Source organism: Camelus bactrianus, unplaced genomic scaffold (assembly GCF_048773025.1).
Source record: "Camelus bactrianus isolate YW-2024 breed Bactrian camel unplaced genomic scaffold, ASM4877302v1 HiC_scaffold_43, whole genome shotgun sequence".
Lineage (NCBI taxonomy): Eukaryota > Metazoa > Chordata > Mammalia > Artiodactyla > Camelidae > Camelus > Camelus bactrianus.
Window position 1 is genome coordinate 4,890,979 of NW_027413959.1, and position 144,179 is coordinate 5,035,157.

A 144,179-nucleotide genomic window follows, 5' to 3' on the forward strand; every position below is an offset into this window, starting at 1 on the left:
GTTCCAGGCTCTGGTCTGGCCCCGGGTGGGTACCCCGTTGAGGACCCAGTGAGCAAGGCTGGCTTGTGTGCACTTGTGTGGTTGTGCCCTTGTGTGCAGTTGCACAGGCACATGCATGTGCGTGAATTTGCAGGTGGATGAGGGGTGTGCAGGCTGGTGTGCTCCATGAGAGGGCTTGTTTCCTGTGGGCCTGGGTGAGTGTCCCCTCGAGGTTACAGGTCTGGCCCCGAGCACCTCGCCTGCGGGAAGGTGGGGCCTGATCTCTGTGTGTCCTGGGAGCAGGAGGCCTGTGCCCCCATCACCGGCCAGGCGTGGCTCCCATGTTGATAGGGTGTCAGCACGTGGACCCTCGAGGCCCCGGGGATGGGAACTGCGGGGACAAGGACCTGCCACTGTCCCACAGTTGGGCTTGGACAGAGGTGGGAAGAACCGTGCACTCATTTCCGTGAGGGTCCCTGGGAGGCTCTACCAGTCCCCTCTACGCACTCCAGCCTGAGTAGGTGCTGGCCGGACCCTGGACCCTGGGGAGCGGCTGCCTCTAGCAGAGCCCCCTCTCTGGCCTTGGGCTGCTGCCTGCCTCCGTTGGCACCAAGTTTGTCCTCAGAGCCTGGCCTGCCCCCGCCTCCCGCAGGCCCGGCGGGCACCGGAGCTCTGCACGGAAAGAACCATGACAGTGTTGCAGGGCCCCAGGGAGGTACTGGGTGTTTTATTTCATGCTGGCCCGGGAGGTATGTACACAGGGGTGGGGCTCAGGCGTCCACGTGGGACCCTGAGAGCCTCGGGGAGGGGGGTTCGCTTGGGTGCCGGGGTGAGGCTCATTTACCCGGAGACTGGGAGATGGATTTCTGGGTGGAGTGATTGTGTAGAGCCTCGTGCATCACCACACAGGTGAAGACTTCTCCCCACTGCCACGTGTTCTTTCCCACCGAGAGCTTGCTGTGGAGGAAGCAGGTCCCGGCGTTGTCCGGCTGGGGCAGCGTGGTGGCGTAGGCGCCCTCTGCCTCCGGCCGCCCGTTCCTCTGCCACTCAGCGTTGATGTCAGGTGGGTAGAAGCCTTTGATCAGGCAGGTTACGCTCACAGTGTCCTTGGCCAGGTCTTCCTGGTGTGGGGCCAGGGTGTACACCTGCGGCTCCCGGGCCTGCCCTGTGGGGACAGGTGTGTCTGCGAGCATGACGGTCACTCTGAGCAGCCCCAAAGGGCCCTCCCGCGCCCTTTGTCCATCCCACCTTTGGCCTTGGAGATGGTTCTCTCGATGGGGGCCGGGAGAGCTTTGTTGTTGACCTTGCACTTGAACTCCTTCCCCGTCAGCCAGTCCTGGTGCTGGATGGGCAGGACGCTGACCACGCGGTACGTGCTGTTGAACTGTTCCTCCTTTGGCTTTGTCTCAGCCGTGTGTACCTCTGTGTCATCCACGGACAAGCTGAACTCAATCTCAGGGTCTTCCTTACCCACGTCCACCACAAGGCACGTGACCTCAGGTGTTCGGGTGCTGGAGAGGACGTCCTTGGGTTTCGGGGGGAAGATGAAGACCGTGGGCCCTCCAAGGAGCTCAGGGGCTGGTGGGGGAAACAAGATGTGGGTCAGCACCTGGACGGGCCTCCTGTAGGGCACATGTTGCCCTCATCAGGCGGGGCCTGGTGTCTGGTCACTTCCTTGCGATGGAGGGTGTAGCCTGGCTCCCTTACCTGGGCATTTGGGAGACTGGGAGCTGTGGTCTTCGCTGTGGAGCGCTGCAGAGAGAGCAGATGGGGGGTTACTGTGGGCGGGAGATGGCCCTGGGTGGAGTTTAGGTCAGGGACAGGTTGTGGAATGTGCAGATCAGCACCAGTTCTGTGGGTTAGAGTTGTCCAGCCTGTGACCACCTTGAACCTGGTGGAAATACCCAGAGGACACCTCACATAGCCTGGGAGGCCTTCAGGTGAGGAGACCGCATCTCCTCTGATACCCTGGGCAGAGGTCGCCATCCTGGCATGTGGTTCGAGCCGGGAGGAGGGCTGACCTCGGTCCTGTCTGGGAGTGGACGCCCTCCCTGAGGCCTGTCCTCTTGCCCACAAGCTTGTCCGCCTTGGTGCTGCTGGCCGGGTGGGCTACGTTGCAGATGAAGGTCTTGCCGGCCGAGCTGCTGGCGGGCATCGTCGCCAAGCTGCTGAGGGAGTAGAGCCCCGAGGACATGAGAATGGATGGGAAGTGTGGATGCCGCTGGACAGGGCGCCCGAGTTCCAGGTCACCGTCACCAGCTCAGGGATGTAGCCCCAGACCAGGCAGCCGAAGGGCACCGTGGAGCCAGGCGTGTCCCCACTTCCAGCAGTTGGAGGATAAACCGAAGTGGCCTTGCTGGAGCCTGCAAGAAAGCAGGCCATGTGACCATCGGGGCTTCACCCCTGGGAGGGTCCGGGCAGGGTGTCACGTGCCCAGGTCTGGGCACCCCTGAGCCCAGCACCCACGTGCTTCCAGAATGTCTGCAAACCAGCTGGCCAGCAGGGCCCTCACCACCTGGGGCCTCGTGCCTCTGCAGCTGTGGGTCAGAGCTGGGTGATCACCTGGGTGACAGCCCCCCAGGTCCCTAATCTCCTGCAAGTGCCTGGCCTGACTGAGCCCTGTGTCTGAGTCCTGACCAGTGCTGCCTGCTCCCGGCCAGCGTCCGCTGGTCCCCTGAGCTCACCGTCCTGCTGCCCCAGCCCGGCCCTGCCCTGGGTGAGCGGGTCTGTCCTTGGCGTGGTGGGCCTCCACCACCCAGAAGCCTGCTCGTGGCCCCTTGCCTGGCCTGCTCTTTGCCCTCCGGGCCCGTGTCTTCTGGGTCAGCTCTGCAGCCAGAGCACCTGGGCCCTGGCCCCCCCAGACTCTGTCCCTGCAGGCCTCCTCCTTGGCCCCCCCCTTTCATCCCTGTGGCCTCAGCCCGGCTGCGAGTCTGTGCCTTGGGGGGCTCCGGTCCCTCTTCTGGACCTCCAGCTGCAGCCCCTCGGCTCACTTCCCCCTCCCACCAGGGCCTCTGACCCCACCCCAGCTCGTGGCTCTCAGGTCCCTGCTTTCCTTCTGCCCTTGTCCTTCCTCAGTCCAGCTCATCCCTCAGCACAGTTTGGGGCCCCACACTGCCCCCACCTTCCTCGCCTGTTCGGTGCCAGCAGCCCGGGCACATCGCTGGCTGGGCCTGTCTCCTCTCACCCTGACCCATCTGCTCTGCTCCGGCTGGCAGCCCAGCTCAGGCCCTGAACGAGCCCCACGCTTTCCTTCCCTCTGTGGGGTCCAGGGTCTGTTTCACCCCAAAAGGCTATGGCACGTCCACCCCTCCTTTCCCAGCCCGCCACGGGCCCTTGAGCCCAAGGACTGGGGCCCATTGGGTCCCCTCAGGGGTGACCCCTCTCCTTCATTCCCACAGAAGTCCCTCTCTCCACCCCAGGATGCCATCCGGCCAGCCCCTCAGGGGCTCAAGGGTTCTGCTGTCCCAGGAGCCCTCAGCTGGGCCTGCTCAGCTACTCAGACCTTAGCTCAAACTCTCTGCCATGTCCCTGGGCTCCTGCAGCAGCCCCCTGCTCACCTCCACAAGGTCTATGTGCTTTCTCTGAGCCCCTGTGGCAGCCCCCTGCCCTCCTGGTGCAGCCCCCTGCTCACCTACACCCTCTCTGACCCTTGTCCCTGGAGCCACAGCCCCTCTGGCCAGCCCCAGAGCCCTCAGCCTAGTTCAGATCCAGTCTGGGAATTTCTTTCCCAGGACTGGCTTTGCTCTTTGGATTTCCTGGGTCAGCTGCTTGCCCTCCCAGCCCCTTGTCCACCTGCACAAGCCCTACCTGCTTCCTGGAGATGCTGGAGCGGCCGCCCTGCCCTCCCGGCCCCTGCTCACCCGCACATGCTCTACTTGCTTTCTCCATGTTCCTGAGAAGCCCCCTGCCTTCCTGGTCTTCAGTCGCCTGCTCACCTGTGGCCTCCCTGAGCCTTGTCCCTGGGGTGCTGGCCCTTAGCAGCCCGTGCCTTCTGACCTGCCGCAGGTCACCCCCCTCGTTCCGCTCTGCTCCTGGGCCCTTCTCCCTGGAGCTGCTAGGTGCCCCTCCCTTTCTGGGCAGCTGTCCCCTGGCAGAGTCTCTGTCCCACCCTGGTCCTCTCCCAGCAGAGCTCCTGGCCCTTGGGTACCTTAAGCCTCTTCTTTGCTCCCTGAGCCCCCAGAAGTCTCCCCTGTTCCTTAGTTCCCTCCAGGTGCTGGTCTGCGTCTCTGCACCCACCTGCTCCCAGCTCCTAGTCCTGACCTGCGCCCTGGCTCCCATCGCCCCTCCTGTAGCCAGTGGAGCTGGTGTGCAGCCCCTGTACTGCCAGCTCCAAGCTCTCGGGAACCCAGGCCAGCCCTGTGTCTCTGGCACAACTAGCCCAGTGCAGCCCGGGGCAGGCTTCTGCCCACTGATTGGGACACGCTCCCTGAAGGCCTGGCAGCCCAGCTCAGCTCAGTTGGCCTCTGATGAACCAGCTCTTTTGGAGAGGGCGAGCCCCTGCCAGGGCTCCCTCATCCTTGTGCTGGGTGGGCAGCACGACCCCTGGGCAGCTTGCCTTCCCCCGTGCTGGCTCAGGTGCTCCTGGACCCTCTGTGGGGTCCTGTCCCTGAGGTGGGGTCTCCCCTACATTTCCCCCCTGCACTATGTCTGTCCCTGTCCCTCCTAGACTCTCTGTGGTGTCCCTGAGGAGGGGTCTCCCCTTCATTGCCACCCTGCACTCTGTCTGTCCCTGTCCTCCTGGAACCTCTGTGGGGTCCTGTCCCTTAGGTGGGGGTCTCCCTTTCATTTCCACCCTGCAGTGTATGTCCCTGTCCATCCTGGACATTCTTTGGGGTCTCTGAGGCCTGGAACCTGGGTCAGAACACACCAGACCCCACCTCAGGAATGGGACCCGACAAAGGTTCCAGGAGGGACAGAGACAGACAGAGTTCAGGGGGGCAATGAAGGGGAGACCCCACCTCAGGGACCCCACAGATGCTCCAGGAGGACAGGGAGAGACAGAGTGCAGTGGGGCAATGAAAGGGAGACCCCAACTCAGGGACAGGACTCCACAGAGTGTACAGGAGGTGCAGGGACTTAGTGCAGGGGGTAATCAAAGGGAGACACCCACCTCAGGGATGGGACTCCAAGAGGGTCCAGGAGGGACAGGGACAGACAGAGTGCAGGGGGGTAATGAAGGGGAGACCCCAACTCAGGGACAGGGCCCCAGAGATGTTTGTACATCTTTAATCAGAGGAAAGATAATGGCCACGTATGATTTCAGGCAAGACTACTGATTTGCAGTCTCTTCAGGAAATTGTAGTGTTTCCGAGGACAATATTCCTAGTCAAAATAGATTAAGCCTGAAGCCAAAGTGATGACCACAGTCAAAGCTAATGATAGTGTATGTTTAGTTGGAAACAACTGGAGGAAAAATAAGTTATCATAGCAGACAGTTGACCCTATAATCCCTCTTTATTCTCTGGACCTTATCAGCAGTGGGATGGAAAAAAATAAAGTTTTCTGAGTCCATTGTATCTGTAGATAGGGCAGAAAAGCACTTCACTATGGTGAAATGGAGTTTAGGGTAGGAGGAGATGTGTTTTAGTGGAATACTTGCTCTTACCCACCCAGTTTCAGATTTTTAAAGACTGCAAGGCAATCCTACACCATTGTCCTAGATACAGAAAGAGGATGGTGTCTGCTCACTGGTAGCCACAGACATAGCAGCTTGACAGAGGAGCCAGGAGAGAAAGGCTTCTCTAATAAATATGAGGAACTGTTAAGATTATTAGACCACCAGCAGTTCCACTTCTGGGTATATACCCACAAGAACTGTAAGAAGAAACATAAAGAGGTATTTGAACACCCATGTTCATAGCATTTATTCTCCACAATGTCCCCATGAGTGTGAGCACTACGGGTATACACTTTTGAGATTTAGCCAAATTAACCACTGGGTTTAGCCATGGAACCTGTGAGTGCCAAAAGAGCTAGAATTTGAACTCAGGATGTCTGATGAGCCCACTGGTTCTCAAAAACTGGTGTACATGAGAATCACCTGGAGGGCTCATTAAGCCGTAGATTGCTGGGCTCCACCTTCAGAGTTTCACTGGCTCTGGGGTGGGGCCCAAAGATTTGCATTTCTAACAAGTTCACAGATAATACTCATGTTGATGATTGGGTACCCACTTTGAGAATCAGTGTAGTAGCCTCCCTGTCTTCTTATGCACTACAAGATAACAGTAGAAGGAATTGCTCTGTCCAAAAGGAATCCAGGGGAATGACACAGGGTAAGTGATGTGTTGGAAGAAGCAGGTTGGGGAGGGGGATAAGGAGCAGAGTTCACTACCCTTTTTCAGCTGTATTGCCCTCTCTGCTATAATACAGGGGCAGCTGCTAATGTCCATGAGTAAGGTGTGAGTTTTGAGGTGTGTTTCCCTGGAAGGAAGGGACAAAGACTGAGAGTCATGTGTTCTCATGAGTCTCCTCCCTCCAGTCTATCTAAATATTCTATATCCTTCAAGCTTAAGATGAAATCCCATCTAAGGTTGATCTCTTGGTTTTCACAACCCGGATTGTTCTTAGACTCAGTGTTACACAGGTTAGAAATGACTAATCTCTAATTGATTTATGTGTTTTTTATTTCTTCTCTGGTTAGTTTAAAAGTTTTTTGAGGTCAACGATAGTGGCTTATGGTTTTAGCCACGAGGACTTCCAGTGTAGCTAAAACAGTCTTGGACTAGCTGTATAATCGATGATTATTGAAAAAATTGGTTCAGTTAGTTAGAGATTACCATTACATCAAAACTAATAAAAATTAGAATAAATATATATGAATATAATGAAGATATTGCAGAATGCTAAATGTTGGTTAGATGCTGGCCATCCTGCTGTTAGTCCCAGTGATGACTTTGGAGGAAACAGAGGCACCCCTGTTCAAGACACCTAACTGGCATCCATCCAAATCTAAGAAGCATACATGGGAATGGTGAACCCTGGAGTTGTGCAGTATACACCTTTGCACAGTTCTAAGACATGGCCCTACGTATTGGGTGGATCATATAGGTTCACTGCTCCATTCCAAGGCAGGTGGTGGTCTTAATAAATGTTAGTCCTAACAGCTCTCCCATATGTGGTACATATATGTATACCTGGATACACAACTCTATAATTTTCTAATCCTTGGTCTTTATCCTCCATTGCATTTATTAATCAGTGCCCCAAGGGTAAAGACCATGTCTTATCTTTGTACCCCTCGTGTCTAGGGAAGTCTACTGCATGTCATAGGCCCTGACAATAACTGTTTGTTGAATAAAGTAATAAGTGAACAAACATAAATGGTCATTGTCAGGTGATTTGAAGTTCTAGATATGATTATATAGTAAAATGCTTTGAAATTGCTTGAAGATATAGCAAGGCGATAGGCAAGTTCGAGGGATAAAAGGTTAATGGTGCCATCTGAGTTTTGGTAGTCTTCCTTTGCAGAGTCCTACAGTTTTCTTAGCATTCTCATCAGTGATCCAGACAGCAGACGAATGGTGTTTCCTCCTCTTCCACTTGAGAAAATTGCCCTTATCCCAGTTACATAAATTTCACAATTTTGAGTATTTTCCTTGATGATTTTCCCAGATTGGGACACCTGTTCTTCAAACAATTGTGATGTTCATGTTGAAGGTCTTTATGGGATTATTCCATCTGAGAAATTACTATGAAAATGTAATAACAAATCTCCTAAGTGCCTTATTCTCTTGACCATACTCCTTCATTTGACTTCCTAAAAATTCCTACTTTCCCTTGGCCTTTGTGGTAGCCATCAGTGCTGGCACCAGGTTTTGTCAGTATCTATCCCCCCATAACAGCATATGGCCCTGGAAGTTAGGCGGGCCATGTGGCTTGCTCTGGCCAATGAAATGTGAGTAGGAGGGACATGAGTCACTTCTAGGTGGAAGCTTTAAGAGCCAGTGTGTGTTTCCCTACTGTATCCTCCCCATTGTGCCGATGATGGGTCAGACTGAAGCCTCGATCTGCTCAAGATCTCCAAGTAATTTCTGTGAGTAATATATCCACATTTATTATTAATGAGAAGTCAAAATGATCAGAGGAAATGTTTCTTCGAAGTGCCTTGGCGAAATAACTGGCTTAGAGTGTATGTTTCAACTTCCCCCCTATTCTCTGAAGACGTTACTTCATAGTGCATTATGATCTGTGGGAGCAAGGGCGGCTTCAAAGGCCTGTGCAGGGTCAGCAGTCCTTCCCTAGAGTAAACATAAGTCTACTATGTCTTTGATTCGTGCCCTTCACAGCCATCAGTCCCTGTCATTGTTAGAGACCCTAGACTCACAGTCAGAATTACAAGCTTTGCTCAGATGAAAGGCTCTTATTCCTCAATCCAAACAGTTATCTGAGAGTTGTCTCTGTTCCCTAGTCCTTCTTAGCTAGGTTATCCTTTGTCTCTCTTTTATTCTTGATTTTTCCGCATTAGCTCCCTGCACAGAGGCCCATTGTTATCTTTTATTTACCCATATCCAGAGCTGGGCTGTGGTGGATACCCCAAAAGTACGGTGACTGGCTAACCATTGGACTTTGTGGCTACTGATCTTGCCTTGTCCCCTTGGCTTTGGAGCCAGGACTAAGCTTGGACAAAGTATAAGTTGGTTAACTTTGTTCTCAGATCCACACACCCCTCTTCATGCTTGGGTGACAACGCTGCATTAGGCTACTGGGGATTGAATCTTGTGCTATATTTACTAGCTGTATGACCTTGGGTAGATGGCCTAAAATCTCTGAACTTCAGTTTCCTGAAGCGCGCTGGTCACAACAGAGCATGCACACCTCGGCATGGCTCTGTCTTCTCTACTTGCTGATGTGTGTAGAACAGCTCTTCTGAAATAATAAACACTTCATTTCTTTGTGAAAACAAAGTTTTTAAAAGGATATCAGCGGGTGCCGGTGATACGAATAAAGGAAAAGTAATGAGCTCTAAGATGGTGATGGTTCTTAAAAAATCGTCTGAAATTTGGAATAAGTGGAAAGTGGAACATTCAGCTGGGCCATGCCCAATACCAATGAAGGAACTAGTCCACTACACACACTCTGTGGAGAAAGGAAAACGTGATTTGTGAAATTGTTTTAGTAAAGATTCCACCTAGCACAAAAATTGCTTACCAAGTGAGACATCAAACTGTAGTGAAAGCTGGAAACGCAAAAGTGCTGTGAGACTGCGCAGGGAGTGTGAGTCTCGATGGAACGGGGATGTGGGAGAGAGCGAGGGGCCTGTCTGAACGTTTATATTCACAGACTGAGGGATTTGTGTAAGGTGTCAGGAATGAGCCTGTCCAAAGACAAGGGTCAGTTTTGCTCTGCTGGCTTGTGTTGGCCTCTGCATTTGTCGATGACCTGCTTGAGGGAAGGATTCTGTATTCATTACTGCTCTCTCTCCAAACGAGCCCAGTGCCTGGCACGTGGTAGGTGTTGAGTGTTGAGTGAGTATTCAGGGAGTGAGTCACTGAGTGGATCCATCTCAGAAAACAGGTTCTGAGAACCAAACAGACAGCAGATAGGAAGTTTGTGGTCAATTATAACCGCAGAGTTTCTTCCTAGGAACAGGGTGGGTGGGGGCATCTGGACTAAGGAAGCCCTCCCTGAGGCATTCCAGCTGGGAAGTTTGGAGTTCTGCAGGGACCCTGAATCCAGCATTGCAAAGGCTTACTTGTTCCATTGGTGAAGATGCGGGAGAAGGTAGATTAGAGACCCCTGGCTGAGCCAACCAGAAGGTTGGAGGACAGCCACAGCTTTGTGGGAAGCATGGAGGCAGACTGGTGCCCAACCCTCTGAGGCCTCAGAGGGGAACTCCCCCTGCCTTGGGGATTAAGTTCTCTGCATTTAGAACACATTGAAAAATCCTTGGGTCCGGTACACAAGCCTCTTACCTAGATATGACGGTGATGACTTATTGAGCACTTCCATTATGCTAAGTGTTTTATTTACCTCACCAATTTAATTCTCACAATAACCCCAAAGGTGGGTACCCTTATTCTCATATTAAAGATGAGAACTGAGGGTTAGTAAGATTAAGCAACCACTATACCATAGATCAGAGATTCAAATCCATGCTGTATGACTGCAAAGTCACATGCCATCAACCACTAAGAAAAATTCCTAACTTTATTTTTAGGTTAGGGTGTGTGAGTGTGTGTGTAAATACAAAACATCCTCCTTCATTTTATGGTTCTCCTACAAATATTTGCTTCTATAACTCCTTAGGCATACCTGTAAATTTTTAGGGCTAGGAAGTTAGTTCCCAGAGCAGAGAGGCTTTATCATGGCTCCCATGATTTCTGCCTCCTGCTGTTCATATAATCCCTCCCCCTTGAGTGTAGGTAGGACCTGAGACTTGCTTCTAACCAATGGACCATGGCAAAGAGGATGGAGTGTCACTCGTGACTGTGTTGGGTTATTAAGTCCATCTTCCCAGTAGACTCACACCAAGGTCTCTTACTCTCCCTCTTGCTGACTTTGAAGAAGCAAATTGCCATGAATCCTACAGTAGCAAGGAGATAAACTCAACAGCCTGAGGGAATTTGGAAGCAGATCTGTTTTCAGGCAAGCCTCTGATGAGAACTCAGCCTTGGCCAATATCTTGACTGCAGCCTCATGAGATCCTGAGCAGAGGACCCAGCTCAGCTGTGTCCAGACTCCTGACTCACAGGAACTATGAAATAATAAATGTGTGTTGTTTTAAGTCACTAAGTTTGTGTTAATTTGATACACAGCACAGAACACTAACACAGAGGTCCTTGCTTGGGGGGAAAAAAAAACCCTGCTATTGGATGAGTAGGCAGACATGTACATAGGGTTCAGAGGATGATGCAAGCCATTCTTGGGCTTTTTCCATTGAAGGAAATCAATCCATAAGAATCCTTTTCAGTGGGCGACAGGGACCTTTGTCTCTCTTCTGCCTCCTTTTGTTCTCTGCTGGCCCTCTCCTTCTCAGCAGGCCCTCTGGAGACCTACCTCTCAAACTCACAGTAGAGCTGGGCAGTGGAGGGAGGGTTCAAGTCTCTTCCATTCTGCCCACTGGAGGGTCATAAAAGAAAATGGCTTACCTGGTGCGGCCTCAGGTGGAGCAGCTACAGGAGGAACATCTTTCTCTCACAGATATTAATCACTTCTAACCATGCATTTCTCTGCATTTTTATACCAGGAGATTCTCTTTCCCTCTTCCCTGTTACCAAAGACCCCTTTCTATTATTTTAGTATAAACCAGAGTCCAAAAGAGTTGTGAGTTAATTCCCTCACCCCCAGGGGAAAGAAGAAATTTCCATCAGGCCTCCCCTCTTATCTGAAAGGAAAAAAAAAAAAGGTTTATATTACTGAGAACAGGCAAATTGTAGGTTAAAGGCTAAATTCTTTTAGCTATAATGTAATAATAAAGCTTCTTTTTTTTTTTAAAGATCAAACAAAGCCTGTGCTTAAACCAGTTGCAGGTGCAAACACAATCACCATCCCTCTTGCTGTGGCATGTTTGTGCTGGCTGAAGTCTGAGGGATTCTAAGACTGAACCATGCAGGGGTTTGGGTGGAGGGATGATCATGAGCAGAGAGGCCAGTTGACCTATTTGACCTATTGACTGCCTACAAATTCCCTCCCTGCAAGCGAAACAATGGTGCCACCGACATTCCTCCCTCTGCTCAGTGAAGGGGCGAGGGGAAGAGTATGTATTTTGCCTGCTTTGTTGCAAGGAGGAAAGGGAGGGTTACTCTGTCCTAGATAAGGAGGCAAAGGTGGCATTCCTATATTTTTGTTGGATCTCTTTGCATGGACAACCTCACCTGTCAAAACATGATGAAAAGTGCAATTGGAACAAAGAAGAAAGAGGCAGGAACCAGTGAGAAGATGGGTTGAACCAATCCAGGCCTTAAAACACCATCTGTAATTTTGTTTTATAGCTGCTGACCTTACCATTTTGGGCTAAATTGTGTTTGTGAGTGTGGGTGTGTGTTCATATATCTATTTTTATGGCTAACTAAGGAATCATTATATCTAGGCCAATAGATACTCTAACATACTGTCCTGTGTTCTAAATGAGTAACTTCTAGACAGTGAGGATCAGACATATTAACTTGCTTTCTGTAATATTTTTTTGCCTTCTACTATGTATCTAATATTTCTCAGCTTTTTTTTTTAAGCTGTTGTTTTGTAAACAAAGTGCTTTCACAGAGTTACCTCATTTGGTGATGTGAACATTTGCTCATCCTCGTCTTCTCTAAGGATCCCTCAGAACTACTTCTCTTAACTTCCAGGTTCAGTCCAACACCATTGGGTCCCTCAGAATTGCATGATGTCCAAGCCTGTCCATCCCTCGGGCTTTGCTCTCTGATTGGATTCCAAGTTCTCCCCACTCCCAGCACTTCTGGGATTCTGCAGCTGCCCTCCTGCCCATCACTCTGTGATCAGCTAATGCAACATTTTCTCCAAGTATTTCCTTACCCTGCTTGCCTTAACAGAGACCCAGAAGTCTCCTGAAGACATTTCTTCCCCTGCGGCCTCTTGGAGGGATAGCATAGTTTTCTGTGTCATTTATTTTCTTTTTTCTTTCTCATGTCCACTTGTACCTTAAGTTTGAGAAGTAGAAAAAGCATCCCCCTGGCTCATTATTGGTGACTGCAAAGCATTTCTCTCCCTCCTTCCTGAAACTGCTCTCTCTTGCCCCTTCCTCCCACCTTGGACCTGTCATTTCCTTGACTTATTCTTATTACTGTTCATTGAAAGGAATTTACTTGAGCCCCTGACCTATGCACTTCCTCTCCACCCACTCCCACTGTCTTCCTGTGACCTCAGCTCTCACAGGTGACTTTCTCTATACCCAGGTCGTTAACTCCCTCATCCCCCTCCACTCAGCTCAGCTACCCACCCTCTTGGCATCCCCTGAACCTTTTATTCACATCACCGGGAACTGCTTCCTTTCTGTAATCTCCAACCACTACCTCCTTTTTAGTAATCAGCTGACTTGCTTTGTAGCTACACTTATTTTACCTTAGCAGTAAAATCTACCATTTAGAAAGAATTATCCATAAGCTTCCCTTCATCTCCATTTTCTTCCTCATCCATCACAGAGTTCATATTCATCGACATTCATAACATTCATCCCTTAAAAATAGTCTTGGCTCATTGGCCATTCATGGTCAAAAGTAAACCTTCACCTAAACCTCATACCTTATACAAAAATTAACTCAAAATGGACCATGGATTTAAATGTAAAATGTAAGCCTGTGAAACCTTTAGAAGATGACATAGAAGAGAGTCTTTGGGACATAGGACTTGATGAAGAGTTCTTCAATACATTACCAAAAGCACAATCCATAAAAGAAGAAATAGAAAAACCAGACTTCATCAGAATTTAAACGTTTTGCTCTGCAAAAGGCCATGTTGAGGATGAAAAGACAAATTAAAGCCTGGGAGAAATGCTTGCAAATCACATAATCTAACAAAGGACTAATATTTAGAATATATATGTAACTCTCAAGCTCAATATTAAAAAAATTCCAACTTGAAAATTCGCAAAAAAAAAAATGATTTTTTACCAGAGAGGATATATGGATGGTAAATACGCATTTGAAAATATGTTCAACATTGTAAGCCAGTAAGGGAAATGTAAATTAAGACCATCACTTATCTAATACACGTATTAAAACAGCTAAAATAAAAAATAGTGACAACTGGGGGAGCATATAGTTCAGGGGGAGGGTGCATGTCTAGCATGCACAAGGTCCTGGGTTCAATCCCCAGTACCTTAAAAATAAATAAGTAAATAAACCTAATTACCTCCTCTCCAAAAAAAATTAAAATTAAATTAAAAAAATAGTGACAACATACTGATATAAATAGTTGAATAAATAAATAAATGGAAGAGAATAAATGAATCTCCTATCCAGAAATCCAAATAATTTCTGTAGGTACTCCACCCTGTAGAAGGTGGTACACGTAAGTGTGGGCTGCACGTGGTGACTTCCTCCCAAACAGCACATTGTGGAAAGGAGGGGCTGTGGGACAATCATCTTGCAACAGGGAAAATAACAAACACAACCTCAGCCAGATGATTAAGGTTGATGTTTACAGGGATAAAGTTATGTTGATAGTATGTACCCTTGATAGGATGTGTGGTCTTTACCTGTATGGTCTTCTTGCCCAAATACTATAACACCAGTCTAAGCATGAGAAAATATCAAGAAATCAAGTAAATGTTTAACAGAGCCTTGAGGCTAGCATTTCTATCCCTAAAACCAGTGCTTTTTCTCCATTGCTTAGCTTACAAATGGAAAGGTGCTTTATGGTGGATGTGAACTCAACCTACAACCACACTTACCCTCAGGCTGCTTTGGACCATGTGACATTCAGAGATTCAAAGACTAAATAACCCACAGCAGTGGTACCCAACACTGGTCAGGCACAGAGTTTTTACTTGCCTTTAGAACCCCAAGTGTAGAAATGTCTAGCTTCCCTCTGTAAGGTAGGGAGGGCTGTAACAGTTTTGTCTGAAGAGTAGGAGCAGCGACTGGGGAGTGCTCTTGGCTTACTTCCTATGGCCCAGGCACTCAACTAGTCTTCCTACCTGCCCATTGTGGGCAAGGTGAAAGAAAGGGCTTAGGAACGTGGGAGCTGTTGTTCCTTAGCATCTTGGTTTGCCTGGACTATTTCAAACTAATTGAAATAGTTTTAAGACTGTTGATTTCATTTTTGCTCATATCAAAGTGAAATGGAATTTTTGACAGTGGTAGTGATAAAAATGATACACCAAAACAAGTTGTACATTACAGCTCTTCCTCATGAGCAAAATCAAATACAAATGTATCAGATACATATAGTGCTACCATATTAAAAGAAAACTTATACCAAGGACACTTAACATACATTGTATTATAAAATAAATGTTAATGTTGTAAATATTTCTGTATTTATATAAAACTATAAATATATCCTTTAAAATAATCTCTGGTTAACAAACAGTGTTTCCTGGGAAGAGCTTTCTTTTGTTCTGAAATTACGAATTTCCTACATTTTTGGTGTTGAAATTTCCTTTCCTTTCTGAAATGATGGAAATGGTAGCTTTTTGTTACTGTTGTTGTTGGCAAAATGAGCAGTTTGGCAACTCTGTGTTAGCTCTCAACCGCTCTGGGAAGTTTGTCCTGAGATAGTTAAGTCTGGGAACCACTAACCTAAAAATGGTCTCATTGTAAAATACAGGAGAATTAAAAAGACAAAAATAAAAATAATTCTATGTAAATTAAGAATTTAGAAAATGTGGTTTCGTAAGTTTCTGTTTCACATGATCCATTGTGTAAAATTTCATTCTTCTACCATTTCTCTACTAGGTTGTATTATAGACACGAAGTCTTAAAAGGACTTAAATGGTAGAACTGGAATATAGTATAGCTACATAGTATATCACAATTTTTTAGGATATACATTTTTCACTGATTAATATGTTATAAAGTTTTTACTGTGGTTTTCATTTGTCGTTGGTGTGTGTGCTTGCTTTAATACCTCTGTTCTTGCTGTCATCCGAGTCCTATGCAATAGTGAAGGTTGCAAAATGTTCTCTATAACAGTTGGAGTGGTTTCTTATGTTTATATAAAAAAAAAAAAAAAAACTCAGGTGATGAAAAATACGGAAATTTGCTTCTGAGGTTAGTCATTTTCCCCTTTACATTGTATAATATAAGCAATATGGCCATTTCACAAATGTTGAAAATATTTCCTTATGAATTTTGCATCCTACTTGGGACATTTTTTAAAGTATAGTTGATTTTACAATATTGTGTTAGGTTCAGGTGTACAACAAAGTGATTTGGTTACACATATATATGTACATGACTATATTCTTTTTTTCAATTCTTTTCCATTATAGTTTATTACAAGATATTAAATATAATTTCCTGTTCTACTTGGGACATTCTGAGTATGGGTGTACTTTTGCTCTGCTCAGCTGCTTAAAGACCTTGTAAGGATGTAAAAACAGGGCACTGATTGGATTTTCCCTTCATTTCAGTCCATGCCCCAGTTCAAATGAATCTCATTTTGCCTCATTAGAAAGCAGATTCCTTTCCTCCATTCTATCCCATCTCCATTTCAATGAGCTATACAGGGAAATGCAATTTCCATGACACCTATGGTTTCAGAATGAGACCGTTTGCAGAGGCTGAGTGTTTCACCCACAGCAGGTAGTTTTACATTAACCTGTGTTAATAGCAAAATTGGAAAAGGTAACTTGTGAGCAGTTCCCTGCTGAAGCTGGAGACTGAAATGTGCAGCACTGTGCCCTCTATTTTTTTTTAAATTCATTCCCCTTTGGATTACTTTGGTGTTCCAAAATTTACCTGGACTATAGTTTTTACTGTTAGTATTTAGAAACAATTTAATAGTGACTACTTAGATATAATATGTTGCAGTTATCACAACTTAAGTATAATTGGATTTTTGTTAGAAATAAGTAGATAAAAAATGGAAGGTCTTAATTTGGGTAGATCCTTATATTTAAGTAAACAGAGAGTAAATTCTTTATTGGTGTCAACCACTTTCAAATACTGAAATATCTGAGGGAACTTTCTTTGTAGAAAAAAAGTGATCTAGGACATATGGAAATATTGGTGAGGCTGAGCACAGTAAATGAAGGAGCCAAAGATCTCAATGATGATGAATACATGAAAATATAACGTTGAGAACATTTGGAGACGATCCAGTTGGGAGATGGAAAATAAATTCATAGAAAATCACTGTAAGACACAAAAATTCACAAACATTTTAATCTAACACCTATATATGTGTATTAAGTTCTTGCTAAAGAGTAGAAGAGGTTAATATTTTTATCAAGAAAGAACCCTTAGCAGATTCACAAGTAATAATTTCATTTATTCTTCCATTGTGAAGGATACACATTTTTTGGCTTAAGGAAGATCTCCTGCCTTACACAGTTTCACTGTGGAAAAAATAATATTGACCAAGCCTCTGATCCTGCCTGACATGAAATTGATACAAATGTAAAATCATGGAATTTTTCAGCTGGAAAGTACCTTTGGATGACATTTAAAGGCATTAAATAACTTGTGACCTTCTCCACAGTTATCATTTACAAGAAGTAACAATAAATGTCCTAAAGATAGAAAGTTTAAATAATTATAACGGACAATAGCAATATGGGGTCCTAGTTAATAAACTTGTGAGTTCTCTTTTCTAATACTGGGTGAAGCCCTTAAGGAATTCTAAACTTTTTGAAGGGAGCAACACTTTGGAGACAACAGTCTGGCTGCAGTGTTATGCCTAGAGGAGGAAACCTAGAAAGGAGACTTGACAACATGAAATCCCAGAGCCACTTAGTGATACAGCCAAGTTCAACAGGAGGAAAGACCATAGACTTCCTGACAGTAGAGAGTGAGGGCCCCTATACAGGGAAGCAGCCTTGTGCCATAGCACAGGATAGTCTCTGAGGAGGGTGGGACACACTGAAGACCTCGAATAAACCAAGAGATGAGGAACCCAGCCCAGACTCAACCATCCTTTGAAAGGCTCTTTGTTTGTTGACCATCTTCTTGGTGAGAAAGACTGTTAACTTATATCGGAAACTGCTGGAGTACAATTTATAATTGCAGTATATAAAGGAACTTAAATAGCTGCTTGGAAACCTGGAGACTGTATACTAAAGTGTCCAGGACCTCCAGCCCTGGACGCTAGCTGTCTGAGTTTGTTTGTAAGGTGAGAGAGAGACAGGGCAGGGAATCACCATGCTAGTCTTTGTATGTCATGCCGAAGATACTTGGTTTTAATCATAACAGCACTGAGACATCAAACCAAGGGTTTGAAATGGAGAAGGGTGTGTTTGAATTTGTACTTGAAAAACCTGTGTGACTCCTACCACTGTCCATCACTAGTTGTGTGAACCAGGGAGAGTTATTGATCCTGTCTGTGCCTTGGACTCTCCATCTGTGAACCGGCACTCACCTTTGACTGTCGATATGAGGAGTCAACGCGATCATGCTTTAAAGTGCCCAAAGCAATGCCTGGGACACGGCAGACACTCAGTGGATGAAAATGGCATTCAGCTGTGCATTCTCCACATTAGGACCAAGCGGTCATCATAAGTGGGAAAAAGAAAAAGACTCAAGGTGAACTGAAAGGTTGATGATAGAGAAAAAGAGGAAGTGAAGAGTGTTCTCTGGACCTGTTTTGAGTTAGTGATAAGTGGGAGACACAGAGGAGGAGACACTCTGGGCTTTGAAATTAGACTCCAGAGAACGCACACCTTTCATACACAGCCCTTTGAAATACTGTGTCATCCTGTTCTTTTAGGTGCTGATAAATTTTCAGCAGCTCTACTTTGAGTTGGGCTGTTTTCTTGGAATGTCTAGTGCCCAGTTTATTCTCTGAACTACAAGAATGGTGATCATAGAAAACTCACATGGAGGAAAGACTCTCAGTTTGGCATATGAAGCTCGTTCAAAGCTGGGCCCAACCTAAATGGAATTCCTACAGCCCCTCAACCTGAAGGATGCTTGACATACTTCCTTCAGTGGTTCAACATCAAGTCCAGGCTCCCTAATGTGGCCACCTGGACCCTTCCAATTCAGCCTCCACCTGTGTCTTCGAGGTCATTCCACATGCTCTCACAGCAATAGTGAATGACCTGTAGGTTCTGTTCTTTCTCCCTACACTCCAAGTGCACCTTCTAACCTGTGCTTTTGCTCAGAAGGGTCCTGCCAATGCTGCTTGACCATTATGGCCCATGTGACCTACTTTCCTCCACCAGGAAGCCTTCTCTGATGCTGCTGACTAGGAAAAGTAGCCCCTCTTCATATCCTGCCCTCACAAATCACATTTCTGTTTCCTCCAGTTGCCTCTACACTCCTTGTATCAATTGTATTCACTGCCTGACTTACAGAGAACTATCATTACAACAAGTGAGCCCTTTGCTCCATGCCTAATGGCTCACTCTCTGTCCCTGTGCTTATCTCTGTTGCTAGGATAAGTTCCTTTCATTTTCAGAATTACTGCAACTCTTGATCCATGTATTATGTGCCTCTTCGTATTGCTACTTATTTCACTATCTCTAAATTGGGCCTTTCCATAATCCAACTATTTGAGAGAAAGACAGTAGCTTATACATCTCTTTATCCCAATAACTTTAATTTAATATCCAACCCATGTGGTGCTTGCTAAATAATGGTCAGTGATGAAGACACTGATTTGTGTCTTCACTCTGATATCTGTCCTCCAGGCACCTAATTCCACTCAACCTTAAAGTTTTCCTCTTCCATGGATTCCTGTGGTGTTTACTGCTTTTGTTTTTCTTTAGAATATGTAATCATTCACTGTTGTTTACTTTTATTTAGTTACTTTGTATCTTGTACATCTGTATCTCATGCAAGTGGGTGTTTTTTTTTTAACCAAAATTGGGTCTATGCCTCATATTCTTGTTGTAATGCTTTCCTCCCCTAATATGTAAACTCTTCCTTGTTAGCTTCATTAAATTGAGATAAGCAGGAATGAAATGAATTTTTAAATGTGGATGAATGCCTTGTGTATATGATGTGTGGGTTTGGTTGATTTGGGAGTGATAATGTACAACTAAAAGGGCTTCCTGTAAAACTGTATCTAAGGGTTATTTGCTTAACTAATTGTTGTATTCATTAATGAAAATGCTGAGAACACTTCAGAAAAGTAGGACAAAATAGGTCAAAGGTAAGAATCACAAAACCACTTATCTGACCAGAGAAAGCAGTGACACGTAGAGTGAGTAGAGTGTGGGCTGTGGCATCGAACAGTCTGGGTTCCACTCCTTGCTCCCCCCATTCACTGTGGGACTCAGGCCAGTAATGCAGTTATTCCAAACCTTGGTTCCATCCCTGTACCTACCACACAGGATTATGGTAACAATTAAATGAGCTAATGCATACAGAATACTTAATTCAAGGCCTGGGGTAAACTGGCTATTGATAATGAAAATAAGGATGCAAGAGATTGAAGGGTAGAATTACTGATGGTCAGTAATTAAGGAGGCAGGAAGCTTTCCATGGGGGCTGAGAAAGGGTATGAATGAAACTGGAGGCTATAGGGAAAAAGATGAATGAAATAGTGAAGAGCTGCCCACTGAAGGAGCAGTGACTAATGGGAGAAAAATTAAGGGAAGGAATTTCAAGATGTGGAAAAGTTCAAGGTGGGGCTTATTAGAAAGGAGTATAAAAAGAAAGGGAAGGAGCACTGAACAGGGGTGGGAGAAACTACCTAAACTCCCCAGTGCCACATTGCTGCTCATTCAGAAAATACTGAGGGTGCTCTGCCCTTTGTCAGCAGCATGAAAACCAGCTGATCCACCTGGAGGTAATCCAACACCACCAGTGAGTCACGTTGCTATGGAGATGGTGGTCAGGGAGGCACAGAGACAGAAGAGATCTCAAGGGTTATCTGATGAATCATCTGGCTCTGCTCTCTTACCTTCAAATCTATGTTCAGTGTCTATATAAATAAATGTCTAGTCCAACGATTTACTTATCAATGCCCAACAAAATACCATGTGGACAACACCTCAAATTCTTCACATTCACACCTCAAATTCTTCACATTCACAACGAAGCCCATTATCTCTCCCAAACTCTTTGGCAACACCTCCTTCTCTGTCTTGGTTAATGGTACCGATTCTCCTAAATTCTAGGTTAGAAAAGTTACCTCCATCTCTGTCTCTCCTTTTCTTGCATCTTTTGGCATCCAGTCAGTTGTCCCTGCAGTAACTCTTGTAGTCATCTTCTTTTCCTCTCCCCCTGCAACTGCTTTAGTCTAGGACTTTGTTTGCCTGGAATTTCAGAATGGAAGAGATTTCATTTACCAGAGGTTCAGAGTGGTTAAGTGACTTGCCCAAAGTCATACAGGGAGCTAGTGGGCCAGTCAAACCAGTAAGACGAGCCTATGGGTTAATCAGTTTTTCTTCCAATTTCTGATGTTTGAGGTGCCTAAAGATATCTGCACAGCAAAATTGACTTGGTAGACCTCAGAGTCTCCAGGGGCAAGCTCATGACTTTAACTTGTACCTCTCAGCAAATGACTGCCAAATCTATCCTCCAGCCTAATTTTTTCCCTAAACCTAGTTTCACATTTCCTGTAGCCTATTGAACATCTTCAATCAAATGCCCACTTATGCTTAAAAAATACTATGTCTAAATGGAAATGCCTCACTTTCCTTCTATCCACCCGGGAAGGCAGAGTGTAGTGATAAATTGAGAACTGGGATCTATTAGCAATCCCACTCCTGGTCATATATCCAGAGGGAACTCTAATTTGAAATGATACATGTACCCCAATGATCATAGCAGCACTATTTACAATAGCCAAGACATGGAAACAACCTAAATGTCCATTGATAGATGACTGGATAAAAAAGTTATGGTACACACACACACACACACACACACACACACACACACACACATTGGAATGCTACTCAGCCATTAAACAGAATAAAATAATGCCATTTGTAGCAACATGGCTGGACCTGGAGATTGTCATTCTAAGTGAAGTAAGCCAGAGAGAAAAATACTGTATGATACCACTTATATGTGGAATCTAAAATAAAATGAACTTATTTACAAAACAGAAACAAACTCACAGACATAGAAAACAAACTTATGGTTACCCAGGGGGGAAGGTGGTGGGAAGGGATAAATTAGGAGTTTGAGATTTCCAGATACTAATTACTATATATAAAATAGATAAATAACAAATTTCTACTGGATAGCACAGAGAACTTTATTCAATATCTTGTAGTAATCTATAATGAAAAAAGAATATGAAAGGGAATACATTTATGTATATGTATGACAGAAACATTACAGTGTATACCAGGAATTGATATAACATTGTAAACCAACTATACTTCAATTAAAAAATAGGACTAAGTTTAAAAAAAAAAAAACAAACTCCCTCTATGTAGGAAAAAAAAAAGAATTGGGATCTAGATTTTAATCTCATATCTATCATTTACTAAGAGAATCCCTTGCAGCCTCAGTTCCTTTGGTTATAAAATGGAAATAGCAATAGTACTGACTTAACAGAGCTATGGGGAGAAGTGAGACACGTAAAAATTATGTTACCCACTTTAGCATAGTGTCCATCATGCAGTAATTTTTTCAACAACATTACTAAACCTCTCATTTGGAAAGCTCAACATTATCGTCAAGTCTTTCTTGCTCCCCAGATCCAATCATTGGCTGGGTCCAATGATGCTACTACCCCTGCAGTATCACTTACATTTAGCTACTTCTCTCTAGTCTTACTGCCAGAGAAGCAAGAACCTTGGCTGATAATTTATGGATCTGCAACTAATCATACCTTGACTGCCACAAAAATAGCCTTCTTCTTCATCCAGTTTTCCCCTTCATTCCTCTAGTTTTCTCTAGAAGGACTTGGGTTGCTGAGGTGGAAGTCACATGGAATGTATGTCATTTGAATAGCTCACCATGTAGCATGGTCATGTCTCTGCACATGATTAAATGAGTCAGGTCAACTTGCTGCAAGTTTTCTCTCGTAGCACTCACATCCACATTTAATTTGTTGCCTTATAAAACACAATTTCCTGCTTTCAGCCCAAACTAAATAAAATGGAACATTGCCAGTGAAAAGCTACTTAGCCCAACTTGCTTTGCTTTGCCCAAACGCATATTCTATGTCAATTGTTTCATTACAGTTTGTCTGTTTACAGGGAAGCTGCCAGTGTCTAAGATATAAGGCATTCAGAAAATTGATCAGACAATGGATTCACAGTACCTAGAATCCCTGTGACTCAGTTTTCCACAAATGTGCTATTAGGGGAAATGTTCACAGATCAGCAACTGTGCACTTTTGCTGGCAGCACAGACATTGCTGATGTGCACAATTCCAAATTGCAAGCAGTTTCCCCAGTGGAAACAATGAGAACAGAATCACTGCATTAAACAGTTGGCAGGGAATTTTAGAGATAACTTAATCTACCCCTTTGTTTTGGACACAATCCTGCTTTCAACTATTTTGAACAGATAAAAATCCATGCTATTTTAATGGGTCTTCTTCAGTAACTGTCTTCAAATATCCTTGCCCTCCAAGTTAGGGAGTAATTCCTTTGTCTGGAATAGACAGTGTGGTTGCCTAGCCAAGAGCCTTTGCCTGCTTTCTCCTGTCTGATAAAAAGCCAAGTTGAAGGGGTGCCCATCCTTTCCCTGTGTGTCTCAGTATTAAACTCTGATCAGTCTGAGCCTGTCTGTGATTGGTTTGGAAGGGGCGGGTGACCCAGTTCTGCGCAATAAAACGTAATGAGGGAGAGCAAGCCTTTGGGAGAGGTTTCCTTGCTCCTAAAAGAGCACTTCACAAGGAAAACAGTCCTTATTTTTGGCTGGGCATGATACTCAGAGCTGTGGGAGCTCCCTTGCATCCATGGAGGGAGCCAGGCAAGGGCAAGGCCAAATAGTGATAATGACAGAGCAGAGATATGGAAAGACTCTGGGCTGCTGAGAATATCATTAAGCTGCTAAATCAACCAACCTGGCACCGACCTACTCTAGGATTTTTTGTTATATGAGATAGTAAATTTTTCTTATTGTCTATACATTGGTGATTATAAATTGATGGCTTTGTTGTCCAGAACTTTGTGGGAGATGGACATTCAAATCTCCTACCCAGATAAAAGTCATCCCAGAGAATGGAACACTATTTCATATGCAAGCATTTAGAGAAATGAATGGTAAACAGTAGAATCTACTCTGACCAAGTGTGCTAAGCTAAAATTATTTCTTTTTTGATAAAACTAGTGGATAGTAAATTACATATCAGAGAAAGTCACGGAAATATTTGATTTCAGCAAATGTCAGATAAAACTGCTTATAGTGTCTTGGTCCACAAAATGGGAAAATATTGGGGAAAGATGCAGATGTTGAATAAAGACAGGATGCTAGAGGAAAACAAGGCTGGTCGATTGGCAGGTCATGTCATTTTAACAGTACTGTGACAAATAGCAAATAGATGATGGTATAGGCAAGCAATCAGCATGGGGAGGGCTGACAAGTGTTTAATACAAACAGTGGGACATACTAAAAGATGGAAAGTGTGCTGGGAATAGGGTGCAAATGATCATTAGAAACCTAGGGAGGCAAGAGTTGGCACCACAGGAAAATTGACAGGTTGCAGGTTTCCAGTTCTTGTGCTGGATTTCAGGTGGAAAAAATTCTTGTGTGGAGACGTAGGGGAAGTAAATGAAAAGAACTCAAGTTTAACTATTTTTAAAAAATGGAACTGTGCTAATCATAGGATAATAGGGATTAAAAAGCAACTCATCAAAACAGTAACTTAAGAATAGGCCACATGGTAGAAGCCTAGTTGTTACACTTTGGATGAAAGCCAATACTATACTAAGAGGAAACATGATCCAACTTTGAGCTCTAGAGTTTTAGTTTAGAGACCTTCAAATTCTGAGGATTGTTCCTAGACACTAAAGGAGGCCAAGCCCATAGCTGGAATTCTCTATGGCTGAGGCTATAGAAAGAGTAGATATACAAAGGGAGGGAATCAGGAAGGGCCTTACCCAAACACTGTTGATTAGTTAATGGATCCATATCAGCTTTGTGGAAACTCTTAATTATTTGTCTGAGAACTTTGTCCATGGCCCTGGCCTATTCAAATATTTTTATTATGAACCTGAATGAAAACAAAGAAGATATGAAAATCATATTTGTGTACAATACAAAGTTGGAAAAAACTGCTAATATGTTGAACTCAATAATCAAAAAGTCGAGTGTAGTTGAACCTGCATCTGGCTAGTAGCTGTTAATGTGGCTCTTATCAATTTTACAATAAAATATGAAGATAAAAAATTCTTGAAAACTCACAATGCAATATATTGGGACCATGTCCAAGGACTGGCTCATTGTGAGAAACTTGGAGGAATTTCCATGAAGTACAAGACTCAGAGAAAATAACTGAAGGGGATAAGTGGTAGATCCCACGTGCTCATGTGGGGAAACATCCTGCTGGAAAGTAAGGTTAGTCTCTCCTCTGCTTCTGTCTTGGAATCAGAAGCCTAAGTCAGTTCCATCCAGAAACATAGTCCATTGCAGGTTTTTGCTCCGTGTGTGTGTGTGTACGTGTGTGCGTGTTAGAGTATAACTTTTAACCTGTCCCTATGGTGAGTCAGTTTTCTCCACACCATCTACCAAACAGTTTATCTTTTCTCTACTAATTTCTGATGCCACCTCTTTCATGAATGAAGATCTTGGGGTCTGTTTCTGGACTCTATGTTCTATTGTCCTATTGTTCTACTGTCTGTTCCTATTGCCACTACCAAATTGTGTTTTTTAATTACCTTAGTTTTGTAATATGTTTTAATATATGGTAGGGGAATATCCTTTCCCCCCACTTGGCTCTTTTTTTCTGGAAAAAAAGGAACTTTAATTTTTTTCATATAAATTAAGCAAACACCCCCAAACCCCCAAATTTTACTGAAATTTTGCTGTGAATGATATTAAAATTGTAGAATAGTTTGGAGAGAATTAGAATCATTATCATGGTTAGATTTCTCCACGTGAGCATGTCTTATATTTCCACTTATTCTTAACTGCTTCAGTGCTATGATATCAAAGTGTGGTCCATGGACCAGCTGCATGAGCCTCACCTGGGAGGTTTTGAAATGCCAACTCTTAGACACCCCCCCAAAAAAAAAACTACTGGATCAGAATCTGCTAGTTAAACAAGATCCCCAGGTGATTTGTATATAATTAAAGTTAGAAAAATACTAGGTTAGTAAAATTTTAAAGATTTCTCTGAGAGATTTTGTGCATACCTGTTAGGTTGATTCCTAGGTTAATACATCGACAGTTCTAGTTTTTCTGTTGAATCTCTTCTGAGTTTTCTGCAAATATTTATATCATCTGAAAATAACCATAGCTGAGCCTCTTGGCTCTCTTTTCCTTCCCATCTTTATACTTATTTCCTTCTCTTGATTTATTTTAGTGGCCAAAGCTTCCAATATCACGTGGAAATTAAGGGTGAGAAAAGGCACCTGAGTTTTATTCTCAACCTTAAAAGAAATACTTCTAATATTTCTTCAGTAAATATTAAATTTGCTGCTGAGTTTTAGAAAATGCCCTTATCAAGTTATGGGACTTCTTCTCTACTCTTTGTTTTCTAAACATCTTTTTCAAAAGTTCAGAATAGATTTAAACTTTATTTTTGGCAGATATAGGAGAAAATCATGTGATTTTTGTCCTTTGGTCCATTAATATGAATTACACTGCCATAATTTCTGTCTTTGAACAATCCTTACATTCCTGGGATAAATCATATACTGTTATAATTTACCCTCAACACTCTCTTGTATTAGATAATATAGAATAAAGCATGTAGCTCTTCATATTAATTAAATTAAAGGGGTTAAAGTGCAACTGTAGCTAATTTTGCTGAAAAAATAATTTGTTCTTATTCTCTGCCTCTTTAATCAAAAGAACTTGGGCCAAGGCAGACACATAAAACTTCCCAGGGAGATAAATTACGCTTGTTGTGACCTCAATAAAATTTGGAAGAAAAGAATGAATATAATTGTTCTCTTTTCCCCATGGTTTTTAGTTCAATAACCTAGATAAACTTGGAAATTGATTCATAGAGATGAATGTCCCCACATGTAGCTATTTTCACGGTATGACAGGGCAGTTGCCTTGTGGTCAAGCTCCTCCTTTGCTCTTGTATCAAAAGATGGTGCTCTTAACTTTAATTGCCATCTCTGTGTAGGTGTGCCACAGAAGACTCAAGACACAACCATTTCATGTACCATTCCTACCAGATCTCTCTATGGCTAAAGCTTCTCATTAATAAAGCCCAGTGTGGCTTACAGTTAAGCATAGAGTGAATTGAGGCCTCCACACCAAAAGCCACCCCATTGCTGATGTGTAAATACTAAGACAGGATTGTCCATTCTCTTGATGCAAAACAGCTGAGCGAGGCCCTTGACAGTCCAGCATCGGTAGGGTCTTCGCTGTTGGCTGATTATAACAATGCTGCTCCTCTCTTCCCAGTTGATAAGTGTCTGCTTTGAGCAGGGGTTCCTAATCTTTCAAGAATCTACTGAAAGCTCTTTCCAGAAAAATGAAAAAATAAATGAAGCACATTATTTCCAAAAGTTCATAACCATGGTTTCAAAGCCATAATCTGAGTAGGGGTCTGTGGGCTATAATTTAAAACCCTTCAGGTAGACTGAGGATAGAAAAAAAGCTGGAAGCACCAGAGTGGGGTTGACTTTTGGTTTCAGAAGAGCCACTCAAATGATATGCTCATTTTCTTAACAGTTTCAGTTTTATAGGTGAATAGTTCAGCTAAACTGAACAGCAGCTTGCCACAGCTTGTGTATTTGTGACTTGGTAGGGTGTAAGGACTGCAGAGTTGTACAGAATCTGACCAGGCATCAAAACAGCAAAATTTAAATAAAACATTCTTACTGATGGAAAAAAGAGTCTTACCAGTTCTTCAGGCACTTTGAAGAACAGTGCTAACAACCAAAAAAACCCATCACTTTTTGCAGATTTACTTTTGTACAAGCTTCTAGATAAGAGTCATCATGGATTACTTCTGGAAGATGGAACAAAGACTGTGGATGACACTCAGAGCCTTCCCAGAACTGATTCTAGCACCAGTTTTCTAGTCATTTGTCATATCCTGGGTTATGGCCATCTTCACTCATCTAGTGACTCACAGAGTCATTCATTTATTACATATTTAATTAGTATCACCAGAGAGCCAACCAAGCCATAGATCCAAGCTATTGATGGTGAATTTTTAACTTCTTCTTTGCCAGAGAGTATACAATGAAAAAAATACCCTTTGGGGTAAAAATAGGCTAAAGAGAAAGGAAGATTATTTTCATTGAACTGCCACAGCATGAGTCTTCATTCAGAAAAGTAGGCAAGTACTGCAGCAGAACAGGGCATGGAAGAAAATTAGGATGAAAGATCTGCAATTCATTTTTTATGTCTGGCATGTGTTGTGGTAGGAAGAACAAAATAACAGTATTGTAGTGATTTTACACCTAATCCTAATCTTAGATTTTAGATATTGAACACTTGTGTCAATCTTAAATAAAGCCAAAAAATATACCAAGGGAGAAACGCACATCCTTAAGTTCTTGGAGAAATATTAGAAGTGCTAAAACATATACCCTCAATTAGATTTTTATAAATCAGATTGCACTTTAATCAAATCCATTTGTTCCAAAGATCTGAAATAATTAAAGCCACGGAATAAGATATCCTACTATTTATAACTGAATGATTTATACTTCTAATTAACTTCAGAACATGTAGCTGTTTTATTTGGGATCTGAAGAGTTTCCCCACCCTGGATCCAGAATAAAAGCACTGCTAGAAGCCACCATTGATTACATAATAGAAAATGCATCAAGGTACAAATCTGACTTTTACTTTGATTTAGTCTTGGTTTGTATGTCTTTTTTTAAATAAAAATCACATATAATTTTTGAATTGAGTGTTTTTTTTTTTAATTTTGGAAAACTATTAGTAAAACCTTTTTCAAGACCAAAGTATGAAGGAATTTTGGAAAGGAATGACTTTTTCTCCTGCTCTGGAACCTTCAAGAATCTAAAACTGAGATACTATAGCCTCAATTAAGCTATTAATTCTACCAGTTGCTAAAATTTAATACTATTTTTGTTGAATTTCTGCAGTACCATGGAAAATACTGACAAAAATAGTTTTTATATAAGAAAGAAGGGGGGGAGATTAGAAATGAAGTTTACATTAGAACAATACCACGTGTCATTCTCTTAGACCTGCCCTGTTCAATACTGTAGCCACTAGCCATATGTGGCTATTGAGCACTTGAAAGGTAGTATCAGGAAGGAAAAACATTCTCTACCCTTTTAAATTCAGGACCTGGGGACCTGTAAAATAAACTGACAGAAGAGAGATTAACAGGAGAAAAGGCACACAAGTTTTATAGATATTGATATGCATAGGAGTTCACAGAAAGGAAGTGAAGTTCAAAGAAGTGGTTAGATTTGGGGGCTTAAATACCATTTAAACAAAGGAAAGGGAGTTAGGATTTCAAGGAATTATAAATCATGGGGAAATGCCTAGGGAATATATTGGGGAACTAATGGAAGAAAAGAGTTATCTAGTAAGGCTTGCAGATGCAAATTCATCTCCACGTCTCCAGCGATAAAATTTGCTCTTCCCTTCCTGGTGCAAGGAGTGGGGCACCTTCACAAAGGGAAGTGTATGCTCTGCTTTTAGGCAGATAATGGGAGGGCAGAGAATTCTTTCTGCATCAGTTGATACTCAGTTGCTTTCATCCTTACGCCAGAGTGGCATATTTGGGGTGGCATATCTCGACCCCCTTCAGTAAGATTAGGAAGTCAGTAGGAAGTCTGGATTGAGATGTGCCCAAAGAGTAAAATACATTCCAGATTTTGAAGACTTAGTATAAAGAAAAAAATGTAAAATAACTCATTAATAATTTTTATATTGATTACCAGCTTAAATGATAATATTTTTGATATACTGGGCTAAATTAAACATATTGTTAAATTAATTTCATCTGTTTCGTTCTCTCTTTTTTAATGTGTCTACTGCAACATTTACAGTGGCATGTGGCTTGCATTATATTACTGTGAGACAGTGAGTGCTGTCCTGAACATTAAATGAATGACTCAAGTTGAGGGTGTATTTGGTTTTTAATAGAGTGGCCTTCGTTGCCAGATGCACAGCAGATGTTAGCTAATTTACTAGAATGACAACAATTTAAACTCAAAAGTGACTTAAACAATGGGAAGACCTCCTGGGATGCTCAAAAGAGTGGAAGGCATTTGTGTTGTTCTGTTTGTTGTTTTAAACTTTCAATGATATGTGGGTAGTCTATTTGGGGTGACACATTTCATGTCCACTTCAAAAGCAGCCCTCAGTTCTTTAGACTGTAAGACAAAGGCAATAAATCTGAGTTGAATGGTGGGGATGAGATCAAGTTAAACAGAAAGGAGGATCTGATGAAATGAAACGTTAACTGAAGGGCATTCCCCGGTGGCCTGCATCCCTACAGAGAATGTGATCATCTATACAAATGTAATGTGGCAAGTATCACCTCCCAGATTACATCACCCTGAGATACAGTGAGGGTCCAAGATAATAGTAATCAAAAGAAAAAATATTATTTCACACAAGCCGCCATCAACTGATTCCTGGAACTTTTCTGAGTCTTTTTCTTATGTTTTTTTCCTACTAATGTCCTTTTTTTTTTTTTTTTTTTTTTGAGTCTTTCCTGATGGCTCATGATGGCTGTGGGGATGGCTATGAGTAAAATCCAAGGGGTCTTCTGGTCCTGCATGTTCTATTGGCTCCCCAATCCTGAAATGGCTCCCAATTTTTTTTAAGGATATTTTGGGGCCCACATCTGTGACCTACCAGGTCTGCACCTGCTCCCTTGGTGTTGGTGGAACTGATGATACTCCTTCCAGTGGCTACCTTCAGCCAACCAGGCCGGCCTCTGTGTGCCCGGAGCCAGCAGGCCTGAGCCCCTATGACAGCTCGCCCTTCTCCACTGGAAACCAGGAACTTCCTAGCTTTTCTCTGTCCCTCCTTCCTGTGAGGAGAGTCGACCTTGGACTTAAGTAGCTTGGGCCTTGGCGACAGGCCTGATCTCATTCTCATCCTTTGTCCACCTTGTACTTGTGTTTGGACAATGTTGAATTTTACCTGAAGGTTGAGAAAGACCCTTGCCATTTCGTGTTCTGGAAAATGGCTTACTGCAGGAAACCACACCTCCCCGTATGACTTAGATAAGACTCAAAAGGCCCCCTTGCCTATGACAAGGCAAGATACAGACACCAAATTCCCAGTGTCTGCCACAGAAGTGATTAGTTGAACAGCCTGTCTGTATGTTAATCTTGTATCCTGCTATCTCTACCTATAAAAGTTTAATTACATTTTGATACAGTAGCTACAGTTAGAAAATGCAAAAACTGTATATAGGAATCATTTTAATCAAAATGTGTTAAGACCATTTTGTAGTAACGTGTAAAACATTACTGAATGGTATTAAAGAAGATCTAAATACATGGAGAGACAAAACATACTCATGGATTAGAGGACTCAATAATTGAAGATATAGTTCTTCCAAAATTGATGAAATTGATTCAAGTCAATTTCAATTAAAATCTCAAGAGAATTTATTTTGAGTGGCATTTGTCAACATGTTTCTAAAAATTATGTACAAAGCAAAGGGCCAAGACTAGAAAAGTTAAGTATAAAAGAACAAGCTGATATCAAGACTTAGCTACAACAAATTAAGGTAATGAAAAACTGGCAAGAGACAGACAAACAGATCAATAGAATGGAATAGAAAACTACCTACCCAAATTACATATCTGTTTATTGAAAAACCTGATATCTGACAGAGCTGGAAATGAATAGCAGTGAGAGATAGTGGGCACAGCTGGTTATTCATATGGGGAAAAAAATTGGATTTCTAGTTTATACCATGTATAAAATCAATTTCAGATGCACTAAAGAATTAAATGTGAAAGAGTATACTTTTTTCCCCCCTATACCTGCTGTTTCTTAATTGCCTTCAGCTCAAAATAATCCTTATGCTAAAGCAACATATTTTGATTATTTCAGTAACAAGTGGCTTCTTGAGGTGGAATTTATTTTGTTGAATTTTACAATCTGGTTCTTGCTCCCTCCCCCTCCCCCACCCCAGCTCTCTTCAGAGAGCACAGGATTGTTTCCTCTCTACTTTCACCTTGAGAATGAGAGGCTAACAGATTTTCTACAGGTGCTGCTTGATTTTCCATCTCATCATATGTCATTTCCATTAATCTCTCTCTCTGCAGAAAGTTGGGCTGGAAACTTCCTCTATTCAAGCACCAGTATGAGGTCTTGGCTATCCTTCGGGCAATTTGGTTTACTTTTTAATTTACTTTGGGCTTGGTTACTTTACATTTTTTGTCCTAAAATGGCTTATGTTTTTAATCAAAGTGAACCGTGTCTTTCTTTGTTTTCACTAATTTGTTCATTCAGCACATATTTTGAGTACATACTATGGGACAGGGCACTATTTTAGGTATTGGGGATATCACAATGCACAAAGGGGGGATTCTGCCTTTATATTCTAATGGAGGGAACAGACAATAAACAAGGTAAATACATAAAATGTAGTACGATGGTGATAAATGGTAAAAAATGACTTTGTAAGAGTAGATGTTAAATTGTAGAAAACCAGACCAGTAATTGATGCAGATAATCCTTATGTTTTAGCAATGCAATTATCTTTGTCTCATAGAGATGGAAATGATTTGTGTCTGGTAGAAAAGACTGGGTTGTAACCCAAAGGTTAGTTTTATTGCCCTATGGGGCATTAACCAATTTTTATGTAATTGAGTAATCTTATTCTAGCACTTTTTTCTCAATGACTATAAATAACTTTTGTCTTTCTATGCCCCATTTGAACCAGATATATTATCCTGCTGGTTCTCTCATTAATGAGGTCAACAACTCTGAGAGTCATGTTTTTAACTTTTTGAAAATTACATATTAACATATAAAGTATGCTTTATATAATTCTGATTTGCTAAGCATCTTTAATGAGAAAACAAATAAAAACTAATACAAATATATAATACAATATTTTTTTAAAAAAACCTTCATGAGTTGATTTTTAACATTCTAATATTGATTAATACGAGGCATTAGAAGTGAAAATTATGAACACCATACAGTTAAGAGATGAAAGATTATGAAAATGTTTTTAAAATATACAGATGGTGTTAAAAGATAAACTGAGACATACTAACATTTTTAAGAGTTTATTTGAGCATAAATCTGTTCTAGTCAGGCAATACCAAACTAGAAGTGGTTAGGAGCACTCTAGCAAAGGGGGCAAAGCAAAAGACTTTTATAGGGAAGAAGTGGAAGCCAAGCAAATAAATTATTTGATTGGCTATAGCTTAAGCATTTGTCTTATTTGGAAAATGCTAGTTGGATGTTTGTGTTAGGTTGTCCTTAGATTTTGATTTCTTAACTTTGAGGCATTTCAGGCTTTGGTTTTGATTTGCTTAGATAGGCTGCTAAGGTATTAGAACCAACTCAGTCTAATGGATATCTTATATAACTAATTTTACAATAGATAAGTAAATTAAACAACTAAACTCCTAGAATGATATTGCCTATTTTACTGATGTTTTCCACCAGTCCACTAGCTATTCAAGTGTTTGAAATCATTAACAGAACAGGCTTTGGACTACCTGGCTTCATATCTTGACTCAGCCACTTCTTGGTCTGGGCAAGTTATTTAATCTAAGCCTTAGCACTCTCTCTCTTTTTTGTTTTTAATTGAAGTATAGTTCATTTACAATGTTGTGTTAGTTTCTGGGGTACAGTGCAGTGATTCAGTTTTATATATATATATGTCATGTTTTTTTCATTATAGATTATTTCAAACTATTGAATATAGTTCCTTGTGCTAAACAGCAAGGAAGTCATTAGCAAAAGAAAATAGTCATTTTGGGCTGGGTTATCCTTTTTTGAGGGGCAGAGGAATATCAAGGGTTTTATTATGCAGATTGGTTCTTCTTCCTCTGGGGGCTGGGGAGGGGCCATGTCTCCAGATTACCTCATTGGTGCTGACCAGAACATTACAAACTAGTTGATTAAGGTTACATTTGAGAGCCCAGAAATAAACCCACACGTATACAAGCAACTAATTTATGACAAAGGAGGCAAGAACATACAATGAAGAAAGGAATGTCTCTTTAATAAATAGTGTTGGTAAAACTAGGCAGCTATGTGCAAAAGATTGAAAGTTGACCCCTATCTTGTACCATATACAAAAAGTAACTCAAAATGGATTAAAGACTTTAATGTAAGACCTGAAACCATAAATTCCTAGAAGAAAACATAGGCAGTACACTTTCTGACATCAGTCTTAGCAATATTTTTTTTAGATAGGTCTCCCTAGGCAAGGGAAACAAAACCAAAAATAAACAAATAGGATTACATCAAACTAAAAAAGCCTTGCACAGCAAAGGAAAACATCAACAAAATGAAAAGAAAACTGCCGAATGGGAGAAAATATTTGCAAATCACACCTCTGATAAGGGGTTAATATCCAAAATATATGAAGAACTCATATTACACTGAAACTGAGTCCTTCTAAAAGAAAGTTCCTCTGCCAAGTTTATGATTAACCTCTCTATCCAAAACATTATTCCCTTTCTTGTCCTGTACTGGTTCCCCTCAGGATAGAGGAGTATCAAAGCAAAAGAGGGTATTGAAAATGAGCAGAACCCTGTGAGGCCCTCCTGGGTGCAAAAGCCTTTCCGGGTCCCCCATTTCTTGCTTGTAGAAAAGGGCTTTGGTCTCCTAGGCCTTCCCTGAGTTCTTCCAAAGAGCAGATTCAAGCAGTTACTAATTAACAAAGTGAGAAACTGCAGAAACACAGGAAAATCAGTTGAGAGAAACAATAGTTTGCTGATAAAACAGAGTCTGAGCTCCTCCTGGAGGGATATACATAAGAATCTGATACATATCTTTGAGTTGTTCTGCAGGAGCTAAGGCCCCTCCATCCAGATGGAGGATGGTAACTATAGGCTGAGACCCCATACTGGTTAGGACCAGAAGTTTGACGATTGAGATTCCTAGAAGACTGCTGTACCTCACCACCAACCAATCAGAAGAAAGTCATGCTCCCTGCACCCCTCACCCCAAATATTTCCTTTAAAAACTCTTCCCTAAAAGCCATCAGGGAGTTTGGGTCTTTTGAGCATCTCCCACTCTCCTGGCTTGGCCCTGCAATAAACCTTTCTCTGCTTCAGATCCTGATGTTTTGGTTTGGTTGGCCTCACTGTGCACAGAGAACAGGAACTTGGGTTCAACAACAACACAACAATAACAAAAAAACAAACAACCTAATTTAAAATGAGGCAGAGGATCTGAATAAACATTTTTCCAAAGAAGACACAAAGATGGTCAGCAAACACTTGAAAAGATGTTCAACATCACTAATTACTGAGGAAATGCAAATCACATCCACAATGAGCTATCACCTCTGTTAGAATGGCTGTTATCAAAAAGACAAGAAATAACAAATTGTTGCTGAGAAGGTGGAGAAAAGGGAGCCCTCCTGTACTATTGGTGGGAATGTAAATTGTTGAAACCACTATGGAGGTCTCCCAAAAAATTAAGAATAGAACTATCAACTAAAATGAAATGTACAACATGAAAGCTGTGGGTCAAGTTTATTCAGTATCTTACTGAGGACTGTAGCCCCAGAGACATCCTCTCACATAGCTCTAAGAAACTGTTCAGAGAGGTAAGGGGCGAGGTCAGTAAATATGTTATATACTTGTCCCTTTGTATCCATGGAGGTTTGGTTCCAGGACCCCCCACAAATACACACATGCTCGAGTCCCTTATACAAAATAGAATAGTACAGTGAATACAGCCGGTCCTCCATTATCTGTGGGTTTTGCATCTTCAGATTCAACCAACAGTGGATGGAAATTTCAACTGGTGATTGGTTGAATCTGCAGGTGTGCAACACAAGATCAGGGAGGGTCAACTGTACATTTATTGGAAAAAAATCTGCAGATAAGTGGACCCTCACAGTTCAAACCCGTGTTCAAGGCTCAACTGTATAAAGTTTACACCAATACTATGCTACTTCAAAAAAAAATTACATTCCTGAGGAAGATGGAAACTGCAGTTTGGTATTAAATCTGGGTTTGATATTTATCTTAAGCACAGCTGACATGGTTTGGGGCTGTAGTTTTTCTTGTTAACATATGATATCTCAGAATTTTTCTTCAGTATATAAAAGGATTTGAAATTGATTTTGGCATTTATTTCTCATCGTAAGACTAAATTATTTATTATTAGCTTTAAATTTCACCCCAAGATCTACTAATTAGTTTCTTGAGTGAACTGTAGGGAGGAAAAATCATTTTCCCTCTACCCTTCTGAGTTACTGACTGAGACACCCTGTAATAAAAGGCAGATTAACAAGAGAAAAACAAACGGAAGTGTATTAACATGCATACCTCATGTATATATGGGATATACCGAGGGAAAAATGAGTAACTCCCTAACTAGCCTAAGCTATCAGTTTAAAGACCATCTTCAGCTAAAGATAAAAGAAAGGAAGGCATGTGTGTATTGTGTGTGTGTGTGTGTGTGTGTGTGTGTCTGTGTCTGTGTGTTGGTGGGAGGAAGCCAGTTACAGGAGGTTACCAGGAAAAACCTACTAATGAAGGATAGCATTTCTTATGCACATTTAGGTGGGTGCCCATTGATAAGATTCTCTTGTATTTTAGTTATTCAGTTTGTTAATATGGTGTATCACATTAATTGATTTGTGGATACTGAACCATCCTTGCATCCCTGGGATAAAGCCCACTTGATCGTGGTGTATGATCCTTTCAGTGTGTTGTTAAATTTGATTTGCTAGTATTTTGTTGAGGATTTTTGCATCTATGTTCATATTGGTGATACTGGCCTGCAATTTTCTTTTTTGGTGATATCTTTGTCCGGTTTTGGTATCAGGGCAACGATACCAAACTCTCATAGGAGTTTGGTATGTTGCAAATTTAAGTTTTTTGGAACACTCTAGAATTTCTTTTTTTGAATGTTTTCAATCCATGGTTGGTTGGATCTGCAGGTGCGGAACCCATGAATACAGAGGGCCCATTGAATATTCATTCAGCCAAACCCCAAATGCCAAGCCACCTCTGGGCTTTTTCACCCAAACAAGTTTGACTATGCGGTCCTGGGCCATCAGATATTTTTTATTTGTCTCTTCCTTATTCTTTATTCTTATATTGTATAAAAACTTCTTGTCTTCCACCTCATTTTGCAGTTTTCTGAAAGGAGACCATGAATACCATGATATGTTTGTTTGTATCACCTAAATTGTCTTCTTTGATCATTTTTCGAAAATAGTAGTTTACCTTCCTTCTTTCTGCTTAAAAGCAGGGCATATATTTCTCCCTTCTCCTGTACCAGGTAAAGGAGAGCTATCTTTATTATTTGTTAAAAGATAAACTAAAGTATATTAAAATTTTTTAAGGGTATATTTGAGCAAAAATTGATTTGAATTGTGCAGTGCCTGACTGGAAGTGTTTAGGAACAGTCTACCAACAGGAGCTAGGGGAAGGACTTTGACAGAGAACAGGTGGAAGCTAAGCAAGGAAATTATTTGCTTGGCTATAGTTTAAGCAATTGCATTAACTGGGAAAGCCTAGTTGGCCGTTTGTGATTGGTTGTCCTTAGGTTTTCAATTCTCAATTCTGAGGCATTTTGGACTTAGGTTTTGGTTTGTTTCTGTAGGCTGCTAAGGTGTTGCCTTCTATTTAATTAATTTATCAATGGCCTCCTTTTTGATTAATTTATGACACTGGAGATGGAGAGCTGGCACTGAGATGAGTCTGCATAAACAAACCGTACTAAAATAACCCTTATCCTCCTTTCCTTCTACCCATATATTTTCTTGTCACTTTCCCACAATTTATCTGCTCTAGAAGCCCAAACCCCTCTGTCTAGTCACTTCTGTACAGTGTATCACCGTTTGTTAGAAATGACATATAAGTCCCTGAGTCTAAACACTTCTTTGGATTTTCACTTCTTTTTGTGTGAAATTGTCCTACACATGCAAATATTAACATCAATTAAATTCATATGCTGTCTCTCCTGTTAATCTGTCTTTCGTTAGTTTAACTTGCATTTCCCCAGGTACTTGAGCTGAGAGGGTAGAGGAAGCCTTTCTTCCCCTACAAGGTAAATGGGAGAAGAAGGACACTGTGTTTTCCAAAAGTGGTTCTTTAATTTTCTTCGCAGATTAATTTGTCTTCTTGGTTTTTTGTCAGCCAAGTATCTGTTTTATATATTAACCAAAATCTGTCAAATAAATTGTATTTTTGGATCTCATTTTTAGCCAACTAATCCATAACAAGCATTATTCTTAAAACATTTTTAAAAAGGGTACTGTGTTATTTTTATATGTAATCTTGCAAAGCTGGCATCAAGTATACTATTGCAGTATCATTTAGAAATGATACCATGAATGAGCTGATTGCCCTGAGTTATCAGGTGGATTTTTTCTCCCTTAACAAAGAAAACACATTTCTTAATACAGACAGATATAGATAGAGGGGAGAGAGACAGAGACAGAGATACAGAGACAAAGAGAGTCTCTTCCATCCAGAATATTTTTTATACAATAATAATTGAACTACTACTAATAGTTATGTTAAGTAAAGTACTGTATCATCTCTCATTCCTCACTTATGCTACCTGTAGTAACAAGACATTTTCAGATTAATATTTTACAAAAGACCATTTGTTTGAGCCCTGACCACAATGCTGTAGATTTTCAGACCATTCTAAGCAGTCTATGGGCTTAAGCAACATACTGTTTGAATTATATGGCCTCTGAAATCTTCTGTCACTGAGTTTCTATCAAATCTTAAGGGGAGATGGAAGTGCAGTAAGTCTAAATTCTATACAACTCCTCAGTCTAATTATGCTGCCTGGGGAGGCCAGCTGGCTAGCTGTCAAGAGATCTCAGGAAATTCATTTACATTGGTAAACTCACTGTAGTACAAGGTCTGAATCTTGGCTTTGCAGGCTCAAAACTTGAATTTTTGTCAGCACATTGAAAGTAAAGTCTTCTCTTGGCAAACTCTTATTATTCAAGCTTACAGAGACTGGAATGTCATTTTATTAATTTACAATGGGCAATAAAATATTCATGTGGATTGTTTTGCTTGCATCAACAGGACAAGTGCATTTGCTCTTTAAAGACAAAACTACCTGGGAAGCCAATTATAATTGAAAATTGGGGGTGGTGTCTGTATTCAGAATAAGAGGAGATAGTTGAATGATGTACCTTAGGGGCAGGCTTGTAGCCTAGAGCATTTTGAATCTACAGTGTTTCCTTCTCACCCATAATAGGGTTCAGTACAAAGTGGAGGCACACATAGGCCATATAGCTTACTTTGGGGTGGGGTGAGAGTTGGGGATGAGTAGGAATTAGAGAGACAAAGGGAGGATGAATGTAGGAAACATTCCAGGCATATGGAATAGCATATGTCAAGGCCCAAAAGTCAAGGAGAGACTGCGATGAGCCAGGAAACTGCAATAGTTCAGCATGCCTGAAGCGTACAGTGCCAAGAAAATACTGTCAAGTGATAAGGGGGAGGGGTAGCTGCAGCAAGACTATGGAAGGCTTTGCAAGCCACAGTAAGGAGTTTGGGTTTTTGTCCTGAAAATCATAGGGACTACTGAGGAATTTTAAGTAGGGGAGTAATGACAATCAGGTTTGTGCTTTAGAGAGATCACTCTGGCTGCAGGGTAGAGAATGAGCTAGTTGGATGCAAGACCAAGACCAGAGATGAGTTCTAGGTCAGAAAGGAGTGACTTGAAAACTGGGACGATGTGAGAGAGAATTTACAGGATTGGGTGATTAGTTAAGCATGGGCAGAAGTAAAAAGGGAACACACAAAGATGGCAGGTTTCTACCTTGGGCACGGCAGTCCAGCAACAATATAGGAAGCCAGGAGGTCATAGGGAAGTGAGTGCGAAGTGGGCGGAAGAGGCAGATGATGTTGCAGTTTAGAGCCCAGACGTTTTGAATTGAGCCTGAGCATTCTGGGGGACATTGAAGTGAATTTGTTCAGTAGGCTGTTAAGTACTTGGGTTTCATATGTAGGAGATAGAGCCAGACTGCAGATTTGGGAATCAACAGCAACTAAATAACATGTAATAGAAACCCTAAAAGTGTCTGGTCACCTTTTGAGAATGTATGGGAGGTGGATAGAAATGGCCCAGTAGCTGTAAACCTAGGTGTGGTCCACCTTGTTTAGCCAAATTCCTAAAATCAACATAATAATACCAGTCATTCTTCCATGTACATTTTGGCAGTGTCCTTCCAAAGTTGACTAGTTCTAGCACATGACTGGAAGCTTAAAGTTTAAGTTCATGATATGATTTTTCCAAACTAGGCAACTTCTTGGAAGGCATATTGAGCTAACTATCACATAATAAAATATTGTGTTTGTTAAACAGCTTTATGTTAGCCTCAGAAGTCACACAGCAACTATTCATTTGAAGCAAGTTACTAGGTCCAGCCTACCTTCAAGGGAAGGAGAATTAGACTCTACCTTTTGGTGGGAGGGTGTCAAAGAATTTGCAGATATGTTTTAAAATCACCAGAGTTGGGGGGGGAAAGAGGCTATACTTACATGTTTTGGAGGGTTTTCCCAGTAAGTTTATTACCAATAACTAGCCTGAAATTTAATTTTTCCTTTCTCCCTTCCCTCTCTCCCTTCCTTCCTTTTATCTTTCAGAACTCATTTACAGATATGGACCATACACTGTGTCATAATCAATACACTCTGAATTCAATGCTATATTGCTCATTGAAAAGTCTGTTTGTTTGTTTTTCAAAAACAGTACAAATTTATTTCCTTACAGCTCTGGAGGCCAGAAGGCTGCAATCAGTTTCACTGAGCAGAAGTCAAGGTGTCCTCAGTGGCTGGTTCCCTCTGGAGACTCATGGAGAGAATGTTTCTAGCCTCTGGAGGCCACCTGCATGCCTTGGCTCTTGGCCCCTTCCTTGCCTCATTCCAACATCTTGCTTCTGTTGTCACATCTTGCACTCCCTGCCTTGTGTCCAATCTCTATCGCCTTTTAAAAATAGTGGTGAAATATACATAACATAAAATTTACCATTTTAATCACTTTTAAGTGTACCCTTCAGTGGCATTAAGTACATTCAAATCATTGTGGAACTATTCTCTGCCATCCATTTCCAGAACTTTTTAATTGAAAAGAGTTTTAAAATGCTGACCATTATTTTTGTATTTCCTTTTAATGTAGTAGATGGAAAGAATCACAGATTTGTAGGCCTGGACAAATTCCAAACTTCTGATCCTCAGCAAACTTGTCTATGATATTTAACATAGAGCTGTAGACAGCAGATATGACACGTCTAGCACTGGGCAGGCTCCTTGCTCTTAATAGCTTAGACCTAATATATATGAACATACAGAAACTAGTTTATTTTCCAACATTTCACCGGAGGGAGGATAGCTTGACTCCTATTTAACATGAGGTCTTAACTGCTCTCCCTCTGGAGGCTGAACTTGATCCATTCACTGCGGCCACAGGCTCCCTTGCCCTTCGGCTCCTTGTTGAGTTGGGCCAGTGGAAAGCACCAGCAGGAAATTGAGAAGTTGAGAAGGGAATGAGGACAGAACATAGAGTCCTTGGTACCCTCCCTTTCATGTCTAAGTGTTTCCTAAACACCCCTCTCCTAAAGGTCACAGTTTCTGTCCTGCAGCTCTCTCTCCTAGTTCTCTCTGGATTCTGGTAACTGCTCCTTCTCCCTGCCCCTTTGGGCACTAGTCCAACTAGATTTATGGTAATTCCTGCTCTTGCTAACCTAGGTGTGCCTCACCATTTTTAACTGGCTTTGTGAACCTTTGACCGTACCTATTTCAATAGTTTCCTCCTTTAAAATATTTTCAATTACATATTCCTTCTGGATCCCTGGCTGATACTTTACTTTTTATTGGAAGCAAATCTTACTCAGAACCCCATTATGTATAACAGGTAAAAGTGAAACTACACCAGCTGATGCAAGGGTGGTTAATGTAGGGTCTCAATTGCTTGCTTCTTCCCATCCACTGATGTGGCCTCTGAGGGACCACTTAGGGCCTAGAGAGACAAACTCAGAAGAACACTGTACTGAGCAAATCCAAGGGAATGCTAGCCCTGACCAACACTCAGGTGACATCTCTCTACCAAACTCATTAAATAACTTCATCTGACTTCATAAACACACTTTAGAAACATGTGAGAACACAGCTTCAGATATTAATTGCATTTCCACAATTAACTCACACCACCTTTTGTAGTAGTCCATGTATTTTATTCCATTTAGTTAGCTATTCAGGTAGGAGGTCCACAGGTTGGTCTCAGAAGACTGATAAAAATGATGACTTGGATTTGATTTAACATCAATTTCACTTTGCTTTACCGCTGATATTTTTAAAATAGGCAATGTAAGGAATAGTCACCAGATCAAAAAGATGAGTTAGCCCAGCTCCCCATTGTTTTCCCGGTTCCCAAAATGTGTAGTTTTAGAAAACCCCTGCAGAATGAGATGTCTACCAGGTTCAGAAGTCCCAACCATGAACTTTCTGTGTAAGACTGAAGGAGCTACACTGGCATCAAGATTCCACCCTGTTATCATAGATGGGAATTTCTGTTGTGTCACCTCTACATGATTCCATGGTCTATTTTGTATTCCACCAACTCAATTTGTGGTTTAAATGCAATAGGCTTGGCCATAGCCATATATATAATTTATAATTTTGAATAGATCTTAAAACATAGTTATCACTTTGGACCTTCCCTAAACCTGCCTTTGAAGAAACTTAATAGGGACCTGATACTTTTCTTGGGGTTAATCATGTCAACGAGAATATGAAGAAAATCAGTAGGGACTTCTGGAGAATTCCTATGTCTCCTCACTCCTTTGAAGTTCTTGCCTTTGTCTCCCTTTTCATCCTTCCCTCAAGGGCGGAAAGAAGCACAAATTGGTACTAGGCTTCAATTAGTTGGCTCAATGATACTAACATAATTTGTTAAAAGTGAACAATTCAACTACTCAGCCACAAAAAATAATAAAATAATGCCATTTGCAGCAACATGGATGGACCTGGAGAATGTTATCCTAAGTGAATTAAGCCAGGAAGAGAGAGAAAAATACCATATGATATTAATGATATGTGGAATCTAAAAAAAAAGACAAATGAATGTATTTACGAAACAGAAACAGACTCACAGACATAGAAAACAAACTTAAGGTTACCAGTAGGGGGAAGAGGGTGGGAAGGGATAAATTGGGAGTTGGAGATTTGCAGATACTAACTACTATATATAAAATAGATAAACAACAAGTTTATATTGTATATAGCTTAGGAAACTATATTGAATATCTTGTAGTAACCTATAATGAAAAAGAATATGAAAACAAATATATATATATATGACTGAATTATTATGCTGTTCACCAGAAATTGACACAACATTGTAAACTAACCATACTTCAATTTTTTAAAAAGTGAACAATTCAGTTAAGTTGAGAAAATTAAAAATTGCTTGATGCTAAATAGCTCATTAGTAGTCCTATGTGTATTCCTTAGAATCTCTAAACTATCTTTCATGGATCTGCTTCTAGTTGCAAATGAAATTAATAAGAAGAAAAATGTTCTAATTTACAGAAGGTGGGGGATAGGCTATTTCCAATAAATATTGGGAAATTCTGAAGAGTCAGGAAGCATACATACATACATATATCTTTTGATATTATATCAAAAGTAGGATCAAAAGATGATGAATTGCTCTCAAGATTGTAGGATTTGGACCATTTCTTCACAAGCAGGAAGATATTAGTTTGAGGAACCCTGCAAGGCAACTGTTAAAGGAATAATTATGTGCCCTTCTATCTTATTTCAGGCTGCTATAGCAAAATTCCACAAACTGGGTAGCAGAAATTTATTGCTCACATTTCTGTAGGCTGGAAGTCCAAGATCAAGGTGCCGGCATGGCCGAGTGAGGGCCCTCTTCTGGATCACAGACTCCTTGTACCCTCATATGGAGGAAGAGACTAGAGAACTCTTTATGGTTTCTTTTATAAGAACACTGATCTCATTCTTGAAGTCTCCGCCCTCATGACCTAATCACCTCCCACAGATGTCACTATCACTGTCACCTTTAGGGGTTAGGATTTCAACATGTTAATTTGAGGGGGATGGGCACAAACATTTAAACCATAGTACCTTCCTTCCTTTCTTCATTCATCAACAAATATTCATTTTTGCTAACTATGGGTTGAACACTGTTTTAATTATTGGGAATGCAGCAGTGGACAAGAGACAAGGTCCTAAACTCATATTCTTGTTGTGGAGACACAAATAGAGAAACAAGAAAAGTCAGAAATGGTGTTTTCGCAGCTATGCAGAGAATTAAAATGGATGCTATGGTAGATTGAAGACTGCTCTAGTGCTTTTGATGAGGTGATCCTTGAAGATATCTCTGAGGAGATGAATTTTAAGGTACAATATGCATGCAAAGATATTAACCACAAGATTGCAGGGAAAAGCATTTCTTAAGTGCTTTTCTGGTTGGTGCAAAGGCAGGAATAAACTTTGTGCAACTGAGGAATAAAAGCTCAAGGAGGCTGGGGCATATAATTAGCTAAGTGTTATAAATAGAAGGCAGAGCAGGCAGGGCCAGCTTGACAGGGTGTGTGAGCCAGGATAAGGTATTTGGATTTTATTGTGATTATGATGAAAGGCTACAATCAAGGAGGACAGTGACACTATTTGATATGCATTTTAAAAAGTTGTCCCTAGCTGCTGTGTAGTGGTTGGATTATAGGGAGGCCAAAGTAAAAGCAGGGAGACCAACTAGCAAATAAAGTAGTCTGGACAGATGATGAAGGTGCTATGGACTGGGTGATGATGGAAAGAAGTGGCAGGTTTGGGATATGTTTTGGAGGGACACCTGTCAGTTTTTTCTGATGGATTGGTTGGAGGCAGAGATAGTGATGAGATAAAGAGAGAAATGAAAGATAACTCCAAGATTTTTGGTTTGATCCAACTAAGTAGCTGGTGGTAGTACAGACTAAGACAGATGAAGACTGGTGAAGAAGCAGTTTTGAAGATAAAAATGAAACAGTTTTGTTTGGGCCATGTTAAGTTTGAATTAGACATCCAAGACAAAATATTGGAAGTAGACTGTTTGTTATACAAGTCTGGAAACCTGAGAAGAGTCAGTCCTGGAGAAATAGACTTGGAAGTCCTGGGCAAACAGATGAAATTTAAAGCCAAGAGACATATACATATATGTGTATATTTTTTTTTCATATTCTTTTCCACTATGGTTTATTATAGGATTTTGAACATAGTTCCCTGTGCTAAACAGTAGGTCCTTGTTGTTTATCCATTTTATACATAATAGTTTGTATCTGCTAATCTCAAACTCCTAGTTTATCTGTTCCCTACCCCTTTTCCCCTTTGGTAACCATAAGTTTGTTTTCTATGTCTGTGAGTCTGTTTCTGCTTTGTAAATAAGTTCATTTGTATCATATTTCAGATTCCACATGTAAGTATTATATGGTATTTGTTTTTCTCCTTCTGACTTACTTCACCTAGGATGATAATCTCTAAGTTAATCTATATTGCTGCAAATGGCATTGTTTCATTCTTTTTTATGGCTTAGTAGTATTCCATTATCTATCTATCTATCTATCTATCTATCTATCTATCTCACATCTTCTTTATCCATTCATCTGTTGATGGACATTTAGGTTGCTTTCATGTCTTGGCTATTGTATATAGTGCTGCTATGAACATTGGGGTGCATATATCTTGAATTAGAGTGTCCTCAGTTATATGCCCACGAGTGGGGATGCTGGATCACATGGTAACTGTATTTTTAGCTTTTTAAGGAAACTCCATATTGTTCTCCAGTGGCAACACCAGTTTACATTCCCACCAACAGTGTAAATGGGTTCCCTTTTCTCCACACCCTCTCCAGCATTTGTTATTTGTAGACTTTTTAATGATGGACATTCTGACAGGTGGGAGGTGATACCTCATGGTAGTTTTGATTTACATTTCTTTTTTTTTTTAACATTTTTTATTGATTTATAATCATTTTACAATGTTGTGTCAAATTCCAGTGTAGAGCACAATTTTTCAATTATATATGAACATATATATATTCATTGTCACATTTTTTTCTCTGTGAGCTACCATAAGATCTTGTATAGGAGACTGACTTAAGAAAACATTGCTATGATTTATGTCAGAGAATGTTTTGTCTCTATTCCCTTCTAGGAGTTTTATGGTGTCATGTCTTATATTTAAGCCTTTATGCCATTTTGAATTTGTTTTTATGTAGGGTATGAGGGAGTGTTCTAACTTTATTGATTTACATGTGGCTGTCCAGCTTTACCAACACCACTTGTTATAGTGACTGTCTTTTCTTCATTGCATATTATTGCCTCCTTTGTCAAAGATTAATTGATCATAGGTGTGTGGGTTTATTTCTGGGGTCTCTGCACTGTTCCATTGTTCCATTTTTGTCTGTTTTTGTGCTAATACCATGCTATTTTGATTACTGAAGCTTTGTAATACTGTCTGAAGTCTGGGAGGGTTAAGCTTCCAGCTTTGTCTTTTTTCCTCAGGATTGCTTTGGCAATTCTGGGTCTTTCATGGTTTCATATAAATTTTAGGGTTATTTGTTCTAGTTCTATGAAAAATGTCCTGGGTAATTTGATAGGGATTGCATTAAATCTGTAGATTGCTTTGGGAAGTATGGCCATTTTAACAATATTAATTCTTCTAATCCAAGACATGGGCTATCTTTCTATTTCTTTGAATTATCTTCAACTTCATTTAACAGATTTACAGTTCTCAGCATTTAAGTCTTTCACTTCCTTGGTCAGATTTATTTCTAAGGTTTGTTGTTTTGTTTTGTTTTGTTTTGTTTTTTGAAGAAAATGCAAGGTAAGAGAGTGAAACAACTGTAGATGTAAAAGCCATTTTGGAGATCTAGAGAAAGATGACAGGAAGAAAGTATAACAGGACTGCTGGTGGAGAGTGTTGAGTGCCTGTCTGAGATCTGTAACTATTAATATAAAGTAAGCCCAATAGCCCCAGTTGCATATGTGTATCTTTAGTGATATTCAGCTACCCCTGTGCAGCACAGAGTAGGTGGGAAGTTGAGCTTGGGTTCTGCTAGATGAAAACAATGGAGGAAGAGAGAGCTGAAGAAGTTAAGCATATTTGTATAGTATGTGTGGGGGTGCTATAAAGTTGGATGATAGGTTTTAAGCTGGGTTTTGATGGAAATGAGGATGCCAGGGAAATGACTGATCGTAAGAAAGAAGGGCCAATGGACTGGAGGTCTTGATGGAGTCAAATAATTGATGGAATATTAATGTAAGAGAGGTAAATGGTTAGGAATTAGTGGCCAGACAGGGTAAGCAGGACTGTTTTGTATGGGAAGCCGGTAGATTAGTGGAGGATATACTTACATGATTATGTCTCACCCACTTGTTTTCTTTTGGGGTAATTAAGTTCTCCATTATATTATTTTAGTGATGGGATTATCATAAACTGCAGGGGAGCACACAGATTTTGAATAACCCATCTAGCTAAGCAGTAGATGAGGGTCTATTATATTAGTCAAAAGATTCCACTGGAGAATTCCAGTAGAGAAGGCCTTAGCATGTGACATTAATAAGCAGATTTAAACTAAATTAATTTTTGAAAAACAAAAAAGTAGAAGCAAATGTCAGTTTAAATGGAAAAACTGTTTCATTTCTCTACTTACAACACTCATGGCACCAAATGTGTGTAGTTTTTTTCTCCATACTAAGCAATTCTCCAATTCTCTGGACACCAAATGGGCATCCTACAATTTAATTCAATTCTGGCAATAACTTCACAGAGTTAGCACAGATCCCACCAAGAATGGCTCAGGTTAAGGACTTGGTCCCACCAAGAATGCCCTCTACTTCAGACACCAGTTGAAAGTCCCAGGTTGTTGCCTATACTTTGGACCTACTGGCTAATAAATTGGGGGTTCCAACAACATCCTCCCCGGGTTTGATAATTTGCTATAATGTCTCACAGAACTCACAGAAATACTTTACTTTCTATTACTGGTTTATTACAAAGGGTACAACTCAGGAACAGCCAAACGGAAGATGCGTAGGGCAAGGTATGGGAGAAGGGGTGCAGAGCTTCCGTCTTTTCTCTGGACATATTACTCTCCTAGCATCTTTACATTCATCAATCTGGAAGCTCTCTAAATCTCATTATGTAGGGTTTTTATGGAGGTTCCATTACAGGCATGATTGATTATATCTTCAGCCATTGATGATTAACTTTTTCAGCCTGTCTTCTCTCCTTGAGGTGGGGTGGTGGGGGGTGGGACTGAAAATTCCAACCTTCTAATCTTGCCTTAGTCTTTCTAGAGATCAGCCTAAAGCTAATGACTCTAACCACTCATCATTTCATTAGCATACAAAAAGACACGCAGCACTGTGGGATTCCAAGGGTCTTAGATGCTCTGGTGTCAGGAAACAGGGTCAAAGATTAAATACTAGAAAAAAAGATGTTCTTAACATCCTGTCTGGATATCACTCAGGGGTAGAGACTAAATATATGTTTATTGTGTCATACAGTTTTATCACCCTGTGTTCTTAAAAATATTTCTCAGTGTCTGAAAATAAAGCACCTGTGTCTGGAAAGATCAAAGAGTATGTGATTTTCTATGTTTCTCTAGAAGTATTTAAGTGCACTATTATCAATAGTGATTAATAATGTATTAGTTACAGGCATGACTTTTGCTGCACTATAGACAGACACGGATACAGACACACATAGTAAAAAAAACATGTTTGGGATAGAAACAACATATTACATCATAAAATACACTTTACAAAATACTTTTACATGGACTCATTTGAAAATATTTGTTGCATCTTTTCAAAAGATCAAAATTATATCCTAATAAGCATTCCATTAGACATTCCAGTAGGCATTCCACTCATTGTTTGATAGACTTCAAATTCCCCCACCCCAGCAAGGTTAGTTACCTTATTTCCCCTGCCTCCTTCCCCGTTTAAACAATATTAAAGGCTTTTCTCCGCTCCCCGACCCTCACCGGGGGTAAAAGTCGAACTTCTTAGCTTGTGATTACTGGCATAATGATACGATTCTGGAGCTGTGGTTTTTGAACTTAAATGATGACATCGTGCTTGGAAGTCAGTTCCAAGTCCACTTCCGAGTCCACATCCTTGTTTTGGCACACTGTTTCTCTGTGACCTCATTTTTCTTAATCTACGAAACAGACGCATTAATGTCGATTCACTTCACACATCTATTATCAGAAGAGGATTTAAAATTCCTTGGACAAGCATGGGCTTTAGATAGTGCAACACGTTAGCGGTATCAGTGCATTAAACATTGTCGCTATAGTCCAAAAAGGACGACCCCAAACTTCTTTTACCAACTCAAATTCCAATATCTTCCTACCCTTTTTTCCGATTCTTTACTTTTCTTTTGGCTGAAATTAGAAACAGGAAGGGAGTAGGAAAAGGAACGAGGGGTTGGACCAGGAGAGGGAAGCCCAACAGTCTGGTTAATAGTGTCTGCGATTCTCTCCTTTCCTTCCACCCAGGGGCTAAGCGCTTCCAGCAGAAATGACGGTGTAGTCCGAACAGTCAAGGCCAGGATCACATTGACAAATTTTACAGAGCAATGTGAGGTGCCGTCGCAGGTACCCGCCCCGAGACCCTCTTTCCGTCGCGGTCAGGGTCCCCCAAGCCCCCCTTTCGGGTACGCGGTCTGCGCGCGGTCGCGTCCTCTGACGGAGCGCAGGCGTGCGCCCGGCGGCCGCGGCGTTCCCCAGCCAGCCGGAAGTAGCGGCGGGGCCAGCGTCCCGCCGCCTGTCCGTCACGCAACCGCCCACGCCGCCGCCGCTTCCGATTGGCTACAGGCGCGGGCCAGGCCCCTTGCAGCCCCGCCCACCGCGGATGGACAGGCCTAGGGGACGGGGCGGCGGAGGCGGGCTGGTCCGCCCAGCTGTCAGTTACAGGGGCGGCCCGGCGGGCGGGCGCTCGCTGGCTAACTCGTCGCTCGCTCGCGCGCTCTCCCTCTCGCCCCCTGTGGGGAAGTCTGGGCCGCCTGAGCGACCTCCTCCCCAGGCCACTTCTGGCTCAGTCCCTCCCGCCCGCGCACCCGCAAGTAGTGGGTGGCCCCGCGGGGGGTCCGGAGAGTCACCGCGGCGGCACCGGGTGGTGTTTAAACCATGTTAAGGAGGATTTTACAGAGGGTAAGAGAGTGAAACCGTCTTTCCAGGAGCACGTGAGCGGGAGAGCCCGAGCCCAGAGGCCGAAGAAGCCGCCGCGCCGCCGCGCTGAGGAGCCGAGGTGGTGGCGCGGACGCCCCCTCCTCAGCGCATTTCCTTTCTCTAGGCCCCGCAGCCCAGGCGGCTATTAGGCCTCGGTCGTCTGCTCCGGGGCCGGGCCGCGGGGGCGGGGGCGGGGGCAGGGGCGGGCGGGCCGGTGGGGAGGCGGCGGCGGCGGCGGCTGCGGCGGCGAGGGGGGCAGGCCGGGGCCGGGGCGGCGCCCGGTTCCCCGCCGCCCTGCGCGTCCAGGCCCGGGACCCGCTCCCTCGCGGGCTGTCAGTGAGATTGGGCGGCGGGGCGGGAGGGTGGAGACAGCGCGTTCCTTCTAGATCCTGGAACGGTGGTGAAAATGGAGTTAGTGCCCTGGGGACTGGCCGACCAGCCGCCCTCCGGTCTGGAGAACGCCCCGTGGGAGATCGCGGGAGGCTAGCTGGGCTCTTTCCCCAGCCTCCCCGCCCAGCTTGCCCCCCAACTTTACACGACACACACCTGCCACACACGGCTTGGTTTTCTCGTCTAGACAACCCTGCAGGGTAATGTGGTGAAACCCGGCCTAGCGTCGGTCCAATCGTGGTACGGACACTTACTGGCAAAGTTAGCTGCAAAGGAAGGTATTACTGTTGGAAACTTTTTTCCCCCGATTGAAAGTGCGTTTCCCCCTCCCAGCCCAGTATGTTTTTTGAGCCATCCAAAATAAATCCGCTGTAAGCTTTGTCTAGCGGCATACACTTACTCCTTTACTTTCTGCCAGTGCTATCTGTTTGAAACCTGGAAAAACCTTAAGACGTAAAGATTAGAGCATTGGAAAGCTGTAGGTGTACTGTTTAGGAATCAGTTCCTAGAATAACAAAATCCTTGTAAGAGTTACTGTACGCAAGTTTTTGTTTTGGATCGCCCCCCCAACTTATTTTTGATACTGATAGGGTGCAACAAAATAGAAATGATTGAAAAGTTGGCGGCCAACCTAATAATTGGTTACTGAGGGAGTAGGATAAGTAGTTCAAAGGACAGAAGGAATTAGTAATTTTGTAGTATTCAGTCAAAGAATGTACCAAAGAGAGTTGAGTCATCCACTATATAGAAAGGGAGTGTCCTTGCGCCTGCATAGCTTCGTGAAATGTTCGTCATGTGAAACTTGGTCATCTATCAAGGGGAAAAATAGTTAACTTCTGAATCTGCTACCCTGTATTGACATTTGATGATTTATTTTTTTACAGTGTTTTGTCAGAGGTTTTTGAAACCTCGATAAATGGTGATTTTGGCAGCAGTAAAGTCATGCATACCCTTTACTGTGGCCATCAGTTCCTGTGTTCAACAGTAGACATCTGTGCATGATTTATTTGCAGTACTTAAGAGATTTTTCTTTTATCAGACCTAAAGGAGCTGATTAATTACCTCATGCCTCAGATTGTGTTTCTTTCACACAGTTCACAGCTGAAAATTAGTTTGCTTGTGGTTTGCTTTAAAGTGTATACATAAAACAAAGTGTTTTCTGACTTAGGAGTAGCTTCCAGTAGTTATAGATTAGCCTTCAGAAATATGCTTTCCAGTGCTCTTGGTTTAATGTTGTTAAGCATTACGATGATTAAAGATAACTTTTAGTGTTGGGGCATACACAGTAACAGCTACCGAAGTTTCAGTTGAAACTACAAAATTGGAATTCATGCTGGTCATTGCTGAGATGTGAAAAGGAATCATCATATATGAATAAGTGAGTTGACAACTGAGTTTTTTTTTAAGATTTTTTTATTTACCTACTTTTTGGGGGGGTGGTAATTAGGTTTATTTATTTATTTAATGAATGTATTGGGGATTGAACCCACAACCTCGTGCATGCTAAGCGCGCGCTCTACCACTGAGCTACACGTGCCCCGCCCCCACTTGACAACTGAGTTTCTTAATCAAGGCGCTATTGACATTTGTGACTGGATAGTTCTTTGTTGTAGGGGGCTGTCCTTTGCATTGTAAGTTGTTTAGCAGCATCCCTGTCTTCTATTCAGTAGATGCCAGTAGCACCCCCAAAATCTCCACCCTCCTATTGTGACAACCAAAAAAAAAAAATCCAAACACTTTACCAGCTGTCACCTAGTAGCAGAATTGCCCTGGTTGAGAACCAATGTGTTAAACTTATATACGCCTTTATGGGAAAGTTTCAGCTGTTTCTCATAGTTAATTACTTAACTTTCTTTTTTTAGTGTCCTTATATTAAGGATCAGTAAATGCAAGGCACCTGCTAGGAGTTGAGGTTAAATACTATCTGGGCCCTCCCTTTAGTATTCACAGCTGGTTGGTGAAGTGAACATTTAAAAGTAATGACAGTGCTTTGTAATACAGGAATGAATAGTGTCTGGGAGGGTTTTGGGGCAATCAGGAAAACTTCAGGGAGGAGGTTATATTTGCAACTCAAAAGAAGGGAGGGCCTGTCAGTCAGAGGAAACTGCAAATGCCAGGGCAATAAGTTAGAAAAGGGGGAGGTAATGTAAAGAGGAATGTGAACAATTAAGTATAGAAGGTGAAATGATGTGCAGAAATTAATGGGAAATGAGGCTGCAGAGGTAGCTCAGACCAGTTCCTGAGACAACCTAGAGTCCCTTGGCAGGCGTTCCGCTTTTGCCTTACAGGTGGGTCAGTGTTAACTCTCAGCATTTGGATAAAGCCTTGAAGAAATCTTGTAAATGGAATTAACTAGTGTTAACTCCACAGGTGGTATTTACTAACAAAGATAACTTGAATCTTTGAATTATGTAACATGGCAACCATTTTATTTTACCCCACCCTGATAATCTTACTTCTCAGCAGAGATAATAAGATATAAGATTAAAACTAAAACTGCTGATTTACAGGTTTATCTGAAATGGTCTCCATGCTTTGAAATTAAGTCGCATACCTTTAATATTCTGTTTTTATGTGGCCTTTTCATTTTAACTGCTATAATTTTCTTCTCAATAGTGTCCTTTAAATAGCATTTTTGAAAGAAGAGACAGATGATGTGCTTAGAATCAATTATAACAGTCTTTGAACATCACCAATAAGGTCCCAGGGTACTGTATAGAAAATTTAGTTTCTGGTTTTTCTTTTTTTCCCATTAGCTACTAAAAGGTGTTTCTTTGAGGCTTGAGTGAAAAAAAAATTTGAGGTATGTATTGACTATTTTGCTTAATAGGCCTTGAAGAGAAATGTGAATTTAAAGTGCTTCATGGTTGGAAAGACTATCAGCATTTAGTACTTTAGGCAGTTTATAAACTTTATTGCTGTTTCTTTCTTAAGGATCTTACTGTGATTTAACATTAGTGTATTAGATTGCCTTTTACTAGTGTATGTCAATAATGTTAAAGAAAAAGATGGATTTAATTTTAGAATTGTGAAAATAGAACATTTCTCTTTTGGTTAACAGGTCTCTCTCTCTGATTTTAAAAATGAGGAAGTAGGAACTGAGATTAAGTGATTTATCTAAGGCAACACAGTATATTGTAGTAGTAGTAGTCAAAACTGAGACTACTACTGTCAAACCATTTCCCTGTTTCTGGCACCTTGTTACCCTTTTTTCACTACTCAACTGATTTGGTTAGCACTATGCCACTCACCCTGGAAAATATGGGACCTAACTTCTCCCTCAGGGAACTTACATAAGTTAGTGCCAAAGTAAATGATACAGACAGCGAAGGCTGTAGTAGTACAGAGGAGGAATGATCAGAATGAACTTGTGTGAGTGGGGAGTCTCCTTGATGAAAATGGGCATGAGATTTGAAGAATGTGATTAGAAGAGGAAGAGAATTACTTTGATTCTAGGAAAGAGTTACAGTATAAACAAAAACTCAGAGATGGGAATGAGTTCATTCTTCCTGCTCTCCTTCCTTCCTTTGCATATTGCTTTTCAATAAACAGATGTTTATAACACTGGATATGTGCTCCATGGATACTGGAGATACCACAGTGAATAAAATACAGTATCTGTAAGTAGCTTAAAACCAAGTGACTTAGAGATAGAGGTCTGTTTAGAGCAGAAAGAAATTGAGAGAAACTTTCAAAGATAGTCTTGACACCTTATTGTGGAGATTCTTGATTGTCTAGCTCAGCCCTGTCCAATGCAAACGAGTCACATATGTAATTTAAAGCTTCTAGTAGCCACATTTAAAAAAATAAAAAGTGAAATTAATTTTTGAAATGTATTTCATTTGACCCAATATATCTAAAATATTTCAACATACAATCAATATAAAAGTGATATAGTGAGTTGTCTTAAAAATTATTAATGAGTTTTTTTTTTTTAATCGTATTACGTCTTTGAAATCTGGTTTGTATTTTGTACTAACAGCACACCTGACTTTGGACTAACTGTATTTGAACTGTTCAATAACCTCTTGTAGGTAGTGGCTACTGTATTGGACAGTGCAGGTCTGCTTGAATACATGTATTATATAATTTTTAGCTTTTTATTTGGAACTAATTTCAAACTTACAATAAGTTACAAGAATAATACAAGAAACAGCTGTATACTCTATCTAGATTTACTTATTGTTACTATTTTATCCTATTTACTTTATTATTTGCCCACTTTCTTCTCTTCTATCCTTTTCTCTCCTATTTTCTCTCTCTCTCTGTGTAATTTTCTTTTTCCCCTGAATCAGTTAAGGATCAGTTATGGTTCTTTACCTCTGAATGCTTCAATGAAGAGTAGGGATATTCTGTTACATAGACACAGTATAGTTGTCAACTTCATGAAGTTATGTTGATTCAGTATACTATTCATAATTGCATTTTTTTTCAATTGATCTGATGTCTTTGTAGCATTTCCCCCTCACCAGTATAGGGTCCAATTTGGGTTAATGTAGTTGTTCTGTTGCTTTAGCTTCTTTTAGTCTGGAAAATTTCCACAGTATTTCTTGGTAATTTATGACATTTTTGAAGAATACAGATACTGTCCTGCTTTTTTTTTTTTTCCTGCAGTGTTCCTCATGTTGTGTTTGTCTGACATTTTCTTCTGATTAGGTTGAGATTATGCATTCTTGATCAGAAGTTGGCCAAGAAGTTGTGTCCTTCTCTGGTTATGACACCTGGAGGTCCATGAAGTCTTTTGGTCCTTCATAGGTGATGTTAATATTGATTACCTTGTCAAAGATCAAGGTGTAGCCCAATTTTTTGACAGTATGATAATGATTATTTTTCTTCCTTTGCAGTTAATAGGCAGATACTTATGAGAACATGCAAATATCTTGCTCTTTATCAAGAATTTTCCCTATATTTACCATTCATTGTTGATTCTTGCTAGATCTAATTTTTATTATAGTGACTGCAAACTGATGATTTTCCCACTCCAGCACTCCTTATGTATTTACCAATTGGTCCTTGGCCTCCCCTGCCTCCTCTGTCTCCCTCCCTCCCTCCCTCCCTTCCTACACCTACCTACCTACCTTCCTTTCCTCTTTCCTTCCTGTTGGTATGGACTCATAATTTCATTTTTAAAAAGTGGTTCATAACTCATCACTGTACTTAATTATTTTGGTGCTCAAATTGTCCCAAATGTGAACAGTGGGAGCCCCTTCAGGTGGCTCCTGTGTTCTTTGATGTGCCCCTGACAGTTTTTTGAATTGTTCCTTACTTTCTGGTGTAAATTTCTAGGTATTCCAAGCTTATCCATTATCTACCCTTTCCCAGCCCTGAAATTAGCTGTTTCTCTGAGGAACCCTGTTCCTTTTAATGGGGAATAGCATTAAAGACTAAGGTCTGGGGTGGCTTTCTTATTTATTTTTTTCAGGAGACAAGTCTGACATTTTGAACTTCATCCTATAGGCATTAGGAAATTAAAAGGATTTATTTATTAAGCAGTGAAATTGGTATGTAGGAGAGGAATTCTCCTCTACCCTTTTTGGGTCTCTGGCTGGGCCTAATAATCAGACTCATCTAAGGCAGATTAACAGGAGAAAAAGCATACACATTTCATTAAATTTTTACATGTACATGGGAGCCTTCACATGAGAATGAAGACCTGAAGACGTGACCAGAGCAGGAAACACTTACACCTTTTAGACAAAGAAACAAGATTTGTGAAGAACTGACAAGACAAAGGGTTTTGGGTTGAGAAACTAAATGGTGAAGAATTAACTAGGAAGATAAGTGTTAGTTTAACAAGGTTTGTTTGTACAGATTTCTCAGCCCCCACATCCTCTGCCCCTAGTGATGAGAACGTCTTTCCTCCTGGTACAGTTAGAGTGACTTTCACATGGGAGTTTTATCTCCTGCCTTCAGGAAGAAATGAGGGTCAGAGTGTTCTTGCACCTGCTCTTTCTTAAATGCCTTTAATTAAAAATAATCAGTATGCCAAAGTGGCATATTTTGTGGTGACATATTCTGGTTTCCTTCAGGCACACAATAGGAGGTAATATTTATTGAATGAGTATTGAAGGTTTTAGGAAGATTAATTTATTGGTGTTGCATGTGATATATTAAAACCATAGGAGGGTATAAGCAGAGATCAGATGAGATTGATTTTAATATTTTAGGCACTAAGTAATTATGACTTGCATAAGGTTGATATCAATGTGAGCAGGAAAAAAAGTGATGAATAGGGAAGACCGTTTGAAAAATATCTACTTCTCATACATCTATTTTGGGCCTACTCTGTGCTGTGGATGCACTGATGAGTAAAACAGACCTGAACCCCATGGAGCTTCATATCCAGGGGAGGACAGAGGAACTTTTAAAAGAATCACATTAAGTATATGGTCACATCCTCGGGTGAGTGTTAGGAAGGAAAAGCACAGGGAGCCCCAAAAGCTTACAGCAAGAGGGCCTTGATCTAAAGTAAGATATTAGGGAAGGTGTCCCAGATTAGTTACATAATTATTTGATGAAATTATTACTTATTTATTTTTGCAGATACTAACTACTACACATACATAAAATAGATAAACAGCAAGGTTCTATTGTATGGCACAGGGAACTATATCCAATACATTGTAACAGCCTATGATGAAAAAGAATAAGATAGGAAAGAAAAGATATATATAACTGAATCACCGTGCTGTACACCAGAAATTAACACAGCATTGCAACCCGACTATACTTCAATTAAAAAAAATACGAAACTATAAAAAGTGGAATTTTTTTTCTCACTGTGTAGAATTTATCTTTAGTGTGTTAAGAGTGAAAAAGAGATTAAGATATAAAAGAACTAGGGCTAGAACTGTTTTCATATACTGATGGTCTTTCACTTGAGCTAAAGGGATAGTATAATTAGTGGTTAAGAACCTGAACTCTGGAGCCAGACTGCTTGGGGTGGCATCTGTACTCACTTACTAGCAGGGTAGCTCCGGGCAAGTTACTTCTCAGTTTCTCTTAAAATGGTAATAACAATAGTATCCTTCTCATAGAGTTGTGAGAATTAAATGAATTAATACATGTGAAGATCTTCAAATAGTAACTGGCACATAGTAAGTTTTCTATAAATGTTAGCTGTCGCTAATGTTGATTTTTTGTTATTACATATTCCAGATTTCTTCAGGGAACAGCTTTCTTATCACTCCCTTGTTATTATCATTTATTTTTAAAAAATTCATGTTTATGTGTGTATGTGAAGTTAGTCATTCATTATACTGTTGAACATTTATTCTGTGCTAATTACTATGCTGGGCTGGGAGAATAAAAAGAACTTTTGAGTTTTAATGGGGAAGACATAAATAATTACAAAGCAATGTGATAAGTGTTAATAGATACACAGAGGAAGAGTGTGAACACAAAGAAAAAGCAACTAATTCCGTGGTGAAAGGTGGGGAGACAGGGAATGGAGATTGTTGAAGGTTTGCAGAAGCCAGAGGGACTCAGGCAAGGTGGAGCAAGAGAGAGAAGGCATTTTTAGAGATAAGGACCAGGCAGATGCCAAAGCACAGAGCAGCCTAGCACAGCATATGGGAATTTGTGGGTATTTCTGCATGTGGATGGGGACAGTTGTGAGATGAGATTGGACAGAATTTTGGACTTTATACAATAGATAATATGGAGCCATGGAAAGTTTCCAAATGATCTAATTTGTAATAAGGAAAACCCTTTAAAATATTTTTCCTAGGTAATCCTTATAAAAAGCAAATCAGGTGAATCAGTTTTCTGTCTAAAATCTATTGGTGACTACTCCGTGCCCACAGAAGATGTCCAGACTCTTTACCGATGACCCATGCAAGGCCCATACTGCTCTGGTTCCTTTACACTTTACAGGCTCATCTCCAACTACCTCTCTACGTGCACTGACCTTGCCGTCTTCACTAATTGTGTGTCACACAACTTTCCTGTTCTCTCATCCCCTCATCTCTATAGAACTCTTTATTCTGCTCAGAGTACCCTACCATCACTTGTCCACGTTGCTCAGTTTAGGTGATACTAGGAGTTATTTGCTTGCTTTTTTTCCCTTCTCCCAAAGCACCCCAGACTAATTAAGAGAATGGGCTTTTGAAATTAGACCGTCATTTAAGCCCTGGGCTCTTCCACTCATGAAGGTGAGATCTTGTGCAAAATTTCAAGCTCTCTGAGACGCAGTTGCTTTATCTGTAAATTGAGTGTAATATGTACCTTACAGTATTGGGGAAGGATTGAATGAAATAATGTTCACAGATCACTCACCACAGTTCCAGCATTAAGTAAACACTTAGTATGCAGTAGCTGTTACATTACAGAGTTCTGCAAAATTTATTACATTGTTTTTGTGATTTGTTTACCTGACTTCTTCCTTACTAGTTTGAGCTCCTTTAGGGTGGGAATTTTTGTTTTCTTTCTTGGTTTCTTTGTTTTCTTTCTTTCTTTCTCCATTAGTGTATTGTATTTTCAGTACTATATGTTGACTGCTTGGTGGCTGTGTAAAGAGGATGGCTCCATAAAGGGAGAGACCAACAACAGAAAGCAATAGTTATGTATTAGAATCCTTTGGAATCCCCCCAAAAAATGTTCTCAGGTACCTTCATTGAATCAGAATTTCTGGATCTCTGGTTGTCAGTCCAAGGGATGATGAAGACTTGAATTCAGGCAGCGGCTTTGGGGATAGGGAAAGAACAGATTGATTTTCAAGAAATTAAGAGAGAGAATTAATAGGACTTGTTGACTTGTGAATAGTTTTGGTGGAATGGACCAAGGTAAAGAATAGAAGAGGAGGAAGAACAGGTTTGGGGAGGAAAATGAGCGTGAACTAGAGGTGTGGACATCCCTATGGAGTGTTCACCAGGCAGGTGGAAATATAGGTCCAGCACTCAGGAGACAGGTGGAGTCAAGTATTAGATATGTGTGAATGTTGAAAGGTCAAGTCAAATAAGGACTAAGAAGTCCACTGAATGGAACAGTTTGGGCATGTCTAGTTTGGTTTCAGGAGAGTCATAGGGAAAAATGGTTGGCTGGGAAGTAAGGAAATAGAAACAGGGAGCACACACTATTATTCTTCCAAGATATATGGAGAAGAGAAAACTAAAATATTTAATATATAAATGTAATCTGTCATCCTTGGACAGCATCTAACAAATGCTTTTTATTTTTAAGGATTATAAACTTCATTTAATCAGTTTAAGTTGAAAGGATTTATTGTAAGATTTCAAAGTGATCTAAGAACAAGAACTGCTGTACAGTTGAGTCTCTGGACAGTAGGACCTAGAATGGTGTCAGGGACAGAGGCGGCACTCTTTGTCTCTACAGTCTCATAGACCACTGGCCTTTTGTCTTTGCATCTCCGTGTCCATCCTCCTCACTGCTGCTTACTCAGTGTGCCCAAGACCCCAAATGGCCATCTGACCACATGATTCTACTTGCTTTTCACCTTAGCTTTGCATAGTCTGCTGGCCCAGTGTCTCAATTCCCAAATCCCAAGAGAAGAATCTGAAATGCCCTCCTCATCTTTTCTTTTTAGATCATGTGTAGGTCTCCGGTTGGCCAATAAAAAGTTGTTTTCTCTGGGTCATATGTCCACTGCTGGTTTGATCAACTGAGATTGGGAGTGGAGTGGGGTCATTTGATACTTAGGATTCCTTCTTTTAGGAATTGTGATACATGAAAGACATCTTTTACAGATCATTCTTCTAGAAATAAGCTTTACGGTGGCTCTGAAATAGTGATAATAGCTCTGATTAGGTTCATTTGATTCTAGCTAATTTTCTTACACTGTAGTGTTTTCTTCATACCTTCTGCATGCTCAGAGTCTATAGTCTTTTGAAAGTTCTGCTGGGTTATAATTTTGATTTGCTCAAGCCCCTCCTGTACTCTTACTTTACCTCATGACTGCACTGTGTTTCTATTTAGTACCAGTTTGTGTGGCTAGTTAGTCACTTCTTTTCATAGTTTGCAATTCAGAGGCCTAAGCATGGAGCTCAACAGTAGTTCATTCTTCACATTGGGGTTTGTTTTGCTACTGAACCATTTTATTGGTTGCTAGCTAGCTTGTAAATGGCTACTTTTGGGTCCAGGTGATCACATATGGTCAGTTGTCAATAGACATAGGGTCATACAACCTGGCTGTTTTGGATGAGGGGTCTCAACATGGGCTATGGTAGGGTATCTTACTTTAGGATGGATCCATGGCCATTGCATGCACTATGATTGATTGACATATTTCATACAATAACATGAATAACTTAGTTACATAGATATCTGGTTAAGTGTTCCATGGGCCATAGCGGTAGCTGAAATTGAATAAAAACCACATTTTCTTCATCTCAATTTTTAATATCATGCTATGGCTAAGTTTTACGTAAGTAAAAAAGTTTTTCCAAAGTCTCAGTGATACTTTATTTGGACTTTATTAGCTAATTATCTAAATAATACTTGGAAAATGTTTTAAGAATTCCTGTCTTTATATAGTTCTATGCCAAAATAGACTGTAGTGAGGAATGGATTAAGAGGTAAATCATATAAGTTAGATCTCTGATAAGGAAGTATGGATTTATTTTGTTTGGCAAGACATTTTTCTGATATAACTTTATTGTATCTGTTTTCAACTTCTAAATATTTTAAGCAATGATAAATATTTAAAAATAATAAAAGAATATATTTCTGGTTATGAAAATAAATCATGTACATCATGGAAATCTGAAAAGTTCAGAACAGGAAAATTGAGAAGAAACATAGGGCTTGTAGCATAGGGGGTAGTTTAACACTTTGGAATCAAGTAGAATCCCAGCTCTGTGCATTATTATATCTGTAATCTTAGCTAACAGTTTATGTTAATCTTAGCTTAACAACTTTAACCTTAGTTTTCCCCCTTGGCTAAATGGAAACAATCCCTTTGACTTTATTCAAAGAATTGTTTAATTCTTTGATTAAATAATATAATGTATATAAAGATCTTGATGTTGTACCTGTCATAGAGTTTGTATGTTAGCTATTATTATTGTTAACAGAAAGACATATTTCATTTAGCAGACTACACATAGACATTTCTTTAGTATAAAACTAAGGGTTTTTTTTTAATTCTTTTTTTTTATTGAAGTGTAGTTGATTTACAATGTTAGTTTCAGATGTATAGCAAAGTGATTCAGTTATACATGTACATACATATATTTTTTTCTAGATTCTTTTCCACTACAGCTCATTATAAGAAATTGAATATAGTTCTCTGTGCTATACAGTAGGTTCTTGTTTATTTTATGTATTGTAATGTATATTTATTAATTCCAAACTCCTCATCTATCCCCGCTCCTTCCCCCACTGGTAACCACAGTTTGTTTTCTAGGTCTGTGAGTCTAAAACTCAGGTTTCTAGTGTGCATGATTTTCAAAGTACAAATGATCTAGGAGAAGATATTCTGAGCTTTACAGTAAGATTCATGCCTAGGGTTATTCTGGTTTTGTTAAATTTTTGAGTATAAAGGCACCAGAGCAAGTAGAGAAATCACTGAATTTGGAATAAAAAAACTTGAGTTCAAGTTCTGAATTCTGCTATCAATGTCATCTTAGGCAAATCATGAACTTCTTTTGGCTTTACTTTCCTTGTCTGTCCAATGAGGGTACCATCTAGGTGATTTCTAAAGTGCTTTTCAGAGTGGAAAATATTAGTTGAAAATTATAAGTACCAGGATTTTGAGTCTGCAGATCATTTGCAACCCCAGAGTAGCATTTTAGGTGTTACTTAACAAATCCTGATCTCTTTTATCCTGTTTCCTAGCATCTTTGCTGAGAAGAAAGCAAGGATTCAGTGGTAAAATTTGATAGCTCATGCAAAGTGACTGTCACAGCACCTGCTACATAGTAGGCTCTAGAAGATAGTAGATCTCTTTTTCTACTGAGTTCCCTCCCCCACCCCCTTTCCCAATATAAAGCACTTTATGGTTATCTCAAATGCAAGTAAGTTACGTTTGTTGTAGTGGATAGATTTCCCCTCTTCAGGATGGAAACATGTTCTCTTAGTTGCTTGGAATCATGGCTGCCTCACCAAAGTTTATGTCACCTTCCTGGAAGCAGCCTATACTTCATTACTGGTTAATGTAGGGCATACAAAGATTCATCCTCTTGCCTCGATTAGAGACTAATATGAAGGGTCATTCTAGCTTCATGACTCTTAGTCGGACTAACTGAGGCTGCCGTTCCAACTGTGTTATTTGATCAATACTGTTCAGTTTCTCCCTTGGCCCAGTCATGCTCCCCATGTGCCTGCACATGTGTTCTTGAGAGCACTCCCCAATAAACGTTCTGCTTGCAGATTTTAGTCTCAGAATCTGTTTCCTTGGGAGCCTGAATTACGAGTCATCGGCTATTTGGATTGTCTTTCTCAGGGATTATTGTATCATAAAAGATGGTAATATTCAGGATGGATTTTAATTTTATGAATTTTGTTTGAAACTGATGTTTTACATATCTTTTATAAGAAGAATCCATAGCCAGTAGATTAGAATTTTTGTTAAAGATACTGGAGTATTACATGGTAGGTCTTCAAGCACATTCTGGGATTTTGAACATGGCCCACAGATAGTCTGTTCAGGAAATTTTATCATTAGCACCTTTCCCAGTTCCTTCAAGTGATTTTTAGACTTGAAGAATGAAAAGTGGCATCTTCTTAGAACTAGACTGTGAATTCTTATTTTGATGTATTTCTGCATCTGTCTATCCATATTTATTGAATCAAAACACCCTATACTCTAAACTTGCTTAAGATATGTAGATCAATTCTAACTGTGTTAGATATTTTATTATATGTTTGATATTTAAAAATTGTTAGATATTAACAACTTTTATTCTTTTACTTAATATCAAGTTCATTGTATGATGTCTATAAACCCAATTTAGTTACTAGTAGCTTGTCTATAATTAGTTTTGTGTAGTCTCAGTGACTTGGCTGCCTTTTTTTTTCTGATTTAACTGCTTTGAGAGGTAAATTACTTCATGTAACTATTAGTAACCAATAACTAAGTTTGAGTTTTGAAAGTATCCATAAAAAAGCTAAGCATATATAGAGACTGGGAATATATTTGACTTTATATCTGTGTGCATGCTTTTAAGTTAGCCAGGTTAGGGCCCACATGAATCATGGAATATGAATTTTGGAGGCAGAAGGAACCATGATCTTGTTCTGTCCCTGTAATGTGTCATTGAAGAAGCTGAGATTAGAAAGATAAAGCGTCTTGATGGATATCATTTGATTTGAGATATCAGAGAGAATATTGAATTAGGACTTGGGAAACCTAAGTTTTAATTGCAACTCTCTCATTAATTAGATAGCATAGTGATGTCAGGTAAGCCAGTTATACCTTCTAGGGCTTCATTTCTTCATCTATGAAGTGTTACATTTAGAACATGATTTCTGAGATGTTTTCCAGGTTTTGAATTTTGAATCTAGGTCTTTTCTGAGAGAGGTGCACTTAATAATAATACATTTATCTACTATTTATAGTATATCGACCAAATGCCAGGCACTGACTAAAACAGTTTACACATACTGTTTCATTTAATCCTCACAACAATTCTGTGAGGCTGACATTAACAGTTTCATTTTACAAATGGGAATTTGGGTCTTAGGTTAAATAAATTTATAAAGCTTCTAAGTGGGTAAACTGGAAGTTGATTTCAGGTCTGTGTGACTCCAACCACTATATTCTGAATCACTATTCCTAGATTTAGATGTACTTTTGTTTTTGGAACACTTGACAGGCCCTGCTGAAAATGAGAGCCAATTGCATTTAGATAAGTATATGCTTCTCGCCCCGTTCTCTGGCATAGTGTAGTGTGTCAGTAGGTTAGGCAGGAAAGACTTAGGATGCAGAAGTACATTGTGTGGTGGTGCTTGAGAAATTTTGGAGTGGGCTAGAATCAGGTACAACGGGGGATATAGCCTTTTAGAAGCCACTTAAAAGACAAATTGAATAGGGATGGTACTTAATTCAGCATTAATACTTTAATAACATAGATGGCTATTTGCATACTCACTGAAGTTGTAGATGGCTCTAAGTTAGGTGGAATTGCTCACATTTCAAAAAAATAGGAATTGTTTTCAGTTGAAAGCTGATATAAGTGAGTTAGGGTTGCATGTGGTATATTTTTAGGGAAGCTTACTATTGTATACGATTTTATGATGGATAGGAAAGCATCTGTAGAGTTATAATGGTAGGTCAAGGTCATCTTATGGAAAAGTCTGAGTAAGCCTTCTACATCAGGATTTGATATAGATTGGGATATATTGAGTTTTAAGAAGAAAGTGGAGAAATGAGAAGGGACTCAGGACAAAAAATAATTAGCAAAAATGAATTATGAGACAAGTTTAAAGGTGTTAGAGTTATAATGGAGATTAGAATGAAGAATATTAGTGGCTATTTTCAAGATTGAAGAGAGAGCAAGCAGGAAAGGACAAGAGACAAATTTTATATGAAGTTTGAAGCTGACAGGAGTTAGGGATTAGGAGTACAGAAGCTATAATATGAAAAGTAGAAGGTCCTTCCCCAGTAATCGTTGCTGATGGTTTCTTGTGTATTTTTCCACAATTTTTATGCATATGTCCATTAACATTATACAGTATAATAATACTCTTCGTATGAGTTGAGTTCTTTTTTCCACTTAATACAATTTGGAGCTCTTTCAGTATTAGCATTTTCAGAATTGTGTCTTATATTATTTGTTTATTTTTAATAACTACATTATACTTCGTTATATGGATTATCAAAATTTAATTATTTCCCTATTGAAGGACATTTCATTTGTTTCTAATCTTGCTATTATAAACAACACTGCAGTGAACATGCCTGTACACATAGATAGGTGTCCCTTTAATGAATTTGTCCACTGCATAATTTCCTAGCAGTGAGCCAGAGAGTATGTACATTTTTTGTATATAGTTACACTCCCACAAATAATGTATGAGAGTGATGGTTTTCCAATACCCTTTCTACCAATGAGTATTGTCAAAGATTAAAAAAAAAAAACTTGGTTTTACTCAAATACCCTGAAAACCACATTGACAGTTGTCATTTAGTCTTCTAATCTCTGGTTTAATTTAAAAAGTTAAAAAAGAAACAATGGAAGTAGAATAATATAAATCTTGGAGTAGTTATATTAATTATTTTTAATGTTTGAAAACTATTGTGTGTAAATTAAACTCAGGTGGACCCTTTTATTGTATCCTTACTAGGAATTGTGATGAATACTCACTCTGTATCGGGCTCCTGCCCTCAAAAAGGTTCCTTTTCTCTTTTGAGGAGAAGGTATGACATTATATCTACTGTATCTAATTGTATCTGTTGCTGCATGATAAACCATCCCCAAACTTTGGCTTTGGTTTAAAATCACTACCATTTTGTTTGCTTTAGATTCTGTAGATCAGCATTTTGGGCTAGGCTAAGCTGAGTGATTCTTCTGCTGGTCTCTCTTGGAGTTACTCATACAGCTGGAGATATCTGTGGTTTTGATTGGGATCTTAGTCTACTGTGGCTTCACTCAGATTGCTGATTATATTCATTGAGCCACATATGTCCAAGGGTAGTATGGGCTTATATGGTGGCAGAAGAGTTTCCAGCAAGGAGTGAGCAAATCCCATTGTGCAAGCACTTCTCAGATCTTTGATTTTATCTCATTTGCTACTCTGTCAATAGCCAAGGCAAGTCTGGCCAGCCCAGAGCCCATGTGGGAGAGGATTACACATAAAAATTACAAGGGCATTAAAACATAGGCACAGTTCATTGAGGGTCATTACTATAACAATCTACCAGCACTTTCTTCCTCCTTGTATTATGAGTAAGGGTTACAGGAGAAGTATAAATAAAAGATATAATAGTTTTAAGAACAGAAATATTTCTTATCTAAGGAAAGGTTGTATGATGTTACCAAAGTTGGAAAGACTGATTTCATCGACAGTTGCAAACTGTTGATTTTCTAGATTTTTAACTGACATTTTTCTGTATTAACTGACATTTTTCTGTAAAGAAGTTTTCAGTATCTTTCGGGGATATTTGGTTGCTGTGAACTTCAGTGTATACTGGATGGGCAGGATAAACGCTTAATTCTTTTCCTTTAATTATGAATTTTCAGAGTAAGAGTTGATACACTACTCTAATAGTGATCAGTGAGGCTTGCTTATTTGTCTTTTGACTTTTTCTTTCTTCGAGAAAAGAGAACTCATGGATTTTTAACATATTTCACGAATTCATGGATTTATATATATTTAGTGGGTTTCAGTCATTTGAAGTCAGTGTGATTTTTTTTGATGTGCAGATTGTCCCAGCTGTGGCTAGTGGAAGTACCTTGAAGGTGACTTGTTATTTTGACTGGACCCTAACAGTGTTTGATAGTCTCTTTGCTTTGTGGCATAACAACATGTCCCAGGTTTATCTTATAAAATTTCTCCTCCAGGCTGGAATAATCCATTTCTCCAAAGAGTCCTGGCTCTTTTAAATGGAGAATGCTGTTTAGATAGCGCTGTCTGGACATTTAGAGTGCTCATTGCTTCTCTGTTTTCATTGCTTTTAAGCTTTCAAGATTAGAACTAGGTTATATATACACATATACATATTGATAGATTTGAAAAGCAAAACAAGAGTTCAAATTTAAGATTATAAAATGCTTTTTCCTTATTTGAGTTTATATTTTTAAATTTTATACTGAATATCTTGGTTCTTAACATTAACACAATTTTCATAAATATATACATAAAATAGCTTTAAAATAACAATGTTAATATTGTTAATAAGATTACTGAATATGAATTTTACTTTTTTTTTTAAAGCAATTCTGTTTATCTTTATACTATTGCTCACTAAGGCTATATAGTCAAAACACTGTTCTTAAAACACTTGAAATAATTATTTTCTTTGTGTGGCTATACCACTAGCTTGAGATTCAGTTAGGTTTAAAATTTTTTAAAAAATTTAAAAATTGTGGCAACATAAAATTCAGCGTTTTTATTTTAAAGCATACAATTTAGTGGCATTATGTACATTCATATTGTTGTGCAACCATCACAGCTATTTCCAGAATTTTTTAAAATCATTACCAAACTGAAATTCTGTATTATTAAACAATAACTCCTTATTCCCCTTACCCCTGGCCTCTGGCAACCACTATTTTATTTTTTGTCTTTATGAATTTGATTATTCTAGGACCTCATATTAGTGGAGTCACATATATTGGTCGTTATGTGTCTGGCTTATATCATTTAGCTTAATACTTCCTAGGTATGTCCATGTTGTAGCATGATTAGAATTTCCTTCCTTTGAAAGGCTGAATAATAATCTATTGTATGTATATATCACATTTTGTTTATCCACATATCTATCAGTGGACATTTGGGTTGTTTCCACCTTTTTAGCTATTGTCAATAATGCTTCTATGAACAGTGATGTACAGATACCAATTTGTGTTTAGTTAGACTTTAGCTGAGGTTTTCAATAAATGAGGGTTATTAACTCAGCTAGAGAACATAGGAGGAAATGAACTTTTTCCCTAGGATGGTAGAACATTGAGATAAGTGGGTTTGATTTTGGATATGATTCATTTGAGGTGCTTTGGGAAATAAATTAGAAAGTAACTGGAATTGTGGTGTAGAGATAGAGTGCTAAATTAAGTCTTTTTTATAGTCTAGGTGAGAGATGATGACACCTTGAACTGAGTTAACGGCAAAGGAGATGGAGAAGGATAGATTCAAAATTAATGTAGATGATTGTCTATTCTACATTTTGAAATCCCAGTCTATCCCTTCCCACCCCCCACCCCCTTGGCAACCACAAGTTTGTATTCTATGTCTATGAGTCTGTTTCTGTTTTGTATTTATGATTTATTTGTTTGTTTGTTTTTAGGTTCCACATGTAAGTGATCTCATATGGTATTTTTCTTTCTCTTTCTGGCTTACTTCACTTAGAATGAAATTCTCCAGGAGCATCCATGTTGCTGCAAATGGCGTTATGTTGTCGGTTTTTATGGCTGAATAGCATTCCATTGTATAAATATACCACATCTTCTTTATCCAGTCATCTGTTGATGGACATTTAGGCTCTTTCCATGTCTTGGCTATTGTAAATAGTGCTACTATGAACATTGGGGTGCAGGTGTCATTTTGAAATAGGGTTCCTTCTGGATATATGCCCAGGAGCGGGATTCTTGGGTCATATGGTAAGTCTATTCCTAGTCTTTTGAGGAATCTCCATACTGTTTTCCACAGTGGCTGTACCAAACTGCATTCCCACCAGCCTCTCCAGCATTTGTCATTTGTGGATTTTTGAATGATGGCCATTCTGACTGGTGTGAGGTGATACCTCATTGTAGTTTTGATTTGCATTTCTCTGATAATTAGTTATATTGAGCATTTTTTCATGTACCTATTGATCATTTGTATTTATTCCTTGGAGAATTGCTTGTTTAGGTCTTCTGCCCATTTTTGGATTTGGTTGTTTGTTTTTTTCTTATTAACTCGTATGAGCTGCTTATATGTTCTGGAGATCAAGCCTTTGTCGGTTTCATTTGCAAAAATTTTCTCCCATTCCATAGGTTGTCTTTTTGTTTTACTTATGATTTCCTTTGCTGTGCAGAAGCTTGTAAGTTTAATTAGGTCCCATTTGTTTATTCTTCTATTTCTATTGCTTGGGTAGACTGTTCTAGGAGAACATTTTTGAGATGCATGTCAGATAATGTAGATGATTGAATTAACTTGGGATTGGATGTGACGTTTAAGGAAGAGAATAGTTAAGGGTAATGCTTTGGATTTAGGCAAGATGAGTATGTGATGTTTTTGTAATTTGAGATAGAGAATGCAGACAGGTAAAAGGTTTGTGGAAAAAGATAATGGATTTGGTTTTGAACAAAATGACTTAGGGGTGCTTCCAAGGCACTCTGGTAGAAATATTTAGCAGGACAGGAAAATATGAATTTGAAGTTCAGCAGAGATCTGGATTAGATTTAGCATTTTGTTTTTGTCTGCATTGGGGGTTATTAAAATTAAAGGAGTAAATGAGATCACTGAATAGTGTACAGTAAGCTAAGAGATTGAGCATGAAAACTCCCTGGGAAGCCCTGGAATGCTTTCCATGACATAAAAACAGTATCATTTGCAAATATACTTCTCAGTTCATCTGAATGTGGTAAGGTCTTAGCTCTTAATAGTAGTAAAGAGGTAGTGAGGGCCCTAAGAAATCTTCGATTATTGTTTTTAGTGCAAGGATCAGGTAATGTATTTAAAGCAACTTTCTTAGGGTCTGCATATAGTAGGTGGCTTTTCACATTTTTTGAATTTGTGAAAATTTTCCTAATTGGTTTCTATGGTGGGCTGAGGGTGAAATAGTGTGACAAAATCAGTGCTGAAAGTTACATTTTATAAGAAATCCTAATAGCTATCTTTTAAGTCCCCAAGGTTTTGAGGTTATATGTCATTTAATTTCTAATACTTGTATCCTTTCCATTTTCAGAAATAATTTTGCTAAGCATAAGGTGTGTTTAGTAGCCTATAACAATTTTTTTCAAATATTTTTTTAAAAGTAATAATTCATTTTTTAGTCAAGTCACCTTTGTGTGTGTGTGTGTGTGTGTGGCAATTAATCTATTATTAACTCAGCTTTTGCCTGTTTGTCTTATTTCCAGTCTAGTTTCAGAGTGTTATGGGTTGTTTATTTGCTTAGTAAGCGTTTACTATGTCTCTTTTGTGTACAAAGATTAGTTATCCTTTTAGTTAGTTTTAGTGCTTTGAAGCTAGGTAGAATTTAAAGATGAGGTTCTTTATTTCAGTAGCAATTAGGTTGTGAAACTGAGTTATTTTTCCAGTGAAATTCTTGTTCTCTTCCTGCTTGATCTTCCCTGGAGTAGAGTCATAAATAGTGGTAGGGGTGGGGAGATTATGTTGAGTTTGAAAGCTCTGACTCAGTATATCACCAGATATTAGAAAAACTTCTGTTCTTCATCTATAAAATAGTTGTTTTTTTATATGCTACTAGGCGTTTGTTTTGATTCTGGTCTTCTTTGCTATCAGATTTTCAGTCACAATTAGAAGACTTAGCTATTGGTTGCTTTGGATTAGAGCAGTGCAGTTATCATTTTCACAAGTTCATTGTTTAGATCAACTGAAATAGATCAAATATGCATTTCAAAGAAATTTCATGTTGTTAAAACTTGTATGATAGTGATACTTCCTTTCAAGGTATTGCATACAGTAAACAATGATAACTTCCCCCCCTGTGAAGTACTGTTTTTTCTTCAAAAACTTGCATGTGATTCTTTGAAAGCAGTTTTTGCAGATATTAATACTACTTTATGTTGATCTTATAGTTGTTGGTAGTAGGAATGTATTTTTATATTATCAACAACCTAGGGTAGCCAAATATATAGCAGGCACCTGTTCTTATTTGGTTGAAGTAAATACTTTGAATACCATATACATTTTTTTCCTCATACGATATAAACTTTTTTCCTTATATTTTCAAATTTTGATCTGTTTGGTGGAGGCCGCTAAGGAATAATGATAGGTGTTGGATAAATATAATCATCTAGATCTTTTTGCAAGCCCCAATTTTTTTACATTTAAAAAAGTCTGAAAATTAGAATAATATGACCATGCTAATAAAAAATTTTTGGGAGGAGGTAGGTGGGTGATTAACAAAATCATTAACACAAATCTCATCCTTTCAATAACATAGGGAAAAAATAGTAACAACAACAAAAATAACCCTAGCGTAAAATGCCTCAATCTCCTATGACCTTTCGAACTCTGTTTATGTCTTTACATAATTGAAGTCATAATATATGCAAATTTTGTACTTTTTACCTCTTGTACAAATTCAACATCATATCACATGTGTTGTAAATTTTCTCCACAACCTTCACTCTTGGCACTTTTAATTGTCAGGTTTGTTGAGTGTGTTTGTTACAATTTTGTTAACCTATTCTTTGTTTTGAAGATAGTCCACTTAAGATTTTATTATATAAGCTTGGGTGTGCAGCTTTATAATTTGACATATGTGTTTATTACAAAGTGGTCACCACCCCAGGTCTAGTTGCTGTCAATCACCATACAGTTGACCCTCTTTACCTATTTTCCCAACCTTCTTTACCTCTTGTAACTACTCATCTGTTCTCTGTATCTGAGTTTGTTTGTTTTTTTTAGGTTTCACATATGAGTGAAATCATGTAGTGTTTGTCTTTCTCCATCTGACTTATTTCATTTAGCATAGTCCATCATGCGCCAAGGTCCATCCATGTTATTGCAAATACTGCAGAATTTCATTTTTTATGGCTGACTAGTAGTCTAGTGTGTGTGTGTGTGTGTGTGTGTGTGTGTGTGTGTGTTTATCGCATCTTCTGTATCCATTCATCCATTGTTGGACACTTAGGTTGTTTTCATATCATGGCCATTGTAAGTAATGCTGTAATGAACATAGGGGTGCATATATCTTTATGAATTAGTGTTTCTGTATTTTTCAGATAAATACCCAGAAATGGAATAGCTGGGTCATATGGTAGTTCCATTCTTAATTTTTTGAGGACTCTCCATACTTTTTTTTTCATAGTGGCTACACCAGTTTATAGTCAAATCACCAGTTTTCAGGGTTCCTTTTTCTCCACACCCTTTCCAACATTTGTTGTTTCTTGTCTTTTCTGACAGGTGTGAGGTGATATTATGGTTTTGATTTCCATTCGTCTAATAATTAGTGATATTGAACATCTTTTCTTGTGCCTGTTGGCACATGTCTTTGGAAACATGTCTGTTCAGATCCTCTGCTCATTTTTTTAATTGAGTTGTTTTTTGGTTGTTGAGTTGTGAGTTCTTTGTATATTTGGATAATAACCCCTTATCGAGTATATAATTTGTAGATACATTCTTCCATTCAGTAGATTGCCTTTTTGTTTTGATGATAGTTTCCTTTGCTGTACAGAAGATTTTTAGTTTGATACAGTCCCATTTGTGTATTTTTGCTTTTATTTCCCTTACCTTTGGAGTCAGATCCACAGAAACTGATGTCAGTGAAGTTACTGCCCATGTTTTCTTCTAAAAATTTCATGGTTTCAGGTTTTACATTCAAATCTTTAATCCATTTTGAGTTGTTTCATTCTTTTGCACGTGGCTGTCCACATATGTGTGGGTTTACATTGCTGGGCTCTCAATTCTGTTTCATTGACCTGTGTGTCTGTTTTTGTGCCAGTGCCACACTGCTTTGATTACTGTAGCTTCATAGTATTGTTTGAAATCAGGGAGCATGACACCTCCATTGTTTTCTTCTTAATATTATTTTGACTATTTGGGGTCTTTCATGGTTCCATACAAATTTTAGAATTATTCTAGTTCTGTGAAATATGCTGTTAGAACTTCAATAGGTATTGCATTGAATCTGTAGATTGCTGTGGGAAGTATGGACAATTTAAGAATATTAATTCTTCCAATCAGTGACTGTGGAATATCTTTCCATTTGTATCTTCCTCAGTTTCATTCATCATTGTCTTTTGGTTTTTCACTGTACAGGTCTTTTACCTCTTTGGTTAAATTTATTCTTAGTTATTTTATTCTTTTTGATGTAATTGTAACTGGGGTTGTTTTGTTAGTTTCTCTCTGTGATATTTGCTATTGGTGTAGAAATGCTACAGATTTCTGTATGTTGAGTTTATATCCTGTGACTTCACTGAATTCATTTATTAGTGCTAACTGTGTGTATGTGTGTGTAGTCTTTCTGGTCTTCTATATATAATATCATGTCATCTGCAAAAATAGTGATGGTTTTACTTCTATTTTTCAGATTTGGATGCTTTTTTCTTTCCTTATTTTATTTTTTATTAAATTAAATTAAATTTTATTTTATTTTACTTTGCCTACTTGCTTTGGCTAGGATTTCCAATGGTATGTTAAATAAAAGTGTCTATAGTGGGTATCCTTGTCTTATTTCCTGATCTTAGAGGAAATGCTTTCAGCTTTTCACTGTTGAGTGTGATATTAGCTGTGGATCTGTCCTATATGGCCTTTATTTTGTTGAGGTACATTTCCTCTATACCTACTTTGTTGAGAGTTTTTGTCATAGATGGATGTTGAATTTTGTCAAATGCTTTTTCTGCATCTATTGAGATAACAGTATAATTTTTATCCTTCATTTTGTTAATATGTATCATGTTGATTGCTTTGTGGACGTTGAATGATCTTTGCATCTTGGAATAAATCCTACTTGATTATAGTGCATGCTCCTTTTAATGTATTGTTAGATTCAGTTTGCTAATATTTTGTTGAAGATTTTTGCATCTATGTTCATCAAAGAAATTGGCCTGTAATTTTCTTTTTTGGTCTGATTTAGGTATCAGGTTAATGCTAGCTTCAGTGGGGGTGTGACCATTGGCGCTAACAGGTTGGATGGAGAATTCCAAAATGGTGCCAGCCAGCACTGGTATTAGCAAGGTAGCCTGAGATCACATAAATGGCTCCTGCCAGTGACTCAGTCCCTGGGGGTGTGCCAACTGGTTCCTGCCCCTCCAGCAGATGCTTCAAGGCTAGTAGGTGAGTCCCCTTTACCCATTGTTCATGTACTTTACAGCTTGGTGTTTTTGCACTGGTTTTCAGGTCAAATGAGTCTTTGTGCAAGTCCTTTAAGAGCAGATTTTCTATTCCCTATAGTTTTCTAGTTTTCCCAGGCATATTCCCCATTGGTTTTCAAACCCAGATGTTTTGGTTCTCATCTCTCGTGCAGGGTGTAGGCGTTGGGGTGCTTAATGTGATGCTTAAATCCCTTGCTTCTCAGGGGAAAGATCTATTCCTTTGTGATCCCTCCCAATTGTGGCTTGCTGTAGTTTTGGTTTTGTGACTGCCTCTCCTATCCATCTCATTGCTGTCCTTTTACCCTTTGCTGTGGAGGTTCTGTTCATTCAGTTTCCAGGTCCCTTTCTGGGAGAACTATTCCATAGGTAAGTGTATATTTGTTGTGTCTGTGGGTGGAGGTTCATTCAGGATCTTTTTACACCATCATCTTGAACCCTCCAAACTGTCTCTGACAATGGAATATTAAGTATTGGAGATAGATTGGTAATGGTTAGTATGGTGGTAGATGGATGGGTGACTAGATAATGTGTGTTGTGTTGATCTTTTTAGCTCCCCTCAAATAATTGTAGTTTAGTTGGTGTAGTAGAGAGCAATGCAAGAGGAATTAAAATTTTAGCATTTTGGTTCTGCTTCCTTTTTTTTTTTTAACAGTACAATTTTGAGAAATCTTTTAGCTGCTTTGTGATGTCTATTTTCTCTCTTTTCTTATCTATAGAGATAACATTATCCCTGCCTCTCTCAGAGATGTCATTGTGATTAAATAAGATATTCTGTGAAAGTGAGATGAGGATGATAAAGCACTATATACAAAAATAAACTTTATTAGTTTCAAAAAAACTAAAACTGAGAGAATCCAGGTAGAGATCTTGATAAAATATTAGGTACAGTTGGTCTCCAGTAAAGGATAGCTTCTACTACTGTTTGTTATTATTGAGAGGATGTCTACTTTTATGTATAAGGCTAGCCTTGATTACTGTTTAGGTTATTAAATAGTTTATGAATATATTGTTAATATTTAATTTGATTTTCCCACTCTGCTTGTGTTTCAGACTCCTGGGAGAGTTGGCTCTCAAGGTTCTGATTTAGATTCATCAGCAGCTCCTGTAAACACTGTGGATGTCACTAATGAAAGCTCTTCAGAGGTATGAAAATAAAATTTTACAATAAAATTCAATATTTAAGGAAAAATAGCAAATATTTCAAGTAACAACTGGTAATTTAAACTTTTGTAGAAAAAGTTCTCAGAAATCTTTCTTACAAATTGAAAAGCACCTTTTGAATCATATTTATGGATAGCTATTTGTGCTTAGTTGAGACTGAGAAAGTGTATATTAAGACCGAAAAATAGTAGTACCAATTTGTCTTTAATGTTAATGTCATCTCAACTTAATGAAGATTTTTAAATCTGTGAAGAATTACAGTTGATTAGTATCTAATTATGTTTGTACTGTCATGAACTACTAAGCTAATGAAAGGTTAGATTAGCTATAAAGTTTATACATTATTTGTTGTCTTCATTTATGACTTTGTAAGAACTTTTATCTTTGATAACATTGAAAATTAATGGATAAAGTAAATAAGTCTAAAAAAACCCTCATTTTTCCAAAAGTCAGCCTTAGTAGTTGCTTTATTGTTATTATTAGTTTTAACAAACAATATATGATCATCACAGAAAAAGGAGGTAAGATGAGAGAAGAACATAAAAACCACCCATAATACTGCCCCTAAGAGATTGATACACTTGTGTTTCTGCTCTGACAGTTTTTGTCAGTTGTCCCTTTCTGAATCTAACTGTACTATCTACCCAGTCCCCTTTTCTCTACTCTTCCCCACCTCTTGGTTGGTGAGTCTATTTTTGTGTTTGTTTCTGGGTATGTCTCTATCCATTCATCTTTCTGTTTTGTCTCTTTCTGGCCATCTGTCTTCATGTATATGTGTATTAACTGTAATAAGATCTAACAAGACTGTGAAAGTGAGAAGGAAAGTATCAGTTGAACTTTATATTATGAGCAAGTTTAAGGAAATACATTCAAGGAAAACATTCCAAACTGTATTCATGATGTGATGAGCTCAGAGTGCTCAGTTGTAACCCTGGAAAGGAGTTTAGTAGTAATTGCTGACCTCATTCAGACCAAAAACAACAAAGAATCTCCAAAAGGTAGTGAGCAGTGGCTGGTAATCCTGCTGTGCTTTCTTATCAGGGTCCCTTTTCTGTTGTCTGTGATAGCTGTACTCTCTCTGTTATCCTTAAATCTTCTGTGTGTCTTACCTTATTCTCACCTTCCTTTGGTCACTCTCTACATCATTGAGAAAATAGGAACCATTAGATGAATGTGCTCATTTTGTCACTAAAAGCTATACTTGCACCTCTGTTCTTTTTCTTACTTTTGTATGTGAAAGACAGGTCTCTTTTGCTATCAGACTTCAGTCATTTTGCTTTTGCTCTGGATTCCATTCTCTCTCATATTCTCAGCTTATCATCTTTCCCTCCTACGATTTTGATTTTTACCCATGCCACAAATTATTCCCATCAGCATATAAATACTGCTTTAGAGGTGCCATTAACCTGAGACTCCCTTAAATTAAGTTTGGTGCTTGAAATTCTTCAGATTACTCACTAGCGTAAAATCCAACTACCCACCCAAGGGTTATTGGTGATTATGAATTCTCAGGAGATGTTGTTTTTTCCGTTAGCCCATGCTAAGGTACAGACTTGTTTAAGATGTTGGTCGATGTCTCTCCCCCTCCCTCAGTCTCTTTTTTTCTTAATCTTTCTCTCAGGTTATTTCCCTTTTACTCTGAAGTTGGCTTCCCACTTTGAACAAACTCTAGGTTTTAACATTGTTCCTTTAGCAGCCATCTAAATGAAATTTGAAATATGGCTTCCAGGATTTTAAAGAAATAGAAATAAAGCAATACCTTGCTTTAGTGCTCATTTTTCTCACATTTTATATATTATTACGTATAATAATATATATAACAGTATCTTAGTATAGGCTATTATAACAAAAGCACTGAGTAGCTTAAACAATAAACATTTATTTCTCACAGTTCTAGAGACTGGGATGTTCAAGATCAAAGATCGGCAGATTCTTTGTCTGATGGAGGCTTGCTTCTTGGTTTATAGATGGCTGTCCTCACATGGTAGAAGGGGTTTGAGAGCTCTCTGGGGTCTCTTTTATAAGGGTACTAATCTTACTCATGATGGCTCTACTCTAATGACTGAATTATCTCCCAAAGATCCCATCTCCTAGTACCATCGCATTGGGGATTAAGATTTCAACAAATGAATTTTGAGGGTAGATAAACATTCAGTCTATAACAAATATATAATACATATAATATATAATGTAATAAGTGATTTTTTATGTCAGTTGTTCTTGTCAGGGTAGTTGTTCAGACTATTTACTATATCACATTGCAGAAGCAAATGTCTTTATTTACTCTTTAACCCTTTCCAGTCTGGTTTCCATCCTTAGTATTCACTGAAAGCACTCACTAATGACCACCATATTACCAAATCCAATCTTCGTTTTTCTGCTCCTTTGGCTAGGGAGAGCAGCCTTTTCTTGTGGTGCTGTCCACTGGTAAGTGGTAAGGGTCCACTGAAGTTTCCAGGTTGCCGGCTTCTCTAGCACCTAGTTTAGAATATATGATGCAAAAAGAAAATGCAGAGTACTCACCACTGTCTCAGTCCTTGGCTTCTGAGCTCCTTAGCTGGTCTGCGTTTCTCTCTTTATCTGTCAAAATTGTCTTATGTTTGTTTTATATATAATGCCTAGGGATTTTAGCTGTGTTTAGCTGGAAGAATAAAGAAGGGTATCTATTCCATTTTATCTGGAACTGGAAATCTGACCACTTAAAAAACTGAATTATCTTTTTATTAATGAATTGTAAGATGACTTTATCTATTCTGAGTACAAGTCCTTTGTCAGTGTTTTGATTGCCTCCTATTCACCCCATTGCTAAGGGAAGCCCCTCCCTAGACTTATGGGGATGGCTCAACACATAATTAACCTGACACTCGATAAGTGAGATCAACAGCAGTTTATTATTCACATATACTCACAGCCCAGGTGAGGAGGACACTGTGTGCCAAGTAGGGCCACACAAGGATTGCACTTGGGGAAGAAACGAACACTCAGGGGCTGTGAGAAGCAGTCATTATAGTATCAGGAAGGTGAGGTGTCTGCTTCCTACAGGAGATGTGATTGGCTTGTTTGAATAATTCCAGGGACTGGTAGGAAACTGAAACCTGCTGCTCAGGCTTAAGCAGGCCCTGTGCCTGCTCCCAGTGAAGAGGAGGGTTTTTGGGCTAGAGGACCTTATCTGCTGGAGCAGAGTAAGGAGGGGAGCTTGTAGTTAGATCATTGAAGCTCTTCCAGTTTCACCAGTTGTCAAGGCAGCATATAATATTGGGCCTTAATTTTAGGCCTTATACCACAATCAGAAATATGTGTTGTGTATATTTTTTTACAATCTGGCTTGTTTTTCATTTTGTTAATGATGTCTTTCAAAGGGAAGAAGATTTAAATTTTGGTGAAGTGCAGTTTGTCATCCTTTTCTTTTATGGTTAGTGCTTTTTGGGTTCTGCAAAATTTTTTGCCTACCCCAAGACTGCAAAACTTTCTCCTGATTAAAAAATAAAACCCAAGCTACAAGGATACAGTGTACAACACAGGGAATGTAGCCAATATTTTATAGTAACTATAAATGGAGTATAACCTTTAAAAATTGTGAATCATACTGTACACCTGTAACATATAATATTGTACATCAACTATATTTCAGAAAAAAAGACTGAAGGATGAAAAAATCATTTTAGCATTTACATTTAAGTCTGTGGTTTCTTTTAAATTATTATGTATGGTATGAGGTACTGGTTGAGTTTCATTTTTTCCATGTGAATATGGAAATCACATTTCCCCCCATATGCCTGTCAGGACCATTTGTTGAAAATGTTACCTTTCCCCATGGCATTAAATTTTTACTTTTGTGGGAAATCAGTCAACCTTATATATGTGGTTTTTTTTTTTTTTCTTTAATGTTCTTTGATCCAGGCATAATGAACTCCTAATTTTAAGGTGTTCCAAGTTTTTTCTTATCTTTGGACTTTTGAATATGCTGATCTCTATGCCTTACTTGTTCTTGGCTTTTCATTTTTCTTGGTTAACATCTGGTTATCCTTCAAGTCTCATCGCAGATAATTACTTTTTTTCAGTAAACTTTCCTTGGCTCACATGTAGGATGGAGACTTCTTCCATGTTCTTCTATGGAAAAGTATTCCTTATCCTTTTGGTAATGACTATTATTATGAGATTCATTTCTTGGTCGAATATTTATTATTGCCAGACACTGTTCTGAATGCTGAAGATATGGCAGTGAGTGAAATAGTAAAAAGTTTTTATCTTGGTGAAACCTATATTCTAGTGGGTAGAAACAGGCAAAAAACCCAAATCACACTAAAATTGTACAGAAGGAGGCAGTGTTATTTTGAAAAATAAAAGCAGGGAAGGGGGCACAGAAAGTATTTTGGGTGGGTGCGATTTCAAATAGGATTGTCAGGGAAGATGTTTCTAAGAAAGCGGATAGCTCAGAAAGAACTAAAGGAAGTGAGGAAACGAGTCATGTGAACTTCTGGAACAAGCATGTTGCAGGCATGTGGAACAAGTAGACAGTCTCTGAGGTGGGAGCATGCCTGGCGCGATGAAAAAGCCAGGAAGCTTGTGTGGCTCCAGCACAGTGAGTGTGAGGGGAGGCTGGGATAGTGAGGTAATGAGGCCCACCTCATAGGGCCATTTGGCTTTTGTAACGACTTAGGTGTTTTACTCTTGGTGAGATGGGAAGTCACTTGGGAGTTTTGCACAGTGAAACGACAAAATTTATTTACGTTTTTGTAGGATACACTCTAGCTGCTCTGTGAAAAATAAAATTGTTAGTGGGGTAAGGGTAGAAGCAGAGAGACTGTTGGAAGTCTATTGCAGTGATCCATGTACACTGTGAGGGTGGTTTGGATCAAGCGATAACAGTAAAGGTCCTGAGATTCTGAATATATTTTGAAGGTAGTTTTAATAGGATTTTCTGATTAGTGGAGTGTAAAATGTGATTATTTTCTTTAGTAAATTTTTCAAGAAACCTGCAAGCTTATTGAGAGTAGGGACTTCATTTTATTTTACCATTGTGTTCTCAGCACGGTAGCATAATGACCTAGTAATCACACTCAGTAAATACTTTTAGAATGAATGATTGAATGATATGCGGATGCTTACAGTGAAGAAATGAGTAAAATGGTAGGCAACATAAATATATTGTGGTAAAAAATGCAACAGTGAATTCTTTTGAAAAATTATTGTGTAGTTTTAGTACTTGGGACTGTGGTTGCCTGGAAGACAGCACTTTCATCAGTAAAAAGAAAAAAAGTGAATTCATGTTCCTTACTTTCATCCCCTAGCTAGTCCCATTTAAGGGTTGTTAACAAAAGGAACAATGATATTAATGATAGCTAACATTTATTGAATGTTTTCTTTATATCAGATGCTGTGATAAGCACTTATCATTTATTATTTCATTTAATTCTCATGCGACTCCCCCATATGAAGTAGGTGTTATTTTTACCTCCTTTAAGATGAAGAAATTTAAGGTCATACGTGCTACTAAGAGTGGTATGAATCCAGGTTTCAAGCCCAGGACTGGCTTTTAACTGCTACCCTGCCTTGCTTCTCACTTTGGAACATTTGTTTGCAGTCTTCTTGCTTGCTATGGTCCTAAGTGATGTTAGAGACTCAAGGAACATCTTAGCCTCCCAGTTCTTAATGTTATCAGTGCCAATGATCTTTATTACCTCTTTTCTAGTTACTCAAGCCCATGGTAGTACCTTCCATCTTCTTATCAGGTAGAATAGTTTCATCTGAAATGTTAAATAAAATTGTATCTCTGCATTCTTTACCTTAACCGCTTGTCCTCGCAAAAACTTTTTCTCTCCTCACTACTTAACTTCTTTGGCCTTACTGAGTATTTCAGGTTTTTAATTTCTATTTTTTCTTCTAGTCTCTCAGCCTTTCTTAGCTTCATTTCCTTTACTCTCTAACTGTACATCCAATGACAGTTAATATTTGTTTAGCACTTATAATGTCTCAGGCACTGGACTAAGCATTTTATATACTATACAATAACTCTAGAAGAACAGATACTAATATCAGCCCCATTTTATAGATGAGGAAATGATATTTAGCAAAATAAAGTGACTTTTAAAATTCATATAGTCAATATTGGTTGTGACTCAAAACCACATCTATTTTTGACACCAAACCCATAACATTATAAACTTTATAACCTATTGTCCTTCACCACTGTCTTCATTTAATTTACTTTCTCCTTGATCCTCTCAATTCCTCTATCCTCTTATCCTTTTACTGTTCCTGTCTGACAAAACCCCAAACCAAAGATAAGTGTAACATCTCACATTTAAAATATAGATATTGTTAGGTATAGGGATTTTGGGAAATTGTTTTTAAATGATTTTATTTGGCTCATAAAGTTAGAATAAAAGGTTACCTACTAGAAACCTACCTACTGGAACACATGGGTGTGGACAAGAATAGTATCTTAGGCTAGTGGAATATGGTGAAGACTAAAAATTGCTTTCATCATAAGAATTTTTTTTTGTTGAGAATGTTATCTTACATAAAGGTATTTGTTAAAACTGCCAGTCATTTCTTGATCTAAAATAAAAACTAGTTTGCCAATAATGGCTCTCAGATAAGCAAGAATGAAGTATTATAAACAAAAAGAGTAGTTATATTCCAACTGAAGCAGCTGGTTACTATAATACTGAACCAGAGGAAACTTGCAGCATGAGGATGGAAACTAATTTTCAAAGTCCTACTTTGGATAGGTCTTTCACCTTTCGTGCAGTTACTGCTTAAAAATTTCCTTTCTATATACTAAAAAGAGATATACTAATTATTTTCCTGTTATGTCTGTTTTTACTGTCTATATTTTGTTTCATAAATAACTTTATGTATATCCTCCTAAAAGTTGTTATTTCACAGGGTTTCATCTGTCCATTATGTATGAAAAGATGTATAACTGCTATTGATTTGTCGGAGCATTACCAGAAGGTGCATGCTGAAAATGAGACAAGAGGACAGGAACTTCTTAATGACTCCAGTGTTACTGTGGGTCCTATATATTTTGTTTTAGCAGCTTGGTTATGGGTTGCTCAAAATAGCTTTGTTTTTCCTGGCCTTGGTGTTGCTTAATTTTTTATGCTACAAGGGAATATGGATTGCTTTAATTATGCATGCTTTAAAGAAGCTTCAATAAGGAAAAGAGGCTCTTGGGAAGTTGGCTTGGCTATTCTTTGTGAATCTGTAAACAAATATAAACATTTAAGTTAATATTTTTGCATAAATTTTGCCATGAAATTTGAAATATAAAGTGAGTTTTTTATTCAATAATTATATCTTTATTAGTTAATGTTTTATCAGTGAATATATTACAATGTTTTAGATTAATGCTTTACTCTTAAAGACGACTTTGCATGTGAACTGTCACTGTCTTTATTCGGGAAAATACACTGCATTAGAACCTGGGTCTACCACTGTTTCAACCTCTGTTTTGACTACCCAGACCTGATGGAAAGAATGAGGCATACTTACCATGAACAGTGGGTCACCCAAATGTTTCTCTGTAGTGTGTGGGGCTGATGCATGTCTAAGGCTAGGGGTGGGAACCAGTGAGGGGAATTGTTGCCAATTTTTAGGCTGGAAACAGTTTCTCAGATGATCCTGCTATGTCTCTTCCTTTGAAAATGACTACAGTATTCTATAACCAAATAGAGGCATAGATTTTAAAAAATTCTTCTATAAGTTTTATAAAAGAATGAAACTTTTTTTAACCATGAAAGACAAAAAAATCACACTTACTTTTTCCTATGAGATAATGACATATAAGGAAAACAATCTCACCAAACCTCCACTTATTTAACACATTAATAGAGTACCTCTTATGTTCCAGGTATTTTGATAGATAAAAGGGATAAAAAAAAAAGGTAAATAAGATATGATCTCTATGCCAGGAAGTTTCTATGATACATATTTGCAAAAGAGTGCAATGTCTAATTCAACTTAAGGGAAACTGCAGAAAAACTTTGGTGGGGAACACTTAAACCAGACATTCTCTAGGGTGATGGGGGAACGGGTGCCTGTGGGAGGATACCAGTTAAACTAGCTGAAGCAGTGTGAACAAAGATAGAGGCATAAAAGTCTTGGAACTCTGCTTAGCATTTTACCAGTTGTCTTTCTTCCAGAACATATGGGTCAGCTTTTCTTTATGGGCTAGCCAGAATCAAAAGTGACAACCTGTTCTCCCTGTCACTTAATAAGAACTTTCCTTTTACCTGAAAGGATACTTGGTACAACAGGGTATCTTCAGTATCAAGTTAAGATAAGCTCTTAGCTACAGTGGATCTGAGAAAGGGTTGCAGATAACTGAAAGCTAAGAGTAAGGTATTTAATTGCTTTTAACCTGTGTGTGTGTGTGTGTGTGTGTGTAAGTTGGTGAGAAATTTGGAATGATTAAGGGAAATAAATGTAGCTAGCTATTTTGAGTATTTTATTATTTGGTGTTTTATGCTATCTAGCAACTTCAGTCCCCTTGACAATATTTTAGAAAAAATAGAGGAATCTCTTAATATCCAGAATTAGTATCACAAAGTCCCATTCATGGGACATCTCTCAGATATTCATTCTGAGCTTATTTTACTTTTATTTTAAATGAGTGATACAGTTTTAATAGACTCCCCCCAGTATACCCTTCCCATTCATATGAGGCTAGCATTGCTAGAAATAGCACGTGAATAATTTTTAGAAATGATTGTTGAAAGACAAAACAGGGTTTAGAAAAAACTGAAATGTGGTTACAGGAATTAAAGATGCTTGCCAGAATTCACAGAGTGGAAGATACTCATTCAGTGATTAATATTTATGCTGCTTAGACATTAAGCAAAGGTTTAATATCATCTATTTAAGAAGGTGAGAAAGTGCATATATGTACTTTAGGAAGATTTATTTTTATCAGAAATGTCCCCAAACTGAAGTTTTATTTAAACATCCATGAAAGCTCTAATCACATGGAAAATTTACTTAGGTGGAATATTTCTATAACTAAATATTTATTACTGAATTTCTAAAATTTCTCTTTAGGGATGAATCAGTTCATTCTGGAATATTAATCTGGTAATACTTAGAAGCTTTAAGAGGGTATGACATACCTTAATATGATCACTAGCTTTTTGGCATACTTAGGTATCTAAAGCCAAAACCTGGAAGTAGAGACAATAGTCAAGAAGCCAAAGTTGTGAAGATTAAATAATGTAACGGGGTGTGGATTCCCTGAGGAACACTGTAATTTGCCTTCTAGTTACTAGAAGAAGCTGAGACGCAAAAGAGAGATGACAAGCTAAATATTACAGGGGTTTATGTGCTGTTGCACCAAAAGCATGTTAACTTGTGTGATACAGTAGTTACTGGGCAGAAGTTTACAAGAATGCCAAATAAAGCATAATATAGAGCGGTTATGAAACATGATGGTAGATAATAGGTGGCTTTAAAAAAAGAGCATAACATCAGCTAGATTAACTCATAGATTGGGAGCATTCATTCATTCAGAAGACATCAAATTCAGCAGAGCATCAAATATCTGTGGATCCTGATGCGTTATTCTGATGTCCAAATGCACAGCCTCAGTACTACTGTCTTTGCTTATTTTAGGAGTTTCTTGGAGATCATTGCATTCATTCACCTATAGTGCCCCTGCCCTTCACTCTTGCTCTGTAATCAGAACAGACCTCTGCTTCCTAAATGCAGCACGACTGTATTTCATACCATTTCCTTCATCTTTGTTCATGCTCCTCCATTTGCTTAGAATGCCTTTATTTCTGACAAGTAAACTTCTATTTAGTCTCTTTCCTCCTACTTATTCTTTAGTACCTAATTCTAATGTCTCATATATACATATCTCTACATATATGTATATATACACATATACACAATATGTATGTGTATCTGTATTTTTTGTAAAGCATTAACTGCTACCACAGGCAAAGTTGGATACCTCTCCTCCTGTGTTCCTATAATCCTTTATATATACTTGTTACACCATTGTCTAGTAATGTTATGCTCAGTGAGCCTTGGTTTTGCCATATAATATGCACAAATGATAAGTAAGGGTATATTACTTGTGTAACAGCCAACAAAAGAGCACAAATTATTTATTTATTTTTAGTTTTTATGTATCCAGAGTTTTTATTAGTTAGCTCAATCTGTCCCTTGGAAGCTTTGTGATCTGCAAACTATTGAAGCTCTTCTGTCCCCGCCCCCCAAATTCTTCCCTACTGGGTTTATTCATATTTCACTAAATAAATACACAGTATAGAAATACATGGTATGTTCAAAATACTACACTAGCCATTATGGAAACATAGATTAAAATCTTTTTTGTGTTGTGTGTCGCAGTGAATGTAGAAACTTGACACACTAATAATAATGCTGGAGGAAAATAGCAATATACATACAAAAGGATAAAAATGTGAGATACCATGGTGTGTTCAGAGAAGCATAGGTACTTCAGTATAGTTGAGCCATGTTGTATAGAGTAAGGAAGGGTGTCCAGACATCAGACTGGTTAGGTCATTCGGGTAATACACATGAAGGACCTTGTATGCCATAACCATATAGTCATTCTGGGATTATTTGTAAGTTTTTATTATTTTACAGGACTATATATATATAGACTATATATATATTTTTTTAAGGTAATTCAAGAAACTTAATTTTTGAAGAGACAAATTACAGAAGTATAAATGGGGTATGGAGGAACCACAAGTTCTTAGAAGAGAAGTACAGGACTATATGTTAATTTAAAATTTTTATGTTAGTCTTCGGTTAGCATTACTGACTAGAATACTTCTCAACCATTGTAGATAACTCTGTGGTAATTATGAGTTATTTACATTACCTTTTTTCTCAATGATCAGAGTACTTCATGTTCTTAATTTTTTGGTTATCATTCCTTTGAAGTAGATTGGAGCAGGTATTATCTACAAAGAGGATTGTCTAGAGAGATGGAGGATATGAAGACAAATCTTCTCAACTAGACTTCGAGATTAGAATTGACTTTTCAGGATAAAACTCTCTTACCATTAATTTACTCAACCTAAAAGAAGGTTGTAAGGGTTTTCTTTGTATCTTGTAAACTGCATCCAGGATAAGCAGTGACGTACCTTTGCACAATACCAGAATTTGGACTTAACACCATAAATTAGAGTTTACTTAATGGTACCATTGGTGTGAATAATACATGTGACTGTATTTCATAACATACAAACGGTTATTCTGCAATACTAAAATACTATTTTGAAACCTTTTTCTATCTCTTTCTTAGGGTTTCATATGTCCCCAGTGTATGAAATCTCTTGGATCTGCTGATGAACTTTTCAAACACTATGAGGCAGTTCATGATGCTGGCAATGATTCAGGTCATGGAGGAGAAGCTCTTGCTCTGAAGCGGTGCAGTATAATAGTTTTGAAGTGTAATGTAGTGAATGTGTGTGATACCATTGTTTCATTGTGAATACTTAGTTTTTGAAAATAGTGTTTTTATATTATTTAATTTAAATCTGTCTTCATTTATTGTGGCTTCCTCGTTTATTGTTTTTTTTTCTTCTTCCTTTATTGTTATAACTTATTCTATCCTTGACCAATAACTATATCAGCATCTACAACATGGTTCAGAGGATATGTTTTGAAAGAAGGTTGTGATTTATCAAAAGGTTAAATTATATTTAGCATACTCTGCTTAATAAAAAATGATATACTTTATTTAGAAGATTTTATAGTAAGTTATTAAAATAATTAATTTAGCCAAGAGTTAAATTTAATAATTATTTTTAAAAATTTCTTTTGTAATCACCAATATAATAACAAGCACACATACACATTCTGCTTCTTGGCAATTTTGCCTGACCATTTTAAAATTAAATCAAGCTAAAATATAATTACTTAGAAAGGCATTTAACAATATAACTTTCCTTTTCTTCTGCTATTGGTGAAAACTCTTTATCTTATATTCCCACTAAGGGAGAAATCTTGATTTTATTCTACTTGTAAAAAATTTGTTTCATGTTTTTCTTTAAAAAATGGCTCATAGTTGGTTATGACCACATTATGGTTGATAATAAAGAACTATAAAATATGGTTGTTTTAATTTGTTAAAATATGTGGGAAAACCAGTGCTGTTGGGATGTGTGAATCTTTCCTTTTCATGTGACTATTAATGCTCTTTAAGATTTTTGTGTATGAGTTAATAATTTTGGTACCATTCTTTTGTCATTTGTTAGGAAATAGATATAAAATATATATTTATATTAAATCATGTATAAGTGCCTTTATATTTAGTGTCAATTTAACAGAGCTGCTTTTTCATCTACGAATTAGTGCCTAGTACGTGAATTTTCATTCAGTCTACCCTTAACTTTTCATCCAATGTTTAGCTCACTGAAACCTGGTTTCTGCCCTACCATGGTCTGAAACTATTCCCTCAAAGCCCAACAGTTAAAAAAAAAAAAAAAAAAAGGATTATTTTCAGTTTTTATCTTAGTAGACCTTTGTTTTGGTTACGTATTACTGTGTAACAATCCACTCAAAACCTAATGGTTTAAAACATTAACAGTGTATTACTTCTCATGATTCTTTGATTTGACTGGGTGGTTCTGCCTTAAGTTATGTAGACTTGGGTTTTGAAAAGGCCAGAAGGGCCAAAATGGCCTCACATTCATGGCTGGGGGATATAACTGGATACTGGCTGGCAGCTCAGCTGGGGCTATATGTCAGGGGGCTCAGTTCTCCTTTATATGGACTTGTGTATGTGGCTGCTTTGACTTGCCCACAGGATAGCAGTTAGGTCCTAATAAAGAGCATTCCAAGAGGAAAGGAGCAGAAGCTGTCAGTCTTCTTAAGGTTTGGTTCAGAAGTGTCAGAATGTCACTTCTGCCCTATTCTATTGGTTAAAGTAGCCACAAGACTGCTCAACGCCAGTTATGATTCAAGAGGCCAAGAAGTAAACTGTCTTTCAGTGAAGGGGTGGCTTTTACATATGAGAAGGGAAGAACTTGATGGCAGCCATTTTGTAGACCATATGTCACAGTCTCTGCAAATTTGGTTTACTGGCTGTCTTTTGTTCTGCTCTTTTGAGACAACATACCATTGTTATCATTCTTTTTTAATCTGTTTAATGTATTCCTCTTCCTCTATATGTGTGATGATATCTACATCTATGACTTCCTCCTAAACTACATTCCCAACCTAGAATTATCTCCCAAGTTGCCTACTAGGTATCTTTTGATGTTCCAAAGGAACATCTCACTGTTGATATTTTGAAAACAGAGTTCATTATATTTCCTTCTAAACACTGATAGGCAAATTACTCTCACAAATTTGTTGAAGTGGCACTTTTTAAAAGATTAATTGGAATAACTAAGTTCACCCAATTAGAAACTGAATTGGATTATCTTCTTTGCAATTTGATTCAATTTAGTATGAGCCATTCAAGTATATTGTTATTAATTCCTCTCTTCATCATTTTAGTTTATACATGGATTTGGAAGATTAATAAAGAGTAGGGAAAACTTAAAACACACCCACAATTGTCCGTATGCATGTAAAGACTAAGTCTTCTCCAGTTGGCTTGTGGTCTCTACAAATAGATATGTTCCTAGGGCCACTTGGGAGAGAGGGAGGGATGGGGATGCACGCACACACACACACACAAGAGAGAAATGAAAATTAGTGAAAGTGTCAGATAAAGATAAATTTTAAGAGTCAACAAAAGACACAGGAATCTATTATCTAATTTTACTTCTGTATTCAGAGATTAAAGACTTTACCTCAGAGTTTATCTCCATCATGAAGTGCTTTTAGGTAGAAGTGATCACTGTCTTTATGCCTCTGCTTTTATTTCTGTCATAGAACTGATGATCGTCTATTGCTTTTACTTGTTTACATGTTTACTTCCCCCGTTAAACTGAACAGCTTGAGAGTCTGGAGTAGACAAATTCTGTGGAACAATGAGTTAATTCTTTACTTATGAATGAGTACAAAAAATAGAGGACTCAATTCTCCATCTTTTACATTTTTCTTTGTTGGCAATTTCCTTCCTTTCCTATCATTAACCATGTTTCACAGATGAAGCTGATTCTGTCCCTTTACTCTCTACCCCCACCCCCATCCTAGAGAATAATTCTTCCACCAGTATTGTCCCGTTACCTTTTACCTTTCTCATATGCTTGTGCTGTAGTGGACTTGGTCTTCCCCATTATTAGAACTGATCCTGTTATCCTATTCCTTTTGTACTAGAATGAATTCATTTGAGTATTTTCAGTCTACTCATTTCAGTTATTGTGTCTTCTACCATGGCAGCATTGCAGTGGCATGGAGCAAGGAGGGTCCCTTTATCTGCTGTTTACAATCCAACAGGGGAAGATACATGTTTCTTATACCCCGAATAATAATCCCAAATGTGTTTTCTCATGGAATCTCTCCTGCATTAGGACTTCGGGTGGTCTCTCACTATTCTGTATCAGACTGACTCTTAGATGAAGGGAACAAAATGTGAAGTTTTGCCAGGAAATAGCATTTCAGACTCAAAGAACAGAAAGAAGCCAGTAATGCTGGAGCTAGATGAGTGAGGGGGAGAGTGGTAAGGCAGGGACTAGACTGTACAGATTTTATAGTCCTTATTAGTGAGTTTAGATTTTATACTAACTGCAATAGGAAGCCATGGATACTTCTTGCTGGTAAATTAATGGTATTTTGTTTCTGGCTCAGGCATTTGACAGTTCTATCATTTCCGTGATAAAATGTTCTTCCATTTATAAGTAACATACTCTAGGAATACAATTATTCTTCTAAGGGATTTATATGTATATTCCACTATGCATAAAATGTACAGTAGTTTTTTTAAGAATTGAGAAAACTAGAATACTAATATACAGTCACTAGCCATGACTTGTTAAAGAACATTAACTATTAATTCCTGTTTTTCCCAATGTATGTTTAGAGATGACATAACACTACTTAGACAAGAGGTCCAAGACCTACAAGCTTCACTTAAGGTAAGAATAAAAATGATTTTACGTGTTTATTTTCAATGTTTCAGATAAAAAAGTCTTAAAATTTACTGATTAAAAGGCATTTTTTTCCTTTAGGAAGAAAAATGGTACTCAGAAGAATGAAAGAAAGAATTAGAAAAGTTTCAAGGGCTACAGCAGCAAGTAATTGCTTTTAAATACTTGAAGTGTGTTTTTAGTTGTTTATTTTCATTGCTGAAAATTAAGCATAATATTTTTTTGTAAGCAGGTGGCCTGATATGAATAACTTCCTAATTTGTTTCTATATGTTTAATATCCTGCATGTATACCCGTTTTAATATTAATGAATGCAAATGAATATAACCAAAATATGGGAATCTAAGATATAACTCTTTAAAGGTGTTCCACTAAGCATCATTTACCTATGTGTTGTTTTTTTTTATATCAGGCTACATTATTCTTATTTTCTGACAATATATCTAAATGTTTAAAAAGTATAAATAAGTTCAGACAACAGTGAAACTCTTCAAAGAATTGGTGACAAATTGGAAATCACTAAAATGTCTGTTAGGAGGGAAAGAACTATTAACTGCGGATAGTTTATATTAGTGGAGATCGTTTGAAAGCATGGGAAAACTCTTGTATTAATGTTAGATTTTAAAAAACTCAATAAAAATTTTTATGTGTCCTTGTACACACACAGATACATATGCTATACAACTTTACAAAAAAAAATACATGAGGAAAAGAAAAGTCACTGTGGTAACAGAAGTGGTTATTTTTAGTGATTTCGTTTGATATCCTAGATTCTATATATATAAATATATACATATATTTCATAATCTTTATAGTTTAATATATTTTCTAAGGAAATGTCTTAATCCAATTACGAGTTTTACACTAAAATTATCTTGACTTTTATACGAAAATTACATAAAGAATCCTAGAATAATTTTACCTAATGCATATATAGTTTTCATTTATAAGAATAAAGTGGATACCCTTTAACAGTAGCTTTAATATTTTTATAAAGGAATTAATAATCCTTTAGCACATTATCTTAGCACATTGTGACTCTTAGTCTTTTTGCCTTTTTTATCTTTTCATCAAAAATCATCATTCGGACTAGAGAAGAAAAACAAATGGATAAAAAGATATGAGTCTTATTACTATTCAGCTTCTGTAATTGAGGATACATTAAAGAGGTTTTTAGTAATCTAAAATACTTATAGTTTACTTACTCATGTTTTATGTAGATGTTATTAACAATCAGAAATGGGCTATATTGTTTTCTGTACCTGAAAACACAGAGGAAATTGTTTCCTCATTTGAGACAACTGTTTTACATTTAATACATTAAATACATCTTCCACAGTGCAATTGCCTTAATAAGAAATTTACCATTGGGGAAAGTGTATTTTAAATATTGATGATTATTAATAGTCAATATGCTTAAATCAATGTGTAGGAAAATAAAAAGTCAGATACACTGTGAGAAGCCTTATTAAACTCTTCTAGATATATATAATTTTTAGAATATGGAAGTAATGACCAGGTGGTATATTATTTTATTCCTAATGCATGTGGTAAATTAAATCTTATGGAATATATTCTTTATTTCTGCTTCTTTTAAAGACAGTTTATGATCCTGAATTAAAAATTTATGTTTTAAAAGCCATTTTTTAGTAGTGATTGCTTCATGGCCTATTTTAGCTTATGAAAATTTTCAAATATTATAGGACTGAATCTTACCTGCTAACTTGAGTATTTGCTTTAGAATCTATATTTATAATTGTAATAATTTATCTTATTTATCTGTTATTGGATTTATGGGATTTAAGATGCCATCTATTGCAAGACCTAAAAATCTAATAATATGTTAACATACAAAAAGTTTTAGAGGAACTGAGCTGTATTTAGATCTTTATGCCAGTCTGCTTAGTGTTACCTTAGTGATCTTGAAGAATGTAAGCAGGCCAAAATTTAATTTTTGTCAAAATCTTGCTACTTACCTGACAGATTGTGGCTTTCAGAGATTTTTTTTTTTCACATTGGCAATTGTAACAGCATTGTCTTTTCCTTTTAATGCATTTGTCTTTTGTTTTCATTGAGGAGTCTAAACCTGATGGATTAGTAGCTGATTCACCAGCAGGTAACTTTACTTGAAGCTATTGTTTTTTCCATTTTTATTTTTCATCTTTCTCATTCTTTCTTATTTCTTTTTCTCTGATGCCTGCTACGTGAATTTTGTTTTGTGGATACTTCATGGCTCTAAAACAGTGAAGATTAACAGTCATATTCTAGGCTGAGCAGCATGTTTGTTGCCTGTGAACTTCATAATTTAATCAGTTAACGAAAATCTTAGTGTCTCCTTAGATCATTATATTCTGAAGTTATAAACAAAATTCTGGAATATTACATTAATACGGTTGTTTAGTGAAAATTTAAATCTATATTAAAGAGATGCACTCTTTTTCTCTTGAAATGAAGGAAAGATGAAACTAGCATCTTTGTAATGGACTTTAACTGGAGAAATGCTCAATGAATTAATCAGAATTATATTTTGAGGTTAGCTGTTGTATTTAATGTCCCTCTGATATCTCTTTTCTTTGTTAGAATGAAATAGTAGAAGTTTACTGCATATTTTAGTTGATTATTTTACATAAGGCCTTGCTTGTTCTTAAAACATTTCTAATTACATTTCATATTATAGTACATTTTATCAGAGGAGAGAATGTATTCCTTTTTGGTCAGTTGACAGATTTAGGACAATAACTGAAATATGAAATCAAAATAATCTTTAAACAAACATTTATGTCATTTGGGTGTGATGCTGAGTATTCCTTTCATTTGTTTTATATGTTTGTAAATTATGACTTTGACCTTAAATGAAACATATGCTTAATTCTTGAAATGTGAAGATACTCTGCTTGTAATTGGATAGTAGACTCATGTTGATTGTCTTTAATTACTACAATGATTAAAATATAAGTAATAACAATTAGGAAATGTAATTAATATTGTGTTTCAATAGCTACTGTACTTTTTTTGTAGAACTACAGTCTTTGGAGCGACAATTAGAAGAAGCTCAAACAGAAAATTTTAATATTAAGCAAATGAAAGACTTATTTGAACAGAAAGCAGCCCAACTTGCCACTGAAATTGCAGGTAAAATGAATCAGAATTTTTTTTAGCCAATAAATCAGTCTCATTACCTTTTTACCATTGTATGTTTGAGAAATAAACATCGTATTTTAGTGTGATAAAGCATTTGTTAGACTTAATATGGTGATGATTAATGGAATTTAATGGTAAGAGAGTTGCTATAATGATAACAGAGTGCTCTATAAATTGTTTCATTTGTCCTCTCATCTCTGCCTTTCAAAAGACTCACTTTACAGAAGATGAATTTTCTTTTGGGGTATGCTTAAAGATTAACAAGTAACATTTTGAAGAAGTTAAATAATATAGAGTTAGTATTTGTTTATGCTATCAATTACATGTAATTTTTTCAACTACATGCTTTTGGGTAAAATATTATGTATGATTAAGTATACATTAAAATGCTAATTAGTAATTTAGTGTGTGGAATTTACGTAGACAAAGACATTTGATCATTTTAAATTTATCATTTAATGTAATTAGAAGCACAATTTTATTGTATATATTTATAGTTATCTAAGGAATGTGAATTTGAATTAGAGTGATATATATATAGATAGATACAGATATAGCTATGTACTGGAATATAATTTATAAAAGTGTTCTTCTCTAAAGTTAATGTCATGAAACTAATATTTATATAACTATCCTTAGTTAGATATAAAGTCAAAATATGATGAAGAAAAGAGTCTTCGAGAAGCTGCTGAACAAAAAGTGACACATCTGACAGACCAATTAAATAAAGAGGCGACTGTAATTCAAGATCTGAAGACTGAACTGGTAATTTAGAAACCATTATTAGACTATAAACCTTATTTGAAATTGAAAAATAAAATATGTACTCTGATGAAACTTTTTAGAAATACAGCTTGAGTAAAATGGAGGAAATAAATTCTCCATAGTTTTACCACCTACATATATGATTTTTAAAGTAAAAATTGAAGTTTACAATACATAATTTATGATGTTAACATTCTTATTGTTTCTGTCTTAATATTATCTGTCTTACTTAGTAGTTTTCATATCTGCATCTCTGATCTTACCGTCCTTTGAACTTTGTTTTATAAATCCACCTACTTTTAGGATACTTTTCTAGCTTCGATTTCAGATTGGACAAGTGTAACATCAAGTCATCATATTTCCTCCATAACTATATTTCTGTCACTGGTACTACCCATTTTCAGCACTCTCCCCAGGCTTAACAACCTGGGATCTGTTCTTGCCTCCTTCCTGTCCTTTATTTAGTACTTAATAGATATATGAATAAATGAATCAACTATATTGAACCTGCAGCAGACTCTAATTATGCTTATATTTGCTCCTCCTTCATTTTATTACCAGTTTCCTAAGATAGAAAATGAAAGAATTTAGCATTTATTAAGTGATTGTTATTACCAGTGAGTGTAATTTGCGAAGGAAGGGAAAGCAATTAAAGCACTGAGGACAACTGTGAATTTGCTAGTTTGCACGTTGAGTGGTAATACTATTAAATATGAGGCAGAGCGGGAAAAGGAGAGGACTGTTGAAGGGAAGACATTAGTGTTTGATGTTCGGAATCTAATAATTGACATTAAAGATTATTTTTATTTTGATTTCTTTGTAGTAAAATTATTTTAAAAATATGTTATTTTAGTTTCACTGTAATTTTTAATTGAAATGGAAATGTGTTGCTTCATAGCTTCAGAGACCTGGTATAGAAGATGTTGCTGTGCTAAAGAAAGAACTGGTCCAAGTTCAAACGCTAATGGATAACATGACCTTGGAACGTGAGAAAGAATCTGAAAAACTCAAAGATGAATGCAAAAAGTTACAAACAGAGTATGCTAACTCAGAGGTAATGAAGTTCACTGCACTTATATGAGATTATTGTTAACTTGTTTTGTGTATACTGTTGAGTAAAGCCAGGATTTGAGATTTTTTTCTGAAGACCTATCAAACAGTATTTGCCTTTCTTTCATTTGGTCTGAGTAATATTTGTATATAGTCAGTATGGTTTGATAGTATTTTTTATTTTTGTTTTATGAAGCTAGAAACTTAGAGACGAATGTTTGCATTAAAGAGTATTATTCTATTTAACAAATGGTATATTGTGGAGAAATGATATTTAAAGTTAAATTTGCTCCAGGCTAGTTAATAAGTTTTAATTGAATTTACCTAAATTCAGTTTGGGTAAAGGAAGTGTGATTTAATTTTCTTCAATTGTATTACCAATATTTAGAAAAAATTATTCAAGAAAGGCTTATTTTCTAGTAGACTTGTTTTTTGTTTATCAATTATTGAATTATGTGGTTGAAAGGAGTCTTAAAAATCATCCAGTCTAACACTGCATCCAAGAATCCCCTTTATAGCATCTCTGGTAAGTGATCTACAACTCTTGCTGGGTGATACATTTCTTCATAAGTCAACCATTCCATTGAGTTGACATTTGTTTCCCTGTAATTTGCATGCACAGGTTCAGTTTTCAGCAATTACACAGAATAAATTGTTCTTTTTTTCCACATGAAATATTTGAAGACTATTCATATTTACTCTGAGTTTTCTGTCTTCCAAGATAAACATTCTCAGTTTCTTCTATTGCTCACGTGACTTTGGCCTGTAAATCCCTTATGTAATTATGTCAGTGTATGACAAGCTCTGGGATATGTAGTAAATATTTCTCTTAAAAATGCTAGCCTTTGTTCTTTTTTTATTGTATTATAGGAGATATTTTATTATAACTACTACTATGTGCAGTTCTTAAGCTCCCTTATGTGATGTGGATGTTTGTTTTTCATGTTTTCAGTTTAAAAAGTTAAGTTGTAGTGATATTTTAATTTGCATCTCTTAGAGTTTTTCAGCTTGTGATCTAAAAGCCACTCTATTCATAATTGGTAACATATTAATAAGCCAATGAAGTATAAATATTATAGATAACGTATGTCACTCTTTAGTTTACTTCCTCCTATATCTTATCAATGGGGGAATGGTAAAAGTTTATGGTATAACACATATAGGCATGTGAGAATTTATGATGCTTAACACTTCAGACTTCATGAACCTCAGGTGTAGATTTCCCAAAAGTGATCTTTGTAGCCCAGTGACATTTAATCTCACAACTTTTCAAACAATTTCAGGGAGTTCATGAATTTATCAAAGCCAGATGAAAGCTCCCAATGTATAATTAAGGAGAGTATGAATCAAAGAATCTCATGAGGAAAAGCCTGATTCAAACAATGCTAAAGTAGAAATACTTGAACCTAGGTGAATCTAGTCATTTATTTCTGTGGTTCAATAAGAATTACTTTTAATTAAATCTGCCTGATTACTAGTATTTCTCAAATACTAGTAAAAAAAAAAGTTACACTCTTTTGATTAAAAAATTCCTTTAATGTTATTTGAAATTTCAAAATAAGTGTAATAGGGTGACTAAAATTGAATCACAGTAATGGTAGTTTTAGAATACATCTATTTTAATGTGCAATCCTCTTTGACCTTTTCCAACAGAGAATTATGGAGTTATACATACACATCTTATATAAGTAGAGTTTGACCAAAGAGAATAAACTTACATATTTTGGGAAAAATATATGTGGGAAAATATATCTAAGTAATATTTTACTTAAGGATTACTCTATATGGGACGGTGTAGTTCAGTGGTAGAGTGCATGCTTAGCATGCCTAAGATCCTGGGTTCAATCCTTAGGCCCTCCATTTAAATAAAAAAATAAACCTAATTACCCCCCCACAAAAGAATTACTCTAAGTTTAATATGGAGGATTTTTATAAATTTGTTTTTATTCATGTAGATTAAAATATGTTTATATATAATGAGAATAGGTCATTAGAGATGAGAAAGTTTTAACTAGACATAAAAGATTTGAGGTGAAAGGGTTTAGTATCTTCCCACATTGTCCACCTGTCAACATGGGTGATGAAACAATGATTTGTTTTAATTTAATTTTTTTTTTTAAATATAGTCAGTATACAGTGTGGTGTCAAAGTCTGGCATGATGTTCAGTCATACACATACATACATATGTTCCTTTTCAAATTTTTCATTATAGGTTACTATAAGATACTGAATATTGTTCCCTGTGTTACACAGTATATATTTGTTTATCTATTTTATATGTAGTAGTTAGTATCTGCAAATCTCGAAATCTCAATTTATACCCCTTGGTAATCATAAGTTTGTTTTCTATGTCTCTGGATCTGTGTCTGTTTGGAAACAATGATTTATTTTTTTCTCTAGAAAAGATATTTCTGAGAAAGAAGAAAAGTGGCTTAGAAATCCATTCTTCACATTTTAATTTCTTTTAAGTTTTCCTAAAATGTATCTTTCTAAGTGTTTTGAAATAAATTTTAAAATACAGGGATTTGTTCTTTCAGGGTAATTGATTTAATATTTCATCATATTTTTAATAAAACAAGGATACTATTTACTTGCTGTTCAGTTAATAAATACGTAGTGATCAAGACCTCAGATTATGCTGAAATATTTTGAATAGCTTTAGGAAATAGTAGCTTGAGAGTCAGAGCAGTATATTGTTATTAGAAACAAACTCTTTTTGAGCACTTAGGTTTTGGTCACTATGCTAGGCACTTTAAATATGTGGTTTCATTTGTTTCTTTTATCCCTGTAAGTTAAGTATTAAGTTTGTTTTAACCATGTAAGTTAAGTACTAAGTTTGTTTTATGTGTAGGGAATTTGGGCTCATTGAAGTTAAATAACTCATTCAAGGCCATGTACCTAATATAAAGAAGGTAGCATTAGATCCCAGGTTGTATACAAAGCCCGTGTTCTTTTTGTATCATGTTATCTCCCATTTTAGGTGATCTGATGATTGCCTTGTAAGTAAATTTGTGCTATTAATCTTTACTTAATACTTATTATTATTACTTTTTAAATTTTGACATATTGTATTGAATATAGCTTAAATACCTTTGAGTTGTGTCTCATACCATTTCCATATGAAAAAAATTACCGTCTTAATCTTCCATCTCATTTATTTGTTTATAACTCTTTTAGCTTCTGCTTACTCTTTAAATATATGACATGTATTTTATTAATTTATTAAAATTCCATTCTATTTATTCTCAGTTAAACATGCTAATAAATTATAGCACTGAAGGAACTTAATAGAAAAAAATTTTATTTTTTATATTACTGCTTTAACTGAACCTAATATTGACATCAGAAACAAAACACATTAAAAGAATTAAAGAAGTGAAAAATGCAGTGGTTTATTTGATATTTCTAGTTTAGGCTGAAGATATATAATCTGGTGTACATTGTTAAATATGTTCCATTACTGTCATTGAAAATATACCTTATGCATTTGTAGACAGTTCATTTTTTTGGTCCAGATATTTTAAAAGGCATATAGAAAAATAACTCATTTTAAAGCATTTAAAAGGGCTTTATAAATAATTAGCTATTCTTTAGATCAGAAATTAAGGCTTTAAAGGTTAATAAAAGTATTATTTCCAAAAATCTGCATTTTTGAAAATATCAAAATGGTAATCAGCTTATTTGGTGTGGTCTTTAATGAAATGATTCTTTAAAAATTTTATTTCTATTCCAAATATACTCATTTGAGTCCTAATTTTTAAAGCTAAAAAGTTTAAAAAGATACGAAATAAGTAATATTACACTCATGCATAGTTATGAAAGAGCATTTGAATATCTTTTAAAAGTATGCTAGTGTAAGAGATCAGAGATTAGTAGTGTGTTTGGACTTTTTATCGTGTGTTCAATGTGTACTTTTGTCAGTCTTGTCTTCCACCTTTCATCCATTTTTTTTTTTCTGCTTTCTAATGGAGATGCTTAAACTTGAGGTAATGTGTTTTTGGAAGGCTTTGAATAATAGTAATACTTCTAATATAGCACCTTTCATCGTATGGCAAATTTTGTGTTTCAAGGCAATATAAGAACTTCAAAGATATACTCATTTTTGTTTTATTAACCAAGCAAACTTTTAACCATCTTTAAAATAATTATTTGCTAAGAGTAGTAGAATTTGAGGACAATAATTATAATCCTAAAGCACTAGCAGGATGTTTGCTTGAAATATCATTCTTTAATTCTTTTGTAATTTATAGTTTTCTAGTAAAATTTGATGTTAAATTCAATAACATGGCTTCAAGGGAATGCAGGCTATTTTATAGGATCTTATATACTGTTTTCATGGGAACAAATATTTGTTAACTTCTAGGATATAGAGTCACTCATCCCTTTAGTGAGTATTTTTTGAATGCCTGAGTGCCAGCAACTATTTTAGGTGTGGGGAGTACAAGAGTGAATTAAACAGAGTGCCTGCTCTCATAAAGCTTATCTTCCTTTAGCCAAATAATATGTAAGTAAACCAAATCATGATAGAAAGTCGGTTCATGCAAAGTGCTATAAAGAAAAACAAAGCAAGATACAGGCAGTAGTGGGGCTGGAAGTAATATGGGACAGTTTTAGAATGATCAAGGAAGATATCCTCAACGAGGTTACATGGGAAAGAATGAAGTAAGCAAATAGTATGGTGAGTAACTGGGAGCAGCATTCTCAGGAAGAGGGAATGCAAGTGTTACAGCCTCCGGGCACAGATGAGCTTCGCCTGTTAACTAGTAAGGAGTGTCAGTGTGGCTTGAATCTTCTTTGTTTGAATTTCACCATAGTGATAACTAAATAGTGAATGTATTTATTTTCTTTGAAAATTTTGTCTTTCTTCAATCTGTATTTTTTCTTAACTAGAAACATAATACATGATCATTGTAAAAAATTAAAATGACTCATATTGTGCAGTGGAGAAAGTGAAAGTTTCCTGTAATTCACTCCCGTTTCTCCTCTTCCCCACAACTAAAATGTACCTTTAGGTATATACTCTTCCCACATCTTTCTTTTTTCCCTCTTTGAGTAAATTAAATTTAAAAAAATTCTTGCTTTTATATTTTTAAAAATATGAATTATAATTTAAAAAAATACATATTTAGTGTACAAAGGATACATTATAAAATTATGTATAAGAACATATCTAAAAGCTATAAAAATAACAAAATTGGGATATGTTTTCTTTGTTTAGTTTCTTCTGCATGTTGGAATTTATCAGCAAGATAGACATGTTACATCTTACAGACTTTAAAGTGGAATCAGGGTATTTTAATGAAATATACTCAAAATTTGCACTTTAGTACATACTGTTTATTATTTCTGTTTATTATGTGTGAGATACTCTAGTCATTCCTTTGATAGGATATTTACAAGTAGGGATTTAAATATAATTTCTTTTCTTGTGTGATAAGTAGGCATTTGTGTTACATGATTAAAACATAGTAATTTGAAATAGCCAGGTTGTTTTAATGTTTTTATTAATATCCATAGTGTTGCTAATAGAAAATGATTCTGAGATTCAGAGTTGTTAGATACAGCAATTTGAAGTAAACTCTTAATACCTATAACCATGTGAAGGATGCATGACCATTTTAAGACAGAAGGTGTTAGGATATACTTTAAATTGAACACAGTTAAAAAGACATGAATATTTAAACATTCCCTTTTTTGAAATATATGATATATATATATATTTTTTTTTATACATATATTTTCCATAAAAGGTAAGGCCATGAACATATCTCAGACATGCTGCCATTCCCCAAAACATTTTCAAACCTCTTTTAGTTGACTTTAAACCAGTTGGGAAAACACTCAGAAAACTAGTTTCATTAATTTATGGTTATTAAATAAGATAAACCCAAGTGTTTTATCATTCAGTTCACCTACCTTGTTTACTAGTTTGTTTCTAAAACTTATATATTCATCCATTTATAGTGGATTTGGTTTTGTCACTAGTGAGAATCTTTAAAAAGAAAAAAGGTGCCATGCATTCTGGAAGGGTTTCCAAAAGAAATAGCAAACGATCTTTCGGCATTATTTTTATAATAAATTAGTAGCCTTCTAAGGTTTCCCCCTTGAAGATGAAAGTACTCATTTGTAATATATAATATAGTAACTGCTGATGTATTTGTTAAAATTTTTAAAAAAGTTTACCATATTCATATTATAAAGTTTATTTACTAACAATGTAAACAATGAATTAGAAATACAAAGTTCTTTTCAGTTGTAGGAAACCATACTTTAAAAACAGTACTTAGTCTCTGTAGTGGTTAAAACTTTCATGTATAGAAAGTTTGTATTTCCAAGATCTTTGCTTATCTTCCTCTTATATTATTTACTAAATGATCAAATCATTGTTTCAATAATAGACATTAATTTTATTAAAATTGTTAAAATGTATTAAAGCAAATTCATGTCCAGCTATTATCCATGATCATAGTGTGATCCAGGTTAGTGAAACTACATATAATTTCTGTTTGATAACTTCTATAGACAGGTACTTTCAATTACAGTGAAAAAGATGATTCACCACCTTTAAAGGTGTTTCTGTGTTGGTTGTTTGCATTTAACATGATTTTGAAATAAAAAGAAAAGGCTATGCTATAGAAGTTGGGAGAAAATACAGGCATGACTTGCATATCCTTTTTAAATTCAGGATTAAAGTATAGAATTTAAAGCCAGTAAATTCAAGTTTGCAGTTTGATGCTTACTTCAGACACATAAAATAGGATGTCAACTTTTCACTTACTGTATTATTAAATAAAGTTGTTCATTTTGGATAAATTTTAAAAATTAATTTTCAGTCAAAGAAGTTGTGGGGTGGCAGTAGAGGGTGGTAAGATAAAGAACCAAGTTGAAATTTCTAAGGATTATTTCAATTTAACAACAACAATGACAAAAATCTATGGAATCTTAAAACCTCTGGATGCTTTCATTTCCTTTTTCATTTTAGTTTGCTCTAATTTTTTCTTTTTTTTTTTTTTCTTTTTAGGCCACAGTAAGCCAGCTGAGAAGTGAACTTGCCAAACGCCCCCAGGAAGTTGCTGTATATGTGCAGGAACTACAGAAACTTAAAAGTTCAGTTAATGAATTAACACAAAAAAATCAGGTGAGAATTTAAAAACTATATATAATGGGGAAGTGATTTTGTATATCTTAAATTTTAATCTTGTGTATGTTATTTATATATTGGCACAGTACAGTGTGAGTTAAGTTTTTTTTTTTTTTAATGTTACATACATTCACACTGTTACGCAACCTGTCTCCAGAACTCTTTTCATCTTGGAAAACTAAAACTATACTCATTAAACAGTATTAAACAATTCCCCATTCACTGTCTCCCCTGACCCAAACCTTTTTTACTTTCTATATCTATGAATTTACTATTCTAAGTAACTCATATGAGTGGAATCACAGTATTTGTCTTTTTGTGCCTGGTTTAGTTCACATGGGATAATGTCCTCAAGGTTCATCCATGTTGTAGCCTGTGTCAGATTCTCCTACCTTTTTAAGGATAAATAATATTACATTGTACGTGTGTTATCATATTATCTATTCATCTGTTGATGGATATTTGGATTGCTTCCTTCTTTGGGCTATTGTGAATAGCGCTGCTTTGAACATGGGTATACAAATATCTGTTTGAGACCCTGCTTTCAGTTCTTTTGGGTATATACCCAGAAGTGGAATTGCTGGATCAGATGGTAATTGTTTTCAATTTTTTGAGGATTTCACCGTACTGTTTTCTATAGTGGCTGTATCCTTTTAAATTCCTATCAGCAGTGTACAAGGATTCAACAGTTTCTCCATATCCTTGCCAAAATTTGTTATTTTCTGTGTTTATTTTTGTTTTTGTTTTTTTTATAGTAGCCATCTTAATGAGTGTTAAGGTGGTATCTCATCATGGTTGATTTGCATTTCCCTAGTGATTAGGTTGATGAGCATCTTTTCATATGCTTGTTGGCCATATAATTTTAGTTGGGTTGTTTGTGTTTTTGTTGAGTTGTAGGAGTCCTTTATATGCTTTCGATATTAATCCCTTATTGGATACATGATTTTGCAAATATTTTCTCTCATTCTTTAGGTTGCCTTTTCACTCTGTTCATTGTGTCTTTTTGTAAAGGAAAAACACTCCTGTGTGTCTCCTCTACTCTCAGTACTGTACCGCAACTTCACATCTGACATCAGATGTGTGGGTGTTCTGTATATCAACAATTCTGCGACACCAGCTGGGTGTCCGACAGTTTAACTCAGTTCTTACACTATTTACCTGGAGCTGGCATCAGATTAAGGGTGCAGTCCCACCAGACTGTGCCTGAACACCCGTACCTTCCCCACACCCCAATTCAGACACCAGTTCAAAGTCCATCTTGTTACTTGTACTTCTGAGCAACTGGCTATAAATGGGAGGTTCCCAGGCCTCTGCCTCTGGTTCAATTAATTTGCTAGAGTGACTCACAGAACTTGGGAAAACATTTTACTTATTACATGACTGGTTTGTTATAAATGACTATAACTCAAGAACAGCCAGATGGAAGAGATGCATAGGGCAAGATACGTGGGAAAGTATATGAAGCTTCCATGCTTTCTCTGGGAGCTCTCCACACGTTCATCAACCTGAAATCTCTCAAATTTCTTTCCTTCTTTACATAGGCACAGATGATCAAATCACTGGCCATTGGTGATTAAATCAACCTTTAGCCCCCTCTTCTCTCCCTGGGGAGCAGGTAGGGCTAAAAGTTCAACCCTTCCTTCAAGTTTGGTGCCCCTAGCACCCGCCCCCATCCTTAGAGCTTTCTAAAGAATCACCTCATTATTAAAAACTCATAGGTGGCTGAAGGGGGCTTGTTATGAATAGCAAAGGATATCTTTATTGCTCTTATCACATAGGAAATTCCTAGGGTTTTAGGAGCCCAGTTCCAGAAATGGGGACCAGGACCAAATGTATATTTTACAGTATCGCACCTTGGATGCACAGAAGTTTTAGATCTAATCCAATTTGTCTGTTTTTACTTTTCTTGCCATGTTTTTGGTGTCATATCCAAGAAATCATTGCCAAATTTTGTCATGAAGCTTTTCACCTGTTTTCTTCTAATAGTTTTGTAATTTTAGATCTTTGATCCATTTTGGAAAAATTTTTTACAGCATAAGGTAAGGGTTCAGTTTCTTTCTTTTGTATTTGGATATCCAGTGTTCCTAGCACCAGTTGTTGAAAGGACTGTCCTTTTTTCTATTGAATGGTCTTGGCACCCTTGTTGAAAATCATTTGACCATGTGTGAGTATTTATTTCTGGGTTCTCTATTCTTATTCTGTTGGTTTAGATGTCTTTTTAAATGTCAGTACCACATTGTTTTGACTACTGTAGCTTTCAATAAGTTTTGAAATCAGGAAGTGTGAGACCTCCAACTTTGTTCTTATTCTGTATTTTTTTGTAATGTTAATATTTTCCACTTTGTTTCTTTAAAGATGAGCAACAGATAATATTTAGTTTGGAGGCAGGGCAGGCATGGTATTAATACTTTTTCCCCCCATGTCTTTACTTTTTTGTTGGTGGAATAATAGGGAGTTATTAAATCTTTTTACTCAAAGGTATGGTGAATTTGTTGGCTTTGCTTTAAATAACTTGAACCTAGTATTCTGATGAAATATAACAAGGAAAAATCAAGACAGAAAGTAACATGGTAGAAGGGAAAAAGAGATGAGAATAATTGGTTGTAAATAGTAAGCTTCTTGTCACAGCCAGGTGAATGAACTTGGGAGCACATCCTCCAAGTCTTGTCAAGTTTTCAGAGACTGTAGTTCTGGCCCATGGCTTACTATAGTCTAAGAGAGACCTTGAGGTTGAACCATCCAGCTAAGCTGTTTCTGAATTCCCTGACCCTCAGAAAATGTGTGAGATAATAGATAAAAATTTCAGCTCCTAAGTTTTGGGGTGTTTGTTGCTTGTGCCCTTGCACAGTATTTCTCAAACTTCTTGATCTCAAGACTGCTTTATATTCTCAAAAGTGTCATGAACCCCGAAGAGCTTTTATTTATTTATTTTTTTGGCTGCATCTATGGACAGTTATGTCAGAAATTAAAATAAACTAAAAATATATGTTCATTATTTTATTTAGAAAACAGTAACCATTAGATATTAACATAACAAAAATCTTATTAAAAATGTCTATTTTCCAATATAAAAAATAGTGGTGGTAGTTTACATTTTTTCAGTCCTCTTTAATGTCTAGCTAATACAGGACAGATGGATTCTTCTATCTGCTTTTACCTTTAATCTGTTGTGATATGGTTGAAGTGTGCATAGAAAACTTAGTTTTACACAGATGTAGTTGGAAAAGGGAGGACTAAATAGCCTTTTCAGATAATTGTAGCTATTTTTATTTGATATTGTACTGAAATTAGATAAGGTATAGTTTCTCAAAAGTTAGTTGCAGTGTAGATTCTGAAACCATATCAATGCAGTTTTTGTACTTTGTAACACTGAAATTCATTCCTCTGTCTTGCCTTTTGAATAGACCTTTCCTATGCATGATTTTTATAACATAATGCATTAGTCATGTGAAAAATACTGGTTCACTGAGTTATGCAGATTTCCCAGATATTGAACAGTTCACTGTACAGTATAAAACAAGTCACATTTGTCAACATCACCATCAATCTCAGTACAGGCTTTAAGCATAAGGAAGTGTCAAGCTCGTGGTGGTAGATACAAGTTTTCCAAAATTCTAAGCTTCATCTTGAAGCTTCAGTTTTATCATTGGCAACCAACGGGATCACTTCTATTCTTTGACATGACAGATTCTCTTCCTACCCAAGTCTGAATAATGATAGTTCGTCCGTGATTCTTTCCAGTTGAAATAGCGTTTCAAGGAAAAAAGCAACTAGCTCAATTGCATAAATGCTTTTCTATGTGACAATTACATTATTCTTTGGTATGCAGCCAAAGTGATCCATATATACTTCCTATTTTTTCACACAGTTTTTCTTTTTTCTTGTTACAAATACTGCAGCTATGAACTTTCACCATAAATCTCATGCATTTGTGCAGGAATTAAATTGTTATGTACTCTCATGTGAAATTGCTGGGCTACTGGCTACATACATACTCATATTTACTAGGTGATCCCAAACTGTTTTCCAAAGTAATTATACTAGTTTACCATTTTCTATTTCTCCATCAACACTTGGTGCTGACTGATTTTTAAAATTTAATCTTTTTATGGCTGATAAAAACCTCCCTGCCTCCCTGTCCCTCCTTTTTTCTCCTGTCAAACTCTATGTAGAAAACATCTACATACACTTTAGTTTTATCTTTGTCCCTCAATTTGATTTTTAATTTCTTTTGAGATTAGAGTTGACCTTCTGCCTCTTGGAAGTTGGCCAGATGTGTACATGCAGCAGATGTTTATGATCAGTGTAGTTTGTTATGTATTTCTGAAACATCAAACCGTTAATATTTATGAAACAAACATATATATTATATATATATATATTCACACATGCCTATATACGTGCACACACACTGTTAAAGGAAGTACTCTGTCTATTTTATGAGCACTACAGGGAATCAAGATGGTTTAGTGTGGTAAAAATGGAATTTTTTATTAGGGGATAAGAGGATTTTCTACTAATCTTAATAATCTTTACAGAAGTGTAATACTTGACAATTTTTTTTCAAAGTGTTTTCTTGCTTAGGATTTTTTTCACCAGTTAGAGCAGGAGCAAGCAGAGAGGTGCATCTATCTATCGCTCGCTCTCTTTTTTTTTTTTTTTTTTGAATTTTTGCCTTCTGCCTCCCTCGCCACTCCTCACCCTTTGTCCTTGATAAATCATAATTGTTGACAGTGGTGATATCCAAGTGTTGTAAATTTGGAAATCTCTATGCTTGGTCTTTTGAAGGCTATTACATGTAATGCCTTGGCAGCTTTTGTGGGTCATAGGCAGCATCAGGGTGGATAGATTACATTTTAAAATATAATGAATGGGAAAAATAGTTGCTTTTATGTTAATGTCAAGTTCTCAGCATTAAGCCAGTGTTTTTTTAATTACTGACTTGGAAAACTTAAAAACGAGAGGAATATTGAGGGAGCCTCCTTCTTAGTTTCTAATAAGAATCATATTCTGACATTTAAACAATTCTGCAGCTTAGTTTAACTATTTCTGTATGATTCTGAACAAAATCATATGTTTATTTAAAGCTACTAATGTGATTAACATGGGTCACTGTAAGAGACTGACTGTTTTCTGGGTTACACCTCTTATCCATTTTCCATTCTTCATTGCTCTCCACTTTCCAACGGTCCCAGTATTAAGGTGCTCATAGGCCAGAGCGAGAGCCAGATGTGGCAAGTAGTTGTATCGCTGTGTATTACCACTGTGTTGCCAAGTGGTATACTGACATGAACAGAATAGTACAGTGGTCAAAAGCCCGTTTAAATCTCAGCTTTGCCACTAACTGGTTGTGACACACAACCTCTTAAAGTGTATTTCCTCTTCTGCTAAGAAGTACTGTTATATCCATTTGCCTCTTAGGATTGATGTGAGTATTGAATACATTAATAGATGTTAAAGTGCTTAGACTAGTGTCTGGCTTTTAGAAAGCACCTCAATGAATATTTGTTGTCACTGTTTTTATTTGGAAGTGTTGTGATGCCGAGTTGGATCAAGACCATGGTGGATGTTTTCCTATCTTACTGACTAGTAAATCAGGAAAGGCGTTTGTAGAAGACAACTTTATTTAGCTTAGTCTTTAGGGATGCTAAGGAGCGTATCATGTGGCAGAGGGGTTAATGGCATTTCATTTTAGAGATAGATATATCTATAGAAGGCATGGGAACATGTAAGAGCACAAAATACAAGATGTTGGAGAGCTACAAATAGTTAATTTGTTCTTTCTCACAAAGCTGTTTTGAGGAACAAATGAGATCCCTGAAACTACTCTGTAAGCTCTCAAGCTATAAAAAATACCATTCTTTTTGCATTTCTTCTCATTACCTGGCTAGTAACAAGTGGATAATAGAGCCTAATACAGGGAAATTGTCTCTGTAAGAAAATACGTTGAAAGAACAATTGGTGAGGAAATCAAAAGAGGACTGGACATTCAGAAGGAAAGACTTTTGCCTACTCAAATGATAATTGTTATAAACCAATCTTAACATTCATTTTATATTTTAAATTTGAATAGTATAAGTTTGGAGGAGCATGAATTGACTCACTGAGTGTCTGAATTGTGTTGTGGAAAGTTTATTGGACTTAGAATCATAATACGTGACTCTGCCACCTGGCCAAGTCATATCAAGCTATTGACTTTAGCTTCTTCATCCATACAATGGGGATGATAATGTCTATCTCATTTTTTGTTGTAAGGATTGATATAGAGAAGAGAATGTGCAATTATTGATTTCCTTAATGGATTCTACTGCATTAAAAAATCAATCTTCAAAAACCATGTTTTCACTATACTTTTTGCTTCAGATTCTATGGGAAGATGATAATGAGAATGAAAAGTTTGTCACACTAAATTCAGTTAGCCTTTTGCATGTAAAAATTACATCATGTGAGTGTATTAGTTTCTTTTAAAAAGAAAGTAAGTGATTTAGGTTCTTTTAAAATTTAATTAGCTCTCATCTGTGCAGTAAAGCAGGAAGATTTTGATTAATTTTTTAGGCAAGTGAATTTTAAACAGTCAATGGTTGTTATGTATTTTTTGCTTCTTAAAGAGCGGAGCTGTCTGAGGGATTATGTGTAGAACTAGTGGGATTACTTGGTTACTTTAAGCCTATGGGGAAGAAGACTTACTACCTCATTACTAGCCTTAATTTTAATAGCATTAAAAAAAATTATATCCCACCCAAGTTCTCAGTATTAGTGTGGTTGCATTCATAAAATTTAGTAACTTGGACTTTTCTTCAAAAAGATACAAGATATCTATAATGATCAACGAATAGATTTAGCTTACGAATTCTAAAATAAATGTTATCTTCTTAAAAGTAGAAAATTATGTCAAGAAAGATGTGGAGTTACTAACAAGACACAAATGTTTATATAAAAAAAGAATTTTCCTAATATACAGATTGACTCAAAATTACTATTTTTTTCTCTAGTCTTTTGGCTCTGTCTCTTTTTTTCTGTTTCTGTTGGTTGGTCAAGACACATCTCTGCTAATTTTGCCCAGAATTTATGGTTGTTCTTTTTACTTTGTCTCCCATCTTCTCTTTGTTATATATATACTTATATCATCTTTCTGACATTGCTTTTTCTATAGTATATTCCTACTTGGTAATTTATATTAACGAACTTCTCAGACGGGTGTTCAAGAATCATTACTGCTGCCTGCCTTTCCCACTTTGGTACCTAGACTTATTACTCCCCTCGAGGTAATAAATAGCATTTGTTATTTTCCCTCATGCAACTTGTTTGTTCCTTTGTGACTTTATCTATTTATGTCTTCTTGTATAGAGCAGATAGCATGAGTCATGTCTACCTATTGCTTAACTCCTCTCACCACTTTACCAAGTTAAAAGTTTATTTTCATGTGATTTTTAACTTACTAGTTAGTCCCACTCAACTTTACTCATTTTATTTAAGACTATATACTCAAGAAATTTAACACAGCTTTTCTATTAATCCATTTTTGCCTATGCATTATGTTTCAACTTTGTTAGAAAAGTTTTTTTTTTTTGATATGTGTGTTTCATGTAGATTAGTCTGTTTAAAGGTCAGAGGCTTTGCTAGTCCTCCACTACATCTGTAGTATCCCCTTCTAGCACACTGCATATAAAAAGTGAGCATTATAAATGTCCATGATTGACTCATCAGGTGCTCACCGTGGCTTCTTATCCTGGCTATCTTTGTTACAGAATTGAGTTAAAATTCTAATCCATACCTTATGTGTACATATGATGACTTAAAAATGTTCAATATTAATTGTAACAACCCCACTAAGACCAGACTTTGACATTTGATTAGGCTGACTGATCCAGATCTTTGATTGGAGGTGTCAGTTTTTATACTTTATACTTGATAGTACTGAGTAAAATAACAAAACATGAGATAGGTTAGTGAAATTTTTAGATCACTGTTTTTACATACCTAGAAAGAACTCTGAATTACTCCTAAAAATAGTGTTTGTTAAGAAGAGCAAAAACTAGGAATCAGTAGAATCAGGCATACTACAGCAGTGAATGGTATTGTTATGCTAAAACTCTTACCAACTATGAAATTGTAAAGCCAGAAATCAGAATTGCTGAGGTATATTGTTATGTAAAACAATTTTTGATGATAGAGGAGTAGTTTTAATTTTTAACTCAAATGAGAGAATGTAAATATTTTGCATACCTTAAAGAGTCTAGTTAGTAGATTTTAGTGTTTTCATTTTATGTCAAAATTTTGTTAGTAGTTCTTATTACACTAGTACTAAGAGCTTAGTCAAGTGGACCAATAATAAAATCATAAGTTAGTATGTAATGATTTAATTCTTGGTTGGATATTTTCACTGTTTTTATATTGTAATAATGACTAAAACATTTAGTACGAAATGATACTGCTCTAAAGATTGTTTGTATAATTAGAATAATTGAAAGTATTAGGAAAAGAAATACATTGTTAAATTGATATTTCAGGACTTGACTGAAAAGTTGCAGAAGAAAGAACTGAACTATACTCAGAGGAGAAACACAATGAAGAATGTGTGAGTAAAAAGAATATACAAGCAAGCCTTCCTCAGAAAGACTTAGATTATCAACAGCTTCAGTCAAGGTTATCTGCATCTGAAACGTCTCTGCAGAGAATACAGGCAGAACTAGGTGAAAAGGGAGAAGCTACTCAAAAGCTCAAGGAAGAACTGTCAGAAGTGGAGACCAAGTACCAGCATCTTAAGGCAGAATTTAAACAAACTTTTAATGAACGTTCGTTCATCTAGCACAAAGGGAATGGGTTGCGTCCCGTCCCAAAGGTGGAGACCCCTTTCTTTGCGCTCCTGCACTCTGTCTGTCCCTGTCCCTCCTGGACACTCTGTGGAGTCCCATCCCTGAGGTGGGTGTCTCCATTTGTTTACCCGCTGCAATAAGTCCCTGTCCCTCCTGGACTGTCTGTGGTTTCCCATGCCTGAGGTGTGGTCTCCCCTTCATTGACCCCCTGAAGTCTGTCTGTCCCTGTTCTCTTTGACCCTCTGTGGAGTCCCGTCCCTGAGGTGGGGTCTCCCCTTCATTGCCCCCCTGCATTCTGTCTATCCCTGTCCCTCCTGGACCCTGTGTGGCGTCCCATCCCTGAGGGGGAGTCTCCCTTTCACTGCCCCCCTGCTCTCTGTCCCTGTCCCTACTGGACCCTCTGTGGGGTCACTGAGGTTGGGGTCTCCTCTTCATTGCCCCCCTGCACACCATCAGTCCCTGTCCCTCCAGGACTGTCTCTGGTTTCCCATCCCTGAGGTGGGGTCTCCCCTTCATTGCCCCCCTGCACTGTCTGTCACTGTCCTCCTGGACACTCTGGGGTTCCCATCCCTGAGGTGAGGTCTCCCCTTCATTGCCCCCCTGCACTCTGTCTGTCCCTGTCACTCCTCGACCCTTTGTGGGGTCTCTGAGTTGGGGTCTCCCCTTCATTGTCTCTGTGCACTCCATCTATCCCTGCACCTCCTGTACACTCTGTGGAGTCCTGTCCCTGAGGTGAGGGTCTCCCTTTCATTGCCCCAATGCACTCTGTCTGTCCCTGTCCCTACTGGACCCTCTGTGGAGTCGAATCCCAATGGTGGGTTCTCCTCTTCGTTATCCCATTGCACTCTGTCTGTCCCTGACCTCCTGGACCCTCTGTGGGGTCCCATCCCTGAGTTTGGGGTCTCCCTTTCATTGCCCCCCTGCACTCTCTGTGTCCCTGTCCTCCTGGAACACTCAGGGGTCCCTTCCATGAGGTGGGGTCTCCCCTTAATTGCCCCCCTGTTTCTGTCTGTCCGTGTCCCTCCTGGACCCTCTGTGGGGACCCATCCCTGAGGTGGGATCTCCCCTTCATTGCACCCCTGCACTCTGTCTGTCCCTGTCCCTCCTGGTCCCTCTGTGGGGTCCCAGAGGTGGGGTCTCCCATTCTTTGCCCCACTGCACTCTGTCCATGTCCTCCTCAACCTTCTGTGGGGTTCCCATCCCTGAGATGCGGTCTCCCCTTCATTGCCCCCCTGCACTCTGACTGTCCCTGTCCCTTCTGCACCCTCTTGGGGTCCCTGAGGTGGGCTCTCCCCTTCCTTGTCCCCCTGCACTCTGTTTGTCCCTGTCCTCCTAGACACTCTGTGGGGTCCCGTCCCTGAGGTGGGGTCTCCCCTTCATTGCCTGCCTGCACTGTGTGTCCCTGTCCTCCTGAACCCTCTGTGGGGTCCCGTTCCTGAGGTGGGTGTCTCCCTTTCATTGCCCCATTAAACTCTGTCTGTCCATGTCCTCCTTGACCCTCTGTAGGTTCCCATCCCTGAGGTGGGGTCTCCCCTTCGTTGCCCCCCTGCACTCTGTGTTTCCCTGTCCCTCCTCGACCCTCTGTGGCCTCCTCCGCTTCCTCAAATAGGTAGATAGTTAGATAGACAAAGTAACTCCCTCCTTCAACAGACAGAGAAATTAAAAGAAACACTAGCCTACTCCTATGCCTCATCTAGATAGATAGACAGATATATAGATAGAGAGAGTGAGAGATACATAGATAGGCAGGCAAGGACAGTGACATGCTAGGCGCCTCCTCCTCCATTAGATAAACAGACACACACATAGACTAGCCTCTCCCTTCCTCCAATAGATAGGCAGTCAGGCAGGCAGTCAGACAGACACACTGACACACTAGAGGCGGGGTGCGGTCTGGGGACGGGGTCGGCGTCACCGACAGGGGACACGGGTGCCCCTGACGAGCCAGAGGATTTTCTCCCATGTCCCTAGCGGCCTGGCCTGGGGGCGATCTCCGCTCCCCCAGGTTCACCGGACTGAAGCCTTTGAAGTCAGCCTGCTCCTGGGAGCGGGCGTGGTGCTGTCGGGGGAAGAGGTCGGCCGCAGAGGCGGAGGCAGCCCAGCAGCAAAGGGGGATCCCTCGGCGAGTTGCTCTTTTTCTTCCCATCTACCCGTCTCCTGGCCTCGGGGCGGCCTCTGCTACCCCAGATTTAATTCTCCTTGTCAGCCAGGTACTGGGAGGCAGTCGAGGTGAGCTCAGGGGAGAGGGACCTCGCCGGGAGCAGACTGCCTCGAGGGAGCCGATCAGTTTGCTCCCATCTCCACAAGGGCCTGGCCTAGGGGCGGCCTCTCCTGCCCCAGGTTCCCGGTATGCATGTTTGCAGGTCAGCCTGCGCCCGGGAGGAGGGCTCGCGCTCATGGGCTGCCCCACCGAGCCAGTGTACTTCCTCCCATGGTAGTCAGTCACTACTTCTCCCTATGCTTTATTTCTATTTTAAAATAACTTACTGAGATATAAGTGATATTTAACAATGCACATATTTAAAGGGTACAGTTGGACAGCTTTTGACATAGGAATAGACTCGGAAAACCGTCACCACAATCAAGGTAATGAACACACGAATCGTCCCTAGCAGTCTCCTCATGCTCTCTTCCAGCCCACCCCTCCTGTCCCCACCACCTCATCCCCTGGCAATCACTGAGCTGTTTCTTGTTGCTATGCACTGGTTTACGTTTCCTAAAAGTAAACGGAATTACACACCGTATCTCTTTTTGTTTGGTTTCTTTCTCTTGATGAAATGTTTTCTGAAAGCAATTCTTGTTGTAGCCTATAATGTATTCCTTTTAAATTGCTGAATAATATTCTGTCTCAGAGTTTGTGCACTTACCTGTCGATGGACATTTGGATTGCTTCCAATTTGGGGTTATTACAAATAAAGCCACTATGCTTATTTGTGTAAAAGTTTTTCTATGGACATGTGTTTTCTATTGCCTTAGATAAATGCCAAAGAGTGGAATGACTGGGTGACAGAGTTTATATGTTCATACGGGTTCCAAGTTTAATTTTTAAGAAACTACCTGAGGTTCAAAACAAATGCTGTCATTGTACATCTGCACCAGCAACGTAAGAGGGTTCCAGCTGCTCCACATCCTTAACAGCACCTGATAGGGTCTTTTAAATTTTATCGTCTCTACTAGTGGTGTCTCATTGTAGTTTTAATTTTCATTTTCTAACTGACTGCTGATGTTGAGCTTCTCGTGTGCTCATTTGCCATCCATATGTCTTCTTTAGTGAAGTATCTGTTCACATCTTCTGTCCATTTTTATGGTTGGTTGTTTTCGCAGTAGTTTTTGTGAGCTCTTTATGTATTATGTACACTAGTCTGCTTTCTTTCTAAAACTAAGGACTATTTCAAATCTGGGGGAAATTACAGATAATACTATAAAAATCCTATACAGTTGTCACACATATTGAATACATGATAACATGTTCTTATATTTGCTTTGGGTTTTATTTTTTAAAATAAAATCTCACCGATAAGGGACATTGGAAGCCCTTTTCTTATCCCTCTCTAATTCTCTTCTCTTCCTCCTCAAAAGTAAACATTAATCTGAACTTGGTGTGTATCTATGGCTTTGTTCTTTTACTACACACACGCACACGCACACGCACACGCACACACTCATGCAGACACTCACATACATACACCTAGAGTTAACAATGCGTTAATCATCCTTAAGCTTTCTTGCTTTTGGACTTTCTACTGGTGCAATCCTACTGTATATATTCTATGTGATTCCTGTTGTTTATATCATGTTGTTGAAATTTATCCACTTTGATTCAGGTAGCTATGGATCACTTGATTGCAGATTTCCATAATGATAACCAACATTTATTTTTCTTAGTAGTAACGATGGACATTTTGGTTATTTTCACATTTCTTGTGTTATCAACAGCACTGCTAGAACCTTCTGTGTATGCTTTCTGGAGCATGTTTGTCAGCGCTGCCCTAGAAACAGGGTGGATGGGTCAGGGAGTGTGCTCACGCTCCACTTTACCGGACTAGGTAACACCTAACTGCTTGAACAGATTTGCAATTTCACCAGCAGCGATGACAGTTTCTATTGATTCACATTCTCTCCAGTACTTGGTGTGGTCAGGCTTTATGTTTTTGCCGATCCGGGAGGTGTTGAGGTGGTATCTCAAGATCTCTTATTGACAATGTGTCCAACCTAGGTAAATCCTCTCCACTGTCTTCTGGATCCTGTTGCTACTATCAGTTCTTTTGTAGATGATCTGTTTCATTCCTTGAGATCCTATACAATCTTCTCTCTCCTTTTGCTGTTCTGCAGTGCCACTACGATATATCTATACGTGGAGAGGATTTTCTAAAGTTTATACTGAAAGTTCATTCAGCTTCCTGGATCTGAACATTGGTGTCCCTCAGTAATTCTGGAAAATTCTCAGCAACCAACTCTTGAAAAACATTCCTCCTCATCCTCCATTATTTCCTTTCAAACTCCAGTTAGACATATAATTGACCTGCTCACTTGAGAATCTGCATCTCATATATATATTTAATTTATTTAAATATGCTCAATTATAAAGTGCCAATTTCTGGTGTACAGCATAAAGTTTCAGTCATACATATATTCATTTTCCTATTCTTTCACATTATAGGTGATATAAGATATTGAATATGGTTTCCTGTGCTCTACAGAAGAAATTTCCTTTTTTTAGATAGTTAATTGTACACTGTACTTGTTTTTAACTTTTTTTAATTGCGTAATAGTCATTTTATGTTGTGTCAGATTCCAGTGTAGAGCACAATTTTTCAGTTATACATGAACATACATAGATTCATTGTCACATATGTTTTTCACTGTGAGCTACCCCAAGGTCTTGTGTATATTTTCCTGTGCTATTCAGTATAATCTCGTTTATCTATTCTACATTTTGAAATCCCAGTCTGTCCCTTCCCACCCCCTGCCCCCTTGGCAACCACAAGTTTGTATTCTATGTCTATGAGTCTGTTTCTGGTTTGTATTTATGGTTTTTGGTTTTGTTTTTTTAGATTCCACACACGAGCAATCTCACGTGGTATTTTTCTTTCTCTTTCTGGCTTACTTCACTTAGAATGACATTCTCCAGAAACATCCATGTTGCTGCAAACGGTGTTATGTTGTCATTTTTTGTGGCTGAATAGTATTCTACTGTATAAATATACCACCTCTTCTTTATCCAGTCATCTGCTGATGGACATTTAGGCTGTTTCTATGTCTTGGCTGTTGTAAATATTGCTGCTATGAACATTGGGGTGCAGGTGTCATTGTGAAGTAGGGTTCCTTCTGGATATATGCCCAGGAGCAGGATTCCTGGGTCATATGGTAAGTCTATTCCTACTCTTTTGAGGAATCTCCATAGTGTTTTCCATAGTGGCTGCACCAAACTGCATTCCCAGAGATAGGTCATTTTTAAATTTGCAGTCTGAAAAATAATGGTGATTATACAGCAAATGAAGCTTCCTTTGAAACACTCTGAAGCATTCTCATGGAAACTTTTTATCTTTACTGTATCATTGTAAAGTAGGAAAGGGATGAGTAATTGGTGGTATCAAATGACCATTTCCTTATGCTCAGTGAACTTGGCTGTTCTCACACATTTCAGCTGTACAATTTTAGTTTTATGGTTTTCTGTGGTTCTGGTCACTGTGATGGTCTATGTGAATCCTTTACAAGTTACAATTTTCATCATCTCAAAAGAGTGTCTTTATGTGTCAATGAAGCCATTTAGTAATAAATTTCTCATGAAGAATAATATTGATTTGACAATATAACTTGGGCATAAAATATTTGATTTTTTGAGGAGTTGGAATGCTTTTCCTAAATTTACGTTTTCTTTAAATGTTAAAATTAATGGGCCTCATAAGTCAATGTTATTTCTCTGACTTCAAAGAAGCTATTTATTCAGGCAAGAGAACACTTTTGTGGTACTCTGTGTAATAGGAAGCACATCACTTCATTTGGTAGAGAGTGGTGATGCTAGATGACACATCTCAATTAATAGAATGTAGTTTTTTATTATTCAATATGGCAGATTATGGAAAATGAAGAAAATTTTTCATTTGTTTTATATTTCATTCATTATAATTTTAATACCAAAATCTGACTTTAAAGAGAATAAAATAAGAGGGAAAACTATGGTTCAATTCCGTTTGTAAATGTAGACCCAAAACCCAAAATACTCTGAAATATTAACAAATCGAAATCAGCAGTGAATTAAAAAAAAAATCTTGCTTGACAAAGTGGAATTTACTCCCAAAAAATGTAAAAATGATTCAACATGCTTTGCAAACTCATTACATAAGCACATTAAAGAACTATACAATTTTATCAGCAGATTTAAAATAACATTAAAGTTTTAGTCATTTGTTTCATAAGCTCTAAGTAAAAAGACTAGGAATAAACTAATGTAACATAATGAAGGGTATTTATCAAAAATCTAGATGTCCAATTGTGAATTATTAAGCAACCAAAATGTGGAACAGAACTTCAGTGCCCTCTATCATCATGATTAAATGACATGATTTTGGAAGGTCTAGCTAATGTAAAAAATAAGAAAGAGGAAATAAGTTATACTAATGTTAGAACAGAAGGATTAAATTATCTATATTTTTAGGTGGTAGGGTTGCAGGCTTGGAAAATACCATAGACCACATTTTAAAAAAAATATTGAATAAAAAAGAATTTTTCACACAAAATAAATAAAAATCAATAGCTTTAAAAATATCAATCAATAGAAATTAAATGGAAACCCACCCCACTTATAATAAAAATAAAAGCTAGAAAATAAGTAGAAATAAATTTAATAACAAAAATAAAAATAAATGAAAGCTAGAAAATAAATGGAATTGAATTTAATAATGAATTTAATAGAACACAAAGGAAGACCGCTAAACAGTCTTGTGGGAGGATGCAGAATGAGATGAGCTTAGAGATGTACAGCCTTTAGAACTTCCGGGTGAGTCTCTTGGCTATACCCTCTTGTGTCACCTGCCTCCCTACAGGTGGTCAGATGCTGTACGGTGCCCTGGCCTCTTCCCACTCAGGACCACTTCCAGAGGAAGAAGAGAGCCCGTAACTTCTGGGTGCTAACCTGATGAGCAAGACAGATCTTACCCCAAAGATGGCATGACTTTCCTCACATCCTTTTGGCCAGAATTGGGCCACGTGCCTACTTTTGAACCAACCTTTGGAAAAAGATTAGACAAGTTAGCATGAGTCTGGAGTAGAGTGGAGTCAGCTTTCCATGAAGAACATGGCAGAACTTGTTTCTTGAAAAAGTCTGGAATTATGCTGGTAAGCACGAAGTGAAAAGGGACTAACGGTTGGGTGAATAACAGTTACTCAACTGGAAGAACAAAAAAAGACAGACCCCTACCTTGTTCCATGTAAATAAACCCCAGAAGGTTTAAATAGCTAACTGTAAAACACACCTGTAACAATATTAGTGGAAGACTGAAAAGAATACTCATCTAATCTTAGGACCAGGAAGGCCTTCGCAAGCGATTTAAAAAAACCACCCTCAAAGATCATAAAGGCAAATGGTGACAGATTCACTGTAGATGTTAAACATTTCTATATGGCAAAGAATATTAGAAACCATCAAATAAATGGTTGACACGGTAAAACATTTCCAATATACATGGACAAAAGTTTAAGATTGCTCCTACACGAAGAACTTCCTCAGAAAGGGAGAAAACAAAGATCTAGTTGAAAAAAATGTCAAAAGGTATGACTAGGCAAGATAAAACACAAAAAGTGGCAAAAGATTAAAATCATCAATCTCACTAGTGTCAGGAAATTTTTAATTAAAGCAAAAAAAATCAAGTTTCTTAGCAAATTTTAACAATTAAAAAAATTGATAGGGTCCAAGATGTAAAAAAGATTAGAGAAGCTGGCACTCTGTAATTTTACTGACGGGCATGTCTATTGCTACACCTTTTAGGGGAAGCAATCTGGCAGTATCTGTTAAATTCTGTGATGTTAAAATCTCATTTTTAACAATACATTTTATAAAAATTAAAAGCAATACACCAAAATATATGTCTAAAGATATTCTTGTACAGTTTTATAATAGCAAACCATAGGAAACCATTTGAATGTCCATCTATGGTGGAATTGCTGATGACACTATGGTACACACATGCTGTGGACAAGCATGTTGCTGCTAAAGGTGAAGGAGGTCTCACATGATGGTGAGAATGAAAGATGAATAAAGTAGAAGAAAGAGAAGCAACTGCAAGAAAGTGCTGACTGCAGCTTAATGGAGGGACAAAGCAGGGTGCTTATTACCTAAGGGATCTTCAGGCCGGCTGAACGCAAAACACTGTCTAGAACAGTCCATCAGAGGAAGGAAGATAGAACTTATTTGCTGGCACTCTTATGCCTTGTCTCCCTTTATCAAAGTTCCCCTTGAAGGTCTGGCACACCCGTACTTCTGAGTATGTCACCCTGGAGAAGCCAGACCCCAAGCATCAGCTGAGTGGATAAATGGTGATGGAGCAGGAGCCTCAGAGCCTGGTCAGGCCATGCCTGTGCACCGGAGATGCTGCAGCTCCCACCATCACAGCTGCCGAAACAGAACTTGGAGGGGCTGGGCCTTACCTCATGGAGGAGTGAGGCAAAGACAGCCTGGCCTTTGGATGTGACATGGTGGCAGCTGTAGCTGAAGCAGTGGTGGCAGCAGCTGGGGATGTCCATGACCAAGGGACCAAGGGACCAAGGTACTTGGAGTCAGGAATGAACGAATGTGTTCAATAAAATGTCTCTCATCAATTTGAGTAAACCACCATCCTGTAGCTGTTCAGACTGCCTCTGCTCCAGTCTGTCTGTTACCTCTGGACAGGAGACTGCATTCTCTGGTGTTCTACCTTCTCTTTTGCGTTTCCATCTGTTGGTGTCTTTGTGTTTTATTCAGAATCTTTTCTTTTAATCTGTATTCCTAGTCACATGGTTTCTCCTTGATTGTGTCTAAACTTCTGCCAAGTCCATTAATTGAGCTTTAATGTTAATAACTTTATTTCTATTTTAGAATGTTCATTGTTTTTCTTTAAAATTTTCCAATATTCGGCTGGAAATTTCTACTTTTGTTCTTAATCTGCTGGAACATATTAAGAGTAGTTATTTTAAAATCTGTGACTCTAACTGGGTTTTAGACTGAGAAATTATTATTAATTTTATTAAATGTAATAATGGTCTGATAATTGGGTTGTTAGAATTATATACTAAAGTCTTTAGAGATGAAATGATTTTATGTTTAGAATTTGTTTGAAAATGCTCCCCAAAATATGTGTGTGTGTTTAATTGTTAAAGATGAATAATTTATACACAGGGGTTCATTATACTATTCTTTCTTTGATGTATGCTTAAAAATTTTCAAAATAAAAAAAAGTTTTTAAAAAGTTTGATTCTGATGACTCCATTTTTGGGGGGAGTTCTTAAGAGATTGTTCTCTTTTCTCTTGCCTTTCTTGGCTTACATTCCTTTACTTTGGTCTCATGGGTATTTGGAATTTGCATTTGTGGATCAAATGCTGTGTATGACAAGTAGTAGGAGTAATCTGAGTTCTAGTCTGCTGTTATCTTCCCCGAGGAAGGATTTGTGCTTTTTCTTGGCTGTCAGCTGGAACATTCACCACAATCCAGTTTTACACATGACTTGAAGCTGGGATTCAGTCCCTCTGAGAGATGAATAACATCTCTGTCACCCTTATTCCTAGGATGTAGCCCTTCGTGGCCCCCACCTGGAGTGTAGGTGGCCTGTGACTCTCTCCTGCCCTTTGGCTGGTACTGGGCTCCAGGTTTTAGCTCCTCCACTGAAAGGCTGCCAGGGGCTCTTGCCCCCTCTTGTTCTCTCTTAACTGCCTTTTTTTTTTTTTTTGCAATTGGTAAACATCTCTGGGAAGACTGGGTTCACCACCCTTGTCCTTCCTTTAGCTCCCAAATCCTTCCTTGTTAATTCCTTGTTGGCTGGTTTTATCTTCCGTGCCTCCAGGCAAATTCTTTCTTTCTTTTTTAATATTTTCTCACTGTTCTAGCTGCTCTCTTAGAAGACTGGGCTAACTTCTCCAGTTCACCGCTGCCATAGGCCATGTGTTTTCTCTCTTCGCTCCTCCTCCTTTGATGGGTCTCATTCTCATTTTTCTAATCTCTCCTGCTTAAGGTTCTTGAAGGCTGCCCGGAGGGGGCTCCTGGTTCCGTTTATGAATGGAACACTGCTCTAGTCATCCTCAGAGCTGTCGATGCCAACAAAGCTCTTTGTGGCCCAACCACATGAATCCAGAGTGTTTGCGCTTCTTTTGCACAAAGACCATGAATCCCCTGCTAGGCATGGGTAGCTGAATTGACTGCACTTGAAGACCGAGGATGTGGCTGCCTGTGCTGGGGTTCCTTGAGTTGAGGGGCTTGACTGAGAACCCTGAACTCAACCCAGAACACTGAGGGAGTGGACTGCTCTTCACGGGTAACTCTCTCCGGCACAAATCACATTTCTTTCAGGAGCAAGCTTTTTGGATGCCTTGAAGGGATGTTGCATGAATTAAGAGTACTTCAAACTTCCTCGCAGATGTAGAACTTCTGAGATTCAAAGAAAAAGAAAGGGCAGGGAAGAGGGAGGCCAGGGGAAGGGGCTATTTGCCCACTTACTGTCCTCGGAAGCATCAGCAGATCCAGGGCTGAGACATCCAGTGGCTCCCTGAAGGGTGACCACAGCTCCTGCTACCTGGGCCTGGAAGGGTTTATCAGGCAGGAACACCTGGGAAGGAGGGTGGGCTGCAGAGTTTTCCGGTTGTGCTTTTGGCCTGAAGCATGGCTGGTCTTGAACTAAACATGCTTTTTTTTTTTAACCCTTCATTGAGAGAGAAGCTCATTTACAAAAAAATAAATTAAAATTAAAATTAAAATTGGAAAAAGTTAGCATAACCCCATCCAGGCACCACACAGGGGTATGTGAAGCCCAGTTAAATAACAGAAGCCCTGTAGCATTCTGTCTTCATCCCTAATCCCCACCACTGCACCCACCTCACCCCCAACATTGATGATGTGTGTGCTGTGCTGAGCTTCAATGTGCAGGCACTGCTCACAGTGTTTTACATGAATTAATTAATTTAATCTCAAAACAATCTCTCTCATCTCTATTTTATAGATGGGGAAACTAAGACAAAAACTAATAACTTCTCCAGCAAGTGATGGAAGTGGGATTCAAACCCAGGCCACTTGGTTCCAGAGTCTGTGCATTTTTGCTAACCTCTCCTGGGTCTGAGCTCAGAGCCACCCTGCGGCTGTGCCCCATCCTCACTGCTGGCAGTCCTGTGCCTTGAGGCAGAGGAATCAGGGCCGTGCCCCAGACTGATGCCTCCTTTAGAAGCAGTTGTCCACTTGGGGTGCCCCTCACCTGTCTCTGCTTCTGAGTTGAGTCTCATGTAATCTGGCTGCCACAGACAAGTCACCTCAAATCTCAGAGACCTAGAGTTTTTCCAGGTTTGCAATCACAATGGTTATGGGGTAGGATTTCTTTAAAAAGCTTCAGCTAAGTAGATTTCTGATTCATACAGATTACTTTATTGCTCTGCTCTGGTTCTGGCTGATAACAGGAAATGCCTCTGTAAGGTCTGTTTCCACCGGCTTTATCCTTACTCTCAGTAGAGGCAGAACTCCAAATGGTGCCAACTCAAACAATTCCAAATTTGTGTTTGCTTTGAGCACTGAAACACAGCACACAGATTTTCATCACTCGCAGTCATACATAAGTAGGTAAAGAAATCACGCAAGAAGTCTGTGTTAAATACATCACAGTTCTTTCACTGAACAAATGAAAAGGGCATGATCCTTTCATGATCAGGTGAGTGGTGAATTTCCTGCAGGTGGTCTGGGTAGAAATGTCAGGAGGCCTTATCAACCCCTACCTCAGAGACAAGATGAGAATGACCACAGTGACCAGTGGCAGAGCCAAGCTGTGACCAAGGTGTCTGGGCCACAGGTCTCCGGGAGATCATATTGGCCATGGAGTCCATGAAGTACATGGACACCATGGTGAGCAGCCCTTGAGTCAACCCTCTGGAGCCTGGGGTGAGGATGCCTGAGGAAGGGTCTTGAATGAGGAGCTGACTGAGTCCCTTGACCTCAGACCCTGAGAAGCTACTCCAAGAACACACTGTGGCTTTTCCCCTCTCCCTTCCTGCACATGACCAGAAGCCATTAACCAGGGTGGCTGTGCCCAGGAGAAAGGGAGGCCCAGCTTGTCAGGGAGCAACTGATGTGGTCTCCGAGCTGATGAGTCTACTCCAGGACTGGGACTTAATGGAAGGTGGGAAGGTCAGGGGATAAATGGAATTTCAACCCATGTCCATTTCCCAGGAGATCCAGTGGCTCTGGAAACCCATCCTGTGTTCACTTTCCTAGCTCCTGAATGTACAGTTAGGGTAAAGTTTTCATCATGATAAGTGAAGTATAACCTTTAAAAACTGTGAATCACTATGGTACACACCTGAAACTTACAGAATGTTATGTCTACTGTGCCTCAATAATTTAGAAAAAAGAGACATACTCAATGATTGGCTGCATCCTCCACCTTGGTTCCCTCACTGAGGGACAGAGGGCCTCTCTGCCAGAAATAATCAAGTGGAGCGACCTGGAGCCACCCTCTGGGTAAAACCAAAGTCAGCACAGCACCTCTGGGAGAACCACAGTGCTGCAAGGTGCAGCGGGGGGGGGGCTCCACATCCTCTCTTGTTTATTGACCCATCAGAGGACAGAGACTTCTTGGAGAATAACAGTAAAGTTATTATAAATCAATTCTAACTGGCGTTATTCATCATGATGTGGTCTCTTTACTGGAGAAAAAGCACCATAGCCCTTGGTGCCTGGTACATACCTTCCATTCTGGCTAATGCTTCTCCTTTATTCAAATACATAAAAGCAGCAGAAATAACATGCTTTCATTAGGCAGGAAAGCAACTCTCCCTCACTGTCTCAGGGCCATTTCACTGGAAAACTAAAAACTACCCTTTCAAAACTCCCTTGCAATGAGGATTCTGGGGGTAAGTTAAGTTCTATTGAGATTCATTAGAGCAAGGTTTGGCCTAGTATGGCCCACGGACCAAATCTGGTGGGCCCTCTGTTTTTGTGGACAGGACCATAGAATATTAATTCATTTGCAAATTATCCATGCTGCTTTGGCACTATAATGTCCTGGTTGGGTAGCTGTGAGAGAGACTCTACTGTCCAGAGAGCCAAAAATATTTCCTAATTCTTTCCAGGAAAGGTTAGCAGACCCTTAGTCTAGAGAAGGATTGGCAAGGCAAGGTTGAGGCTGGGTGCCCTTCCTGTGGGTTCTGTCTCTGTTGCTTTCTCCTCCAAGTGTGTCCCCAGTGTCCATCCTCTGATTTCCTGAGCATGAGGAAAGTCCCACCTCGATGTTTTTGGGCACAGCCCCAATGGCTCTGAACTTTGCCTAGTGTGGCTCCAGCAATGAACTCAGAGACAGTAATTCCCCAACTGGGCTGGTCCTTATTGTTCCAAAAGTCATTCCAAGAACCCCAGCCTAAAACCTGTTCCTTCAATAGTTTTTAAAACACTGAATTCTGAGTATTAAACCTTCTCTTGATCAAGTACCTAGAACTTTTTTGGTTTCCTAAGCTGAACACTGATGGCTACATACTTGCATCAGTTATGGGCAATTAAACCAACACATGGTTCTTCATTTGTATCAGCCAGTTATGATATATAACGTAAGTGTGTGTGTGTATAGATTTAGAGACAAAGACATCACAGGTTTTTGATTTAATAAATTAAAAGGCAAAGACTAACCGTATCTCACATTCCAAACAAGTTAGGTGGAAACCCCCCCCGGCAGTAGATTGGAAATTTCAAGAGGCCCAGCTGTGCTGGTCTCCGCAGGGCTGGCCACAGATGGTTTGGTTCTGCCATGGCCTGAGCTCCCCATTTCCCAGGTATGGAAAGGTCCCTGAAGAGACACCTTCCTGCCTTTTTGCTGTGTGCTCCATCTAATCGCCACAGCCTGTTGCACAAGAGTGGAGGTGGGTGAATAGGGACAATGCTCTGTTATGCAACTCAGCTTCTTCATTAGCTCCCCTCTGATGAGATGAAGGCTTGGTGCGCTTAATTAGGAGATTTCAGGCCTGAAGGAACGTTGGCTCCACACAGAAAAGAGCTGGTGGTGACAAGCTGGAAGTCAGGGCCAGATAACATCATGGCTTCCAGCATAGGTAGACCATCAGTTATACCCTTTGTGAAGATGACCTCAGTTTGTTTTCACATTACCCTGGTGCATGGCTAGGGTTGGGCTGCACCCCAGAACCAAGGCACAGTCTCCTGGTGCTCTGCAGAATCTCCAGTGCAGCCAAGCTGTGCTCTCCAATTTGAGTCAGAGGACAGATGCCCTGTTCCCCAAGCCCTACCTTGCTCAATCATTTGGTGATGGACGGAGAGACTTCAGAATCTTGGGGACACATTTATTCAATAATTGTGCAAAAAATATAAAGCTCAAGAGTTTAAGTTTCTTTGTTTTTCTTCCCTTTCTTTCTCTTTCATCCTATATTCCCATCCAATCTCCAACTTTCCTTCACAGCTTTAGGGGAGAAATGAACAAATTCCTCAAAGGTCATCACTAGAATAAGAAAAAAAAAAGACTAGTTCCTGGAAATAGGAATGGCAGGTTGACCCTAGTTCATCAGCACAGAATCTCTAAACCAAATTCCAGTGCTTCCACTTTGAAAAACATAATAGTAATGTACTCTGTGCTGACTTGGAAATGAAATCTGTATTTAGCATATTCCAGAAAAGAGATTCTGGAAGAGACTCTTGCCCACCTGGGACACATCCGGGCCTCTGACCAGACACGGCTTTCAAGAGAGAGAAAAAAGTGAGAGTAAGACTCCAAACGCCTGTAGTGGTCGGAAGGTAACTGACACACAAGGGCAGCGCGATGGCAGCCACCTTCCCTGTGATTTCCCTGCACGTCACAAGCAGAGCTACAAAGTGAAAGCCTTTCCCCAAGGAACAGGGAGGGGACCCGGGAAGCCCTGAAAGTGGAGGAAGCCGCAGACGGGCAGTATGAGAACCACTGTTCCTAAACAGTCCACCGTCATTTCTCTCGCGGTCTCTGCGAGGGCTTTCTGGCTGTTTGAATTTTTAATTTTCATAAGGTGCTTTCAAACAGAAGGCCAGAGGGCCAGTAGGGCAGAATAAACATTAAATATTTCGCTTTGTTTGGCGCACTGTGTGTAAAATGTCACATCTTGTACTTGGCTTTTAAGATGTAATTATCCAGCTGGTTTTCCAGAGACGCTGTCTCAATCCAGGTAACGTTATGCAAACTCATGGTTGTGAACAGGAACTGAACTCTTTTGAGGATGAGGTTTTCGTTCAGTTCAGAGAATCTGAAAACACGTTTGTTTGGTTTCCTTGTGCTACTCTGGCATGGATGGTAACTGCCCTGTGTAGAAAATGCAAATTGTTCAGACTGGTTGGTTGGAATGGCTCCAGCCCTGCCTCCTGCTGCTCAGGGAAGGTGAAAAGAAACTGGGGTGTAGAGCTTTCCGGATTCACTTATTCACAAACATTTACTGGGTGCCTACTGTGGGCAGGGCAAACTCCAAAGTCTAGTGTTTCCTTGGTTTTTGTTGCAGGAAAAGCGCTGCGGTCACCCTCCACGCTGACCCGCCTCGGCCACGCCACTCCATCGGGCACGATGGGAAGAGCGTGCTGTACACTACGGTTTTCTATGAAACTCCACGCGTGGAGCTTGGATTCCCAAGGGGAGGAAGGATGCCACAGGGGCATGGGATGAGGGGGTCAGTGTTCCCACCCCCATTTTATAGAGGGAGGGGTCACTGGATGGGAAGCAACTGGCTTAGCTACTCCTGGCCCACCAGTCCATATCCAGTAAGGTAACAAGTCACACAAATAATAAGCAACTGAACACCTGAAATATTCCTTCTTTCATTTGTTTTGTTTTGTACACATACACGACACACACGTGCCCCACTCACACATACCTAACAGACACCAACAGCCATTGCACATGCACACATGCCACATACACAGCAAGAATTACGACTAAATGAACTGCTTTTCTTTATACTCCCTCCAACAGATATGAAGGTAAATGTGACTTTTAAAAAAACACTCTGGAACTAAATTGGTAAAGGACAGTTCAGTTCTGCACAAAATCCGCTGGTAAGACACTACACGTGATGTCATTTTTTAAGGAAATCCTGAAACTGTTTTCTTTCAAAACATGATCCAAATAAACATGGAATGTTTATCACAGAGTCTGAGAGATTTCAGTTCATTATGATGTTCTAGGAAGATTCAGCTTGACTACTGCTTTAGTTTTGTGCATGCTTTTACAGCATTCCTTTCATCCCTCCCTCTTCCTCCTCCTCACTCCTCCTTCCCCGTCCCTTAGTTCGCATGTACCTCTCTGGTGGTGGGTTTACCCAAAGCCCTTGTTTGGGGGCTGGGCAGACTGCATCTGGTAAAGATGATCACACCATTGTCTATGCCATCCTACAAGCTCCCCTGACAATGCAGTGCTGACTTCCTCCCCCGGGAGCTGAGGTGGAATACCGCCCCTTAAACCCAGGGGGACACTTGTATGTGCCTCGACCAAGAGATGCATGCAAATTGGCGCTGTAGGACTTTCTTGGCTGGGCCATAAAAGTAGTATGGCTTCTTCCGAGCTTCTCTGGGGTGCTTGTCCTTGGATAGCAGCCACCTTGCCAGGAGGAATCCAAGCCATATGGAGAGGTCACATGTAGGCATTCCAGCCAGGAGCCAACAGCCAGCACAAACTGCCAGATTTATGAAGGATGGCCTTGAGGTGGTCCTGCCCCATTTCACATCCCCTACAGAGTCCAGATGCCATGGGGCAGAGACCAACCACCCTGCTGCTCTCTGTCCAATTTGTGACCTACAGGACCAGGAAAGGTAACGAATGACTGTTGCTGTAAACCATGACATTTCTCAGTGTTTCTTAGGCTCCAACAGACAACTAACATAGGGGCCTCTGGACCCCAGCCCAGGGAATGAGCTGCATTGGTGGTAAATCTCTGAGATCATGGAGTGCATGCCCAGCCCTATTCCCAGTTTCCCCTTTTATAAACATATCTTTTTATACCCCTTCACTGTCCTATGATGAAATTCACACATAACACATCTTGTGTAGATATGTGCTGTACGTGTATAAGTATGCATCTTCACATGGATATACTTAAGTATCTAGCCACAGTGAAACCCAGCAGAACCTTGTGGGGCCCTCCCGGGTACAAACGTCCTTCCATGTCCCCCATTTCTTGTTTTCAGGAAAAAGTTTAAGCCTCCTAGAGTTTCCTTGGATTCCGAATGGCAGATTCAAACAGTTACTAACTAGAGGAGCGAGGGGATGCAGAAACACAGAAAAGGCAGCCAAGAAACAGTAGTGCAGCGACGGGGCAAGGTCCTACTTCCTCCTCAAGGGGTACGAGATAGCATAACAACCTGATGCAGGTCTCTGAGTTCTTCTGTGGGAAATACGGCCCCACCCAGGTAGAGGACAGGAACCTCATGCTGAGCATAAGCACTTGGACCCTAGACTGGCTGTAACCAGAAGGCTAATGATTGAGATTCCTGGACCACCACCCTATTACCTCCCCACCAACCAATCAGAGGAAGCTCACGCAGCCTGCAGACCTCTCCCCAAATTTTGCCTATAAAACTTCCCCTAAAACCATCAGGGAGTTCAAGTCTTTAAAGCATGAGCCACCCCATTCTCCTTGCATGGCCCTGCAATAAAACTTCCTCTGCTCCAAGCTCTGATGTGTCAGTTTGTTTGGCCTCACTGTGCATCGGGCACACAAGCTTGGGTTCAACAGTAACAGTATGGAGAAGTAAAAAGAAAATAATTCCTAATAAAATACCACGAGTTTCAATCTAAGGTTGTTTCTTCTACAAAGCAGAATATGTGCTCGTAAAATTCACTATGTGATGGAATTTTGTGTGTAGTAACTGCTTATGGGGAAAGTAATGGTAGCAATAGAATATTCAACATCTGTGTGACCTTATAATTAACTCATTACACAATAAGTGAGGAACCTTACTGAAATAGTGCTGCAGTGTGAAGCATCTTAAATTCTTCATAAATAAAGGAATACAAAACAGTTTGCCATTTACCTTGACAAGCACGTGAGGTTTGGTGGGTGGGTGTGGCTTTTGGAGAAAGGGGCTTTGGAAGGGCCATGTCATTCACAGGATGAAATGCCACCGTTCTAGGGTGGGTGGCCATGGCTCATCCTCATTCTGTGTCTTCTCGCTGGCTCAAAGCCAAAATTCTATTGCACTCAGCATTAGAGTTGTCCCCTTCCATTCACTGCAAGTGATTTCTGGTCACACTTAGTAGAGCTGATTACCATAGTATCATTATTTTGTGTTCCTTATCTCACTTTATCTTATTGTATTTTATTTTTGCTCTCAGTGCCGTTTTCCTCTTGCTGTACAACGTGGATTCCTGTGGGTGTGATTCTCTTGCAATAACACGTATCTCCGTGTCTTACCAAATATTTTATTACTTCAAGCTTCTCCTCAATATTCAAGGCTGTCCTTTATCATTCATACTTGGGTTTGTATAGCCAAAATGCTTTCTCGTGTTTGAGTTTCTGTCATAGATACTTCTATCATGAAATTCTGATGCTCGGGGACCGGCATCACACATACTTGACAGGTGTGGCCCACGGGTGATGGGGCTTGAGGTGTTAGCTCTCAGAAGGCAACGGCTTTGAGCTGGGTAGAGGGCACCCATCACCTACACCTCTTGGTGTATAGCTGCACAGAGCTAACCCACCTCATGGAAAGTGGCTTTTTTTTTTTTTTTTGGTTTTGTTTTTATGAGGTGGTCTTATTCTCCAATTTATCTGTTGGGTACTGTGATGGGTGGCCATAAATTATTGGCCACCCCCTTAGAGCCCATTTCCCTTCCCCTGGAATCTGGGCTGGGCCTGAGATTTCTCTGAGCCATTGAGTGCTTGGTATTCTGGGTCTGCCAAGGCTGGGCTATTCCAGGCTTAGGACATTGTGTCTTCAAGTCCACCCACAGCTCTGGGAGATGCCCAGGCACCAGGGTATGTGGAGGGTAACAAGGCCCTCCTGCCCACATAAAGCTAAGCTACCCGCTGACCAGTCACTGCTGCTCCATGCACCACCTGAGGTGCCCCAGCTCGGTCAGGCCTCCAGCATCTACAGTCAACAGCACTCTGCAGGCTGGAAAAGCCACACTGCTCATTCCAGTCCACTTGCAGAACTGTGATCAACGATAAACAGTTTTTGTTGTTTGAAAAGGTACTATTTTTTAGGATGGTTTGTTGCATAGAAATGGAAAACTGAAGCATGTGAACAAATTCACTCCTTAACAACATGCATCATGGCCAAAGACATGGGGCGACCTCACTCCAAGACAAGGAGGTGACAGAGATCTTTGTACCCACTTACAGTGAACAAGGCTGAATTTGAGAGAAGAAAGCCAATATTCAGCTGAAAATTTTTGTCTCTATAATTGGCACTTTGAAATAACCACCCCTTTCTCACGGAACCACTCTGGATGCCCCGCCCACAGATGCAAACTCACGATGCAGGTGCTGCTCCTGGGACTCAAACACCACACGTTGTTTTGTCATTAGGAATGCGATTTTCTAAAACAATGAACCATGCCTGGCAAAGTTCCAGACAAAATAGAGAAAAATCTCCTCTTAATTTACACCATAGATACATTCTTGGAAATGTCAGTGTTTTCATCCTGTGTAATAATATCCCTTGTATTTACGTGTAAAGATTTAGATGAAAGGTTCAGATAATTATAAATGGATTTTTCCATCTGTGTGAACATCTGAGTGGGCATTCAAACTTCATGTGAGAGCAGGAGAAGTTAGTTACTTTGTGGGGTGATCAGCATCCCTATTCTCTTCCTACCAAATGCCAGAGGCAGCCCTCAGTTATCATGAAAACCAAGCCAACCCAGAGTCTTATTCTGTGAGGGCTGAATTACCGCACTGCACTGATTGGGAAGGAGTGGAATCAGGAAAATTGGAACAGGGACGTATGAACAGAGGCAATTAAACTGGGGGCCTCAAGTCCCTAAAGGCCACCATATCTTCTTGGAAAGTTGTGTAGGAAAGAGTTAAACATAGAAAGGTCTGCTTGCAAGGCTGACCCTCAGTTGACTCCAAGGGAACTTGGACTTTGGAAGGGATCCCCTCGTTCCTTAAATGATGAAAGTCTCTCCATGTTCCTAGCCTGTTTGTGCAAACAATGGGATTTATGTAAGACCTGTTTTCCTTCTGGGACTCTGACATTTTGTTATGTGCTAGACAGAAGGTGGTTTGATGGGAAGCCCCCAGTAAAAAGCCCTGGGCACTGAGCCTCCGATTCCCTGGGAGACAGCATTCCCACATGTCCTCACGGTTTGTCGGTGGAGGAGTTGAGTGCATCCTGTGTGACTTCACGGGGAGGGGGCTCTCAGAGGCCTGTGCGTGGTTTCCTCCAGACTTTCTCCATGTGCCTTTTTCCTTGGTTGGTTTTGATTCCCATCCCTCTGAGGCAGTCACAGCACTGGGCACAGCTGACATGTCTAGTCCTGGGAGGTGAACTGGGCGTGGTCGTGGGGAGCCCTGGCACAATGGTAGAAGGAGCCCTTCTCCCCGCTGAAGAGGTTAGTTCCCCTTTGCCTGAAGACTTGCAGTGGGCCTTCCCCTGGACAGGGCCTGAAGTTACTGCTGATTGTCCTCAGGACCCACCCCCATCGCCACTCTCTGCTTCTGGACCTATAACTGAACTCAAGTCCCAGCAGGCCCTAATGGGTGAGGTGCAAAGTTTACCCACAGAGAGGTGTGGTCTGCTTCTGGAAAACTGGTGACTTCCCTACTTTGTATCTACAGAATCCTTGGGAATATGTGTAGGAGTGGATCTTAAGGGGGTGGTATCAAGGTGGAAGGAATATCAGGCTGGCTGAGCCTGAATGTATTGATACAGCCTCTTTAAGATGAGATTCTGGATTCACTGTCTCAGCTTGATGTGTTAGAAGGGACCCCTCCAGTTTGTCTGGCTGAAATATGGGTGTTAGAGATTCTTCCAGTAAAGACACAGGAGCATCACAGAAAAAGCCTGAGTCACTGTGAACAGATTATTGGTAGAAACCTGGTCTTAAAGGATATTACTGCTGAGGGCAAGGAAGGAAGTGAGGAAGTTGGAGTCTGGAGGAAGGCACACACTTGTTATAACATAGCAGGAAGTTCAGTGACATTGAGCCCTGCAGTTAATGGAAAACAGAACTCACAAGCAATGAACTTGAAGACACAGTTAAGGAGATTTCCAAGCAAAGGGTTGGAGGTGTTGCTTGGTGTCTTATTACTGCTTAGAGTAAAATGTGATAGAAGAGAGGTGAATTGAAGGAAGAAGACGACGGTTTGGAAAACTCAGCCTCTGCAGATAACGGATGATCCTAAAAGACAGAAATGGATGCCCAAACCATGGCATGGAGAAAAGGCTGATTATGTGACTACCACTCTGCTGAAATCCTGAAAGTTCTTAAAAGTACAGAAGTTTTTAGCCACATAAATGACTCTTCTAAGAGATTAAGAAGATCTGGTTTGACTGATAAGGTCAAGAGGGCCTGGGGAAACTTAAGAACATTTTTCCTCAGCCCTCTCAGCAGAGGCCAAAGCTAGAGAAGGAATTATTTGGAAAACATTGGTGGATATATCTTAAGTGAAACTCAGTGAAAATATGCTCAAGGCCTACAAGTGTCTCAAAAACTAAGTTACAGCAGCAGAAACACTGCCACCTTGAACTGAATGGAACATAGATGGTATAAATTGGCAGAAAAGTTGGGACTGGGCAAAACACCAGGGGTTGTTTCACTTGTTTATTGTTGTATAACAAGCAACCTCAAGACTTAATGACTTACAAGACATGGAAGCAATCTAAATGTCCATTGATAGGTGACTGGATAAAGAAGATGTAGTATATTTATACAATGGAATACTAATCAGTCATAAAAAAGAATAAAACAGTACCATTAGCAGCAACATGAATATCGTTATTCTAAATGAAGTAAGCTAGAAAGAGAAAGAGGTATCGCTCATATGTGGAATCTAAAAAAAAAAAATAGAAGATGCCAACAAACTCATCTACAACATAGAAACAGACTCACAGACATGGTAAATGATCTTATGGTTACTGGGGGAAAGAAGGTGGGAAAGGATAAGTTTGGGAGTTTGAGATTTGCCAATGATAACCATAATAGATAAAAATAGATAAAAACCAAATCTCTTCTGTATAGCACAGGGAACTATTTTAAGTATCTTATAATAACCTTTAATGAAAAAGAATATGAAAACAAATACACATATGTATGTGCATGACTGGGACACTGTGCTGTACACCAGAAATGGACACACTGTAACTGACTATACTTCAGTTAAAAAAAACTTAATGGCTTAAACTCATGATGGGTCTGAAATTTGGAGTGGTTTTGACTGGGATGGTTCACCTCTACTCCACCTGGCTGGGGCTGGAAGACTCATTTGCAAGATGCTTCTTCCTTCCACATCTAGTGACTTAGTACTGCTCTTTGCCACCTAAGTGTCCCTGCTCCCCCTCCATGTGACAGCTCAACCCTCAGGGCCTCTCGGTGGAGTTTGGACTCCTCAGAGCATGGCGGTCTCAGGATAGCCCTATTTCTTCCATGGTGGGTGGCTTCCAGGGAGCAGGAAGCAGAAGCCGCCAGGCCAGCTAAGGACCTTTCTGCTATATTCTACTGGGCTAAGCAGTCTGAAGGCTGGTCTGACCATTCCTTTGAGGAGAACTTGAGAACTGGAGAATATTTTTGGAGTCACATTTGGAAAATACAGTCTACTGTGGAGTCCCCTGAGAAAAATTCTCTTTTCAGTAGTAGGAGTATACTCAGGTTTTGGGAATTTGGTAATGTGGTTAAAATATGAAATAACTTGAGTAGTAGCTCAGACACATGAGATTTTCCATTCTATAAACACACACAGAATCAGGGTGGTAATAGGGAGTGTGGACATATCCACAAGGGCTTTGTGCAACAAACCCAAAGAGGCATCCTTGACTGCAACAACTAGTGGAATAATCCCCTGCCAGCCACCTGAGTATCCGGTCACCCATCAGGCTGGGGAGTTGCTGGAAATGTTCCAAAAGACCTCTGGTGCTGTGTTTCCACAGGCAGAGGTGGGAAGGAAGCAGATAATGACAACTGATCCCTCACTTTATTTTACCGATGAGCACGTTTATGGATTAATGGTCATGCCATGGCTATTTACATTACCCAGAGCAACTCCCATAAGTGGAGAAGATTCTTTGAAATCCCTGCACCTCTTATCACAGTGACTATCATGTTATATCCCATCCAATGTCTTTCTTTTTTTTGCACATAAGGACTGATGATTTGTAAAGTGTCCTGATAAACCAAAGGGATACTCATTCATTCTGAGAAAGACTATCATGTCTCTTTGTTGTGCCAACACGCACATCAGCTACCAGCAGTTGTGTGATATGGCACCGTACTTGGTTCTACTCAATCCAGATAGTTTACATTTGCTCCCTGCCAGGAAACGTGGGCTAGTATTATTTGCTACCAGAAGCCCCATGAAAGTTTCCATATTAAGTATTACCTTATATATTAATTATTAATAAATCAAATAGAACATATGTTTATACCATAAATCAACTCCAACTTGAACTGATTTTAAAATATACACTAGATCAGCGGTCATCTGATGTCATGATTTGTTACACTTTTTATGACAGGGATTTTTGGGAGCCAAATTTTTGAGCCTCTTGGGTCTATGAAATAGGTCATCTTTTATTAGGTTCTGTGATCATAAACAGTCTGATGGCTCATGGAATTAATGAGTGGACTGAGTAAAAATAGCCTACATAAACAGGAAGAAGGAAGCTGATAGAAATGTCCTGGACCTCACAGAAAGACCTGTTCCAGTGGCTACAGCTGAATAACAAACACTCCAGACTTAGTGGCTTGAAACACCAACAATACTTTATTTTGATCATGAAGCTGCTTCCTGGGGGAAGCCAAGCCAGGACAGTCATCATTGGAGAATCATGCAGATAACCAATTAAATGTGTCCTGGAGCATTCAGTAAACTCAGCAGTAGGATAAAAGCATCGATAGAGACAGGGCCATGAGGAAGACACTCAGCCAGCAATTACCACATACCTTAGATTTTCGCATTCATATTCAATTTTTCTTGTAAGAGCACCTATGTTTACAAGGCTGTGGCTTCCATTTTGACAGCTCAGAAACTGATCACCGTATTCTATCTGGGTTCTTGAATGGAATGAGTGGAGATCTTGACCTCTGCCCCAAACAGCACAATGATATAGCATCTATGAGGCCAAGGGTCTGCTGCTGGAGATGTTTGGAGAAGTGTGTGTGTGCGTGCGTGCGTGCCTGCCTGCCTGCCTGCCTGCCTGTGTACAATTCTGTCCAGAGAACTCAAGCTTGGAAATGACCCTAATTTGGTGAGGTTAATAAATTCATGCAATACTAAACCACAGAATAATTGGGTATGTTGGGAGAAAGTTGATTCTGATATCAAGAAGCATGTCATGAAATCGAAAATCCTCAAAGAAACATTAGTGTAAAGAAAAAAAAAATTTTTTTAAGAGCACGAAAACAAATGAGGCAGGAAATGTAGGAGGCTGATAATGGGTTAAGAGGGTGCGTGAAATAAGAAAGCATGTGTCCAGGGTCAAACCCAAATTACAGGTGATGACTCTGCTGCCCTCCCTAGTCTTTACTTCTGTCTTCCCAGTACGGGTTTATAAAAATGAATCCCTGTTAACAAAGTCAAACAAAAATTAAATTGTTGATTATCATCATCTTCTACCCTAAAGCAATTTAAGATAGATGGCCCTCTAAGTCATGTTGTAACTGAAGAAGAAACGCAGCCGGGCTTTGGACTTGCAGAGCGAGCCTTGGCAGCCAGGGCAATGAGTGGAGGAGATAATTGTTTTCTACACATTCAGACAGAAATCATGTGCTTGTGAATCCACCGTGAAAAGCAGGGAAGGGAAGTCATTTGCTCAACGCGAGTGTGTGAATCACTGCCCAGGACAAGGCCAGACCAGACCCGGGCACCCGTGTAGATCTTTATAGAAAACCACACTGAAGGAAAAGTCAGTGGTTTCACCCATTAAGGAGGGGAGCTAACAGCAGCAGGGACTGGTGTGCACGTGTCAGCAAAGCAGACCTGAGTTACGAGCTGTCCCAAGGGCATCTTAGTACCAGAAGATCTTTGATTATTTGTCCAGCATGTATTTAGCTCTCTGAGGGGAAGGCAAAGGAAGGGTCCTCTGCTGGCACCCTCAGTTCCTCCTCCTATGATATCCAGAACAATTCTGCTCGGCTTGAGACTTGCATCCACCTTCAAGCTCCACATTCTCACTGTTGGTTCCTCTACACACTCACCACCCCCACCCCAGGAGCTGCTGAGAACAGTCCCCTTACAAACAAATGCCCTCTGCCCTTCCTAAGAGGACCTGTGGCAATCCTGTTCTCCCCATCTCTCATCTTGGATGATGCTTTGGCACCTGATTGGTACCCAAGAAAGTTCTCTGAATGCCCAAGCTAATAGACAATGATATAAGACTTAAACTTACTGGGGAGTGTATAGCTCAGGGGTAGAGTGCATGCTTAACATGCATGAGGTCGTGGGTTCAATCCCTAGTGCCTTCATTACAAATAAATATAAAATACCTAATTACCTCCCCCCTAAAAAAATTTAAAAATGAAAATAAATAAACTTAGTTAGGACCTCATGGGTCCAGTTGGGATGTATTTTCTGCTGATAGAAGACAGCAATGAATAAAATAGATTCTAGAATCCTCATGAAAATGAGATGTGTGTAAGAAAGATGATAAATGCTGGAGACGCTGTGGAGAAAAGGGAACCCTCCTACACAGCTGGTGGGAATGCAGTTTGGTGCAGCCACTGTGGGAAACAGGAGGGAGATTCTTCAAAAGACTAGGAACAGACTTACCGTATGACCCAGGAATCCCACTCCTGGGCATATGTCCAAAAGGAACCCTACTTCAAAAAGACACCTGCACCCCAATGTTCATAGCAGCAATATTTACAATAGCCCAGACGTAGAAACAGCCTAAATGTCCATTGGCAGATGACTGGATAAAGAAGATGTGGTATATTTATACAATGGAATACTATTCAGCCATAAAGATGACAACATAAGGCCATTTGCAACAACATGGATGTCCCTGGAGAATGTCATTCTAAGCGAAATAAGCCAGGAAGAGAAGGAAAAATACCATATGAGATTGTTCATATGTGGAATCTAAAAAAAACCAAAATGAAGATAAATACAAAACAGAAACAGACTCATAGACATAGAATACAAACTTGTGGTTGCCAGTGGGGAGGGGAGTGGAAAGGGACAGAATGGGATTTCAAAATTTGTACATACTGACAGGCATATGTAGAATAGATAAACAAGATTATGCTGTATAGCACAGGGAAATATAAACAAGATCTTATGGTAGCTCACGGCAAAAAAAAAAAAAGTGACAATGAATATATGTATGTCCATGTATAACTGAAAAATTGTGTTCTACACTGGAATTTGACACAACATTGTAAAATGACTATAACTCAATAAAAAAAAGTTTAAAAAAAATGGATTTGGGGGATAAGTGAATCACTGTATAATTCTAAAGCATTTAAGGCCATGAGACTCAGAGCCATGGTGTGGGAGGAGTTTGATGATGATATTTTGTTTATGCACTTTTATTTTAACTCTACAATACTACAGCAGCAATTAAAGATATAACAAGAGAGAATGGATGATATTTGGTGACCAAGAGGCTCAGTTACCCCGAAATATTTACTTTTTCTGGGTTTCATTGGTACCCGTTGGTACCAGAATTTCCTGCTTTGGCTCTTGAAGGTTTCAGGTACATTACACGAGAGGGTCCACTTGAAATTATCATCTGTCATCAGTGTGGAAGCATGAAAATAATTTCCCCTGAGTAGCGGGTGGAGGGTGGCTCAGGGAAGGGTAGAGAAAGCGAGAGGCTGGGAAGAGGGAGGGAGGTGCCCGCAGCCCCGGGGAACTTGCAGAAAGACTGAGCACTGGGCGTGGGGCACAGGCACTCAGCCTGTTGTGTGGAGAGTGAAGGCGAAGTAATGGGAGGAGGAGAGAGTTGTTAAGTGGAAAGAAAGGTGGGGAGGGATGGGGAGGAGTCCAGCCCAGACACACTGTTAATGTTTTAAAACACCTGGAGTGGTGCATTGGAGAGACCCCTGCATGGAAGGACAGGGTAAGAGGGCTGGGAGAAGAGTTGGTCTAGTTCAGCCAAGGGGTCATCACATACTTGTGTCACCTGCCTGCACATTGGGTGTCAGTAGCACCGTGTGCTGAATGTGAAGTATAAGAAATTGTAAGGATGCATTCTTATTCTTGAAAATTTTGTCCACAGTCAATACTATTTAATATAGTTGCTTTTGTTGCCCAGAGTAGCCAAGGTTCTAGGAATAAATGTATATGCATATGTGTGTGTATGTGAAGATGGTGGGTGGTATGTTGGTGACATACCAGGGTGAACTTGACTTTACAATACCAAGGGGCAACCTTGCCAGCCGAACACCCCTGTGATCGCAACTCCATTTGGACATGGGGCCATGCCAACCAGGGATGTGAGAGTGTCTTTAGTGTGTCCCTCTGGGAGGCCCGTGCCTCCACAGGGGTCCTACCTGTGCCGTGTCATCTTAGGGGTGCAGAGGAAATATGGAGAGGTTTTGGACCCAATCCTTGCTCTGTGGCCGAGAGGCCTGGGGCAGTGGTGGGACACCCCAAGCCTCAGATTTCTCTTCTGTCAAGTGGAGGTAACGGTGTCCCCTCTGCAGGGTCCTGGTGTCCCTTCTGCAGGGTCCTGGTGGGCCACAGGTATGACTTACCAATTATGCCCACCATGTTGGGGGTGCTTCGTGACTGTAAGCCAGGGGAGGCTGATAATTCCTTTGCTTTCTCATCCTTCATTTCTAGTTTTCAAGCAATTAAAGGGGCCAAGATTTTATTTATAAATGTTACAAATAATTTGTAATTATTAGGATTCAAGAGTCACAGGAAAGATGAACATTCCTAAACTGAGTTTCCCTTTTAAAACGCACACGCACACACATTTTGTCAGACAAGTAGCACGTTCCCAGCGTAAAGATCCAAGCAGTAGAAAAGGAAATAGAGTGAAAGCCCAGCTCTTGAAAACGCAGTCTTCAAGGTCTTCCACTCTGCACTGATAAACATACTCAGACCATCTTTTCCCATCAGTTTTGAATCATCTAATACATACTATTTATGACTCTCTTTTTTAAAGTATACTTTGGAGATGGTTTTCTATGTTAGTCTGCACCCTCTCCCTTAGGGTTTTAGGGAGCTAAATAATATTCTATCGTATTGAAAAACTATGTTTAATTTAACCTTTTTTCCTCTTGAGAACATTTTAGTTATTTTCAATTTTGTAATATCACAGTGTTAGTGTCTCAGTATTTTTGCAGATACACAACACTAGATACCAGGCGTGGGACTGCAGGTCAGTGGAGATGCCCTTTTGTCATGCTGGATTTATTGATTTATTCTCCAGCAAACAATGTGTGAGAGTGCCTCAAATTTTTGCCAAGAATGTCTATTTTCAATGTGAAACACTTTGTCAATTGGTGGCCTATTATTTGCAATGTTTTGTTGATGAGTGGGACTGAACATTTACGACAATGCTTCCTTTCTTTTGTATTTCTCTTCTTCTTTTCTGTGACCTTGTTCATTTCATTTGCTGACTTTTCTGGGAGTTATCTTACTGTTACTGATTTGTAAGAGTTTAAAACATATCTAAGGACATTATGCTTTTTCTGTCAATTTACCTTATATTCTTTATTTTTATGTTTTATAATTGTGCAGATGGTTTTACATTTTCTCTGGTTAAATTAATTAATTTTTCCACTTATGACTTCTTGCTTTTATACTTTTCTTAGGAAATTCTCTTCCATGTTATATTTATTTTTTCTTTTGTTTTCAAATTTGTATCTATTCATTTTGAGGGCTGTTAAAATGCCCTTTTATTTAAACACATTTATCTTACATACATCAGTCTCCTTCCGGACTTTCAAATTCTATCCTTCTGATTTGCCTTTTCTGTTTCAAAACCCACTCTTTTAATTATTATAACTGTATAATGCGCTTTCATATCTGGTAGGGCAAGTCCCCCTTCTCAGAGATTTCTGCTTGGCTATGGTTATAATTAATCCTCCCATTAATATTTTAGAATTAGCTTGCCCAATTCTATTTAAAAGCTGGTTATGAGGTAGCCCAAGTATTTATTCACTGCTGAATGAATAACCACACTATGGCTCATTCACACGAGATGTCAGGCAGAAGTAAAAAAAAAAAAATTGAACTACAGATATACACGACCACTTGGCTGAATCTCAAAATAATTACACTGAGTGAAAGAAGTTAGACACAGAAGAGCACATACTGTAAGATTCCATGTATATAACTTCTAGAAGAGGCAAAACTGACCCACAGTGGAAAAACAGAGACAGTGCTTGCATCTCAGTGGGAGTGGGGATCAATTGGCAGGTGTTTGGGAGAACTTTTGGGGATGATGTTACTATTTCATGCTTAATATCAGTTTCTGTTACACATCTGTTTCCATTCCAAACCTTAGGAAATACTCTCTTAAGATTTGGGCATTTAATTGTGTGGGAAATTTTCTTTAAAAAACTGTAAAATATGATTGACTCTAGCTGATGATATGTCCATGAAATGTTTAGGGTGAAATGTAATGGCATCTGCAAATTTGATACGCATTAAAAAGGACAGATTGATGGGCTGATGGAGGAATGGGTAGATGGACAGTTGGTGATAAAGCAAATATGGTAAAATGTTAAGAGGAGTTGAGGTGGTGCATATATGGATGTTTGCTATAAATTTTTTAGAAGTAAATCTATGCCAATTCATTTTAGTCTCAATTTCATTAATCTCATGAATGAATATCAAACTTTTGTCTTTGATGGTCCCTGTTCACATTCCCAACTTCATCTCAAATCCCTCTTACTTTTGTCTATTATGTTCAACTTATATTGACCTTTGCTTCATTTATACGATCTCTCTATTCAGTTCCTTGAACATGTGAAAAAAATTTCTCACCTCAGGAATTTGCACAGACTGTTCCCTATACTGGAACATTTTTTCCATTACTCTTTCCTTGACTGGCTTCTTATCAAATTCCAAGACTCAGTTTATATGTCATTTTATCTGAGATTCCTTCCTTGGCCGCTCTGTATAAGTCAGTTACCCAACTGTCCTCTAAAGTTGCACCCAGTTTCTCTAGCACTCATCATAATTTACAATTATATATTTGATTTTCTTATTGTCAGTCTCCATCACTAAACTATTAAGTTCTAAAACTGCAGGAAGGAACTATATGTCTGTTTTACTTATCAATATATACTTGGCTAATGGCAGGCATGCAATAAAAGTTTGTTGAATAAACGAAGAGAACCTTGGCTCAGTAAACACACGTCCAAATATTCCTACTGAAGTTATACCTACTGAGTACTTATTTCTATTTGGTAAAGGGAGGGGAGGAAACCGAGTAAGAACAAAGGTTAAAGCTCTTATGAATGCCCCTCTCCTAGTGGATCACATAGGTAGCAATCAATAATTTTGTCATATTGGTGTCCTTGTTCATAAATTCACAGATTTGATAGCTAGATCATAAAAGGAAAAACTTCAGCGTACCAAGCAGACAGGTGGTTATTAGCTTATAAGATATATGTCCAGGCAAAGAGGTTAGTATTAAGGAAAAATGAGTACAGAAGTGGTTTCTACTGTTAAATGTAGTTACAGTATCTAAGGGAGGTGAGCACCCGCCATTCCTCTAAACTAGACAGGTGTGGGGTGCTGCCGAGTACTATGTACGCAGGGGACTTCAAAGCTGGGTACAACGTAGACGTTAAAGCAACAATGTGTCACATAAAAATAGGTAATAAATTAGATATCAATTAATCAATTATATGCAGTTTCCCCATCCAGAATTAAACATGTCAAACGAAAGTCAGCAAACTAGATAAGTAGTAGGGCTAACATACTGCATCTTATTGACTATGTTCAATTCTGCATTGTTTATTATATATCAAAAATCTATCAAATACTATAGAAATTCTAAGTAAAAAAACTAGTAATTCATAAAACTATTATCCCATTTTCATACTAAAACAAATGCACAAGCACTTCAAATTTACTTGCTGTTAATTTCTGTAAATCTTACTAACTTCTAGACTCAAAAGGCAAAAGCTTTCAGGTTATTGCTGTTATACGCATAGCTTTTCTTAATTAAAAAATGACAAGGCATCAATAAACTGGGCTTCAAGTTAGAGAAATGTAATTTAATAGTTCTCTGGGGATTAACACATGGCTTCAAAACAACTTACAACTCTGCTTTTTCTCCCATCCGGATGAGCCGACTCTCTTCAAACTGAACTATGCCTCCAGCCTGCAGCAGTTCTAAAAGGACCCTAATATTTAAAATAAACCAGTAAGAATACTTGCAATCTACTTTTATTTACTAGCTCTTTAAGAATCCATTTAGCCACACAAACCGTATCTTTTTTTGGTCTTATAACTTGCTGATTTTTCAGCGTGTCTTTCACGTACACAAGGGATTGTTAGACCGCCATTATAAAGTGATCATATTGTATTTAAGTCTGGTAAAAAGATACAACAGTTCTATTTTTCCAACATGGAGGGAATGCCAGTGTTTGCAAACAAAGCCTTATTAGAACATCTAATTGACCCTCCCCACTAAGCTAAAAATGTCCATACATATTCTTTCAAGAAGCAAATTTTTGTCTAATGCTTTTACGGCTTATGATTCTTCAAAATCTGTGGCCTACAGGTAGTGTCCATGTTCACATGTTAATTTTTCTACCTAAACATGGGGTTTCTCCTACTACAGCATATGCACAACCGCCAAAGGGCCAAACAACCGCAATGTGCACCAGTGGTTAAATGGATAAACCAGATAAGGTATAGAAACATCATGGGGTATTATTCATACTTAAAAGGGAATGAAATTCTGACATACGCTACACATTGATATATCTTAAAACCATTATGCTAAGTGAAATAAATGAGTCACTAAAGCACAAATGCTGTACGATTCCACTTATATGAGGCACACAAAGTAGTCAAATTCACAGAGACAGAAAGTTACGTGATGATAGTTACCAGGGGGTTGGGAAGTGGGTAACTGGGGAGTTACAGCTTAATGGGTACAGTTTCAGTTTGGGAAGATAATGTTCTGGAGATGGAGGTGGTGATGGCTGAACAACAATGAGAATATATTTCATGAGAACTGTACACTAAAAATGCTTCAAATGACAAATTTTATGATATATATATTTGACCACAATAAAAAAATGAACAAAAATATTGGGATTCTTATAATTAATCTTTATCACACCAAGTAGCTGCATTTAAAAGGTGACCAGGATTTTGAGATTGAGACATCAATATTTTTAAATCAACCTCAAAATATAATAGAATCACTACATTGTCCTTAGAGTAGCATGAGAAAGCTCTCTCCTGTATTTAAGTTCAAGATCCAGAGTAACACAACCCTTCTCAGAACCCAGGAAAACATTTAACAAACTATTTTTCAAACATAGATAATTTGATTACTTTCAAGTGAAAAAAATTTTAAAGACATAAAAGAAATAAAACCTCCCAACTTTACACTTCAGAACCCTAACTTAATCCACTCTGAGTACTGTAATGTACCGTCGAGGGGAGCAAGGCTGCGGTGAGCCCGCCTGCTGGAAGCCTATCCCCACGCCGCTGCTGAGGCCGTCTTAACTAGCTGCCTGCAGCCCACTGCTGCCTTTTCAGGGACTTTGTACGCCAGCTGTCAAATGCAGGCATTGATAAAGATCGAATTATATAAACTTACACAAATAAATTAAGTTAATAAGAAAGATAATTAATACCTGAAGCCAG

The 144,179-nt window shown here is 38.8% G+C and overlaps 2 pseudogenes; one reads left to right on the top strand and one right to left on the bottom strand.

The window, feature by feature from the left end:
- Positions 1 to 577: 577 nt before the first annotated feature.
- On the bottom strand, positions 578 to 2,716 carry LOC141576889 (immunoglobulin gamma-1 heavy chain-like; annotated as a pseudogene).
- Positions 2,717 to 49,689: 46,973 nt separating this feature from the next.
- LOC141576895 (early endosome antigen 1-like) lies at positions 49,690 to 113,987 on the top strand (annotated as a pseudogene).
- Positions 113,988 to 144,179: the final 30,192 nt, after the last annotated feature.